The sequence below is a fragment of the Lacerta agilis genome, chromosome 8 (assembly GCF_009819535.1).
Source record: "Lacerta agilis isolate rLacAgi1 chromosome 8, rLacAgi1.pri, whole genome shotgun sequence".
NCBI lineage: Eukaryota > Metazoa > Chordata > Lepidosauria > Squamata > Lacertidae > Lacerta > Lacerta agilis.
Window position 1 is genome coordinate 36,111,022 of NC_046319.1, and position 143,856 is coordinate 36,254,877.

Below are 143,856 nucleotides of genomic sequence, written 5' to 3' on the forward strand. Positions count from 1 at the left end.
AATATAAATTTTTGTACACATTGCTTAGCTGGAGAATTGCATTGCCAAATTCAGAAAAGTGTGGATTTTGAAGGATGGCTATGTTTTGGTTCACATATTTTTTTCAGAAAACATGAATTGGGCAAGTTTGCCTTTAAATGCAAGCTGAATTGAATTTTTCCCCTGTTGGTGTATATCACATTGGAATATAACTAGATAAATGAACCAAATTATTAGGTCCTGTGTTAGTGTTGCAAATCTAGAAGCTGCTGTATCAGCAAAAAACGGTTGTAGAATTATATGATAGTCTGTACAAGATGATGGCAACCGTGTTTTGTTTTTTGTTAACCACCAACTCTGGTTTTGAGTTCATGGTCATACAGTTCTGTGAACTTATTTTGCTGATGCAGCGGCTTCTAGGCTGAACGACTGCACACATTTCCAAGAAGCATTGTGCAATATTAACTTGTTTATTTTTCTTTCATAAAATTTATATACAACTTGATTGTGTAAAAAAAAACAACCCAAAAATAACCCTGAAAGTGATTTACAAAAAGAATAAAACAATGAAATTATAGAAAGAAGGAACTCCTTTTACACTTCTTAATGGCAACGGCAACTAGAGCAGCTGTAGCAAGATTTTGGAAAACCTTTAGTTTGTGTGTGTGTGTGTGTGTGTGTGTGTGTGTGTGTATATATATATATATATATATATATATATATATATATATATATAATTTTATTAAACCAAAGAAAACACAGTTACAACAAACACAAACCTACCAACACTAAACAAAACACCTAAACAAAAACATAAAATAAAAAACTCATTTCTTAACATCATTGTTTCTCACATTGCAATTAGACTTCCTCCTGTCCCCTCTTCCTGTGCTCCTTGTCTAACATCTTTAGTAATTTCTAAACATCTTGCAAAATCATATTTACTATAAAAATTATCTACCTATTAAAACTTAACTAATTTTCTTAACTCAAATCATCTATCTTAAACACTTAATCTTACTCAAAATCTACAGCTTAGCTATCATTCCTAGTTATATCTAATTAGCAATCATACAATAATTTTTAAAGTACAATTTAAATTTCTTCCAATCTTCTTCCACCGCATCTTCCTTCAGGTCACGGAGTTTCCTGGTCATCTCCGCGAGCTCCATATAGTCCATCATTTTCATCTGCCATTCATCAATCTGGAAAACCTTTAGTTTGGCTAATTTAGATTATTGGTCTGGCAGATAGCCATCGTTGAGAAAATTTCTCATAAATTTAACTTTTTTAGGTTGTTAAAAAAAAAAAGACCAGTTCTCTGCAACATGGTTTGATTTCATCTCATTGAGACACACAGACACAAGTTCCCTGCAGCTTATACTAAGATATGGACTGCATAAACCATAGTAAGCAAGGCTTCTTTTTTTTTTTTTTTTTTTTACTTCATCTTTATTTTAAGGTGAACAGAATGCCAAAGCACAGGAGACAATGTAATTATTTGAAACACCATTTATTTAACAAAATAGTGCACTGTTTATGTCCTTACTTCCAAATACATCTAAATACCTGCTCATATATTGAAGATTCTGTTATAACTCGACAATGTGGTTATAAATGGATTTGCTTTGCTTTCCTTTTTTCTCCTCTGTGAGTTTTTTCTTCTCTCTGCAATTCTAAATTTCAATAAAAATATTATTTTGAGGGGAGATACAGTATAAACTAGATTAAAAACAATTTAAACTCTTCAAAAATAATTAAAATCGATGATAAACTAAAAACCAGATTAAAACACAAGTCTACACATCTGGATAGGTTTGCCTAGACAAAAATGTTTTTAGCAGCCACTGAAAAGAGTACAGTGAAGTTATATAGCACCTGTATAGCTTTTCTTTAAAAAATTTCTTATATTTTTTCTATTTTTCTTTGGTCTTTCAAATACAATTAAACAACACTTTAATCATCATTTTCTTAATAAACAAGATTTTTGTATTTAGGCATCAGACTACCACAAGCAACAGTTTAGCAAAGGGAACAACATACAGTATCTGCATAAAGTAAGATGAGGTAACCTCTGTAGAAATTACTTCAGACCCAGATAAAACTATATACAAGATAAACCTAAAATTCTGAATTTTACTGGCTGATTACAACATTCCCCTTTTAGAAATCTTTTCCTTATTTTGATGGAAGTCACAATAAAACAAAGCAAAATGAATTTATTCAAAACCTGAATGAACTATGAAAAACCTGAATAAATAATAGCACAAACTTCAAATAAACAAGAACATAAACATGAGCAACACCATAAAAATGACAATAATTTCCCCCATTATGTGGGTCTTCATTGCAACATTTCAGACAAATATATTTCTCAAAGAATCTGCTCTGAATGATAAAGACTTTAGAGTGATCTTTTTCAGAGCTTGTTTTTAATCCTGTACATTGAGTGTTGGATCCTGCCTAAATTGGGGTATATTTGTATTAGTAGTTTGAAACACAATATGGTCATTTCCCCATGTGCATTTCAAGCTGCATTTGCACAGATGTTCCTATCATAAAGGGGGTGGAGTGTGTATTCACCTGATGAGCATTAACCTTTTGGTTTCCCCATCCCTGGAACTCCTATTCATTTTTGTCGTCTGCGCCTCCATGACAAATGTTAGAGTATCTTAAAATTAACACTTACTCCACATTCAGTTTTCTGATCAGATTGAAGCTGGCTTGTTTGTTTGTTTGTTTATAGCATTTGTACACCACTTTTGAATCAAATCGACTCCCAGAGTAGCTTACACAATATCAGTTAAAACAAGACAGTTCCTGTCCACATACTTTTCATCTAAAAAAAACCTAACACAGCACACAAGAAAAGGGGGGCAGGGAGGGAAGACAGAAGAAATCAAACTCAAGCTACAATTCTTAAACAGCTGGAGAAAAAAACACCTCAAACATCGGTATTTGTCAAGAAACTCTCATTTTCAACCACAAGATCAATAGGGGTTGTGGCTGATGCTGTGTAAATGCAGCTTCAAAAATTAGCAGTGAGAGCACAAATTATTACAGTAAGTGCTAGTGTACATACACCTAGTTGAACTTAGCTCCCATTGAAGGCAACATAAAGTGAAGTCATGACTTATTTCACTGAAAGAGATGTTAGACTATATTAGTTTGGACTGAGGGCCAGCCCTATCATTAGGCAAACTTATATGGGGGAAGGCAGTTCTTTAACAAATTCCCTTTTACTTGTGGTTCATAGTAATACAGAATTAGCGATGGGCAAATTTTAGGTTCTGCCTGTTTCTCATTTTTCCCCAATGTTAACTCTGGTGCTCCACATTTTTGCCTGTATGTGTGTTTATGAAGTCCTCGTGGAAATGCATGTGAGTGAACAAATTATTAACAGGAAGACATACAGACATCCCACAAGCAAATCAGGATGAATGCTCAATGTTGTATAACCCCACAAACAAATCAGAATGAATGCTCAGTAAAGTGCGGCTACAATCTAACCTCTGCGTAAGTTTTCTGCAAGCCAATCAGGATGAATGCTTAATAAACACGTCATCTGGAAGAGCCGCGAAACCCTGGAAAGGTGCTGCCAGTCAGCATGGACAATGCAGAGCTAGGTGGGACCAATGGTCTGACTCAGTATAAGGAAGCCTCTTATACATTCCTAGATATAGGGCAATGAACCAACACACAAGCCCTGCATTTTCGATTTTCTATGTTGTATTTTAATGTCTTAAGTGGCTGAAATATTAGATTTCCCCACCAGGAAAATGTGGGGTGGGGGGATTAGCATGTGTTAATTAAAGAATTAAGCTGAATATTTAAGGAAGTCAGCAAACCCTGAAGCCTGAAAATCGCACTGTCAGTATAATGCCCTGATTTACAGGAAAAGGCTGTGTTTCTGTTTTCGACTTACCATTTGCTAATGCCCCAATCCTAAATATACACATGAAAGTAAATGCCAGTTGTGATCCCTAGAACCTACTTTCAAATAAATTAGCAGAAGCAAGACGTTAATAGTATGTCTCATATATCTCTACTCAAAAGTATTTCCCCTGAAGTTCCATGAAGCTTGTTCCCAGGTAGGGATGGGGGAGAAATTCTATTCAGTTTGCATTTAAAGGTGAACTGGCTTAATTCACACTTTCGGAAACAATGCGCAAACAGAAACACAGCCATCTTCTGGAAGTGGCACTCTTCTGAATTTTGCAGCGCAGTTCTCCTGCTAAGGAATGTGAACCAAATTGCAAATGCTAAGGCAACATCTGTGTGAAAATGCATATGTTGGTGAAAAAACATAACAAAATGCCTAGAATTAAGATTATCCTTGGGGGGGGGTGTATTAGTTAAAATTGCATGCAAAACATTAAATAAGCAGAAATCTGCACCAAAATGCTGGTGAATTTTCACAAGGCCTTTTTTTTTTTAAGCAGCAAACCAATATGGAAATGTGGAGAATGGAATTTAAGGTTGGAAAAGATGAGACAATGAGAGAAAATGAAATGGACAGACTTCCAAGTGAATGATTATAGGATTGCAGCCTAATGGTTTGCATGGGCTCAATCCTGGATTACTCTGCAATGGCTTGGTTGCTTGTCGGGAGCCCACACTCAGACAAGGGGCCAACTGCGAAGAGCCCCTCCCAGACCTTTCTCCCCTTTCACCATTGCAACCTGCTTGTTCAGCTGCCTCTCACTCTGTAGTGAAGGCTACATGGAAAAGTAACCTCTGGCCATAGAGCCTAAGGACCTGACAGTGTTCAACTGAAATCAAAGTCAATATATCATTTGGGGAAGGGTTGTAACTCAGTGGCAGAGCACCTGCTTTGCATGCAGAAGGTCTTAGGTTCAATCCTCAGCATCTCCAGATAACACTGGAAGAAATGTCGGCTGCCTAAAATCTTCGAAGGAGCCGCTGCCAGTCAGTGCAGACAATACAGAATTAGATGTACCAATGGTCTGACTCAGTATAAGACAGCTTCGTATGTTCTTATGTTTCAACACAGATCTTTTAATGCAACTCAAATTAGTGTATTTAGTTAGAGTCAGTGGGATAACACCATGTTAACCGTAACAGGGATTACATGCCTCACATTTCCATATAAATTGAGAAAGATGATTGTTACATAACAAAAAGCAGGAGAGAGTCTCCTCCTCAGTGTGGTTAGAGGTTCTCGCAGTCTTCTGGTTTTGAAGCACAGCATCTCTCAGAAAGAGGAAATGGTTTGGAGACAATTTATAAAGTATCTCAAAATAAATTAAAGCAGACAAGAGGTTTAGTTCTCAGCAAGGTGGTCAGCCAGAAACTGAGTTGCATCATTTTACCCTATAGGTGGGCAGCACCTAGAGCTGATAACACACCCATGCCAGAAATAAACAAATAAATAAATATCCCTCCACACAGAGAGCTGTGTTCACTTCCAGATGGCCCATTTAATTACCACTAACCCTGGTTTGTTTGCACAGCTATTTGCAAGGAGCTGAGACAATGTTGGCTCTTAATTGTGTGTCCATTCTAATTGGATTGAGGGAGGTTAGACAATGTTACGTTGTCAAGCAAGTGTCAGTCCCATGCTTTCCAGTGCATTTTCACATCACTTTCCTTATGACAAAAAAGAAAAATAAGAAGCCCAGGTGCTTTTCGGAAGTGTGTTTCTTGTGCAAGACTTGAATGATGCCACCTGAATCTAGCCAGTATGTAACTGAGTCCCACCTGAAGACAGAGACAGTTTGGAAGCATCATGTATGTCAGAAATGTTCTACTATACCATTTCCTCTGGCATCTAAGGATTTGAATTTTATTTTTTGTATGAAAGAGCTTTCTGCCAGCTGAGTCAACCACGGAGGATGTTCTTCACAGATGACAGTCCTTTTCTTGAAGCTGTCCTCTATTGAAAGTTTGAAGGGGCTGCCCATCCACTGGACAGTAGACTGAGCAGGTCTTCTGGGTGCTGCTCTAGAAAATCTGCTCATTGAGCATTCATCCTGATTTACTTGCACAAACTTTATGCAGAGGTTACGTTATATCTGGTCTTTTTTTTTAGCATTTGCTCTGATTTCTTTGCCTTCATCCTGATTTGCTTGCATCTATTTATACAGTCATTCATTCATCTCATACTTTTCATAACTACAGAAAGTCAATTTCTTGAAACAGAAAAAGTGGATTTGTTGCACTAGAACGACAGAGCGCATTTACCTCTTTTAATTTCCTATAGCTCAATTTGCAGTATACTCTTGATTCCCTCCCGCAAAATACTGAGAGTCTGGAGGCAGCCTAGAACAGAAAGGCTTTTTTCTAGAACAACAGCTACTTTCACAGACAGCCAAAACTGGCCAATAGGGGGAGCGACCATCAGCCTGTTGAGCAAAAACCATTAGCACCAAAAAGCATTTTCACAGCCCAGCTCTTTCTAGCCTGTTCATGCAAATGAAGTGAGAGCAAGTGCATCCGGCAAAAAGACCCCTCGTAAACACAAACACCATTTTTCCTAAACAAGAGAAATGAGGCTGCTGCCGCCACAATGAGCTGCAGAAAAAAAACTCCACTCCTTTTAGCTCAGCATTTGCATGGATGCAGGGTGCGCCCTGCCCTCCTCTTCTTGCTCCTTTGATGTGCTTCTTATTATGTTTGTTGTAGTAGGTAGTAGTTTAATTTAAATGCTGCTTACGTGCCCAAATCGCTTCCAAGTGGTTTACAACTATAAAAACAACACATAATTAAAACACACAATAGCAATTCCGTTGGGCACTAAAAATGTGTAATTATAATATGCATGACAGTTAAAAAGAAAAACAGTGAAAGCAATAACATAGAAGTTACGTTCCATATTATCAAACTGTTCAGTATTATTGGCTTGTTGATTAGGCAGGTAAGGGATGGGAAACCCTTTTTACCAATTAAAAAGAAATGTAATCTTGTTACTAGAAATGGGACCTGCAGCACAAGGTTGCAGCCTGTCATGCCCCTGTCCCAGGTTCCACTCAGTGCTCTATTCCAGAATACTCCAGTCCATTTCCCCTCCCCACTGCTGTTTTCTGTTCCCTCCCCATACATCAGTCAGCATTCATACTTGGTCCTCATTCTTGGATGACCCTTTGGCAACCTTCTGGTTTCACCTATGCAAGCTGATACCTCTCTCTTGTGCATGGGGGATGCAGCTTTGGCTCCATAACAATGTGGAAGGAAGGTCTGTCACTGGTAGAGCATGTGCTGCACATGTAGAAAGTCCCTGATTCAATCCCCAGCATCTCCGGGTAGGAGAATCCCAACAAAGATGAAAGCAGGAGTGGAAATCACTGATGCTCTCTTATTCGTCCCATATCCAGAAAGGAAATACTTCCAGCAAATACATTTGGCATTCATTGTTGTTGTTGTTGTTGTTGCTGCTGCTGCTGCTGCTGCTGCTGCTTTCAGTCTGCAAACAATAACATAATGACAATGTTGCTACATAATTAATGCAGTTGATTACATAACCGATTATGTAAATTACATAATCTTGCCACAGCCAACAGTGAGATGAATAGTGTTGATTTTGACAGAAGGCAAACTGCAACTGAACAAAAACAGTGCAGCATGCAGCAAATACAGGGCAGAACGGAAAATGATGCCTTCTTGCATTCCTGTCTCCATGTAGACACCCCTGATTCTGAAACTGTGGAGAGGTGCTGCCAGTCACTGTAAACAATATTGATGTCATGAACTGACTGGATGCAGAGGGGTGGTGAGAGGCACCAGCTGGGGAACCCCCAAGGGAACCCCTAGGTGGGACAACAATGTGTGGTCAGATGGAGAAGAGGGAGCAGACTTGGAGGAGGAGTGTTGGAAGCTGAAGAGGTAACAGAGTTTAGTGAACAGGAAGAGGCTGTGGCAGAGAGCAGTCCAGAGTCAGAAGCAGAGGCTGGAGAGGAGTGGGGCCAAGAGGCTGTTGAAGAAGCCAGGGGGTCTCCCCTTCCTGAGGCAACCAGCTCCTATCCTCCTCCTCCTCCCCCCACCTGGTCTCCCAGAACCAGAAAAGGTATGAAGAGGGTGGAGGCAAAGACAGGCATAGCAACAAAGTCTCAGATTGTTTGGGAAGGACCCAGGGGAGGAAGAGACTTAGGCAACTGTGGGGAGGTGGGAACCTTCAGTTCCCACAACTGCCTCATGGGGCAAGATCTACCAGGATGAGTTGCTGTGCTCACTAAGCCTGGCCTCCTGAGTTGACCTTGTTTCCTTGAATAAAGAGTTAACTTCACTGACACCGTGTGGGACTTCCGATTTCACCGCAGCTGTGACGGGTGAGCTCCGACTGCAGTTAGCAAGTCGGGGTGTACGCCGGTCTGGGGGGGGGGTACGTTAGGCTAAAACGACCCCCAGAAGGCTTGGAAGGAAGCCCAAGCTAAAGGAACTTCGGCAGTGCTATTTGGGATCCCGGCACCCCTCGCCAGAAAAAAACGGCTGAGGTGGGGGGGAACCAAGGCACAGAGAAGAACAACACGCGAACCGGCAGAAAGCCTCAGGTTACCGAAGCAGCGATAAGACGGTGAAATTTCTATTTTTATATCAAAATTAACATAAAGTGGTGGCGGTGGGAAAGGATTGAAATAGAAGGGAAGAAAGGAGGAACGAGAACATAAAAGGGAAAGAAAAACCCTCCGCAGAGTGAACTGTAGTAAAAGGAAAAAGGGAGAGAAAATAAGCAGCGGAGGGGAAAATAGCGCTACCACAAATAAATAGGAAAACAGAAAACAGAAGAAAAATAGAAGGAATAAAAAGAGAACGTAAAGAAGTCACTCAGACTGTAATTAACTCCATTAAAAGCACACTAACCGAAACGGACTTGAAACCAAACGAAGCAGAGTGGTGCAGGCACTTGGCGATTGGGAGGGAGGAGCGTGAAGCAGCCGCTCTGAAATAAAACGCAGATCTCTGAAGGGAAGGCAAGGACAAGGGAAAAAGGATCGCTGTGGGGGAAAGAAGGAGGACAAAGCAAAAAAGATGGCGACGATGGTCTGAAAAAGCTGAGCCTCCACCAAGAAGAAGGAAGTAACAGAGACAAAGAGCGGAAGGAAGCTAGAGAAAGGAGGACACTGGCGGACTGGAAACAAAGAGCACAGCGACACCCACTGGACAGAGTAAGAAGGACAACTAGGAAAGAATTTAAAAGTGACAGAGGGACACCTGGTGGTCGGAAAAAGAACGTAAAATGTCTCAAGGAGTCAGGAAACAGACTGGAACTGTAAGTCAACAACAACAAAGAAGGAATTCAGGCTTGGAGCAGGAAATGGACTTGAGAGAACTTATTATGAGCCTGAAGGGGGACATTGGAGAAATGAAAAAAGGATTGGACGAAAAAATTAATATAATTGATGGGAAATTAGGAAAATTAGAAAGTACAATGGAGAAAAATGAGAAGGAAAATGAAGAAATAAAGGAGAAATTATCAGAAGTGTTGGAAGGAATGAAGGAGACAGATAAAAAAGTGCAAGAATTAAAGAACAAAAATCAGCAAATGGAAGAGGTGGTGAAAAAACTCAGTAAAGAACAAAGGGAATATAGAAAAGAAATAGATAGACTGAAAAAAGAGCTGGAGGACCAAAAAATAATCCAGGAAGCTACCGGGGATGCTTTGTCAATGATACAGATGCAGATCAAACAGAAGACCTTGAGATTTAGAAATATTCCAGAGGAGGAAAAGGAAGATATTTGGAAGAAAATGATTGATATCTTAGCAAAGTGGCTACATCTGGAAGAAAAAGACATAATAGAACAGACAGAGAAAATCTTCAGGGTGAACTCCAGGAAAGCTAAAATGAACAAATGGCCAGCAGATTGTATAATTGAATTCACATCAAACTGGATGAGAGATAAGATTCTTCAAACAAAGAGTAAGAATAAATTAATGATAGATCAAAAAGAAATAACAATTATGAAAGAAATCCCACCAAGGCTGAGGAACAAGAGACAGCAATTCCAATTTTTAACAAAAGCACTAAGGACAAAATCAATATCCTTCAGATGGGAATATCCAGTGGGGATCTCTTTCAACTTTAAAGGAAGAAGAAGACGATTTGAGACATTTGAGGAAGCGGATATATTCTGGAGGAAATACCGTGAAGAACTGGGAGGAGGGAAAAGTGAAGGAAGAACGGATGAAAGGAAAAAGGGAGAACTATCGGAGGATGAAGAAGGAGCCAACCAAAAGGTGGAAGGATAAAGAACTGTGCCAGGGGTAATAACCAGACCAAAAATTAACACAAAACTCACTTCTTTTACCACCATAGAAAGCTTAAAGTCTTTCTATTGATCTTACAAGTTTTTAAATAATAAAGAATGAAATTTAAATTATTATCTTGGAATACAAATGGTTTAAACAATAGGAGGAAAAGACAAAAAATAGAGCGCATTCTAGATAAGCAAAAGTGGGATTTAATCTGTCTGCAAGAGACACATGTTAATATTAAACATAAGAGAGTATTGGTAAAGCCAAGGCTAGGGGAAGCATTCATCTCATCTGATGTTAAAAAAAGGAGGGGGGTTGTAATATATGTTAAAAGTAAGTATGAACCCAAACTATTATATGAGGATGAAGAAGGGAGGATAGTGATTGTTAAAATAATATTAGAAGGAGAATCAATTGTAATTGCTGGTATCTATGGGCCAAATAATGGGAAATCTGAATTCTATGCCAAAGTAAGATCTCTGTTAATGGAATATATAGATATGAAAATTATCCTGCTAGGAGACCTGAATGGAGTAATGGAACCGGAACTGGACAGATTGCAGAAAGTGAGGGGGGGAAATGAAGGGAAGCTACCAAAAAGTTTTGTGGAAATGGTGAAGATTTTTGATTTAGTTGATATATGGAGACATAAACACCCTGTGGAAAAGGAATTTACTTACTTCTCAGATCCCAACGAATCTCACAGCAGAATCGATGGGATATGGGTAACAAAAGATATGACATTAAACACAGAGAAAGCGGAAATATTACCAAGAACACTTACTGACCACAACCCAGTATCATTAACACTTAAGGGAAGAGAGAGGAAGGGAAACAAAAGGTGGAGAATGAATGTTTTTTTGCTAAAAAATCAAGGTGTGATCCAAGGAGCTAAAAAGCTATTAAAAGAATATTTTGAAAATAACTGGAAGAAAGGAATAGATATCAAAACAGTGTGGGATGCTGGGAAAGCAGTCATCAGAGGGTATTTCATACAACAAAACTCAATAATATATAAGAATAAAGAAAAGAAAAAAGAGGAACTTTTAGAAGAAATTAGGAGGAAAGAAAAATTAGCCTATGTGAGTAAAAATAAGGAGAGATTAAATGAGGAAATTAAAATATTGAGAACAGAATACAATAGAATTATAGAACAAGAGGTAGAACAACAAATAAAATTTTGGAAATATAGGAATTTCGAATGGGCAAATAAACCAGGCAAGGTACTTGCCTGGCAATTAAAAAAGCGAAGAAGTGAAAAATTAATAAATAAAATAAAAATAGGAGAAAGAACATTAAATGATATAGCAGAAATCAAAAAAGAATTCGGAGAATATTATAAAAAATTATATCAGAAAGATGAAGTCTTAAAAGAGGATATAGAGAAATATATAAAGGAAAACAAATTAACAGGAATAGAAGAAGAAGACTATAAATTACTTAATGAACCAATATCAACTGCAGAAATCAAGGAAATAATTCAAAAGACCAAAATAGGAAAGTCACCAGGCCCAGATGGCATACCATCAGAATATTATAAAGAACTGGCAGAGGAAATAATCGAACCATTAAAAGAAGTAATGGAGGAAGCATTGGAGAAGGGGAACATTCCGGACTCTTGGACCCAGGCGTATATAACACTGCTACCGAAACAAGGCACGGATTTGGAATCCATCTCAAATTATAGACCAATTTCGTTATTAAATTCAGATTATAAAATATATGCAGGATTACTGGCTAATAGGTTAAAGAAAATAATAGGAAAAATAGTACATAAAAATCAAGCTGGATTCATGGAGGGAAGGCACATTAAAGATAATATAAGGAATATAATAGATATAATAGAATACTTACAAATTAGAACTGACAAACAAGCAGCTTTGATTTCAATTGATGCAGAAAAAGCATTTGATAAAATTTCATGGGAATTTATGGGGAAATTAATAGAAGAATTGAATTTAGGCGAAAAATTCCAAAAAGGTATAAATGCAATATATAATAAACAAAAGGCAAAAATAATAATTAATGGAGAGATGGGTGAAGAGATTAACATATCAAAAGGTACAAGACAAGGATGCCCCCTATCTCCAATGCTATTTATAATGGTATTAGAGACTCTGCTAAAGAAAATAAGATTGGATAATCAAATAAGAGGCATAGCAGTGGGTATCAAAAGATATAAGTTGAGGGCCTATGCAGATGACATCATGATAACAACGGAAAATCCTCTGCAATGTGTACCCAGAATACTAGAATGTATGAATGAATATGGTAGACTAGCAGGTTTCAAATTAAACTATGGGAAAACAAAAATATTAGTGAAAAATATGGAAGAAAAAGATAAAGTGGAACTACAAGAAATCACAGGATTGGGAATTCAAAAAAAAATAAGATATTTGGGAATTAATATAACAACAAATACTATGGATTTAATTGAAGAAAATTATGGGAAAATATGGAAAGAAATTAAAAAAGATCTATCAGTATGGGATAAACTAAATTTATCTCTATTAGGGAGAATATCAGTAATAAAAATGAATATCTTACCCAAGATGATGTTCTTATTCCAATGTATCCCAATATTAGGAGGAGAAAAATGTTTCAAAAATTGGAAAAAGGATTTGGCAACATTTATTTGGTCCGGGAAAAAACCGAGGATAAAATATAAAATTATGATTGATAAGAAGGAAAGAGGTGGATTCAGCCTCCCAGATTTGGAATTATATCATGATGCGGTGGGTCTGACCTGGCTAAAGGAATGGATTAAATTAGAGGATTCAGATGTATTGGATCTAGAAGGAGTGGAGACGAGGTTTGGATGGCATGCCTATTTAGTTGATGAAAAAGTTAAAGTACATAAAGGCTTCCTAGGGCATATAATTAGAAAATCTATATATAAAATATGGGAAAAACACAAAAGAATCCTAGAGCCCAAAACACCATGGTGGGCGTCGCCAGCAGAGATCGTAGCAGTGAAAAAATGGAACATGAAAGAGAATTGGATTACCTATAAAGATGTATTAGAGGAAGAAAATGGTGTACTCAAACTAAAAGATTATGCAGAAATTAAAGCGTATATCACAGATTGGTTTCAATATACTCAAATTAAATACAGATTACAAAAAGACAAGAAAGTAGGATTCGAAAAAGAATGTTCTAAATTTAGTAAATATTTAATACAGGAAACATCAAAAAATATATCTAAATTATACGATCTATTATTAGAGTGGGAAACAAAAGACGAATTAGTCAAAGCATCTATGATTAAATGGGCACAAGATATTGGGAAAAATATTATGTTCGAACAATGGGAAAAATTATGGAAAGAAGATATGAATTTTACCAGATGTAATATATTGAAAGAAAATTACTTAAAAATGCAACACAGATGGTATTTAACACCGGAAAAAATAGCCAAAATGAATAAAAACTGCGGAGATATCTGCTGGCGATGCAACACTGGGAAAGGCACCATGATGCACATATGGTGGAATTGCTCGGATATAGCACAATTTTGGGATATGATATACAATGAGATGAAAAAAATGGTTAGGCACTCATTCAAAAAAACAGCAGAAGGTTTTCTACTGGGAATAATCCCAAGAAGCCTAAAGGAAGAAAGTAAAACATTATACCTATACGCAACAGTAGCCGCAAGGCTACTGATAGCGAAAAATTGGAAAAGCGGGGTAATTCCAACAAAAATGGAATGGCTTGCCAAACTTTTAGAATATTACAATATATCCAAAACAATGGAAGAAATTGGAAGGACCACAACAGAAAAGACAGAAAAAAACTGGAAAGCGTTCAAAGGGTACTTACAAAATTATGTTGAAAAGTCGGATCTCCTATTGTAATAAACAGGTTCCGTTATAAATATTAGATATTAAACAAGCTGAATAATAAAGGAGAATTGTAAAGAATTGTAAAGAAATAAGAGATGGGAATAACAGTGTGTTGAAAGAAAAAGGATAAGTGGAAATGAACTGCAGCTGAGTTGACTGGAAGTCAAGCACAGGGTGAGGGGGGTGTTGAAAGGTGGTGGGGAAAACAGATGTAAGGATGCAAGGGAAGACTGGTCGAATTTTTTGTTTTTTTCCGTTTCTGTTCTTTATCTGTTGTTTTTGTTGTTGTTGTTTTTCTGTAAATGATTGAATGTTAGTTTACTTTGTTTGTAAAAATGAGTGAATGTAATAATGAGTGAATGTTAGTTTATTTTGTTTGTAATATGCGAATGTATTAATAGTTGTATTGGCGAATAATAAAATAAAGCTTTTTTTTATATAAAAAAAAAAATTTAAAAAAAAAAAATCACTGACACCGTGTGATCTATTGCTGACCTGCTCCTGACAACTGAGCTAGGTAGACCAATGATCTGGCTTGGCATAAGGCAGAGAATTTTGTTCTGCATTTGTTGTTGTTGTTGTTGTTGTTATTCTTATAATCATCGCACCATTAGCATACATGCCACATTAGCAATACTTAATGCTTAACATTTTAAAGGTTCAGAATGCATTAGCTAGTTGTAATCCTAACAACAACCCTGTGAGTCAGTATTAGTGTCCCCCATATTAGTGTCAACTGGGGTAGTCTGAGAGAGTGAGAGAGAGTAGCTTTCTTAAGGCTAACTAGTGAGTTCATGGCAAGATATGAGATTCGTACTGGGAGCTTCAGTTTATTTAGTATTTAGAAGAGAGATCCTCCCCTTTGCAATCCAAATGTACTTTACCCAAAGTGGAGGGAAATACAACATCACTTTGGGTTCATCCACACTTACCTTTTGCCCCGCAGTTTCTAGGCACACATCTGTGTTTTTCTTTCTTTCTTTCTTTCTTTCTTTCTTTCTTTCTTTCTTTCTTTCTTTCTTTCTTTCTTTTTGCCCTGCCTCTTTCCTCAGGAAAACCCACTCTTTAAAGCTGAAGCAGAACACAATTAAGTTTTCCCACATATTTCTGTTTGCTCCAATTCAACAGTAAAAAGTGGGTTTTTGTAGGAAAAGCTCCAGGGCAGCTTTGAAGTGAGCTTTAAAGTGTGGACCTGTGCCTAGCATCGTGGCACAAAAGCAGGTCTGGATTAGCCCTTTATATACTATCCAGCAGCACCCTTTCCTATGATCAAGAGCCTTCTGTAATGTTCATTCAGAAATCAGTCCCATTCAGTAAATGTCCTTTCCATTGTGTTAATTAAAAGCTTCCTGTTTGCACTATTTCACTATAAAAGTGAAAGAGGAGAACGAATGAGAGGAAACCAATGATTAAAACCTCCCCATGCAATAAAATGAGCAGAACCTGTTGCAAGCAAGAAACTTCTAATTAATTAGACATTTTAATAAGGAAGAAAAGCTTCAGTCGTACTTTGAATGTTCAGACTAAGCAGGTTGGTGCTACTGCTCCATTTCATTGTTCATATACTTTTTTAATGCCATGAATCAGGTCTGGGCATGACAGGAGGCATAGACTGCAAGGATTTGACACTTTTTCTGGATTTTCCATAAAAAGTGAGCGAAGCAAGGTGAGGATAGCAATTCTAGGGGAAAGGGTTGGTGTAGAAACCACTATCAACACAGTATGGACAAAATATGCTATTAAAATCGTAACAAGAATTGAATTAAAAGGGTTTGAAATAGTAAAATAACCCATTGCACTATTTTAAATTAACCAGATAGAAGGCTAATAATACTTATTCTTTGAGCATCATTTATCTCTAAGGCAACCAGTTTATGACAAGCCTTCATATTATAGTTACAGTTAGGTAGCCGTGTTGGTCTGCCATAGTCAAAACAAAATAAAAAATTAAAAAAATATAAAATATATGTGCTACTGGAAGGAATTTTTTTATTTTTTATTTTCTTCATATTATAGTTCAAGGTATAAATTACAGAGGTATAAATCTGGGCTTCCAACAAATCATCTTATTTGAGTTGTGGGTGTAGAACAGAGTTCCCGAATCAAGCTGCAGTTTTGATGCAGCTGGAAACAAGAATGTGAGGTCAAAAAGTCTTTGAGTGGCAATGGGCAAAACCACATTTATTTTAATGCACACACTGAAGATGTCAGTTGGCAGAACACTTTCCACTGCCTTTAACTAATCGCAGAGAAACTGGGATCTTCTGATTCTAAATAAGTAGTCATGGGAGGGAAGGGGTGGCATGTAAAGAAATGTATTAATTTTCATATTGAAACGGGGAAGTTTATTACTTTTCATATTTTAAAAAAAATCAACAAATATTTACTTTTTTTAAAAAAAATCATGTTTCAGAGAATGAATAGAGTAAATTGAAAGATGCGGTTCACCTTTCCTGTAAAGCAGTTCTATACCTAGTTCTTAGAAGTTTTTTTAAAAAATAAATAATTGAAAACAATGCAATATTTTGGGGAAAATATAACTATAAATATACAATACATTATATATATACACACACACACACACACACATGTATCATTTTTTTAAAATGTAATTTTTAAAAAATCTATGGGGGGAGAGAGAGAAGTGTTATGTAACCTGACTCATTTTAAGAAACTTATTAAGAGTTCAACAAGATGTCAACTTCACTGATTTCACTAAGGTAAATATTCCAATGAATGTACCCCATTTTGACTAAAAGTGTCTTTTCTACAAGAGGAATGTGTCAAATTCAAAAATATTTATTTGGTATCATTAGGCTGTCACTTAATTAACTATTCAGACAGTGTGGTTTTTAACTAAGAACTAAAAGGTTCTGGTGGAAATTTCCATGTGCCAATTGATTACAATAATCAGTCCTTCGAGAAACTTAGAAAAGTTTGTGTGCTGAGAAGGTGAACCATTTCTGAACAACTCTGCCTTTGGCGCAGTTCTGGGCCAGCAAGTAGTTTGTACCCACCATCACCACACACAGGTGTCAGGGTTTAATTTGCATGTGTATTATTGTGACTTCAGTCCTAGTTTTTCATCCTCAATCTTGAGTAAGTTTACATTTTAAAAAAGCAAATGAGGGATTTTTTTAATGGAATGAACCTGTTGGAAAAGATGATCCAACATGAGGGTTTTCTCCATTCCAAAGGATGCGCCTATCCTTAATAATGTTAGTCTTGAGGCAGGTCACATCCGCACCATATATTTAAATCACTTTTAACTTACATTTAAATCACACAGATTTCCTTAAGAATCCTGGGAATTGCAGTTTGTCAAGGGTGCTGGGGATTGCATCTCTGTGAGGGGGAAACTACAGTTCTCGGGATTCTTTTGGAGGAAATCCTGTACTTTAAATGTGTTCTGTGTTATGGATACAATCCTGTATTCAATTACCGGTAGTTGTACCCAATTAAGCTTTATTCAGAGTAGATCCCTTGAAATTAAATAATTAATTTATTAATTATAGCCCACCTTTGTCCCTGAAACCTATCTGTAGGATCTGGTGTGTGTGTTTCTCTGCATCCGTAACTGTGTATGTGCTTGTGGACTGCGGTATGGACCCAAAGGTGCCGGATCCAGAAAAAAACTAAGAAGGGGCACACTGTGAAAAAGAGAGAGAGAAATGGCAGGTGTGGGGCCAGTTTGTCTTAAGACACCAGAATACCAACTTGCTACCATTCATTTTCTTGTAAAGGTTACTCTGATTCTCGTACATTGATGTGTGGTTACATTACATTTCCTTTTCTGGGAGGGAAGGCCTGAGAGAGGGGGGCTAATTGCACAATGTCAGAATAACACACGCACACACACACCCTTCATTTGTTTCTCTTGCACTTTTTCTTCCTCCTTCCTTCCTTCCTTCCTTCTCTCCCATCCCCACCCCTACCCATACTTTCTCTCAACGGTCAAAGATCCAGGCTGGGGCCCAGGGGGAGAAGCACCATGCTAAAACAGGGAGGAGGCATGTGTGTATTGTGGGCTGGGGCCCTTTTATAATTTTTAGAGAAGTTGGGCTCATCCCAAGTTCCTCTCCCACAGATTGTTCCTGTTGTTCTCATGGCCATGGCCTGCGTCTCATGATTCTTCCACAAGTGTGTGACCTGAATTCAGCTCACCCCATGCTCTGTCCATCTTGTGAGGAAAAAGAGGAAGGGATCTGAACTTCAGCCTTTAACCAAAAAACACCTGGACCAGGTTCAAGGCACAGCATGGGAGCTCTTGGATCCAAGCATATGAGCATGGGTAGGCAAACTAAGACCAAGGGGCCAGATCCGGCCCAATCATCTTCTAAATCTGGCCTGTGGACGGTCTGGGAATCAGTATGTTTTTACATGAGTAGAATGTGTCCTTTTATTTAAAATGCATCTCTGGGTTATTTGTGGGACACTGGAATTCGTTCATTTCCCATATATATATATATAGTCCAGCCCCCTGCTGAAAAAGTTTGCTGACCCTCTGCATAAGAGAATACTCCCCTCCTGTGGCTTCCAGGTATTCAGAAGCATTGCTGCCTCTGGCTGTGGAGGCAGAGCATAGTCACCATGGCCTGTAGCCGTTGATAGCTCCCTCCTCCATGAAACTGTCTAAAGTTCTAAACCTCTTTTAAAGCCATCTAAGTTGGTCCTCACCACTGCTTCATGTGGGAGTGAGTTCCGTAGTTTAACTATGAACTGGCATGAAGAAGTACTTTCTTTCATCTGTGCTTTCAGCTGTCTATATCTACATCTAAATAAAACTGATGTGTTTGCAACCCCTGGTTCCTCTAGGAGGAAGGGCAGGATAAAAATTGAACAAAGAATAACAATAAATAGGCAATCTGACCTGGTATAAGGCAGATTCCTATGATGTTAGTACTGGAACACACTCCTTATTTCAAGACACAACCATACCTTGGAAAAAGGGCTACAGCTCAGTGGTAGAAAATCTGCTTTGCATACAGAAGGTTGCAGGTCCAATCCTAGCATATCCAGGTACAGCTGGGAATGTCTCTTGCCTGAAAACCTAAACAGTTGCTGCTGGCCAGTGTGGGCAATACTGAGCTAGAAGAGAAGAAGAGTTTGGATTTGATATCCCGCTTTATCACTACCCAAAGGAGTCGCAAAGCGGCTAACATTCTCCCTTCCCTTCCTTCCCCACAACAAACACTCTGTGAGGTGAGTGGGGCTGAGAGACTTCAAAGAAGTTGACTAGCCCAAGGTCACCCAGCAGCTGCATGTGGAGGAGCGGGGAAGCGAACCTAGTTCACCAGATTACAAGTCTACTGCTCTTAACCACTACACCACACTGGCTCTAGATGAACCAGTGCCTGGCACAGTCTAAGACACATTTCAATGTTTCTATGCATACAGGGATAAATATTATTATTTGCCCTTAATTGTCTGTGGGTTGGATTAAATCAGTTATTTTAATTCCTTTTCTGGCGCACATCCTTTTCTACCAAGATGTCTTCTTTCATAATATCCCCACAAACGGTCATAAAGTATTTTAAGCTCTTTATTTCAAGGACTGCATAACTTAAAAAAAACAACCCAAAAAACCCACCCATCCTTCCTTTTTTTTTGCAAAGTGTGACTCTCTATGACACTCACGCTAATAACATCCATCAATCACTTTAAGAGTTCAAACATGCCGCAGGATTACAGTGTTCACTACAAGGATCATTACAGAGCAGTGCAGAGATATTTGGTTTCTATCCAGCTAAATTATACGCCAAGTAAAGCCACTGACATCAATATACTTAAGGAACTTCCCATGGGCATCTGGTCAGCCACTGTGAGAACACAGTGCTGGACTAGATAAGCTGCCTTTGGCCTGAACCAGCCAGACCCAACTTTTGTTCTCCCTTCAACACCTGCTGAAAACATTTTTGTGTAGCCAACCCTACTTAAATATGCTCTTTCTACGTATTGCTGATTTTACTTATCATTCAAATGTTTTCAAATACTTTATTTAATTTATGGTTTTAACATTGTTGTTGTTTTGTTTTATTACAATCAAGCAGTGTATAAATCTTGTACAATAAAATAAATAAAGGGGTGGAGTTCAACATAGTGCTAAGTAGGAGATGAGCATGGAAAAAAATAAGGTCCGCTCGCACCAGTGAAGTTTCCCCCTCTCTTTCCACCCCTGCACCCCCTATGCCTTTTCTGGGTTTCCCCCCAAACCACCAGAGCATATTTAGGGGCTCCAGTGGGAGGAAAGGGGAGGAAAGTCCCATTGTCTGAGCAGACCTCATTCTGCACATGCAACAGCTTAGCTGAATTCTGCCCAATGCTTTTAAATGCGCTGGGTGGTATTCAAAGCTAATCCTATACGAAGTAGACACACTGAAGTTAATAGGCATGACTGGCTTAAGTCCATTCATTTCAATGAGTCTGCACCAGGGTAGGACTTAGTTGACTACAAGCCATTGCTTCAATGAGTCTGCTGTGAGAACAACTTCATTGGATGTAGATCTTTGCCATCAGCCTTTGTTGGGAACAATGCTCAGAAACAATAATCAAAACAACCACAAAGGAAATTTAGGTACTCTGCCCTTTCAAGCAGAACCTCGCCTGGGTTGCCCCCACCTTGTCACACTTCTGTCTGCTGCTTCCTGCTGTCACCTTACTTTAATGATAACCAGCTATTTCCCAAGGGGTTGATATGGGTGGGGTTCCCCCCCCCTTTTCAGTTTTATAAACAGGAGATATTTCTACACTGCACAAATTTTGAGCGACAGCATGTTCATCACATTCATTTTAAAACCTTGGGCATTCAAGTACTTGTGCTAAAGTTTTGAATCAGCATTTGGGACTTTTTAGCTAAAAACAAAAAGTATGAAATGATGTCTGATGTAAAGATAGTGGATTAAGAGCAGGGATAGGCAAATATGTCAAGTTTGGTTTCTCATTTTTCCAGTCTTGTGCCCAGTTGTCCATAGTCCCACACTGGGTTGCATTTTCTTTCTTTTTTTAAAAAAAAATCCACAATATCTTATCAACATTTTAGTATACATACATTTGTGAAAGCTATTTTTCCTCAATATAGTGCACTTCCGTGTGTTACTTTCATGACTGGGTGCATTTTTATGCACACAGTTCCCTGAGATGCACATTTTTGGGGTGGAAAACTGCATCAAGAGATCTGCAGATGTGTGAATTTTGAAGGGTAGCTGTGTTTCAGTTCACACATTGGTTCAGCAAGTGTGGATTGGCTAGATCACCTTAAAATACAAATTGAACCTAATTTCTTCCCTATTCCTAATCAACAAACTTTCCCCATCTCTTCTAACACTCAAGGTCATCCAGGCCAATAAAACTGATTGGAAGAAGATTGAAGTAAAAATAAAATCCTTATCAAAACATATAGAGCCAGTTTCAGCTACCTCATTCTACTAGTGGAAGGCAGCAAAAGCAGTCTACCTAATGCAGTGGGGCTCCCCAAAGTCCCCCCCATGCACCCCCAAAATCCACCCTGGAGGGGCAGGAGAACCTCCAGAATAGCCTACCAGGGAAGGAGAGGGAGAAGAAATACTTGCGTTGATGGACAAGCTTCTCAGCACTACATTAAATTCCTTTCATAATGTTCTTTGCAGTTCACCAACGTAAGACGTGGTGATGATAACTCACTAAGCTTAGATGAGTTGCAGGGTACTATACACTGATGGAGGATAGAGCTATTAGCCACCAGGTATAAATAAAACCTCCAGGTTCAGAGGTATTATACCACTGAGTGGTATTGTACACACTGAAGTATCTAAAGAAGTATGCATGCACACGAAAGCTCATACCAAGAACAAACTTAGTTGGTCTCTAAGGTGCTACTGCAAGGAATTTTTTTATTTTTAATTTTGTTTTGACTATGGCAGACCAACACAGCTACCTACCTGTAACTGGAACCATGGAAAGAAACTTAGTGACAGAGGAGAAGGCACAGGTTAAGGGAACAGCTACCAGGAAGTGAGTCAACACAGAAAATATAGAGCAGGCATAGGCAAACTCAGCCCTCCAGATGTTTTGGGACTACAACCCCCACCATTCCTAGCTAACAGGACCAGAGTCAGGGATGGTGGGAGTTGTAGTCCCAAAACATCTGGAGGGCCAAGTTTGCCTATGCCTGCTATAGAGACAGAGCAGGAGGGTCAGTGAGAGTTGGGAGTTAAATAATGCTTGTTTAAATAAAGTTATTTGATTGAAGGCTCCTTAATGATAATTAACTCCACTTGAAACAGTCCAGGAGCAGTGGCTCAAGAGAGGGCCTTCTCAGTGATGGCCCCCAAGAAATGCAGAACTCCCTCCCTACAGGGGTGCGCCTGAGAACATCTCTTTTGTAACGTCTGCCTGTGGCTAAAGATGCATCTCTATAACCTTGCCTTTGAAAATTGAAGAACTGGTTTTTGTATACTCCTTGTAAAGCGACATGTGTTTTGAGGGGTTATGGGTGGGGTTTGTGTGTTTTGTTTGTTTTAATTGTATTGAGCTTTTATATGCTGTAACTCACCCTGGGAACTTCTGGAAAAGGGAAGGTAAGAACAATTACAACAACTTTCTAGAGCTATCTGTTCATATCCCCGGGTCTCCTGCATCTCTAGAGTTCCACCCTGCAGTGTTCTCCATTTTGTAACTTGACTGGTATATTCATGCATGAGTGGAGAGAATGCTGTACTGAGTAATGTTGCTGCATTGCACCATAAACAAGCAATGCAGAAAGAGAAAAAGAGATGCTTTGAAATGCCAGTAATAGATACAGGCATGCACAGAGGCAGTGGTCCTCAAACTTTTTTCTCTGGGCCACACTTTCAGAATTTTTTTTTGCGTGTGCCACACTGAATTATTTTATCAATAAGAAATGCATAGGAAAACAAAAGAAACAACTCCTAGCAGTGCTTGATTTGTAACATAGAACACAAGTACTTTATAATATGATCACAGGACATCCAGAAAGTATAAAACAATGCAGCTACATAAGAACAAGAATCATTCCCAAAATTATAAATGAGCCTGTTACATATGCACCTTAAGTATGTATACAAATTCAATGAGAGTTGTGAACAGTGCTTTTTTCCAGGGGGTACTCAAGGGTACACAGTACCAGCATCTCTCTCTCTCTCTCTCTCTCTCTCTCTCTCTCTCTCTCTCTCTCTCTCTCTCTCTCTGCATTAGGGTGTGCAAGGGATTGTTTGTTTGTTTTTTCAATGAAAGACAGCTAAAGGAGGGAATGACAAGACAAACAAATAAATAAAGACAAGGAAGAGGTAAAGACAACTGTCGTCAAGAAGTCAGAACAAGACAACTGTTGTCAAGAAGTCGGAACAGGTGATTTCCCCCCCTGAAGAATTAAAGACCCTTCTCTAACTCCTCCTTGCTTGCACACCACAAAAGCATCCCTTCATCCCCAGAGGTCTCTCTCCACAAAAGGTGGCAAGCAGAGCTTGGACAATGACAAAGCCACAATTCAGAAACAGACACAGGCAGAAGAAAAAGACTAGAATGGATCTACAGTCTGCAGAGAAGGGAGTCCTTCCTCCTTCCATACTGCCACCACTGGAGCCAATCACCCCACCATTGTTTCCAGAGACAGACACAGGCAGAAGCTGCATCTCCATTCCACATCCATTCCAGCCCTTTTCTTCTGTTTGCATATCTCTCTGCCTGCCTCCCTTGATCCCCAGCATCCTGAAACATTATGGTGTGCCTATGTACACCTAGCACATCCCCTGTATAAAGGGTAGGGGGGGGGGAACAGCAATAAAAGAGAACCATATACCATTTGGTTGACCACTGAAGTACTGTAGATAGATCTTGCAGCAGTCCTGTGAAGAGCCCACAATCAGGACCCGCAGACATTAGCCCACTCCTGCTATTGTAGAAGCAATATCAGCTTCTGATATTAAAATGCATACTGGTAATATTTAGCAATCATGCTAGCAGCCGTGGATAATCTTATCCTCTATGAATTTGCCTAATCCCCTTTTAAAACACCCATCATTCCTGATCATTGTTGATGCTCATGGAAGCTGATGGGAGTTCAAATCCAAAACACAAAAGAACACCAATGTCTCATTTAGTTCAGCATCCTCTTCTCACAGTAGAAAACCAGATGCCTGTGGGAAACTGGCAAACAGGACCCAAGCAAAGAATGCTCTCCCCTCCTGTGGTTTCCAGCAACTGTCCTTCAGAAGCATCACTGCCTCTGACCATAGAGGCAGAGCATAGCCATCATGTTTAATAGCCATCAATAGCTTTCTCCTCCATGAATTTGTCCAACCTGCTTTTAAAGCCATCCAAATTGGTGGCCACCTGGAAAGCACCATGTGAGCTACTCCTCTTATTCATGGCCTCCACATGTTGTTGGATTGTGACTCCCATTGCCTCCAACCATTGATCATGCTTTCTGGGACGGATGAGAGCCAGAGTCCCAGGAACATTGGGAGGGTACCATGTTGGGGGAGCCTGATGTAGACTGCAGTTCTGAGGGGAAAACAGCAGCAGCTGGCTATTGACTTCATGCCCTCCTTGCACACTTTCTGGAAGCTTCAGGTGGTTGGTCCCAGTCAGAATCAGGATGCTGGGCTAGCTGGGCCTTTGCTCTGATCCAGCTGTGCTCCCTATCTACCTAAGCAACTGCCAACTATATAAATACCATGCCAACTAAGCTCTCAGTTTCAACTTGGGTTCCCCCCCAAAAAAATCTTTTAAATGAAATTTAACCCCTTTCCCTGTTCCTAGTTATTTCAGTACAACACACACCCCAAATGGAAAGTTGGGGGGGTGGATAGTTACAAGGGTGGGGGAAGAGAGAAAGGAGTTGTTTTTAAACACTCGTCCATCTGCCCAAAAAGGGGAAAGGTGGATGGCTTGTGTGTGGTTGAAACATATCTAGGGAAGTGTTGAAGGTGTTGATACCACCAACCAGTGAAAATGTGGAAGTGGCTATTAAATAATTAGATTTGTTGGAACGGCCTATATAAAGAATGGAGAGACCATTGCAAGCATCCTTCAGGCCCAGTTTTTGTAAGCGGGGTGCCCTCCAGTCAAAGGAAGCCCATGGTGTCAAACACCTGGCATGCTTGCGCAAGAGTTCCCTTCTGCTAGTGCATCTGTGCCATATGTTGGGGTGGTTGGTTTCTCCATTAGAACTTTGAGTTCTCTAACTCGGGTTTTTCCTCCCATGGCACCTGCACTGGGTTCTGACCACCCTCCTAACCACAGGAACCACAGTATTGGTGTTGCAATGATTTGGTTCCTAACACATGGTCCAGACAGCAGATGGCACCTGCCAGAAGCCATAGGAGGAGGCATTGGGTTTCCAAATGACCCTTCCATGTATTAACTGCAGGGGCTGCAACATGGAGGTGGACTAAGTGTCATCCCTCAACACACACTGTCCCATTGACCCCAAGCTCTTTGCTCCATGTCAAGTCTAGGAGGTAAGGTGGGGTGACCACTTGGAGCAAGCTATCTGAAACTTTCTCTCCTGCACACTTCCCCTTTCGCTGAAAAGTGTACAGAGAACATCCCACCACTTTTAATTTTTGATGCTTTTTTAGGTGTCTCTTATTAGATGAGGATGGGATTTGGGAAGTGGCCACCAGGTCTGGAGCTTTCAACTTCATGTTTTCACTTTATAAACAATCATCAAATGACTCATGTTTAGAAACCGCCGCCACCCACCAACCCCAATCACCTGGTTTCACCATTGGAAATACCCATTATTAATAATATCTTTTGAGACTGAAAATGATGGGAACTATCAGAAGACCCACCCTGAAGATCAAACTCTCATTAGGGAGCTGGCTGCATTAAATTGGTTGTTATCCAAAGAATGGAAATTTGCTTGCAAGGCAGCCTAATACCATACATGGGGGGAAGCTAAAGTTCAGGAACAGGAAGATGAATCTAGCAGGTAGTGGAATGAAACTGATAAATCATATAGTCCAGAAGTTGTTGGGCTCCATCTCCCAACAGCTCCAACCAGCATGGCCAATGGCCGGGGATTATGGGAATTGTAACCCCACAACATCTGTAGGGTTACAGGTTTCTCATATTGATTGAGTCCAGCTCAACCTGCCTCACAATTATCTTGAAATTATCCCATGGTGGAAATTCTCAAACCTTCCTCTCCTACACTGCCAAGTTTCAAATCAATACAGTGAACGGTTTGCTAACTGCAAGCTACAAAACCTAATCCAACCTCCCCAAATTTCTCAATATAAGGCCAGATTCGATTCACCCAACTCACCCTTAACACAGGCGTGGCCCTATGATTTCCACCTTTGCTATTATAAAAACTGGCTACTTTCTCTTGGCTCCTGTCAATATCCATTATTCAGCAGTTTATGTGAATAATTATGTGCAGCCACCTCTCTGGCTGGCCACCAAAGAGGTGCCTGGGCAGGGAGGAGGCAGTGGTCACAGGGGGCAGGCAGAAGAGGAGGCAGCAGCAAAGGGGGCAGCCAGGCAGGGAGGAGGCAGCTGCAGCAGCGACAGGTGCACATAGAGGACAAGAGATGGATGAAATTGCATTGTGCCATTCAGGTTAGCAGGTGAATAACAACCATCTCAGGTAAGTCCCCACCACCAAGTTTACCAAAATACAGCTTGAAGCTACAGAAGTCTGATTGGCTTTTTGCTTTTACTGAATATGACAAAGATTTAACCACAATGATTATAAGCCTTGTGTTCAAAGGCAGAAAGAGCAGCAAGGTCTTCAGGCCACTGGGGTTCCCTGCCTCACTCATAGAAGTCAACTTTTCCCTTTCCTTGTGAGGAATCCTATTCAGAATAAGGGAATTTCCCTTAAAAAGGGGGGAAAGTTGACAGCTATGGCCTCACTTAGTGCATAAACTGAGCAGCATGGCAGACATGCAAGCTCTTGATGCCAAATGTTTAAAGCCCAGAATGGAACATAGTACAATTTTAGCACACAACAGAGGACTCAGAGCAAAAAGAACCGTTTCCTGTTCATTTGTCTCTGAGTTTCAAAGTTTCCTCTGAACAATACATAAATTTACCTCAAGCGGAAAGGGTTAAGAACCAAAACTGAGTGTGCTGCTGCGCATGAATTGCATAACGCTCTCTGTGTACAAGATGCATTTAACTACCGTATGTGAACAGGAATAGTGTTCTTCCTGCAATGGACTGTTTCTTTGTTTGCAAGGCTAGCGGATCCAGGCCCTGTGGATTGTGATAAGATCATATATTCTACAAAGTAAATATTAAGTTTACAGCATGCTACACACTGAGATAAAATTTTATGAAGATGCTGCATAGGTGGTATCTGACACCAAATAGACCAGGAAAATGTCAAAAGCAATAAAGGGCAATTGCTGGGAATGTAAGACAGCAGAGGGATCCTTTTACCACATGTGGTGGTCATGTAGCTTAATATAAAACTACTGGGAAATGATCTATAATGAACTAAAAAAAATGTTTTAAAAATCCTTCAATAAAAACCCAGAAACATTGTTTCTGGGGTTAATAACAATGGAAGTAACTAAAAATCAGAGAAGCTTGTTCCTATATGAGACAACAGTTGCATGTGTATTACTAGCCCAAAAATGGAAAACAGATAAGGTACTAACGAAAGAAGAATGGCATATTAAATTGTTTGAATATGCAGAGTTAGCAGGGATGACCACTAGAATAAGAAATCAAAATGATGAAAGATATAAGGAGGACTGGATAATTTTTATTGAATACATGAAAAAGTATTATAAACAAACAACCTAGCAGAATGGTAAGATTTTCAGCAGCGTAAGAAAAAAAACTAAAATGGTACTGTATATAAGTAGTTGTGATAGAGAAGACAAAAGGAACCATGGAAGGTGAGGATGGGAAGTCAGTGGAGGAATGCTTTCTGGTTTTCTGTTTATTTTTCGATATTCTAATTTTTTTTTCCTATTTCAGAGTTTTTGTGTATGTGTCCTTTGCATTATTTTCATTCATTTCTTTGATATGGAATTGTATCAGAAACACAAATAAAAATATTTATTTTAAAAAAAGATCTTAAATTCTACAACTAGGTGAGGTGGTCTCAGATCACACAGCCCCCCGTTATGTCAAGTGGTGATTGCACATAACTTGGGTATGATCAGGTCAAGCTACAGTTAATTTAAACTAAGGGTAGAGGGCGTTTTTCAGCCTGAGGACTACAATAAATGATTGATTGATTGATTGATTGATTGGGTAACACATAACTGAACATTACTCACTCATCATTCATCAACCTCAGTCATCTATCATAAGTTCCAGACCTGCTATTTCCTCTACACTTGTGAGGACACCATGCAACGCAATGCAGAAATTAACCTATGTCAGCTACTGCTTTTTTTATCTAGAAGCAAAGCATCTCCCTTTGGGCATATTCTTTCCTGCAGCTTTCTTCAATGAGCTCCTTGCAATGAGAGTGGCCAATCACTTTCTCTCCTTTTCTCTGTATAAAGACAAAGATGTGGAGGCAAATACAAGCAACACATCAGGTGCTCTTTTTTCACCTTTAATTGGCAAGTGCATTTGGCTCTGGTGTTATCCAGTGTGGAGTCTGAGAATCAGCACTGGGGGGAAACAGGGCTGAGTTGAAAAGAGGCCAGAGCACAGGCTTCGAAGTCAGAAAGCCATAGGTTCAGTCCCAGGCATCTCCAGTTGACAGGATCTTAGCAGGACTAATAAACACCCCTCTCACCTGAGAGCCTAGAGGGTCACTGCTGGTCAGAGTAAATCCTGGACTAGATGGGCACACAAGCTGACTTGGTATAAAGCAGCTTCCCAGAATATCAACTGAAAGGCTGCTTCTGGGTCACTGCAATCAGGAAAGGGCTGGTAGCTCCATAGTAGAGCATCTGCTTTGCATATAGAAAGTCCTAGGCAGTGGTGTAGCGAGGACGGGGCGTTGGGGGCGGTGCGGCCCGGGTTCCAGCCTGGGGAGGGTGACACTCTGCGCCGCCACCACCCCGCAAGTGTGAATCCCAAACTGCCTCCTGGCAGCCCTTCCATGCGAGCAGCTGCCGCACAGAAGGGGTGCCAGGCGGCGGCTTGGGAGTCTAGGCGGACTGCACATGTCTGCAGCAGCCTGCACAGACTGTGCATGTGTGGACATGCACAGTCCGCCCAGACTCCCAAGCCGCCGCCCGGCACCCCTTTTCTGTCCCTTCCGTGCAGCGGCTTGGGAGTTGCACTCACGGGAGGGTGGCCGGGCGGTGGCTTGGGAGTCCAGGCAGACTGACTCCCAAGCTGCCGCCCAGCCACACACACACACACAGCCGTGAGTGTGACTCCCAAGCCACCACCAGGCAGCGCGAGCAGCCACCGCCACACAGAAGGGGTGTCGGGTGACGCTTGGGAGTCCGGCCGGACTGCGCATGTCTGCAGCAGCCTGCAGAACTGAGCATGTGCAGACATGCGCAGTCCGCCCAGGCTGCTGTGGACATGCGCAGTCCACCCGGGCTGCACTCCACAGCGCATGCGTCATGACATCATGACACATACACTACGGAGCGAGGCCCCGCCCCTGGGGGGTGCCGCTTGGCTTGACGCCCCTGGCAGCCAAGCGGCTCAGTACGCCTCTGGTCCTAGGCTGAATCCCTGGCAACTCCAGGTAGGGCTGGGATACCCTTGTCTGAAACCCCAGAGAGCTGCTGCCAGTCAATCTAGATAATACTGAGCTAGATAGACCCTCAGTCTAACTCAGTATAAGGCAGCTCCCTATGTTAATGCAGATTCCTCATTCCTTCCTTCCCACAGTTCTCCACAACCTCTGTCCTCTTCTCAAGTTTCCTTCACACACACCCCTTCCATCTCTGGCAGTTCAGCGCATAGGCTTTACTGCATTCACCACAATCACAATACTTTGTATAAACAGTAGTGGAACTGGCTGCAACTAAATTTTGCAGCATGAAGTGTTGCTGTTCTTGGTGTGTTAGAATCCTACCCTTCTTCAGGATACTCCATTCCATTTCCCTTTGGGTTTTGTTTGTTTGTTTGTTTTGCGGGAGCATGTTGTTCCAGCCTCCCATCTGTCAGCATCCCATACCCTCTAGATTTCCAAAGTCCTTTGATGGTCCCCATAAGACTATTTTTTAAAAAATAAAATAAAATCCTCCTGCACATTCTGGGACTTCCCCCTTTTGTGTGAGAAGGATGGTGTCTTCTGGATTACAGAAGGGCAGCCCCAAGGGAATCACTATTAATATATATGGTGCAATAAGCAATAGAAAATCCCATGTTGCTTGATCAGTGACACCCACGCCAAGCTACAAGGTTATTCACAAAGGCCTATATTAGACTTCCCCAGCTGGAAACACACAGCTGCTTCCTTCTAATCATGTGACTTAGCAATTGCTTTTAACCACCTGTAAAGGCAGCATTGCTGGTCATAAAAGTTCCTGCAGTGGGAGGTGGTAGTAGTAGATGATGATGAAGATTCTGTTTTTCTACAAAAATTAAAAGACTAGTAGATTTACCATGGTTTCACACCAGCAGGTAATTTGCAAAGTAGTTCAGAATCCTGTTTTTAAAAATGCAATGCATTAAAACAAATAAACAAAAATGAAACAGTTCAGCAAATTGATTAGCAACAGAAGGAGCAATGCAGTTCTCCAACTAACCAAACAGTGTTTACAAAAATGCATATATTACTTTACTTTACTTTACTTTACTTTACTTTACTTTACTTTACTTTACTTTACTTTACTTTACTTTAATTTATTAAATTTGTAAACCACCCTTCATCCGAAGATCTCAGGGCAGTCCACAGTATAAAAATACAGGATAAAAGCACAAAATACATAACAAGAAGAAGAATAAAACAATGACCCTCCCTCCCACAGCACATTTAAAAGGATAGAGGATATATTCGGGGCATTTTTCAGGTGGAACTTGCCAGAACTCAATTCCGGCACCTTTCAGGTGGGTGCCAATGCCATTATAAGACAACAAGAGAGCTTCTTCATGGTGAGTTCCACACCTCTTTTTCTAGAAAAATAGCACTGGATATATTACAGAAAAGTGTGCATTAAAATGAAGTTACAGGTGGGTAGCCGTGTTGGTCTGCCATAGTCGAAACAAAATAGAAAATTCTTTCCAGTAGCACCTTAGAGACCAACTGAGTTTGTGAGTGAAGATATGAGAAAATGTGCACATTAGTCAAAACTGCATATAAAAAGTGTTTATCAGGAGAAATTAGCACTAAAATGCTGGTGGATTTTCAAGAGAATTTAAAAAAAAAAAAAACATCACTGCAAAATGTGGCAAACTGAGCTTAAGATTGGAAAAAATGAGAAACTGAGAGAACCAAATTTGACAGATCCTTCTAACCCTAGCTACTGGTTATGATGGCTGTGTTCTGCCTCTGCATGAATGCCCCTGAGTGCCAGTTGCTGAGAATTGCAGTGCGGGGAGTGCTGTTGCACTCTGTTTCTGCTTGCAGGCATATGGTTGGCCACTGTGAGAACAGGAGTCAGGACTAGATGTGCCCTTGTTTTAATGGGGACCTACTGAGTGCATCTTGCCTACTGACCCCCTTCCCAAATCTGCATTCATGTTAGCTGTCATTGATCTCTGTGTACATTTGCCAACTGGTGGCGGGGCAGGGACAGAGTTTTCATATGGAGAGATGAGGAGATGCAGGTTTTTATGGCACAGAAATAAAAAATCATTGCCTGCTGATCATGCAGGTCAAATCTGTCAAGGTGGCAATTCCAAGGGTTGGCTCAAAAGCTCAGGGACTGATGGGCAGGGCACACAGGAGAGCTCCAGGACGTTTTTCAAAGCAATAATCATCTGCTGGAATACAGTCATACCTTGGGTTACGTACGTTCCAGGTTGCGTACTTTTCGGGTCATGAACTCTGCTAACCCGGAAGTGCAACCTGGCGCACACACGATTTGTGCATACGCAGAGCGTTTTTCGCAGTTTTTTTGGTCTGCGCATGTGCAGAACGAATTGTTCGGGTTACGTCCTTTTCGGGTTACATACTGTAACCCGGAACGGATTAAGTACGTAACCCGGGGTACCACTGTACCAGGACATTAGACAGACTTTACTTGTTCTGGCAAGTGAATGAGGTGATATAATGCAGTGTTTTTCAACCACTGTTCCGCGGCACACTAGTGTGCCGCGAGATGTTGCCTGGTGTGCCGTGGGAAAAACGTCCCGGCCGTTGTTGTTGCCTTCCTTCAGCCAATCAGGGTCAGCCCGCGTTTGTACACAGAGCCGAAAACAGACACCCGCCTTGCCCCAGCAGCGCCGAGGCTACACTGCACTGCACGGCCCTGGACGCGGCAGCCGCGCCGGCCGCCTCAAAAGCACCTCCCTCCCTCCTTCGCCCTCCCGCCGGCCAATCATCAGCGCCCTCCGGCCTGCCGGAGTTCCCCGCCTCCTCAGCCGTCGGCGTGGCCCTGAAGGGGTCCTGCGCGCCATGCGCGCCTTGTCGCAAGTGGGGTTCCGAGGCCAATGTAGGCGCGCGCATCTTAGAAGCGGGAGGGGGGGTGGAAAGAGCGGGCCGCAAGCCGCCGCCACGGTTCGTCAGCCCGTCTCCGACTACAGCTCCCGGGGTGCACCGTGGCCAGACCTGCTCTGCCCCCTCCGCGGACAAAACACCGTCGCTTGGAAGAGCGGGGGGGGGGGACTTCAAGTCCCAACAAGCAGCACGGCCAAGCGCGCGACCCGTGAATCGGCGTATTCTGGAAAAGCGGGCTGAAAACATTCCACCTTCCTTCCGCCACCTGTTCCCGCATAGCCTGCTGGGATTTGTAGTTCTGTGGGGGGGGAAAGAGATATTGTGCTGCTTCAGGAACAGGTGCGAGAAAAGACTTGCTGCGTTTCCAAGGCTTGCTTAATGCGGTGGTGTTTAATCAAGGGAAGCAGATCCGGCTTTAAAGTTCGCGCGGCTGGCGGCTGTGCCTTAAGTTCCCTTGTCCGCTGGGGAATGCCAGGAAAAGTGTCGCGTCTCCATGTTTTCCTGCCTACCAATCAACTGCCGCCCCCGCAAAAAAAAAACCAACCAAACAAGCCAATCCTCGTGATATTTACTTAAAAGTTTACTTAAAAGTTTCCCGACTGCAATTCTAAATGCACTTACCTTGGCGCGAGTTCCATTGTAGGCAAGTACAGGATGGCACTGTGATGCTTGGTTTTTTGTTTTTGTTTTAAACTACCTAGGTTCGTTTTAAGCCCACCCCTTTAAAAAATAAATAAACCAAGAAGCTAGAAAACAAATGGATTTGTTTAATAGTGGTGCCCGCTCATCGGTTTCACGAAAACTGAAAAGTCCCTTTGCAGCCTGAGTTTCATTTGGATGAGAGAGCAGAGTACTGTACTGAAGATGTCTGGTGCTTTTGTAGTATTTTCTGTATTGGAGCCTAATAATAATAATAATAATAATAAATTCTATATTATTATTATTATTATGATGATGATGATGTATACGCCGCCCATCTGCCTGGGTTTTCCCAGCCACTCTGGGCGGTTCCCAACAAAATATTAAAAACATGCTAAAATGTCAAACATTAAAAACTTCCTTAAATAGGGCTGCCTTCAGATGTCTTCTAAAAGTCAGATACCGGTAGTTGTTTATTTCCTTGACATCTGATGGGAGAGCGTTCCACAGGGTGGAAGCCACTGCCGAGAAGGCCCTCTGCCTATATCATGTCAGGATGTCTCAGGAGCTTCTCCACTCATGTCTTTGTCACAAAAAGTCACTCAGGTACAAGACTAGAGTCCCTTAGACCTTACTTGGGGCTGGACTATATTTTGAAAAAAATATGAACAAATTCCTATGCCCCACAAATAACCCAGAGATGCATTTTAAATAAAAGGACAGGTTCCAATTCTGTAAAAACACGCTGATTCCTGGACCATCCGCGGGCAGCATTTAGAAGGTGATTGGGCCACATCCGGCCCCCGGGTCTTAGTTTGGGGACCCCTGCTCTTAAGTCCAAGATTATAAAATACTTTCTTTGTGTTTCTATTCAAGAGAATTACTTTATATATAGTCAATATAGGCACAAAGTTAATTTTTTTAACATTTTCTAATGGTGGTGTGCCTCGTGATTTTTTTCATGAAACAAGTGTGCCTTTGCCCAAAAAAGGTTGAAAAACACTGGTTTAAATGGCTATAGTTCTTTGCAAGATGGTTTGAATTTCTGATTGAAAGCTAAAGGCTGCGTTTCTGCTGGATGAGTATCTTTGGCTAAAGCTTTATCAAGCTGAACCCGTGCAGTCAGAATTGAGCACCTCTGAGTTCAATGGCACATACTCCCAAGTAGCTTTGCATAGGGTGTTGTGTGTATCATAATAAATCAACATAGCTGCCTGCATAATTAGAAACAACACATAGGCCTGCATGTTTGTTTTCATAGCTAAGAACATGAAAAAAGCTTGCCGGATCAGATCAAAGGCCCATCTAATCTGGCATCCTTCTCTTACAGTTGATAACTCGATGCCCTAATGGGAAGCCTGCAAGCTGGCCAGGAGCACAACTGCGCTCTCATTGCAGGTGCAGCTACGGGGGCTTTCATCATGAGCACCTGCGCTTCAAAATGTACCACCAGCAAATTTTACCCTCATATAGGACATATCACATGTTCTATTATACAAAAAAAGAGGGGACAGAAAATACACTCGAGCCTGAATCATGATGTGCCAAGTTTCACCGAGAAAGTATTTGTAATGAAAGTCATTTGACAGAGAGAAACGATTTGCATCAGTCTTGTGAGAAACTGGGCCACTCCAGGCTCTGACTTAGAGATTTCCCCCACCCACAGATGAGAAGGTGAGGTTGCAGAAGTTGGTGTGCACTTGGTCTGAAAGCTAAGTGGCAAGGCATGAGTGAGCAATTTTAAAAAGCAAAACTCACATACCAAGTGTCCTGATTTTCCAGGGGCAGTCCCAGAATTACAGAAGCCACCCCAGTTTCTGATTTGATCCCGGAATGTCCTGCTTTTCCTTTTTCCTTCCCCTCACATCTTGGAGAATAATTAAAAGTGTTGTATATGTGTAAGTGCAAAAGTCCTGTTTGTACCGAAAGGAAATGGTGAAGCTGCCATACAAAACCCTTCCTATAATTTTGAAGGAAAAGGTCACCAATCCATTTCAAAATATTTCATTGCAATGCTTCAGCAGCCAGTTGTTTCTTGGGAAATGCATAGATAAATATTCCTTTATTGAAAATGGAACCTTACACAGTCTACTCAGAAGTAAGTCCCACTATATTCGATGGAGCTTACTCCCAGGTAACAGGGCAAAGGCTGGACAGCCTTACACTGCAGTCTGAAACATTTCTACTCAGAAGTAAGTCCCACTGCATTCAATGGGTTTACCCTCTGGTATGTTCCTGATCATTCTCACAGTTTCCACCATCATAATCATTTCCCACCTTTTCCCTTTACTCAAAGCAGCTTACAGCTGAAATTTTATTTCATTCCCTTTATCTGTGGAAGGTGTTGTACACGATGCCTTCCCTCGCACATATTTTCTTTACAACAATCCTGCGAGGCAGGTTTGGCGCATAGGTTGCAATTGGCTCAATGTGATCAATGTAGATGTGCATATGACGTCTATGTGTGTGGTGAGATCCAATGCAGGAGAAGTTTCCTGGTGTAGAATAGGATGCCCTTGTTTTCATTGGAGAAATGTTGGAGGGTGTGAACTCAGGCTAAGAAAAGGAGCAATTTGCTGCTTGAAACCTGCATTTCCATCTCCACATGAAAGCAAATGGTCTTTTAAACTGATGGGTTTCTTGTAGCTTTAAAGCACCAGTGCAGAATCATTAGCAAATTACAACCATGAGCCTTGGCAGGGAATCCCTTATTTAATCAATGGTTATTCTGCAATGCAGCATCAGACCTCATCAAGGGAGTTCTGCCTTCCAGCTGGAAAACTGAAGTGTTGCTGTCTTACTCTCTCGCTTTCCGAACAAAAGGACATCAGCAGCATCTGTCTGACAGATGGTAGAATAATTCTCTTCCTGGAACACCAAGCTCCAGAATTTAACTCTACCTGTGTGTCTTTCTGTAAATGAGGAGTGGGGGGAGACCTGGTTATTGGTTTGGACAGTAAGCACATGAATCAATCTATTTCCTTAGGCTGCCTACACACAATATATTTAAACAAGATTGCTCCCGCACAAATAATCCTGAGAACTGTAGTTTGTTGAGGGTACTGAGAGTTGTTAGCAGACCCCTATTCCCTCACAGAACTACATCAGTACAACAATCAGTGCCTCTTCCCAAGGCACCCTGGGAATTGTAGTTCTGTATGGGGAATAAGGCTCTTAACACACTACAGTCCCTAGGACGCTTTGGGGGAAGCCATGACAGTTTAAAATGGCATAATACTCCTTTAAGTGTAAGGCATAGATGTGGTCTAGGGCACCCAAGCACGAAGTGGCTTTTTCATACAAAAGTGCAACACAGGTGGAACCACATCCTCCATTTTACTTTTAGTACTCTCTGGCCATTTGTGTGGTAAACGGGATTACTGAACACCTTTTCCATGATAGTTTTGGCTCCACTCCTGACCCCCCTTGCCCTTCTGTAACTAATAAGCCAAAACAAAGGCGACTGAAATAGCTCAGGTTCTTTCATTGCCTGTTCCTGCCTCCCCTTCCTTAGATCTTTTTCCTGTGTCAGATCTTAGACTGTAAGCTCTCCAGGGCAGAGACCTCTCCCCTTATGCTTAGTAAGTATTGTAAGCTCTTCAATGATTGTAAGCTGTTGTCTCTGAACACCAAGTGCTGGGTATCACAAATGGGAAGAGAGCTCTTCCATTCAGGTCCTGCTTGTTGGCTTCCCATCGGCATCCATTGGGCCACTGTGAAAACAGGACTAGATGAGCCTTTGGCCTGATCCAGCAGCCCGCCTCTTCTTAAATTCTTCTGCAAATGTTTATTTTAGAGCAGTTGAATTGAAGCATCTTGCAGAGAATGTCCCAGATTACAAAAGTCAATGCCAAGAAGAAATCAGAGGCATACTTTTTGGAAATGGCCTGAAATTTCACATTGAGCAATAGCCAGCCCTTTCACTGCAAAAAGATTTATTTTTTTTAAAAAAAAAAAAGCAGCTGCTGATTTTCCAACACATTTTTGCATAGACACAAGAGATTTGGAGGAAGCAGATGCAGCCCGGTGTTCACGGTCCTGAGAGCTTGTTTTAACTGAAAGCAACCTCTGGTGGGTTTTAGCCTCTCTTCATTCCCATCAGGTCAATACCAAGGGAAGCTGGAGCATCCCGCTGGATCTTTCCAGGTTTCAGATTCATTGGACCTGAAGCCAAGCACAAAACTGCTGCTAGCCTGAACCTTGGCAAGTCTTCTGCTCTCATGCACAGAATGGCTTCCATCTACAGCAAGGTTGAGGAAGCATTTTCATTCTGAGGGCTGCATTCCTTTCTGGGCAATATTCTGAGGGCCGCATTCCAGAGGCAAATGTGGGAGGAGCATCAAATAGAAAGGTTGTTGCCTATATACAAAATGCAACTTTTTACACACGTTCACACACTCCTCTCCATCCAGGCAAGCAAAGGTCATAATCAAAATTCAAGGACACCTTCCGGCTGGGCAAAAACTTTCGAGGAGGATGCAAAGTAGGGTTTGGTGAGGGCTGTCACCTGGGGAGAGTTCAATGACCAAAGAGGCACAGAGGGCTGCATTTGGGCCTGAGGTCCCCCACCTCCGAGCTACAATGTAATCCTTGCCTTGCTTTCCACCTTCCTTGAAAGCTGATGCCACAGTAATGGCTGTGTTGCTTTCTGCCCCCTATGCAACATCCCTTTAAATACAACTTAGCATACGATGCTCATCAACTAGGGGAAACTCTGTTGCAGGCCCCTATTAAGAGCCCTACCAGAGAGCTGTACATATAGCCCTCTTTCATAAGCCCTGTTACATGACCAGCACCATGTTGAGCCAGGACAAATCTTCATGGTTCAACAGAAGTCACACCCACTCTTTTTCTCCAACAAAAAGAATGAATTCCCATGCATTTACTTGAGTGTTGCACAAAATGATTTTCTTGATGGGGGGGGTGTCACAGAACCTACCCAGCCCTCAGCTAGAATGCAAATCATTCATTATTGTGATGCTTTTCATAGAATCATAGAGTTGGAGAGAACATGAGTCCAACCCCCTGCAATACAGGAATCTTTTGCCCAGTCTTTTGCCCTTGAACCCAAGACCCTGAGATTAATGTAGACTAGTCTGTTTAAAGTTTCACACCCCTGCAGGAACATAGTTGGTCATTTCCAGAGTTGGTGAGGCTCATCTGACAAGAAGGAACTGAGCCTTTAGTGTCATTGGCCCAGTATTTAGAATACTCTGACCATAGAGATTCAAGTGGTGCCTTCTGTTTCAACTTTTAAACACCTGGTAAAAACTATTGTATTCCATCATGCTTATGCAGGCTGTTAAGAAGATGTCGTTCCACAATAGTTACCTGATTTCAACTTATTAATATGGTTTTTTTAAATCATATTGTTTTTTTATGAACAATTGTTGCAAACAGTTCTGTGTTGTTTTTAACGAACTAGCAGTACAGAAATATTTTTATAAATAATAATACCCAAATTTTAAAAAACCCGTTCCCAAAATTCTACAGCAGTGGAAGAAAAGAAAGGGAGTTACTCGTTTAGCACCTCTCCACATATTTTGTGCACTGAAATGCAGATTTCAACCACCACCTCCCTACAATCCCACCAACACACACCCACACCCCAGAATACACACAGAGAAAAGCACCACTACCACCCAACAAGACGAATGCAAGCATAATCAGGTGAGACTAAATTTATTTACCCATTTGAAAGCAGACACAAGAGGTTACGAAAGATAGATATTTATTGGCGGGTACCTTTGGTACACAATCACAAAACATTTCAAAACAAGCAATTACAATAAATACTTTGCCTACTATAGATGGAGACATTCAGACTGATTCAAAGTCCTGTGTCTGTTCTCAGTGGTGCATAGTCACACACTTTTGAGTGCAAGCTTCCCTGCTCACTTCTGCCCTCAGTGGACAAGACTTTGCACAAGGTAGGAGCTCCATGTGGGTGCTCCATCATGCAACCTTGGTAGCACAGGATCAAAGCAATCACTTTGGTTTTAAGCTGACAGCAAAATGCACATAATGCCCCTTTTCAAACAATGAATGCATCTGCATGACTGCTCTCTCTCTCTCTCTCTCTCTCTCTCTCTCACACACACACACACACACACACACACACAGGCTGGGTCTGTATTAATGATAGCTTGTACACACTCCTAACCTGTACAAACACTGAACACATGCTTTAGCACACATGAATGTTGTCCCTCAATGATCTTTGGATTTCAACCATTGTTTTCACAATACTCTAAAGTGTGTCCCTCCCCTGGGATTACTGCACATTCCTCTTCCCAATTTACAATGCGGGGGGGGGAGGTCACAACTACCACCTCCGAGGAAAGATTCTTGTGCATCTCTCAAAGGTCAGCTCTCTCAGGGGTTTGCTCAGAGCGAGGCATGCGACTCTCTAGAAAAGCAGCAATTAATTCCTTCTCCTCTCCCCCTCCCAGTGATTGTGTCACACCCCTGATGTACCAAGAAGTAACACAGTGATTTACCCCCTTCCTCCTGCTGCAACCATGGCATAAACACAGAGATTGCCCAATCCACACAGCCATGTGCACAAATGAGTTGCAGTGCTCACCCATTCACCTCTTGGCACACACGAAACTGCTCCCTCCACTGAAATGGATGGGAGAGCTGTGTGCTCGCAATCACAAGGGATCTCTGAAGCGCATGTGTGCTTATAGCTCCTTAAGAGCCCAGGCTGATGTAGCTCTATAAACAGATATTTACATAGCTTCTGATTCTGGGACCCTTTGGTTGGTCCTCAAACTCTGCTCTGAAGTATCTATCACTTGCCCTTTTGAGCTAGGGTACTTGGTCTCACCAAGTAGAGATGTTCACATTTCGCTCTTGGGATATTTTGTTTACTGAGAAACCCTTCATAGTTAACATAGCTTAATAGGGGTGAGGGGTACACGTTACTATTTAAGAATAAAACAAAATCAGGAAGAACCACAACTCAGTTTTAGAGTATCTGCTTTGTATGCAAAAGGTTCCAGATTCAATCCCCCATCATCTCCAGGCAGGGCTGGAAGAAGACCTCCTGTCAGGAGATCTGCTGCCAGTCAGTGTAGACAATACTGAGCTAGCTAGACCAATGGTCTGACTCCATATAAGACAAGTTTCATATGTTCAGCATTCTGTTTAGTTCTCAAATGACTTAGCATTTTAATCTACCCTTCCCCTCCACCGCAAAAAAACAACTACGCAATATGAGCTAAAATAAAACTTTGCAGGAATATATTACATAGATGCAAAAATGTATAGCTAGGTGTGGTTTCTTAATAGCATAAGTAAGAAGCCACTTGGTCAACAAAGTCATCACAGAATTTTCACCAGGATATATTGAAAATATAAAGATTGCAAAGCAGCCACAAGACAGCTAAAGATGGACGTCTTGGGAGCAGGGGAACCAACCTAGGTTCACACATGCATATTTATCACTTGATGACCGCAACATCAAGGAATTACCTGTGCACCCGGGGGCAGGGCTAGCCGCCCGCGGGGGTGGGATGAGTGTCCTGTGGGGGCGGCATAGCAATGTGATGTCAACACCCTTCAGGGATGACACCCAGGGCGGACCGCACCCCCTTCCTCCGCCAGTGCATGGGAACAAGCTATTGGAGATCACCACCAATAACATTTTCACATCACCCTTAGACTTTTCAGTGGACTCTGCTCACATGCTTAGCTGCCAGTGATTGAGTGCACAGAAATCAGATGACTTGACACGCACATGTGAATCAGCCCCTTTGAGTCCCTTTCTACAAAGCTCATATAAGCCCTTCTCTGCAGTTGAAGTGTCTCTCATTCACTGGGGCTTGCAGTGTGTGTGTGTGCGTGCACGTGCGTGCATGCATGCGTCAATAATCTATCTATCATTTATCTATCTGTCTTCATCTATCATCTATCTATCTATATTGTTTACATTCCAGGTACACTGAACACACACACAGAAGCTCCATCTATATGCCCAGTACTGAACAACACAAGGAGATATGTTTCTTGGGGACACTTCCATATTCCCCTAAATGCAGACATTTATACTAAAAAAGGGGGGGGGGGAATACAGTGGTTGGAGCTTGCGTCACCCCTCTTCAAGAAACGCATTACCCAGACAGCAAAACAGCCCTACATATGTCCCTCTCTGTTCTGAGGCCAATGAATCAACATGGTGTGTTTCTTTTTGGGATCAAAGCTGCTGAAACACAACCCCACTTTTTTCCTTTCAAAAACCAAGCCATCCAGCAATACCCCAGTATTGTACTGGTTTTAAAGCTACTTTGTATGTATGTTATAGTGCTGAGAAGCCCAAAGGAATGTTTAATTGTTTCCTTTTTTATGTCAAATTCCATATGGGGAAACAAGATGTCACAAACTGTCTCTCTCTCTCTCTCTCTCTCTCTCTCTCTCTCTCTCACACACACACACACACACACACACACACACACACACCTACATGAAAAAACCCAGAACAATGTTCCCCAAAGGAAAAATTAAATGGATGATGGTGATACAAAAATAGATCTAAACTGAACCCTTAAAAAACAAATGTTTTGCCCAGGATTCTCTCAAACAGTGATTTGCTGGTTTTCTCGGAAAATGGGTCTTTGGTGTGGTCCACAAGAATCTTGGAAATTCCTATATATCTGGTCATAATGCAGCTCCTCACTTATCGGGTGGATCAAAGAGTTGCTGTCGCTCTTCCCAGCTTCCTCCACCAACTGACGAATAGTCAGCTGCTCAATCTAAAGTTGGGAGAAGATCAGAAATCCTTATTTTGAGCAGTGGTACCTTTGAAGGATTGAATGTGCAGCAGAATGGTCCTACTCAATTGTGGATACTATTATTATTATTATCATCATCATCATCATCATCATCATCATCATCATCACTATTACTATCCTGCCCTTCACCATAAGGACCCAAGGCGGCTTACAACATTAAAACACAACACGACAACAAAATATTAAAAGCAGTTTAAAACAACTTGCAATTACATAAATAAGGCACGTCTTAAAAATATACATCTCAAGTGTCAAAAGCCCGTGCAAAGAGGTGTGCCTTCAGCAATCGCCAGAAAGTGTATAAGGAAGGTGTGAGATGTACGTCTGTGGGGAGTTCTACAGCTTACAGGCTGCCACAGAGAATGTGTCCTCCTGGACTGCTGCCACCACCCCAAGCCTCTGAGGGCAGAGAACTACCAAGAGGAACCTGTCTGCTGATCTTGGTGCTCAAGGTGGTCTGAAGGGAAGGAGGCAGTTTTTCCGGTATTTGGGGCTTGAGTCAGTCTTTCAGGTATTTGGGGCTGGAGTCATTTAGGGCTGTGAACACTAACGAGAGCATCCTGAATTTGGCCAGGAAACAAAACTGGCAACCTGGGTTAATATTCAGTGCTAGTCCTACTCTTCTCTCTTTCTCACAAATATTCTTCTTCTTACGGGATAAGCAATTCTGTACACTAAGCCCTCAATTTACGCTGGGGTTATGTTCCAGGGATTGCACCTAAAGCCAAAATCATGTACAGTCAAAACACACTGGATGCAATGGCAGGCGGGATTGCCAACGTCTTTTTTTTCTGGGCGCCCACCCCCTTTATAGTTGTTGCTGTTTTTTAATTTTAAAAATGCCAAGTACAAAAAAACTGACCATGCACAAGTTAAATGTGCGTAAGTTGCAGGCTTACTGTAGTCTCTCTCTTTTTTGTTGCAATACTTGATAGAGGAAATACTTGAAAGAGGCTGTCAAGTGTGAGGTTGTATCTATCTGCCTTGTCTATAAGATGATGATTATGATGAGAGAAACCTCCTTGTGAATACACGGCTTATCCATCCTTATCCACACCCTTTCCAGGCTGCACTTAAAAGTTCTGTGTCTGAGTGTGGTTTTTCCACCCAGCAGGTTTTGGTGGGTCTGGAGTGCAAAGAAAAAAGGATGCTTGGACACAGAGCTATGAAGCGCAGACCATGCCTGGAAAGACTTCTTCCATAAAAATCCTCTCTCCCCTTTTCCTGGCCTTGCTCGTATGTAGACTTTCAAGCCTTAATGGCAGGGAACATGACTCTTCTGTGTTCTCTGTAGACAGCAGCTTAGCATGTCAATGCTATCAAATAAATGTTTTGGCACACCAAGCCATCTAAAGAGCAGACAGCTCTCTCTGTGAAGGGGCCTACCTGCATAAAGGGAAGGGGAGGGCCACCTCAGGTTCACTTGCCAAACTTGGGGGAACAGAATGCCTTACTGACACCAAAATCAGGCAACCCTGAGCATAAAGCACATTTTAAAACATTTTCCCCAAAACATGAGGACTAGTACCTTGGTTGCCTGCTTTAAAAACAGAAAAGAAATGTGCTGCACTTGATTGTTGATGCTAAACTGTGGGTGGGAAAGGAGGAACTTCCCTGAATTTAACACTGGGAAGTCACAAGATCATCTTGCACTATAAATGAGAGAACTCAAGTCAGAGAAGAACTCAGGGGCACAGAGATAATATAAACGACTGACACCAAGGCAGGCTATAATACTTGCCTCAACAAGGATCAGCTTGTAGCGTAAAGGGGTAGCATCTGGAAACTCCTCCCCGAAACATAGAAGAACTTTGCTGTTTGGGAAGCGGCCTTGATTGTTGTAATACTGCTGAAGTTCTAGAAGAAGAAAATGGCAAATGTTTTAATTAGAGGCAGAAGTCATTTGTCTCTGTGTCTGGGAGCCCAACTGCAGGTAGGTCTGTAACGAAATGGAGACAGAGGTACTTGGAATGCTGAACAAGGGAATGTTATGTGTGTACAGAGGTTTGTTGTCTCTGTAGAAGCATGAATGATTCTATGATACTCAAAAATACAATTCAGTGAAGGCTGTCCTTACTTTTTTAAAAAAAATAATAATAATCTTGGACAGCATCCTACTAAACAGTTCCGCAGTGGAACTTCCCCTCCCTCTTCTCTCACCATGTGCCCCCTAAATTTGCTCCACATGGTTGGGGAATTCCCAAAACATATTCAGAGATGCATTGGGGAGGAGAATTCTAAGAATCCCAGCTTTTCATTATTGTTGTTTAAAAATGAAACAAGTTTCTAGCCCGTAAGAGTGCAAAAAATATTTTAAGTTTGTGTGTGGCAATGCCTGCTGAAACCTCAAAAGATGGGGGTGAAGAACAGAATACTCAGGACTTAGACAAAATCTTTTTCCCCTCTTCCCCATGGAGAGAAGGGACAAAACAAATTGCAATTCTGTGCAAATTTTGAACCTACACATAATTTATGCAGGATGCAGAATCACACCTGCATTATTGGGTATTAGGTAGATTCGTCTTTACACATGAAATGAATCGGATTCATCCCCCATCCGTACCTCTGAGAAAGTGGTTGGTGTCAAATATCTTGACCACCTCGTCTCGGTCAAGCTTGTTGGGGCGGTCCTTGTAGATCATGGTGTTCCCGCTCCAGAAGACCCGGCCCTGGCTCAGCCTTTTGATGAAAATGCCCTGCTTGTTGGACTGCAGAAGGACACCCCTCTCCAGGTGCCCAAAGAGCTTTTTGGTGATCTGTCTCTGCCGTTCGTTTGGGATCACGTCCGCCGATGGGAACCGCACATGATCAAAGCTTTCCAAGGCATAAGGCAGCTCTCCAAGGGAGATCCGGCAACCTTCGGGGCGAGAGGTTGTCGTGTTTCCCACCAGCTTCCCGCCATAGTAGAAGCTGATCACCATCTGGGAATAGCCTGTGAAGAGATATGTGGCAACTATCCATCAAGGGGTTGTATGTGGCCAATTTATTTACTTATTTATATAAAGCATTGTTAATATTGCTCTTTGGCAAAAGAAAATAGTTCCTAAAGTGGCTCACAAATATCTGTGGTAACACAGTGCCTGTCCCCTGGTTTAAAAGACACAACATGAAAGAAAAAGGGGTTTCAGCTACAAAGTTATAGTGGCTCTGACAGGGGCCTGTCACCATGGGCTGCTTTTACTGGGGGTGGGGAAGCAGGAGTTCTTGGTATCTTTAACATCCCCCCCCCAAAAAAATAGACTTTGGTTGAAAACAAAATGAAATGAAGGCTAACTGTACCAGATGTTAACTGAGGGAGGAAGCTGAAGAGTCGCCATACCTGAATGAACTGCTTCATAGCCGGTGAACCCACTCATCAGTGGCAAAGCTGTGGGTTTAAAAAAAGAAAAGTTACATGTATTTATTTTATTTTATTTTTAAAAAATTATTACATTATAAGCAAAACAGAAACAGCAGCTAAAACAGAAGCATTGGATAAATACTTATTTGCCCACTAAAACCAGTGCCTGCCTAAACAAGATGGCTTATATATTTATATTTATAAAAGTATTTCTGTAGTACAAATGGTAGGACAAAAGTAGACTTTGTGAGCCCTTATGGTTGCTAAGAGATTTATACTTTCAGTCTGGAAGGGTAAATACCCACTACCTATTACTGAATGATCTGAGGACCTCACTTTCCTGGCTACACTGGAACGTATTCATATAGACATGAATTTCACGTGGACACCTGAAGAGCTTATATGTTTAGCTTTTGCCTGTAACTTAAGATACATGTGCTGGTGTTTACTGTATCAATAATGTGAGCATCTTGACTTTCTGAAAACATAACAGTGCCTTACCAGGACTTGACTGCTGAGTCCACCAGTCGGGTATTGGTGGATTTCTTCCACTCTCCTGAAGCGGTGAAGGGCTTCGTTTAATTGTGCCAAGGTATTCATCCACGGCAGAGGGGGGCTGGAAAGTTTATAGGCGGGGGGGGGGGAGAGATGACAATTGAAATGGCAATGTTAACATTATAAGTACTGTATATGGAACCTGAAAGCAGTGATGCTCCTGAAAGTTATTCTGCTGCTTTGTATGACAAAATGTCTCCCAAGAGCCGCTCCAGAAATAAAGAGTAATACTTATAAAGACCTAGTAGATACAAACACACACACACACACACACACACACACACACACACACATTCTATGTTTCAGTAATTTTTAAACCACCCCTAAGGTAAGACAACACACACAAATCAAATTGCAGCTTGACAGTTGTGAAACTGTGGTTTGCACACAATCCAAATGCCAGATGGGGGAAGGATTTCGTATCCCACAAAGGCTGCGTGTTCCCCTGTGCAATAAGTGGATTATCTCCAGGGCCCAACTTCCCCATTACATCTGAAGAACTGCTTTTCTGCAGTTCTTTACTGTGAGAACATAGGAAGCTGCCTTATACTGAATCAGAGCATCGGTCCACCTAGCTCAACATTGCCTACACTGACTGGCAGCCACTCACCAGAGTTTCCAGCCCTATCTGGGGGTCCTGGGGACTGAACATGAAAGCTTCTCTACGTGCAATGCAGATGGCTCTGCCGCTGACTTAAAGCCCTTCCTTACTTCTGCATCATTTCATAAGCAAAGAAGAAGAAGAAGAAGAAGAAGAAGAAGAAGAAGAAGAAGAAGAAGAAGAAGAAGAAGAAGAAGAAGAAGAAGAAGAAGGGCCAAACTGTGTTTTAAAGGTGGCTTCCAAATTCTGGCCTTGTTTGGAGTCCATTAACCATAGTTCCCATTTCATGCTTAATAGAATGCTATAGCTACCCAATAAGCGCACATTTCAATCTGCAGAACTTGCACATTTACAATGTTTGATCTGCACTGGCAAGAAATCAATATTGTAATGTGGCAGCAGCTATTCCTAGGAACTCCCAGCCTATTGATGTTAGGAAGGCCCCTTTATTGTCTTACTTTCTTTGCCTGCTAAGGCTTTTTTGTATAGGCAAGCCTACAAACACTTTTGATTTTATTAAGTGTATTTGTTTTGAAAACTTTTCCTTTCATTTATATTCTGATTACTTCATCCACCATATATTTAATGTATTTATTTGCTATTTTAAAAAAATGAATATTTTATTAACTTATTTATGTAAACAGCTTACAGGTTTGTTTGTTTTTAATTAAACAATATATGAAGCTTTCTAAATAAATAAAACAAATGAAAATTTGAAATGGTACAGTAAATTTTGTTCTGGGTGGAGTGAATGGGGATGGAATGAAGGGAATTTAACACCATCATCCCAGTCCCGGTATGGCAATACACATAAGCCCTCCTCAGCCATACAGCCTGGACACTCGAGGGCAAAGGTGTGCAAGGAATGAGCATGTGTGGAGAGGGACAGAGGAGAAATTTGATTCATTTCACATTTAAATGTGAACTTACAAAATCTGCACTTTCCAAAGCAATACATTAACTGAAGCACAGCCATCCTTTGAAATTCACACTTTTTGTAATGCCAACTAATGCATACAAAAATACATATACTGTACATTTGACCCTTCAAAAAAAAAAGAAAGTATGAAGAAATAAAGTGATATATTAGCATGTGTAAAGGGGGTGTTAATTACCTCTTTCATCAAGTCATCTATTGCAGAAGCACTGCACTCCATTTCCGTTACTTCACTCAAGCCGCACCCATTCCCCATCCCCATTTTGCCTGGGAAGAAACACAATTTAATTACCATTACAAACTATTCTAAAAGAGTGGCGACTTTGGGATGCTGTTTGACCCTCTGCAAGAGGGTTTTAGGTATTTCAGTAACGGCCATCCTACTTTCCACTCCAAATAATCTGAAAACTGTTTGACAATACCCTGCGATCCAGGTTGTTTGCGTGCCAAGACCCCCGTGACCCATAGTTCCCTAGTGGCTAATAAACACACAGACATGAGTATTTAGGTTTATGGGTTCAAAAAAGTCACAACTTTATTGGTTACAGATGTGAGCAGTTTGGCTTAGGCCAGTGTTTTTCAACCTTTTTTGGGCAAAGGCACACTTGTTTCATGAAAAAAATCACGAGGCACACCACCATTAGAAAATGTTAAAAAAATTAACTCTGTGCCTATATTGACTATATATAAAGTAATTCTCTTGAATAGGAATCAAATAAACAAATTTTTCCCACGGCACACCAGGAACAGTGGTTGAAAAACACTGGCTTAGGCATTGGGTGAAGCCAGGCTGTATCTCGACTCCCGCCCACCTGCAGGGAGTCCAACTAAGGGTAAACCACCAGTAGGAGGAGCCCTATGACTTACGTCAGGCATAGGCAAACTCGGCCCTCCAGATGTTTTGGGACTACAACTCCCACCATCCCTGACCACTGGCCCTGTTAGCTAGGGATGATGGGAGTTGTAGTCCCAAAACATCTGGAAGGCCGAGTTTGCCTATGCCTGAGTTACGTCAAATAGGGGCAACCCGAGGGGTCCCCGTTGGGGTCGTGGCATGGCCCTAGCCCACATCCAGGCATCAGCCAGGATCCACACCTGCGGATCCCTTTAACAGGATACCCTTAATGAGGAGATGCAGGCAGAGGCTACAACCTCTCCTCCATCCAAACAAAGGCTTACCCAATGCCTAACTTCACAAGGTTGTGACAATTGCTACAAGGTAGGCAAAAACCAATTTGCCAAGTGGAAAAAATCCTATCCGGTCCCAACAATATGGCAGCCGACATTTGTCCATAGCAAGGTCATGTCAGAGCAAAACAAGAAAAGAGGGTGGGTAGGTTGGGAGATCTGGTGAATAGGTGAGGGGGGGCGGGCCGCACCACGGTTTAATTTCCCACGGCCACGCCCCCTACTGGCACTGATTGGCCAGTGGGGCCACAATGGACCAGTGACGCGGCCTCACACCGGATCACTGCAGGGGCCCGGATGCCTTGCCACAACATTGCCCACCAAAAAAGGTGAGCTGACTTAGTAGACAATGGACAGTTTTCCAGAAAAACTACAAGCCGTTTGCATGAGCATTAAGCCTTGCAGCCTTATGGGGCGGGTGATTTCTTGACAGCTCAATTTTGTATGCTTGAAAAGTCACCACACACCAAAAACCACAGATAAAAATAAAACAGAGCGAGGCTCGTGTAATACCGGACATTTCAAAGACAGACGTTCTGTGTTCTGTTACTGTAACCACAAATGCACAGCTCTGCTTTACTCCGGCAAAAGGCAAATGTGCGAAGTTGTTGCTCTGTATCCTTGACATCTGGGGCTTTGCAAAACCGAGCAGTGGGGTGTGGGTGCCGAGGCTGACAAGAAAAGGTGCCGTAAAAGCTTTCTCACAGCACTTTGACACTGGGATTTGATACGAATGGAGACTTCGCGGAATGCAAGACACATAGTAATGTGGTGTGGTTTTCAAAGAAAGCTGCATCAGTCAAGGGAGTGGTGGACGCCATCAGAGGAAAAAAAGCACCTTGATGAATTTCTTTTACTTGTGTGTAAATCAAATCCTGATGTGTAGCAAGCTCCATCTCCCACTTTGGGGGTACAGAACCTGCTTTGCATACAGAAGGTCACAGGTTCAATCTCTGACATCTCCAGGTAGGACTGGGAATGTAATTTCTGAAACCCTGAAGAGTCTCTGCCAATCAGTGTAGACAACACTGAGCTAGATGGACTCAGCATAAGGCAGCTTTTCCCATGTTCTTATGCATTGTTCTTGGATATTACCTAGACAGAATAACTGATGAATGACCAGCTGTCATGGCAACTGCAGCACATTACACATAAGGACTGGTGGTTGATGTGTGTTCAAGGGGGAGCAAGATCATGCACACTAGCTGCACCACATGCATGCATTCATAACTTCCAAGAGAGCCTACATGTGAACAGACTCTGCATGCAACTGGGAACCAGTAAATAGACACAGTCTGCATCCCTACATGCAAACAGTTCGTGCACAAGCAGATTCTACTGCAGGTTATAGCATGCATGTAAGGGGGGGCAGCAGACACAATCCTGTGGCGCATTCAACTCACAATCAGTCTTTTACTTCAGTTTCAAAGTGGTTTGCAACTTTTGAATTCAGGTAGATAATATTTCCGTTTGCAAAGCTCTACGATGAAGATGATTAAGTAACTATAGAATCAGGAGAAGAAATTTATTTATTAGGAAATTTACATCTCCATTTTCTTTATAAAATAAATATAAAGCAGTTTTAAAACACACACACACACATGTTCCCACACTGTATTTCCTCCCAAAATTCATTTTCTCCTGGAGAACAACCCCTCAGTTTGTTCACAACACATAGATATTTGGGGCTTGCTTTACAATAGATATGAAGAAACTTCGTTTATGTCTTTAAAGAAATCATCTCTTGCCTGTGGTCTGAAGCAGAACCTACTGTGAGCTACACCATGAGATCCTGCTTGGTTCCAATACACTTACATTTCTGTTCTTCCTCTGGAACAATGCGGTAGACCTTATATGGCTCTGAGATGTCCAGTTGTGACCTGTCAGTCACTTCCTCAAAGTCGGGGCTCTTATTCAAGGCACAGCGTAACCTTGTCTTCCATGTGGCTGGTTCAGCTTTATCACCTTCCTTGAATTTCCCTTTGAAGACTGCCCAAGCCTAGAGGATAAGCAGGAAAGTTTCTCACAAAGAGGTACCACTGCTTTCTGAGGTTCCAAATGGAGAGGAAAAAATAAGTGAACTTTCACTGAGAACAATCTCTAAGCAAGATCATCCCTGCCATTCAAGTGCCTCAGTGGGCATTCCAGTCTTATTAAATGTCATTCCCATTCCATTTCATGTCTTCTCTATGCTTCCCCTCATCATTTAAAGTCTACATCACAGTCTCTCTATTTTAAAAGTTCAAATGGGTATCCTATATAAATTGTATGAGCACTTTTCCTTCTATTGTATGCAAAGCTGTATTGTATTGCTTTTCTCTCTCACTAGGTGTCACTATAGGATGATTTGCACAGCTAACAGATTGAGTACCATGCAGCACATAAATACACAAAAAATATGTTCCTTTGAAAAAATGTATTCTTTCACACATTCTCTATGAAAAAGCTACTCCAGCTGCATGAGATGAGCTTTGGAAGCCTTACTCATGTTTCTGCATTTTAAGATCAGTTAGGCTAGCAGGCACTACAGATAGGACCTTTCAATGGAGTTCCCTTCTGAGATCTATATGACTGGCTCCTTTGGTTCGGGTTTTTAAGAAAGTTTGTTCTTACCGATTTTTATTATTTTGAGCATTTTTAAACTGGCTGTTTCATTATGAAACATTTGTACATTTTAATATTTGTTTTAAATAAAACAGAATATTTTCATAGTAATGTAAACTGCCTTGGGGAAGCTATAGTTTGAAGGGAAGCGTAAAAATAATTACTGGTATCTGAAATAAACGAAGCTTCAGTAAAGTGTAGTAAGAAGCCGTTTTTAATCAGGTGGTTTTTAAAAGAAACTTAAGACTACAAAAACCACTGGGAATAAGCCAAGGAAGGGTAACCAAAGTGACCAAGAGGCTTGGGCAACTTCAAAATGTTAGTTTTTAGTTCGTAGTAGGGGCGGGACATGATATAAGTGCATAGAATTATGCATGTTTTGGAGAAAGTTTTTCCTTCTCTCGTAATATTAGAACCCAGAGTCATCCAATGAAGCTGAATACAGGAAGACAGACAACAGGAAGGACTTCTTCACATATGGCACAATTTGCTCCCACTAAAGGTAGTGATGAGCACCACCTTGGATGGCTTTAAAGGGGGATTTGACCAATTCACGAAGGATAAAAGTATCCATGGCTACTGGCCATGATGGCTATCTAGTCCAACCCTCTGCAATGCAGGAATCTCAACTAATGCCTCTATGACAGGTGGCCATCTAACCTCTGCTTAAAAGCCTCCAATGAAGGAGAGCCCACCACCACCTTCTGAGGAAGCCCTTTCCACTGTCAAATAGCTCTTACCATCAGAAAGTTCCTCCTGCAGTTTAGTTGGAATCTCCTGTCTTACAACTCGAAGCCATTGGTTTGGGTCCTACCCTCTGGAGCAGGAGAAAACAAGATTGCTCCATCTTCCATGTGAAAGCCCTTTAGATATTTGAAAATGGCTATCATACCCTCAGGATTCCTTCCAACTCTACGATCCTATGATTCCCTGTCAGATCAGAAGCGCCATGTTTCTGTGTAACAGTTGCTGGGAATCACAAGTGGGGAGAGCGCTGTTGTACTTGTGGGCTTCCCAGGGGCATATGGTTTGCCCTGTGAGAACAGAATGGTAGACTGGATGGGCCTATGGTCTGAGCCAACTGAGGTCTTCCTATGTTCTTAATTCAGAGGACAAGCCCCTACAGACTTCAATATTTTGTGAAAATGCACCCTCCAAAAGTCTTACGGAAACCTCGAGAGTTGTGACTTGAAAAGTTGTTGTTCTCTTTTATAAAGGTATAGAAAATTTCAACTACTAAGACACTCAGGAAAATAAACAGATTTGACATTTGCAGCATTGATGTAAGGCATATTCATACCTTGAATATGGATGCATCCACCTCCTGGTTGTAATCCTGCTTCCCTGCGTGTTTCCATGGGATACGGAACATGGTTTTCTCATCATTCTCCCAGATCAGGCCAGAATACATCCCGCTATCAATTTGTTCAATCAGCCACTGCCTGAGCCGTCTTCCACCGTTTCGATCGCACATCCTGAATGGAAGCATTTGAAGAGCTTTTATTAGGAACCTCTCTAGTCAATTGGTCAATCTAACCATCGGCTGCATTTGCCATCTATGGAAATCCAACATGGCCAGATTTTCAGCACACACACACACACCCCATCCCATACTATGCACGTTTACTCAGAAGTAAGTCTGAATCATTTCAGTAGAGCTTTCCTACTGATCAAGTCCTAAAATAGTGATGTAGTTGCAAGTCTGAGAACTAAGAAGGCAAGAGACTGAGGAAGTAATCAAGTTGCAAACCAGAGAATGAAAGGGAGAGTCTGGGGGGTGTAACATAATGCTAGTTTAATGTAAAGCACAAGTAATTAAAATAATGCTGGATTGCTCATTTAAATGTTGATTCTGCCCTTCCTACAGACTCTGAGCAGAGTGACAATATTTTAAACAGGAAAACAGTGTGAAACGAACAATTGTAAAATTTATGACTAAAAAATCCCCCCCCCCAAATCTTGTTCAGCCCAATTTGAGTTTGGCCATACTTAGTAAACATGAGATCTAAATCCCCACTAGTTTATCAGAAGGCACCAAATTCAAGCTCTGAATAGGTCTTCAATAGAACAATGTTCATCTACAGATATCAAACAACTGATATCTATACCCATCCTTACATGTGGTACGTGGATAGGAGCATGGGAAGCTGCCTTATACTGTATAGCTCAGTATTGCTTGTTCAAGGCTGATGGCAGCCAATCTCCAATCCTACCTGGAGATGCTGGGGACTGAACCTGAGAGCTTCTGCATGCAAAGAAGATACTTTGCCACCGAGCTATTTCCCCACCCACCACCCAACCCTTGGCACACAGATTCCCAAGGAGGAAACAGTGTTAATTTGCAGCAAAAAGAACTAAGGCAAGGCTAGTCAACATAGCACTCTCCTGATGTTGTTAGACTCCAACTCCTATCAGCCCCAGCCATTACAGCCAATGGTCAGAAATGATGGAAGTTGGAGTCCAACAACATCTGGTGGCACCACATTGGCTATTCTTCAACTAACATTTTATGGGCCAACCTGGATCAGAAGAATGTCCTTTTTAATCCGGCACTATGTTTCCAACACTGGTCAGTCCATAAACTGAACATGCAGGACATTAAAGGAGACAGAATAATATATGTAATAAACTGCTTTGGGCCAAAAGTCAGAGACATGATGTTGCCCTTTAAGGACCAAAGGAGCTAAGACTTTAGAAAATCTCCTATGCTTTTAATAATAGCTTAAAAGTGGGAGGGGAGCAAAATTGAGGCCATTGTGCTGCATGAATACATTCAATTCTTCCCTCATGTCAAGTTCCTGACCTAAATTGCTCATCCGCCCAAAAAAGCCACCTGATGCCCCATGGTGGGAAACATACAGTATACACAAATAGAGAGAACCAGGAACAACAAAAAAAGACAGCTGCAATTTGATAAAACTCTTCATCCAAGGAAATCATAAAATCAGGGGATTTTAGAGCTAGAAGGCCCCTGAAGGTCATCAAGTCCAATCCACAGCCTAGTGTAATAATCTACAGCATTCCTGAAGGATGCCCATCCAGCCTCTGCTTAAATACCTGCAGCAAAAGAGGCAGCATTTTCCACTATTGAAAAGATCTTACCATTAGAAAATTGTTCCTAGCTGAAACCTTCTTACCTACAATTTCCACCCACGGGATCTAGAATAGGTCTGTTCCATCTTCTGTAGTCAACTGTCAGCTCTCCCCTTAGCTTACCTCCTCCAGGTAACATGGCCAACTCTTTCAACCATCCCTCACAGGGTTTGCGGTCCAAACCCCATCACCATCCTAGTTGCCTCCCTCTGGACGTGCTCTACCCCAGGGAGCAGACTATACTGTGGACTGCAACTCCCATAATCCCTAACCACTGCCCGTGCTGTTTGGGGCTGATGGGTATTGTAGTCCTCAGTATCTGGAGGGCAGCTCATTGGCTGTCCCTGCTCTAGCATTTGGGACGGCTAGACCTTAGGAACTGTTCCAAGTAGTGTGCAGTTGTTTTGTAATCAAGAAGCATTAAACATTTCCCTTGATAAATAATGTACACAAAAATATTTTGTGACCAAATCTCCAGCTAATTTATTATTATTGGAAACAGGCAGCATATAGATGGCTAGATACATAGAAAGGCAGACCAGTAGAATCTGAGCACTAAAAAGAGAGGTGAAAAAGTCAAGCAATGCAAGTTTCAATTAGCAAAGTTGTGTCACGGAGACGCCCCCAGATGACTGTCTTGTCAGAAGGGAACTCACTTAATTGTGCAATGCAATCCTATGCTTACCTACTCAGTTCAATACGATTTACTCCCAAATAAGTATGCGTAGCATTGTAGAGTTGGAAGGTACCACAAGGATCATCTAGTCCAGGAATAGGCAAACTCAGCCGTCCAGATGTTTTGGGACTAGAACTCCCATCATCCCTAGCTAACAGGACCAGTGGTCAGGGGTGATGGGAATTGTAGTCTCGAAACATCTGGAGGGCTGAGTTTCCCTATGCCTGACCTAGTTCAACCCTCGGCAATGCAGGATTCTTTTGCCAATGGCCCTGATATTAAGTCTTACACTCCACCAATTGAGCTACTCTTCCTGTAAATTCACAGGATTGCAGCTGTAATCTTGAGTTATTTGCAACAGATGAGAAACACGAAGGCCGAAGGCTAGTGTCTGTAAACAAGGATTCCACTTCAAGTCATTATTTGCATTTTTTTAAATGCAAGCCACTCGGAAACCTTTTAGGTAACAAGTGACTAAAATGTCTAATAAATAATGAATGTATTATTCTAATTATTATTAATTTTCTAGCCTTCTAGCTCACTACTGTCTACACTAACCAGTGTAGTGTAGTAGTTAAGAGTGGTAGACTCGTAATCTGGTGAACCAGGTTTGCGTCTCTGCTCCTCCACATGCAGCTGTTGGGTGACCTTGGGCTAGTCACACTTCTTTGAAGTCTCTCAGCCCCACTCACCTCACAGAGTGTTTGTTGTGGGGGAGGAAGGGAAAGGAGAATGTTAGCCGCTTTGAGACTCCTTCAGGTAGTGATAAAGGGGGATATCAAATCCAAACTCTTCTTCTTCTTCTAACCGGCCACAGCTCTACAAGCTCTAGGCTTTCAAGCAGGGAATCTTTCCTAGCCCTACCTGGAGATGGAAGGGGTTGAAGATGGAACCTTCTGCATGTATACTAGTACCTACTGTACCTACACCCATTGGTCTGATCTTGAAGGGCTCATCTTCTGTAATTACTGCCTGCTTCACATAGCCACACTTAATTGTAAACCAAGATACCACACTGAAAATTCATTTTAGAATCTGAAATCCTGAATATTCTCTCAGAAAAGTAGTAGTAGATCTACTAAGTCAAACAAAGAGGAATTACTCTCTATGATCATTTTGCTTTTAAACCAACTAAGAAGAACTGCTATAATGATTGTATTACTCATTGTACATGTTACTGGGCAATCTTTTATATAGGCACGTTTTAGTAGATGAAGCATGTCACACTTTTAATAATTCTTATTTGTCTATTTTTCCCATTTTATACAGTCCAAGGCTACTTGTGCACTCCTTCGCACACTTGCATGGGAATAAGAAGCATTTCACTTTCTTGGGTTCTATGATCACTTTCTTGGGTTCTATGATCACTGCAGATGGTGACAGCAGTCACGAAATTAAAAGACGCCTGCTTCTTGGGAGAAAAGCAATGACAAACCTAGACAGCATCTTAAAAAGCAAAGACATCACCTTGCCAACAAAGGTCCGTATAGTTAAAGCTATGGTTTTCCCAGTAGTAATGTACGGAAGTGAGAGCTGGACCATAAAGAAGGCTGATCGCCGAAGAATTGATGCTTTTGAATTATGGTGCTGGAGGAGACTCTTGAGAGTCCCATGGACTGCAAGAAGATCAAACCTATCCATTCTCAAGGAAATCGGCCCTGAGTGCTCACTAGAAGGACAGATCCTGAAGTTGAGGCTCCAGTACTTTGGCCACCTCATGAGAAGAGAAGACTCCCTGGAAAAGACCCTGATGTTGGGAAAGATGGAGGGCACAAGGAGAAGGGGACGACAAAGGAGGAGATGGTTGGACAGTATTCTCGAAGCTACTAACATGAGTTTGGCCAAACTGCGGGAGGCAGTGAAGGATAGGCGTGCCTGGCGTGCTCTGGTCCATGGGGTCACGAAGAGTCGGACACGACTGAACGACTGAACAACAACAACAACAACAAGAAGCCCATACAGTGGGTTCAACAACAGGCTTAATACAGAAAAGGGGTGTCCTAAGTTTATTTACTCATTTTATTTAACAAGATTTAAATACTGCTTCATCTGGGAAACCTCTAAGCACTTTACATAAAAAAATATAAAATATTCATAAGAATATACTGATAAAACCATCAGACCTTAAAAAAAACAAATAGACATAATAATCAAAATATAGATAAAACCAACAGTTTTAAAAAACATACGTGATAAAATTACATGTCTGGGTAGGCTTACTTAAACAAGGTTTTTTTTAGCAGGCATTAGAAAAAGTACAACAAAGTCGACTTCCTAATATTGATAGGAATCAAGTTATTTGTGATGTGTTTTGCATAGGGTTAGCAAGGTGTGAATCTGTTCTGAATTTCCAGTACAGAACATGATTTTTTTTAAACCCATGACACAATTTATTTTAAATTCCACTCAAAACACAGTGGTACAATATAAACACACAACACGGAGAGGTGAGAGACTTGGAATCCTATGCACCCTTTCTCAGAAGCAACAGCACAATGCTAAGTAAGTTTACTCAGGCGTAAGTCCAATGACATTTACTGCCGGGAGAGTGGCTTCAGCCACACTGACTTTGTTCTGTCCTGAGACTTCTCTCTCAATCTGGATAGCAGTTAACAAAACTCCACAAAGCTCTCATACATAGATTTATTGAAGATCACAAGGCACACGTAGAAATATTTACTTACATTCCAATAGTTCTTTGACTTGCTACCAAAGAAACGTGCATTGGCTTAAAGCATATATATTATTCAGAGCTAGATTATTAACATTAATGATATTAATAGCAAAAATAATAATTAATAAGGATAATTCTAATCTAAGTTGGTAAGAATAAGAAATATGAAAAAATAGGGAAGGATGCAAAAATAAACGCATTTCACAAGGAGGCAAATATTTATTATGATTATTTCATTTATATCCCGCCCTTCCACCCGAAAGAGCTCAGGGCGGCAAACGGACCCACAGTTTAAGAACAAAAATCTTCAGGTCTAGCAAGGTCTAATAGCTAAGCAAAATTTTGTGCCCCTTATTAGTAGTCTGGAAGCCCCTAGGCTAAATTGCTATTTTCGCTTTGCGAGAATATAAAGTAGCCGGCAACTCCAGCAAAAGGAAAGTGCGCCTGGGCGCACAGAGCACTAACCTCCACATCTGTGCCGGTTGCTGATCTTTATCTACGCTAGATAGCAGGTCATGGAAGATGAAACAAGCTCGCCCTGCCAATATATATGTATATCTATTTCTATTAGAGCCTGGAGGATATGCAGTTTCCTCCCTCCGGAGGTGGGGGGGGCTGTCTCTGAACCAATGGGAAGAGAGGAGGAGGCGAACTGGCCAACCAGGAGGGGCCAGTGCAGCGTTCCTTCTTCTCACTACATTCTTTTCCGAGAAATCGGCTCGCTCTCTCTCTCTCTCTCTCTCTCGTCCGTTTGAGAGTACCAGTCCAATGTTCCATCCCCCCGTCTCAACATTCGACTCCCAAGTCAACGTTCCATTGTCCCCTGTCCTTTCACTTTCTTTCCTCCGCCCGCGCGCCTCTTAATTCTGACTCCTCTAAAAATCCCCCTGCGCCCACGTGTCGAAAGTTTGGGTGCAGGCTGGATTTCCAGACAGCCTGTGCGCACTCTTTAGTTAGTTAGTTAGTTAGTTAGTTAGTTAGTTAGTTAGTTAGTTAGTTAGTTAGCTCGTTCGTTCGTTCGTTCGTTCGTTCGTTTGTTTTTAAAGATTTTGATAGTGGCATCCCTAGGGTTCCTCCCCCCCCCCTCCGCTCACCTTTGTTTTTGCAACCTTCTCGTTGATTTAAAATGATGGTATTTTTTAGACAGCGGTTGGGCCGATTCGATGCATAATCTAGCAGCTGCTGAGCCTGGATGAACGACTGATTGATTGGCCAAGAGAGGCTAGGGGAGGTTTTGGCTGAGCCTTCAGGAGGTGGAGAGGGGGAATTTCCGTAGGAAGGCCAAGTTTTCTTTGGAAGCTGGAGTCTGGGAAATCCCGAGCATTTGATAGGGATGGGTAGGCAAACCTGCCTGATAAGAGGGAGTTTTTATCAAACTGTTTGAGGCACACAGGCACCCCCCAAAAGACCCAGAGCCTGAGGTGCTACTTAAAACACATGTGCCTGCAGCCCTTCAAGGTCTGAGGCAGAGAACTTTTCCATCACCAGCTTACTTGATCCCTGGAGATGCCATAACCCAGGCATAGGCAAACTCCGGCCCTCCAGATGTTTGGGACTACAATTCACATCATCCCTAACCGCTGGTCCTGTTAGCTAGAGATGATGGGAATTGTAGTCCCAAACATCTGGAGGGCTGGAGTTTGCCTATGCCTGCCATAACCTGTATCAGGAGTCTGCTGTGTGGCCTCCCCAACCACCCACACAACACACTGTGTTACCCAGATGTGAGATTCATTACTTTTTGGGTTCCTTGGCCAAAGCTTGAGTCTGTTAGAATAAGAGCTGGCCCAACCACCAGGCACTATATACCCTATGGGCCCCTTCCAGCATGTCAGGATTCCAGGTATTGCTCTGCAACCAGTAGTTGGAATGAGAAAGTCCCTGCCATTTAAGAACAAAGGAAAAGTCTGGCTTCTAGGAAAAAACAAAGGAAAAGTCTGGCCAAAGAACCATCTAGGCCAGCATCCTGTTCTCACAGTGGCCAACCAAATGCCTATAGAAAGCAGCCCAATAGCAGAACTTTACAAGGTGGGCTCAGCCTGCTGCAGACTGCAGTACTGGTGAGACATCAGCCATCTTAAATTTTCCAATAAGATCTCTTTACATTTGTGCAAATTTATGGCCTGGGTCCTCTACATTCCTATTAATGCCCTTACCTGGCTGGATCTGATCAAAGTCCACCCAGCACCCCACTTCCAACAGTTGCCAACCAGTCCATAACCAGGTGGCATGAATGTTGTTGCTCTCCAGCAACTGGTGCTCTGAAGCCTCTGGCTCTGGAGTTTTTGTATGACCATCTTGACTAATAGTCACTGATGGACCTCTTACTATGTGAATTTATATAATATGCCCTCTAAAGGCATATAGGAGAAAATAAACCTGACAATGCCAAGGGAATGACAGTAGTTCAGTGGTAGAACAGATGCTTTGCATGCAGAAGGTTCCAGGTTCAATCCCCAGCATCTCTAGGCTGGGCTGGGAATGTCTCCTGCCTGAAGCTCTTAGACATCCACTGCCAGTCAGTGTGGACAAAACTGAGCTCAACAAACCAATGGTCTGCCTCAGTATAAGGCTGCTTTCTATGTGCTTAGTGCAGGAGTTGACATTTGTAACACTAATGAAGTGATTCAGCATCTGTTGAGTAACAGGATATCTAATAATAGGGCCACCTTTATATTCAGAGGCACAGGAGTATCTTCATAAGGATCTGAGAAAGCTCGTTCCATGCAGTCTTGACTCTTTAATCATCATTACTGTACTTAATCCATTGTCAGGCTCGGTTCTTTTCGTGTGTATGGTGACACCTACTGTCTGCAACCAGATAAGAGGGTTATTCCAAATTATGTTGCTGGGGAAAACAAATCTTCACAAGGAAGTGAAGTCAGTCCAATTCATTGTGGCTTCAGCAAAACTCTCTCCTTATTTCCTGGAAGTTGATTCATCACAACACGTTTTTCCAGTTCCTGGAAACCAAAAGGCTGGGTTACTGTGATCACTGACACGCCAATGATGATAAAGACCCAATGGCAGGGGTAAGTAATGTGGTCACCTGTAGCTGTTATTGTACTGTATCTCCCATCAGACCAAGCCAACATGGTCAGTGGCCAGAGATCATGGGAGCTGGAGTCCAGCAACATCTAGAGATCCACCAGTTCCACATTCCTGTCTTGCTGATTTCAGTAGAGACTGTCCAAATAAATGTTTTAAGGATCATGTCCTTAGAAAGATTGTTATTACAAGCTTGGAGCAGACAGCATTTTGCATTGTTTTGTAACAGGAAAGCTGTTGTTACACCATGATCATGTTCTTTGGTTTTCCATGGAAAAGAGGAACACACTCAGATTTGATTTTATATTTATTCAAATGTTATAGGAATTCTAAGGTCTTATATATATATATATAAACCACATCTCTGAAATAGTACAGGAGAACAATCCCGAAGCCATTTTGACTCTCCCAAATTGACCTCAAATATTTCTCTGCAAGGAGGAAGGAAATGGGAAAAGCTTTCCAATTGTCTTTGGACTGTAGGGGCTTTGTTGTTGTTGTTCAGTCGTTCAGTCGTGTCCGACTCTTCGTGACCCCATGGACCAGAGCACGCCAGGCCCACCTATCCTTCACTGCCTCTCGCAGTTTGGCCAAACTCATGTTAGTAGCTTCGAGAACACTGTCCAACCATCTCATCCTCTGTCGTCCCCTTCTCCTTGTGCCCTCCATCTTTCCCAACATCAGGGTCTTTTCTAGGGAGTCTTCTCTTCTCATGAGGTGGCCAAAGTACTGGAGCCTCAACTTCAGGATCTGTCCTTCTAGTGAGTACTCAGGGCTGATTTCTTTGAGAATGGATAGGTTTGATCTTCTTGCAGTCCATGGGACTCTCAAGAGTCTCCTCCAGCACCATGTAGGGGCTTACACCTCCCTGAATATACAGTCTGGCAAGTATCTGTTAAGCTCAGCACACTATCTATATGCATAAGAGAATCAGGAACTAAGTATTTACCATCTCAAAGGAATGGCCAGGCTACCCAGAAAAGGTAGTCAGATAAGGCATTATCAGGTATCCTGGCAGACAGGAGAGAAGCAACACACTCAAATTTCTGCTGGGGACCACCTCTTTCTGCTATGTATGTATGATGTTTTGGGCAGTGGTCTTGAGCTACAGGGTAGGCAATTTCAAAAATCTATATAAGAGCTTGCACACCAATGTTCTGGGTTCCTCTCTTTCCTCCCTGCGTGGAAGGAGTGGGAGACCCTGTTGCAACAGTTTAATAAAGATCATGCTTGCTAGCTGCTTTGCTTCTCAATATTCTCTGGTTGGCCTCTGTTATTTTCTCCTACCAATAGAGAACCTATACGGGCTCTTAGATACCCCATAAGGGAAAGGGAGCAGTATTTTTTTCTTATAACAAAAGAAATTTATATTGCATCTGTTTAGTTTTCACCTCTGGCTTTCCAGTTTGGGGATTCACCATCAAAAGACTGAATATGTACTGTGTGAAAATTACACCTAATGCAGTTTGAGCAACCTTGCAGATGTTTTGAACTACAACACCCATCAGCCCTAGCCAGCATAGCATCAGGTTGTAGGTTGATGGGAGTTGTAATCCAGAATATCTGGTGGGCATCAGGAGGATGGCAGCAGGAGTTCAGACCATCTAGTGGGCATCATGTTGGCAAAAGCTGAGGTGGATTTTAAATCTTAATTTAAAATGCTCCTGTTTGACCAGTGTATCCTTATACAGCCTCTATCACTCGGTAACACCTATTGTAAATGTAATCTCTGCTTATCACATATCTATTATAACTTCCTATTCCTACCAAAATCAGCCTCTCTTCTCTTTCTAATGCACATGTTTCACTGGTGGCTTCCTGCACCATTTACAGAGCAACCAGACACACTGTCTGGGCTTTTGCCTAACTTCCTCCCCAAGCCACTTTGATTAACAGCAGAATTTGCAATCGCTTCGCAAATTGGCTCTGGCGGGTCACTCTCTTGGGGAGTGAAGGTTACTGGCAGTGTCTTCTAGCAGCTGTTGTTTGTTTATTTATTTATTTAGCTTTATTTTGCTGCCATTTTTAAAGGCCAAGGAGATGCAGGCCAAGGAATAATGCAAAGAGCACGTAGTTCTACTCCTCCTCCACCAAAATAGGTGAATGTAAAGCTGGATTTAACAGCATTCCTGCCAGCATGCATGCATTATGCTATAACCTTGGAAAGAGGGAGCTTTCACAGGAGCTGAGACTGAATAACCTTAATGCTAATTTTTTTTGGGGGGGAACCCTGGATTAATCTCAACCTCTTCAGACTTTGCCATCTTAATGATTGGTGCTCCCAAGTGAAACTGGTAAGGATCTCCCCCTGTCTTAACATTAAAAGTTAGCCAGTACTAAACCAAAGGTCAGTTGTAACAATTACACCAGGGAAGAATAAAAGTAAAAAGTTATGAAACATTTGTTCAACTGATAATTTGTAGCTTTCCGCACACAAAGTATAAGATAGAAGATGGAATTTCCTATGTGACTTGACTTCTACTGGTAGAAACGTTTACCAGGAATATATGTGCAAAGTTTGGAAGACCTTTAATTATCAGCCGAAACGGAATCAAGCTTTATGCCTGGCGCAAATGCACAGGAAGTAAGGTTGGCCCGGGTAATTTTTTTAATGATTTGATCACTGTTATATTTCATTGCATACCATTTAAAAACTACAGTGTTAAGCAGTATGGAAATTGTTGGAATGTGTTATAAGAAAAAAACACTGCTCTTTTTCCCTTATGGGGTACCCAAGAGCCCATATAGAATCCTTTTGTAGGTTCTCTATCAGTAGGAGAAAATAACAGAGACCAATCAGAGAATACTGAGAAGCAAAGCAGCTAGTAAGCCTGATCTTTATTAACTGTTGCAACAGGGTGCTCCCCCACACGCAGGAGAGAGGAGGAGGACCCAGAACAAAGGTGTGCCTGCCCTTATATGGACATTTTAAATTGTCCAAGACCACCCCCAGAAACATCATACATACATCACACAAGGGGTGTAGCCCAAGACCACCCCCCAGATACATCATACCTACGTCACAGAAAAGGTGGTCTACAACAGAAATCTGAGTGTGTTGTTTATCTTCTGTCTGGCAAGTTACCTGATTGGATTATATGGGTTTTGGCCACTCTTTTGTTATTGTTGTTCAGTCATTTAGTCGTGTCCGACTCTTCATGACCCCATGGATCAGAGCATGCCAGGCACGCCTATCTTTCACTGCCTCCCGCAGTTTGGCCAAACTCATGTTAGTAGCTTCGAGAACACTGTCCAACCATCTCATCCTCTGTCGTCCCCCTTCTCCTTGTGCCCTCAATCTTTCCCAACATCAGGAACTATTTAATTCCTGAATCTAGGTCACAGGCTCACACCCTGTTCATATCTTGAATGTGCCCTTAAGGCAGGGGGGAAACGCCAATATTCTTTCTCCAACCTTTGAATCTGAAATAAACTTGAATCATAAATAATATGATTTCCCCATTCTTGGGACCACCTGGGAAACTCAACAAACCTACTGTACATGGAATTGCATGTGAAGAGTGTAGCTGGCTTTTAATGGGACACAGCAGTGGCCAGCCTGAGGAATCTCCATCCACATTGGGCCTGCCCATAAAAAACAAGCCTAGGGTGATGTCATCAGCAACCCTTCTCTGCATGAGACTTTTCCAGGAGAGCTGAGATTTTTTCTGGGCGCTTAATGAGAGCCAAGGTGAATGGGTGGCATTCCAGGTGACAGCCAGGAGGCTGAGAGGGAGGGTATGTCCAAATGTGGAAGAAGTGATATCTGTTTATATTTATTAGTAATTTTGTATTAATATAACTTTTCATATGATAACTATATTTTTGTAATATGGAACTCTTAATCTCAGGGTCGTGGGTTTGAGCTCCACATTTGATGAAAGATTCCTACATTGCAAGGGGTTGGACTAAATGATCCTTGTGACCCCTTCCAACTCTACAATTCCGATTCTATAACTTGCTGTTTAAATTGTCTGTTGTTGCTTTAGTTTTCTGTACACCACTTAGAGATATTTTTAAATATATTAAGCAGTATGGAAATCGGAAAGAAAGAAAGAAAGAAAGAAAGAAAGAAAGAAAGAAAGAAAGAAAGAAAGAAAGAAAGAATTGCTTCCAGTGCATTTTAGATATTTATTTGTATTTTGGGATATGGCTTTCAGCAACAAAATATCAGTACACAATTGCTAACACCAAGCTGCTGTTTCAGATTCAAGCATGTCCTGGAAACTTAGTTCTGTGCAATTAAAGCCCTGTGGATTAAAGCCATCTTGCCACCCTAGTGCAACAAATCCACTTAAAAAAAGAAAAGAAAACTGGTTGTTGTTGTTTTTGCTGTTAGGAAAGTGATGGGAAATGCTTTGAAAAGTGTGTGGTTAATGAACGATTAACAGGGAGATTTGTAAACGCCCCCCTGCAAGCAAATAAGAAAGAATGTTTATTGTGGTATAACCTCCCTGCAAAGAACTCAGAATGAATACTCAATAAAGATTGGATATAACCTAAGCTCCGTGTAATCAGATTGAATGCTCAATAAACAGATTGTTTGGAGGACCTCAAAAATGAAAATGCCTGGACTCAAGCCAAAAGCCCTCCGCGTCACTTGGGAAAGCACCCCCAATACAAATGAGCCGGTCAACTTCCATCTGCTCATCATGCTAGATGCCAATGTTGTTTTGTCTCAAATTTCTCTTCCTGGAAACATCATCTTGGCTCTAAACCATCATCTCACTTTCTCTTATTGACTTCAGAAAGCCCCCAATGGCTGTGTTAATCCCAACTACCAGGGGCGCAACCCAAAGAGAGACAACAGATGCTACCTAATAAGGCCATACAACAAGCCTGTGGCAGAGGCAGGGATGGGAAATAGAGTGAGTTTGACTCTGAACCACTGAGCAATGCCAATTGCACCTGCAGCATGTCCAAGATGCAGCTGATCTATTCACTCCTCACCGTGGGTCAGAATAACTAAGCTGTGTTCTCCTTAAAGAGATAACAGGCAGAGTTCTTCCAAGTCTTTAATGAGCTCTTGCTATCTATTCATCCACCGGCTGTGGCTGCAGCTGCTGTCATAGGTAGTATGTGGCTGAGAGCTGGTTTGGCTCGGGGCATTGATCCAGTTAGTTTCTCTGAGTCCACCTTGCTGCTGGTTTACTTTCTCTTCTTGCTGGGAAAGTAAGCACTGCAAGTCCTCTTGGTCACTGAATGGGTTCTTGCCATACTCCTGCTGGATCCAGACCCTGTACTGTCAAGACAAAATCCCTGCATAAGATATGAAGGATGTGCAAAGACACAGAGTATACCTGGTAGGGCAATGCAGGTAAAACCAATGGGCAAAGTGAAGCCTTTCCCAAGTTGGTGCTCTCCAGATGATTCGGACTAAAACTCGCATCAGCTTCTACTGGCTGGGGGGGCCAGTGGGAGTTGCAGTCTTAAGCGTCCAGCGGGCACCAGGATGAGGAAGACTGGCCTAACAGGTGTATGTCAGAAGCACCAGGCTTTATGCAATTATGATGAAATGACAAGTGAATTCAGTAGTCTATATTTTGCAAATAGTTTCTCACTACATTGTGCAAATAGCCACCTAAGTGGGGAGGATGTGATTGGCCACAGCAGTTTCTATGGTTTGTATCCCCTGCCTTATGTTATTATTAGTATCCTACTCAATATCTCCTCTTTCTCCCCTCGTCTCTTGTCTGCTTGCTGTGCAAAAATGACAATTTAAAAACTTTTTTTAAAAAAAGAAGAAGAAGCAGCTGTGTTTTAAATGCAGAGTCATTGCTATTTGGTTTTGAGCAAGACATTTGAGCTAGTTAAACACGCAGGGAAATCACACCCTGTGTGTTCAATTCAACTCAGAATAAAAGTTGCAGGAACTTACCTAAAGCCATGTGAGTAAAGAATTAGGAAATAATGAATACATAACCCTTACAGCTGATTCCCCACGCAGGGAGGATCCCTTATGAGCTCCACCTCCCACACACAGCCGTGCTAATGGTCCCCTGATCATCCATGTCCTTAAGTGGGCTACCCCCAGCCTATTGGGGGACTTCCAGTGGGATTTTTTTTTAAAAAAATGAAGATTGCATGTAATAACATATCTGCCCTCTGGGCCATGGGAATCTAATGCATGACTTTTATTCTTTTAATCAGGAAAGCATGCAATGTTTTGTTTCAAGACAGAGATGCAGTGCTGCTAGCTAGTCACACAGTAAAAAGGAAACTTGGTTTATTTCCTATCAAGGACTTGCAAGTAAACAATGTGATCCCTAACCCTAAACTGCCACAAAGTAACCGATCCTGCATTCATGGCAAAAGTCAAGCGTCATTCTGCTTGGGTGGGTGGGGGACTCTGGCTTGCACCCTGCGTGAGACTTGGTTTTTCATTTTACTAAGTCTTTGGCTTTCAGGGAAGTTGCCTGTTTTCTAGAGATATTTTTAATGTGTATTATTGGTTGGTTTGTTTCTTGAATGGGTGATGTTTTGCCTGCTTTTGGGTAGGTTCTGAGCTTTGCTAGTTTTTCTTCCATGAAATGGGTATTTTGTGGTGCAACCACAACAATTCCTTAGATTTCCAAATGTGCCCCTGAGCCCAAAAATGTTCAAGGACCTCTGCATTTTAAACTCTCTGCTTTCTCTACAAAATAGGTTGTGGGCAGCATACCCATACTCAGTTACCCACTGAAAGCCACGGCTATTAATTTCAATAGAGACAACCCTAAGAAAGCCATATAGACAAGAGGGCTCTGCAAGTAGCTTAGGCTTCTGGCTCTCTTCCTGGATATCTGATAAGGGAGTGGTGGAAACAGTGGCTCGCTGCTGGAATGGTTAAGCTGTGTCTCCATCTACATGCAATCATTGTACCTGCAGGGGGGGAAAGTCACCAGTAGCCTCCTTCCCAAGAAAACCAAACAAAGGGAAGCACCTGTCCCTGGAAATCCTCACAGTGAGGGTAAGCACAATGATATTGCTATTTTTATTTCTCTTATCAGCTGCTTTGGACGTGCTTGTCAGTTGGAAGCCAGCCTCAGAAAATATTTTAAATACATAAACTGCCAAATTGGTCATTGGAGAAAGAAGTCATGGCTGTACGTGCAGGTGCAGTGCTTTGGCAGGGTGTCAGAGTTAAGCTAGGCAAGAAATGGGCTTAGAAAAGCGAAGACTTGGGTGTGGCACACCATACTGCCATCAAGAACTTGATTGGCAAAGGTCACGATGCCAGTATGTCCTGCAGAGATAAGGTGGTTGGCTTTGCCCTGTGGAGAAAAACATCAGTCCTCCACACCCAAGTCTCACAGTCTCCACCCACAGATATAGCTGCAGCACAGAGTGACTTTCATTTAGAACTGAAAGTGAAAGTGTTTCTTGCTGCTTTCTAGCAACAAGAGGAGCCCTGTTCAATCATATCAAAGGTCAGGGTTGCCACCTTTGTTCAAGCAAAATAAGGGACAGGTCAGGGGAGGATTGTGGGGCTAAAAATTACTTTACCTGGTGCAGACGTGACTTCAAAGCAATCCATTACAATGGCATATGGGCTTTCCTCTCTCTCCTCCACTGGACCAGGCCCCTGCAAACTGCTTCTCTTGCTCACCAACCCACCACTGCTCCCCTGCCCACACAAAACCCGAGGCTGCACTGTAGCAGACCTGTGCACTGCAGACCCCCTCCCTCTCTTGCTCTCTGCAACCCACCCTCTGCCTCCTGGAAGCCCACAAGCTGACTACAAAGGCAATCAGGGACGGACCTGTTACTATTTCTGTAGCAGGCAGGGTCAATGCACCCCTTATTAGTAGTATTGTATAATTATAAGATTGTTGTATAAACTTAGAAGGTTGTATAATGTTTATGACTATCATGAAGGGACCCTGCACATTTGCCACTACACCCCTTGGTGTGACGTGGGAAGGGATATGGTCTGGGGAGCGTTCTGAGGTCCAGATAGAGAGGCCACATTAGGCCCCCTGGCCTGAGGTTTCCCAGCCCTGCCCTTTCACATAGAACAGATCTGCATTATGCCCCAAAACAGAGTGAGTGAAAAGGGGCCGGTTCACATCTTCAGCAACCAAATGTCCTTCCCTGGGGAAATGTTCTGTTCTGCAAGGCGGCATGCCTGATACCCAAATCAGCTGAAATCATGGGGGATGCCCAAATCAGCTGAATTTGTGCCCTTTGGGGGAATCCCTGGCTCAAATGGTTTATGCAAACTGTGGTACATTTTTCTCCGAAAGCCTCCTTGTGTGGCACCACCTCATCCTCTTTCGACGCTCCTTCAGCCCACTCCTCAGCATCGGATATTCTCAGAACATCCTGGAGGTTCTTTAGTTTAAAATGTAATAAGAAAGCAACAACTTCCTGAGAAGGGAAGTTAATGCACAGGGCACTAAACCCATAAATGTCGAGAGTCAGGAGGAACCTGCTGACATTCTAAGCTGTGTGACATGCTCACACTGGGTTTCCTTGGGGCACTGGGCGGGGGGGGGGGGGGACATTTGTTGCAAAGAAAAAGCACTTTCACTTTCTGTCTCACTGTTCTTCAACAATCAGCTTAGGTCCAGGACACCTTCGAAGGATGGCTGTATTGTGGTACAAGTATTGTTCAGAAAGTGTGAATTAGGGAGATTTGCCTATCAGTGCAAACTGAATCTGATTCCTCTCCCATCACTGTGTGAGAGAGGAGCAAGGAAAGAGCTAACTTTCAGCTATCTTTGAAGACATGAGCCTGTAAATGTTGCTCTGAAGTGCCAACCGGGTTAGTAGACCAGAAGCATGAAGCCTTTTTACCTCCTTGAGCAGAGTGACTTCATACTCCTGAAGCTGTTCCTGGAAGCCAAAGTTGGGGCTCACATAAGAACGGACAGCTTTGGTGGCTGTCAGGCACTCTTCCCAGCCAAAGTTAGTGACCGTCATGAGATAGGCCACCAGGATGGTGGTGCTGCGAGACACTCCAGCTAAGCTGTTGAGGGGAAATAAAGGAGCAATGTTTTCAATTAGGAAAAGGAGTGAAGAAAACCCATGTTAGGATTGTGCAAGACCCCCAAGTCTTGCTCCCTCCACTCTCGGACATATTCCCAAGTTTGTACATGCACTACAGCATTCACGCATCATAGAATTCAAGATGGACGCCCTCTTGTCAAGCACCATTTTGCATTTTGTCACCTAAACGTTATGGAGGATAAGGCTACCAACAACTGCTAAATACCATGGCTCTATTCTACCTCCTTTTTCAGAGACAGTATGCTGCTGAATACCAGTTGCTGAGGATCACAAATGGAGAGATTCTGCATGTATTCAGGTCCTACATGTGGCCTTCCAATAGGCATCTGATAGGCCACTATGACAACAAGATGCTGGACTCAATGGACTTCTGGCCTAATCCAGCAGGGCTTTTCTTATTTTCTTGACATTATTATCAGCTTTCAAAATCCTTGAGTCTTCATTTATTTATTTAGAGATTTCTAGCCCATCCTTCCAATGCCTGCCTGTGTAATATGCAGAGTCGCTTACAACAGTTTAAAGTTACTGTGTTTTGTTGTTGCTGTTTATTGCATTTACCAATAACTTTATACCGTTAAAAGTTTCAAAGTGACTTGACTAGCTAAAATATAACAGATAACAGCAATGTAAAACTAGGAGACATTAAAACCACCAACAATACAAAATATGTAAAATGCTCATCCAGCAATGTATTACTAAGGACAAGTCCTATCCACCGCACTAAAAGATGAGCACCCCCGTAACAGGCAAAATTAATTAATCTAAGGCCTGGGTAAACAGGGCTTAGCCTGGTGCCTAAAGACTGACAAAATGGTGCCAGGTACATCTCCCTCAAGAGATCATTGCCCAGACAAGGGGCCACCACTTAAAAGGCCTGTTCTCACAGGGTACTTCTAATGGCGGTTTATTGTGCACTCTGCTGCTCAGGCCTGCAAGCTTTTCGCAGTGTCCATATGACAACATCCTGATCAAAATGCCAAGCAATATTATTTCTTCATTTAACTTTTCTGCCGGAAATTTGGTACGTTAGAAAAAGAATACTCTGGAAAGGGTAAATCCAGATTAAAGGAGGGGAAGGATATGGGATGGCCTTATGATGGGGGCGCTGTTGTGTGGATGCTGCAAAAAACGGAGTCCACCATGAACTGCCATGTGGAAGTACCCACAGCATCAACAACATAGGTTTACAATGCCATAAAGGCAGAGGGCACAGATTAAACATGATTTTTTTTGTTTTTGTTTTATTAATTTTATGACTCACTTCCCATGGAGCATATCAAAGCGATTTCAGAATTATTAGTAGTAGTGGTATTAAATTCACTACTCGCCCTTCACTTTCAGGTGCCAGGGCAGGTTGCAACAATTTAAAAATCAGCATTAAAAACAGTTAAAGCAAATGGCAGTCACAGGGTGGGTCCTGAAAACACATGTCTCGGGTGTCAAAGGCCAGGGTAAAGAGATGCAATAAAAGCAGGCAAGCTACAATAAAAGCATATAAAGCAATTACGCGTATTGTTAAAACAAGCATTTTTAAAAAAATGAAAAAACCATTACATATATAAAAACTTGACATGATCTTGGTGTGACTCTTGACTATCGAAATGAGAGACAAGCAGGGAGAAAAGGCTTTGAAATGATGGACATGATTGATGACAGATGCTGGGAGTGGATTTGACAGTGAGAGTGGAGTGGCTCATCGCCCTTTTGAAGCCTCTACTTGGCTAATGAAGCCATTGGCTAGGATCCAAAGAACAGGGCAAAACGAAGGAGGCAGAATAGAGGAGTGTGTCTAGTTGGCAGCGGGTATCTTCATGCTCCAGCCCCACCCTCTGCAAATGGTTTCTGCACAATCCACATGATACATTGACTAGTTTGTAAAATCTAAATAAATTTGCTTCAGCTTGCATAAGGAATCCTTTTGTTGGGGTGGGGGACTAGCTAAAAGCTGTGACAGCATGCCAAACTAATCCTTCAGTGCTAGCTAAACGGAAGAAAAGCAAGAACTGCTTCTTTAGCTCAAGCCGTTTGTGCTTTCAGAATTCCAACGATAACATCCAGCTTTAGGGGAAAGCAAAAGGTTGTTGACAGTGCAATCCAGGGGCGGAGCAAGGGGGCAGGGGGCGTTACACCCCGGGTACCGTCCTGGGGGGGTGACACTTGGGGCAGAGCCCCGCCCCTGCGATCGGCAGCGGCGCAGCAAGTTTAAAACTTGCCGCACCGCCGCTGCAGCCTTAAAACTTTCTGCGCAGCCACCGCATGGTCGGAAGGGGGGCTGGCCGCTCGCGCCCGCCATATCCCTAGTGCATGCTCCCTAGTGCATGCGCAGTCCACCCAGGATACGGCGCGCGTGCACTAGGGAGCGGTGCCCCACCCCCCAGGAGAATGCCCCCGCTTTGCCGCCCCGTTCCCTACGCGCCTGGTGCAATCCTATCCATGTCCACTTAAAGTAAAAATATGCTGACATTACCATCTTGGAGCTCAACAAAGTTGTTCCCTGTCCCCCATGCATTTCACACCTTTTTCTCCCCACCGTTTCAACTGTTCACATCAGCACCATCTTCAATTCATCTCTGTTTGTGTGCACACCAGGGAGCATTGACAGAGCAAAGATGTCTTTACCCCATGGCAAGAATTGAACTACGAACAGCTTAAGGACTGCAGTAAGTGTGTTGCTCATTTGAGAAACTACAGTGCCAAATGGTAGTACCATAGAACAAAAGATCCATATGCATTTTGGATAATGCGTGAGCATGGATTAAAAACTCAGCACTGGAATCACTTAAGTGACTGTAAATGGGAAAACAGCCCAGGGATGCTTCCAGGCTGTTGCTATTTTCAGGTGGGATTCAATCACATATCAGCTAATTCAGGTTGTGCAAGGGAAGTTTATTTGGAGCTTCTGCACAACAAATCAGCCCCCCTTAAAAAAAAAATTCACTCTTTGCAATAAAGGAAGTAATGGGAAGATGTGAACAAATAATGCTTCCTTGATGCAACAACATGTGACCTCCCCACAAACTAATCAAAATGGACACTCGGTGACTAGCGGGTGTCATCTAACCTCCCTGCAAACTTCATACAAACAAATCAAGCTGAATGCTCAATAAATTTGTCACCTGGAAGTGGTCGAAGTCCTGCTACATTCAATACGACTTCCTCCTGAGTATACATAGATAGGATTGCAGCCTTTATTTTTCTCCTATCTCAGCCTATATTAAACCCTAGCAAATTTGCATGACTGAAATGTATGTATATCAATCAATCTCTTTATAATGATCAATGAGCAGTATTCAAAAAAGAAACTTTGTACAAATTTTTTAAAAAATCATACAAAATAGAGAACCATAACAATAAAATTACTAGTAAATGTACTGTACTGTAGAACACCAGACACAAAGAACCGAGTTGTGAGTTTGCTAAAATTAGTCCCTGGTAGGTATTTAGCCAACCTGGAAGAGGTGGATGCCTTGTGATCTGAAAGCATAAAATGCATCCAAATGCCCTGGGAATTTCCAATAAAAATGTTAGGTATATCATGAGGAAAAGAGCAATACGTAAGAGCATGAGCTGTTGAATCTTCCTCTCCAGATTCACAGGGGCATTTACGTTGACATTGGGGATTTCTTTGAAACCTCCCCCCCCCAAAACAGCTGGTGTAACCACATTTAAATGCAGCAGAGAGAAGGCTCTGTGGTGTTTTGGAACAGAGAGCAGATAAAGATGGCTGACTGGTTTGTAGGATTGAAGTGCTCTGGCAATCATTTTGGCATTCAGCATCTGCAATGTGTTGTCTGAGTATTGTTCAGGCCATTTCATTTCCCATAAAGATAAGATAACCCATGGAAAAACCCATAACGCTGCCACTTTTCAGTCAACGATTGTTTCCAGCCTGAGTGAAAATCATCCTGCAAGGTTAAGGGAGCCAGATCAGTTGAGTATGTATGTAGGAATGACTGCCAGCAGGTTTCCAGAGATATATAAATGTCCTATACATATATTATAGTGTGCTCCCCATCCTGAAATGGGAAGACAGACAAAAGCAGCTCACCAATGAATGAGACATCCTCCTCCATGTAGCCGACATTCATGAATAAACCTGATGCACTCCTTGAAGTGTTGTATCCTGAGAGCAAAGAAGAAAAATTAAGAATTGTTTGCCCTGAACTAGAGATGAAGGTAAAATTTGACTCAGTATGTGAATCAAAACACAGCTATCCTTCAAAAAATGTTACTCATCCAAAATTTTGCAATGCAGTTCTCCAATGGAACAATGTTTACAAAAATGCATATATCAGGGGAAGGGGTGCAAATAAATGAAGGTATTAATGAAAATACCATACAGTGATGCATTAAATTAGTGGAAATTGCTTGCAAAAATGTGGGCATGAGTAAAAACTGCATGTAAAAATGTGTTTATTAGCAGAAATTTGCTTTGACGTGCCGAATAATTTTCATGAGGGTTTTTTTTTAATGCAAATTGCTGTAAAATTAAATTTAAGACTGGAAAAACTGGAAACCGAGAGAGCCATTCCTACCCTGAACAGAGTGAATAATATATTGTCGTCTACTCTTGGCATTTTGTTGTTGTTCAGTCATTCAGTCATGTCCGAGTCTTCGTGACCCCATGGACCAGAGCACGCCAGGCACCCCTATCCTCCACTGCATCCCGCAGTTTGGCCAAACTCATGCCAGTCGCTTCAAGAACACTCCTAATTAATAATTTTCTTAACATGTCTTTTCCCCCCCCTCCTACCAAAGGTGGTTGGGGAATGCAACATCACCATCATATGCTGTAGCTCTTTGAGAGAAATAGGAGTGGGTGGCACTGCTTTGTGGCGGTTCCGGTCCAATGTGGATGGTCATTTCCAGAGGGTGATGCCTGTGGAGTGCTGTTTGGCCCTGTGGAGCATTCAATGTGGGGCTCCTCAGGACTCAGTTTTTACCCCCATGCTATTTAACATCTACATTCTACATGAAACCGCTGAGCGTGGTTATCTGGAATTTAGGGGTATGTAGTTCGAAAGCACATTAAAGTGCAAGTAGATAACTAGGGACCGCTCCGGCAGGAAGGTAAACAGCGTTTCCATGCACTGCTCTGGTTCACCAGAAGTTGCTTAGTCATGCTGGCCACATGACCCGGAAGCTGTACGCCGGCTCCCTCGGCCAATAAAGCGAGATGAGCGCCGCAACCCCAGAGTCGGACATGACTGGACCTAATGGTCAGGGGTCCCTTTACCTTTACCTAGGCAGCAATATGCCGATGACACTCAGCTCTATTTCTCCTTTACAGGTGTGGAAGTGGATGTGCTGGATCATTGTCTTGCCTCAGTCATGGACTGGATGAGAGTCAACAAACTGAAACTCAATCCAGATAAGACAGAGGCCCTGTAAGTGGGTGGTTCCCTATAATGGATGGGTGGGAGGTGGCCTGCTTCTGATGGGGTTACACTCCCTCGGAAAGAGGGGTACTTCTGGATCCATTGCTGCTGCTTGAGGCCCAAGTGTCCTCAGTGGCGTGGAGTGCCTTCCATCAGCTTTGGCTGGTGGCCCAACTGTTCCCTTGTCTGAACAGGTATAGCCTAACTTTTGTTGTCTATGCTCTGATAACCTCTAGGTTAGATGACTGCAACACAGTATATGTGGGCTAACTAGGAAGATGGTTCAGAAACTTCAGTTGGTGGCAGAATTCAGCAGCCAAGTTGCTCACCGGGGCAAGATGGTTTGAGCATATAACGCAAATCCTGGCCCAACTGCACTGGCTGCCAATTAGTTTCTGGGCCCAATTCAAAGTGCCGGTTTTGACCTACGAAGCCTTAAACAACTTTGGTTCACAGTACCTCAAGGACCACCTCTTCTCATATGAGCTAACCTGCACCCTACAATCATCACTTGAGGCCCTTCTTGGTGCACTTCCTCCACAAGAGGTCTAGAGCGTGGCAACATAAGAACAGGTCTTTTCTGTGGTGGTTCCCTCTTTGTATAATGCTCTCCTCAAGGAGAATCACCTGGCACCTTCATTACATATTTTCAGGTGCCCAGCAAAAACATTCCTCTTCTCTCCAGCCTTTGGCTAATTAAACAATCTATGGCCTTTTAAATTGGGGGTATATACTGTTTTTGGTTGTTACTCTGTTCTGTATTTTTGTGTTTTATATTGTAAAATGCCCTGTGATCTCCAAATGAAAGGCAGCATTGAAATTTAATAAATATAATATAAATAAATAAACTGTCGGCACCCTAACACACAACAGTTCCTGGGATACTTTGGAGGAAACTGTGAGTGTTTAAAGTGATATGATACCGGTACTTCTTTAAATGTATGGTGTAGATTTGGTCTAGGACTCAGGGTCATCCAACTGAGTAGATCTTAAAAAGACTAAATGAAGTCCTTCATCACACAATGCATTATTATTAATTCACGAACTCACTACCACTTGATGTAATGGTGGCAACTGACTTCATATTGTCAGTATGTTGCAGGACAGATTGAAAGTTAGAAAAGTGGCAAGGAAATGCATTGGAAAGTGTGGAATGAATGAATGAATGAATGAATGACTAATGGGAAGGTGTAACAACACCCCTCAAACAACTCAGGATGAACGTTCATTGCCGTATAACTGTCCTGCAAACATATCAGAATGAATGCTCAATAAAGACCAGACCAAGTCTAACCTCTGCATTAGCTTTGTGCAAGCCAGTCAGGAAGAATGCTGAATAAATTGGTCATCTGGAGAACTTAGATGGCTTTCAAATGGGAATAGACAATTTCATGGAGGAGATGAGTTTATCGGTGACTCATAGGTGTGCTGGTAGCTAAACAGAACCTGTGTCCAAAGGCAGTATAGCTCTGAATGCCAAACGCAATAGCAGGAGAGGCTTGTAGGCTTCCCAGAGGCATCTGGTTGGTGAAAAGGTGGCTGCTGGAATAGATGGGTTGTTGGTCTGGTGGAGAAAGGAAGTGCTGTAGCTCAGTAGTAGAGCACATGAGTAGCCTGCAGAAGATTCCAGGTTTAATCTCAGCATCTCCAGGTTTTAGACCCCTGTCTAAAACCTTGGAGAGCCACTGCCAGTCTGACTCAGTATAAGACAGAATGAGGCAGTGTAAGACTCAGTCCCCAAGAACGTGCTCTATGGGGAACTGACTTTAGGCTGCAGGCACATTGACAGACCAACTCTGTGTTACAAAGATGTCTGCAAATGTGACATGAAGGCTGGCAACATCAACCCCGCCCTGGCAACATCAACCCCAGTGATCAAGGGGCACAAGATCACTGCATCACATCACTGAGAGTTATCCACACCTGCAGTCAGATCTGTGCACATTCCTGCCCCTTCCCTTTCACCCTTTGGTGCCACTCCTTTGATGCTGGCAAAGGAAATGACAGCACCTCCTTTGACCTTCACTTACGAAAAGGAAATGAAAGAAAAATGAAACCAAACAAAGGTGTGGGCAGTGCCAGAAGCAATGCCAGTAAAGAGGCACTTAACACTGTACGTGGCAGTCAGATTTCCTGCTTGATGATAAGCCAGGTAAACTTGAGGCATGCTGAGAAAAAGAAGACTCATCCCAGGTCCTTGGCACCTCAGCAAAAGGTGTTTCCATTCACAGAAATAACACTGAGGTACTGTAAAATCCCTTTCTCGGTTTCTTCACTCTGGCCTGATGAGAAGTGGCTGACGAGGTAATGAATCCTCTCAATTTGGTAATCTATTTTTAGATCCTGAGTGCAGAATTGTTGTTTATTTAAAAGTCAAAATGGAATTGTTGTTGCCGCTGCCGGTGGCGTAGTGTGGGGGAGCCATGGGGCAGTTGTCCCACACACTATATTGTTAGGGGTTTAAAATTTCAGTACCCATTGCTGTCCACTTCCGTCCCTGGGCTCCATTGAAAACGGCTTCTCCATGAGAACCAGAAAGTGACCTATCCAGACAACAGAGTGACTCTTCTTTTCTTATCTCTGAGGCTGCAATATCCTGGGTGACGTTGACACCATTAGGCAGTTGAATGCGCATGCATACTCCGTCCATTTCCCTCCCTCCTACCTACCCACCCACTCCACACACCCTCGGGAGCTGGCTACCCACGCTACACCACTCGTTGCTGCTGTTCTTCTTCTTCTTGTAATAATAATTAATTTTCTTCTCTGCAGGATACACACACTTTTTATTTCAGGCATTTTAAGTGAGTTTTTCTGATGAGATGGCTAGTTTTAACTGATCTTAAGATATACTAGCAACCTCATACCCATTGTTGCTCAGGAATCCTATGAAACCAAAAAACCAGTGCAGTTTTGAAATCCTTGGTTAAAATCAGTGCCGTTTTGAAATCAGTGGTTACAATCAGTACAGTTTTGAAAGGTTCAAGTCCACCATCTTGATTCCAAATGGCACCCAACTGTATCTCAACATAGACAAAAACCCACTCTTTGATCTCAGGAACTATCATGTAAAATTAGGTTATGATAACTTAGGAGATGTCCAGATGCATAACAAGCAAGCAACTTTCCACAATATGCAGTTCAGGCTACATTCCTATTTTACCCAAATACATATTAAGTGGTACATGCATTATTTAAATGAATAAATAACCCTACAGCAGTGTGTAGTTTTCTCCATTTTTCTTCTTCTTACAGGAGCAGCACCTGTTGTGCCATGAATTATAAAATGTTTCATAACCCCTGGTTTGAAGTTGGCTAGTCTCAAACAAGCTATAGTTAAGATTAACCACAGTTTGGAAAACACAACAAACATGGCAGGGGAGAAGCTTCCAGTCTCCTGTTGGTGGGGCTGAAGAAGAAGAGGAGGAAGTGTGAGAGCCAGAGGCTACTTATGGGTCTTTTCCATCATGATCAGACATAGCACCCTTTATCTGCCCTACTCCACTCATGATCAGAATGGTTAAAGCATCTCCACATGGTTTTTCCTCCACTCTTTCACTGCAAGTTTGTGAATGTACAAAATGGTATGGTCATCATTCTGGACCAATCTGCAAGGAGGAGGAGGAGGAGGAGGAGGAGGAGGAGGAGGAGGAGGAGGAGGAGTTTGGACTTCATATCCTGCCTTTCACTCCCCTTAAGGAGTCTCAAAACGGCTAACAATCTCCTTTCCCTTCCTCCCCGACAACAAACACTCTGTGAGGCTGAGAGACTTCAGAGAAGTGTGACTAGCCCAAGGTCACCCAGCAGCTGCATGTGGAGGAGCGGAGACACGAACCCGGTTCACCAGATTACAAGTCCACTGCTCTTAACCACAACACCACGCTGGCTGTGGTTAAGATCACCAAGGCTGTGATCTTGCAGGTGTGGCATTAAAACCCTCTTGGAAAGCAAGAGTGGGTGGTGATGGGTCACAACCCCCACCATCAGCCCACTAAATAAGGGTCATTCCAAGTCACCCAGTCTCATCTGGACTCTTGGGGGGGACCTTTCTAAGTTCACCAGGATTGTGAAATTCAGAGTCTCATGCAATGTGCAGAAAATAACCCCTTAAGAGCAAAACTTCCTTCCTGTGGCCCATTGCTTAGAGGCATGTTGTGATTGAAAGAAAAAGAAATAAGAAGAGAAGGGAATAAACAACACACACACACACACACACACACACACACACACACACACCAAAAAAAAACTTGCTGGAGCAGGACTTCCTTGTCAGAGGGAACCTTTAGCTCAGGGAAGCAGCCCTTTCATCTGAGGGGGTAGCTTTTCAGTTGACACTGAAACACTGAATCCTGTGCCCATAAAAGAAAAGACATCAGGTCATGATTTGTGTTGGGGATAAAGAACCATTTTCAGCCTGAGGGCCACATTCCCTTCTAAGCAGCCTTCTGGGGGCCACATGCCAGTGATGGGCAGGGCCGGAGGCAAAAGTGGGTGGAGCAACAAATGTGAATTTTCCTTTTGTACAGACAGCTAGTTTCTACACACTTTCACACTGTCTTCCATTCAGGGGAGGGTCAATGAGTGAATGATGTGGTCTAAGGAAATAAGGGCATGGTCAGGGAGAGGCTTGGAGGGCCACATTCAGGGCCCAGCCTGAGGTTTCCCATCTCTGCTCCATGTACTAACATAATAAGGATCAGTGTGTTGTATACAAAACTGGTTTCTCAGATGAACAACAGGTGAGGAAAACTGGATTGCGCTCTTAAGAAAGCTAGCATGTTTGCATTGTATACAGGCTGAAAACCCTGAGAGAACTTACAGGTTTTGATTCGAAGAGTCTGAGGCAGATATGCAGAGATAGGTCATGTCCTGTGAAAAAAGAGACAAACTTTACAAGGGACTTGTGCATTCCACTTCATGCTGGAGGCACAGCACAGTAAACAAAAGGGGGGAAATCTGCTATTGTTCTGTGATAGTCCTCAGCGTAACCTCAGATTTGTTATTTGCACTTAGCACAACCTCATCTGATTAAGAGCCAAATGACTCATTATCTTGGAGCTCCATATTACTGACCATGAGATTCAGTTCAGACCACAGCATTGTAAAATAAGCTTGATTTGGCTTAGACTAAATTGGAGACTACCTGGTCCAGCTCTGGGGTCAGATTCTGCTTCATTCCCTCCACCACCAGGCACAATTGGGGAATCAAAACATGGCCGCTTTTCCCCCCTTTTGAAAGCCACCCAGAGTGGCTGGGGTAACCCATTCAGATGAGCAGCATATTATTATTATTATTATTATTATTATTATTATTATTATTATTATTACCCACAGAAGTGGGTAAAATTTGCCGACATAGTAACCCATCCAGGTTCAGGGGCACTTCTGTTGAACAACTCTAAAATGTTGTCATTTGAAAAATAATAATTGTGGCACTATGGAAAATGGCATTATTTTCATGTCTGGATCATTGAGGTGCTCCAGGGCTCCCTGCTTCAAACTGTGCCCCTATGATGCTTTCCCTTTACAGAGCCCCAGCATAACAGGTAATTATGCCCCAAATCTGCATTACACCCTCTGCACCAGATGGATGGAAGAGTTCCGATCTGATGCAGCCAGCCTGATGGAAGAGTTCTAGGAAACATAAAACCTTGCTCACTATTTTGTGATGCTTTAATCAGCCCTAATGAAGATGGTTGCTGTCAGATGACCTGTTAGCTGAGCATTGACCCTGATCTGTTTGCACTAGGTCTACGAGGACGCTAAGCAACATCAACTGTTTGCTGAGCATTCATTCCGATTTGTTTTCAGGGAGGTTAGACTCATAGAATTGTACATTTGGAAGGGATCCCAGGGGTCACCTAGTCCAAACCTCCTGCAATGCAGGAATCACAGTTAAATGTCGTTGTCAAGCAAATATCCCAGGCATTACACTGCATCTTCCCATCACTTTTCTTATCCCCATAAGTCTAATGCTATGGTGGAACGGGATTGCTGTGCAAGAGCACCAAATCAGCTTAAATGTGAAACCTGAATACAGTCGTACCTTGGATCCTGAATGTCTTGCGGGTCAAACATTTTGGCCCCCGAATGCCTCAAACCTCGAAGTAAGTCAACCCAAACGCCCAATGGGGCTACCGTGGCTTCTGATTGACTGCAGGAGTTTCCTGCAGCCAATTGGAACCCATGTCTTGGTTTCCAAATGTTTTGGAAGTCGAACGGACTTTCGGAACGGATTCTGTTTGATTTCCGAGGTACCACTGTATCTCCAGCTGAAAGAACCTCAGGTGGCAGGTGATTGTGGAGAAAGCTCTCTCTTTTCCCAAGACCCTGGATAGTTGCCACCAGCCTAAGTAGACAATACAGGGCTGGTAAGGCCCATGGTTTGAGATGGCATATCACAGCTTCCTATGTTCAGATGCAGAAAAAGAGAGAGGGCACTGATATAGTCCAAATTAAGCATCAAGCCAAGTACACCACAGAGCAGAGACCTCATCCAACTTCAGTCTACCTGCTGCTGCTGCTGCACAATTTTCAGATTGTTTTCTATTGGACCAAGTCATTTCCTCTGGGCCCAACTAAGTTCATCTATATGTAGGTTGTTGCTTTTTTTAAGGGGGGGGGAGACACACAACACCACTAGTATCGAAAATACTTTTTGCGGACAGTGTTGCAACTCGTTTGCAACAGTAAAATCTTCCGGGCAGTTGCTAACCTCTCCCTCTCCTCTCCTCTCCTCACCCCACCCTGTCCTTCCCAGGCAATCACAAAACAATACACACCAGGATTAATTACTACTCTCCTCTGAAGCTTCCTCCCACCCCTGCTCACTACCAGAGATGGGACCCCCCCCCCATCCCACCCCCGTGCACACTCTTCTCAGCATTTGCTGAAGGGCTAGGCATGGGAAAGGAGCTTGACTCTGCAATTCTTTTTGCCAGAGTGACAAATTGCTCAATGCACCCGTGTGTTTCCAGTTCCCCTTTTCTCCCTGGCCTCATTCACTCCATCATGTTGTAAGACCTCTGCGCCCATTTGCCATCTGTCTGGCAAGTCTGCAGAGATGCGGTCCAAGCAGCTGCGGCTTTGGTGAGTGGTTTTTGCTCCCTGCATTTGATCCACACACACACACCCCATGACATTAGTCAGTATCTCTTACCAAGAAAATGGCTTTCATGGAGTTCGTTTTCGAAATAAATACATACTGTATTTTCTTGGGAAGCAAAGCAGCATGTATCACCTGGGCAAATTCACCCACCCAAAACAACACCATCAGTACACACACACACACACACACACACACACAAAACTCTACAGCTGCATTTATTGCATTAGTTTTACTGGTTACAATGCTAGCTCCTCTGTCCTGATTTCTAACATGTCTTTTAGGCTACATCCACTCTATAAATTTAAAGTGCTATCATGCCACTTTAAACAGTCATGGCTTGCCCTAAGAAATTCTGGGAGGTGTACTTCGTTCAAGTGCTGAGAGCTGTTAGGGGAACCCTGATTCCCCTCACATAGCTACAATTCTCAGAGTTCCCTGTGAAGAGGAATTGATTAGTAAACCACCCCAGATATCTTTGGTGGAAATATGACAGTTAAAGTGGTATCACAGTGCTTTAAATGCAGGGTGTTAGTGTGGCCCTGGAAACAGCTAACACAGCAATGAGCACTAAACAGCTGCTAGATTTCCAGAAGTGGTTCTTCGGCTGTGTGAAGAATCACACAAAGTGTGAAAATTATCAGGTAAGGAAACATAAGGGAAGCAGAATAAACTGCTATTACCAGCAGCTGCATCAGAACATCAGGAGGTGCCTTGTATCAAGTCAGATAATTGGCACATCTAGCTCAGTATTGCCTACACCAGATACAAGAAACCTCTGGCCCTCCAGATGTTGCTGCACTACAACTCCCATCATCCCCTGGTCCCCAACATAACTTTGTATGATGCTGGCCTACAGCAAAACTATAACCCAAAATGAGGGCTAAGGAGCTGAGGAAGGGGAGTATAAGAAGCAGTTTGTACTGTGCCATATTTTATAATGTTGTAAGCTGTTTTTAGCCCTGGAGGCAACAACAACAAAAATACTATTATTATCATTTAAATTGGAGAAATGCTAGCCAATCATAGAATCACAGGGTTGCAAGGGACCCTGAGGATCACCTTTTTGAGTCCACGGCTCCCTTGACCAACTGCATTCTTTCTACAGCACCCCAGTATGACCAGTGGTCGAGGATGATGGAAGCTGTAGTCCGGCAACATCTGGGGGAATGCAGATTCCCCATCCCTACACTAGGCAAATCTGGCATTACAAGACAACTGAAAGCAAGTTCTGTTAATGCACAGTATGTGGAGGGAGGGAGGGAGGGTTGGGAAACCTAGCATAATCATTTCTGTAACTGCACTGCCCTCTACTGGCTTGTGACATTTCATAACTTCACCACAGAAATAATTACTTTGACGCATTCACTTTTTAGCTGGGGAAGCCAAAGGAATATGAATGAATGGGGTGGGAAATGGCCTGCAGCTGGGGTCCCTAAAGCATTTTACATATCTTCCAGCTGCCATGTTTTAAGTAATCGGATTCCTCCTTATTGCTATGATCCAAGATGCTCCAGATTTCCTCTCCGTACTCACTTCCAGCACAGGCTTAGCATTGTTATGCACCGACAAGATGTGTGTGATCCCATTCTTCACTAAGTTCTCTTTGTCCTCAGAATCTGCAAAGAAATAGAGACTTCTAAGATCCAAGATGAATAAATAACCCTTGCTTTAATCCAGCGAAGACCAAAACAAAATATTACATAGAAAGATGTGTGTAAATTTTCTTCCATTTTTTTAAGGGAAAAGCAGTCCTGGAAGCTGTAGATTTATCACCAGAAAAGTGCTATGGAGGACTTGACCCTTTCCCTTCTAGCCAATCCAAAATCTCCCTCAAGTAAAGATACTGGTACTTATGTGTAGCATCTACTTTGATCCTTGTGTTCTTAAGCAAGGATTTGCCCACATTTGGACATTATTTAGCTGTTCATCCACTTCTCCACCTCCTGTTGAATTAAACCACAGCAGTCCACCCAGACATATATTAGGAGCAACTTCAGTCTTTCCCATTCACAACAGGAGACATTCTGTTTTGTGACTGTCCCCACCTTCTAATCTGTTCATTCTAATATGTGGGCTGATTTTATTTTATTTTTTCTAATGTGTATGTGTTTGCAAGGGGATTGGTTGGCTTTTAATGCTGTTGAGTTAATTTGTTGTGCAATTTTTATTTTGCATTTTTGTTCTTGTTTTCTCTCTTTTCAAATATAAGACACTTTGGGGAAAGCACTTGATAAGCGGGGTATAAATAATGCAAATAAACAACTACAGATTAAACTAACTACAAAGAAATTACGAACATGCACTCTTGCTTTATAACATTAAATCATGTGGATGGATCCATCCCCAGATTAAGACTTTTAGAAGCACTGAAAAAATTGTTGTGCCCCACCATATGTAACTCAAAATAAAAGCAATGCTAAACCATAAAATGAAATTTTGTGTTTCAAAATGGCACAGAACTTACCTGTATGTTAAAATGGCACATATGCCTTGTGAACGCGGGTGGCACTGTGGGTTAAACCACAGAGCCTAGGGCTTGCCTATCAGAAGGTCGGCGGTTTGAATCCCTGTGACGGGGTGAGCTGCTGTTGCTCAGTTCAGTCCCTGCTCCTGCCAACCTAGCAGTTTGAAAGCATGTCAAAGTGCAAGTAGATAAATACCTTAGGTACCGCTCTGGCGGGAAGGTAAACGGCGTTTCCGTGTGCTGCTCTGGTTCACCAGAAGCGGCTTAGTCATGCCAGCCACATGACCCGGAAGCTGTACGCCGGCTCCCTCGGCCAATAAAGCGAGATGAGCTCCACAACCCCAGAGTTGTCCACGACTGGACCTAATGGTCAGGGGTCCCTTTACCTTTATGCCTTGTGAAACACATGGTTCCCTCTCATTATATCAATTTATGTTAGTAGGACACTTCCTGGTCTTGGTGGGGATAAGTAATAATACTCCTAAATCTATAACAATACATACACCATGCAAAGCTGAAACCAGCTCATCATTACACAGTTGTACTAGATTCTAGGAGGAGGAGGGAGCCACATACACTGCTCATAATCAACATCTGCTAGGAGACAGGCACAGTTTGAAAAACACTTACCCCTGATGTTTCCAAGGTACAGCCCCCCCACAACCTGAAAATAAGCCAGGAAAAATAATTAGTGCTGCAGGCACTGCCCCTTGTGAACAAGATCATCCTTGGCTTATTTTATTTATTTCATAAAACTGATTGTAAAAACAAAACAAAAAAACCAAGCAAACCTCAAAGTGGTTTACAAAAAGATAAAACCAAAAACAAAAAAATACAATATTTTAAAACATACAGAAAGTTAAATTACTAAAAATAATAATTAAAATTCACACTTTCTATGCATCTGGGTAGGCTTAACAGTAATGTTTTTTAGAGGAAAAGAAATGGAAGTATCTGCCTATTTTTGTTCTCTCCGTTTCTCATTTTTCCAATCTTAATTTCAATTCTCCACATTTCTGCAAGAATGTTCTCATTTTAAAAAAATAAAAAAAAATCTCATGGAAATTCTGGCACATTTTTGCACCCAGTTTCAAGTCACATACAAGTTTTTGCATGCAATTGCTCATAATGCATTTTGGTATATGTCCATTAATGTATTCATTTTTATATTGTTCTCATATTGTTTTAAGAAGTGCAAATTTGATCAGTTCAGCTTTAAATGTGAATGGAAATAAATTCATCCCCAATACCTTCTCCCAGAGTACAGGTCAATCCACTTGAGCTGACTAAGGGTGGACAGAATGACAACCAGTATCTACTGAATGATTTGCAGTAGATCAACATGGATTTCTCCTCCCCTCCCCACCCAATTCTTTAGCCATTTCAGTAACTTCCCAATCCCCAAACTCAGCTTCTGAAATGAAGAAAGCACGAGGGGAGGGAATTCTGAACAGATTTTTGGGGCAGGGCTGTAGCTCAGTGGCAGAGCATCTGCTTTGCATGCAGAAGGTCCCAGATACAATCCTCAGCATCTCCAGGCATGGGTGTAACCAGGATTTTTGTTGAGGGGGGCAGGACATTCGTTAGTGGGGACAGAACTGACGTGATTGGTCAGGAAAGTATTTCTATTGTTTTACTTAATCTAGGGGGGCAGATGCCCCCTCTTGGATATGCCCATGTCTGCAGGTAGGTCAGGGAAAAGCTCCTTGCTTGAAACCATGGGAACCTGCTGCCAGTCAGTGTAGATCAGCCAGAGCTAGATGCATACACGATCCAACTCTGCATATCTATATCATCTATCTATCTATCTATCTATCTATCTATCTATCTATCTATGCCAGCTTCCTATGAGAGGACTGTGAGCTCAGTTCTAGGGCAGGGGCATAGATTTGGTGCCTTTTAAAAAGCAGCATTCTGAATCCTTCACCCACTGCCAGCCTCACAGGGAACACACCAAGTGCCAGGCAACCTAAACACCAGGCCTTCCAGGCGTGACCTTTCAAACAGACACGGCTTGGCTTCACACCAGCAGCAAGGGTCTGCTGTGGCCCAGAGACGCCAAGGCTCTGTTTTGCGTTTCTATAGCAGCTAGCGCAGATCATCCAAACAACTCCACTACGAGAGACGGCATCCAGGACAGGCGCACACGAAGGTGCTATTTTTAAATGCTTAGTTCGAGACATCTGAACAAATGCTTCGAAACAAAACAGGCCCCCTCTCTCTCATTCCTTCCTCCTGCTCTGAAGAGCAAAGAACAGTTACAACATGCTGTGTTTTCCCCCCCCCCCTGCCTCCTAACAAAATGAACTTGGGCAGTGTGGTATATAGTGGTTAGAGTGTCAGACTAGGACCTGAACTTTTCAGGAGTCAGATTTTGTAGAAAGCATTATGACAATGGGTGGTGCCTATTGGAGCTGGTAGGGTGTAAGACATTGGAGCCCAACAGTAGGTGGAGCCAGAGCCAGTGGCAGACGCAGACAATTACTGTACAATACTAGCTGAGCCAACTCATTCTAGTTTTGCCCCCATCTTCCTCCCTGCTGTGTTCTACAAGGGCAACATTGAGACTAAGGAGGAGGAAGCTGATAGGCAGGGCCACCCTCCTTGGACTGGTTGGAAGTAGGAATGCAGGCAAGTAGGGGCAGGCTGAGTTTGGTGGGACAGTGTCCCATTTGCCCTAATAGACCTGCCTCCACTGAATATCCTGCCTACCTTTGCAGGAAAGTGAGAGAGCCAGCTAAGAAAATCTCCTCACGGCAATTATTTCAATCCAGAAACAGGGAGATCGGCCCGTCTCTGATTTGAGCAGGCATTTTTATCTGGGTCAGAGGATCTAATTTTAAATCAGTAAAGCGGTGACTTTCCCTGTTATTTAAGTACACAGGCAGTAAACTGATCCCACCGCCAGGCACCCAGCTGCACGTTAAACAAACAGTTCTTCTGTGAGTTATTGTTGTCGTTGTTTTAAAAAGAATACCAGCCAATATTGCTGAATGCCTTCTGATATAAACAGGAGGCTGCAGCAAGTGTAAATGGGCTGGAAGGCTCACTTAGTGGGAAGTAAACTAACTGTAGGGAGTTGGGAGCTCTCTCGAGACACAGACCAATAGTTTAGTAATCCTTCTAACATCCCTGCAAGGTAGACCATTGTTGTTATCACTCATATTGCAGACAGGGAAGGCTGAGGAAATACAGCTTGCTTGGGGCCACTGTAAATTCTTCGCAATAGACAAGTGTTCCTCTGAATTATGAGGAACGGCTTAGGGAGCTGGGTATGTTTAGCCTGGAGAAGAGAAGGTTAAGGGGTGATATGATAGCCATGTTCAAATATATAAAAGGATGTCATATAGAGGAGGGTGAAAGGTTGTTTTCTGCTGCTCCAGAGAAGCGGACACGGGGCAATGGATTCAAACTACAAGAAAGAAGATTCCACCTAAACATTAGGAAGAACTTCCTGACAGTAAGAGCTGCTTGACAGTGGAATTTGCTGCCAAGGAGTGTGGTGGAGTCTCCTTCTTTGGAGGTCTTTAAGCGGAGGCTTGACAGCCATCTGTTAGGAATGCTTTGATGGTGTTTCCTGCTTGGCAGGGGGTTGGACTGGATGGCCCTTGTGGTCTCTTCCAACTCTATGACTCTATGATTCTATGAATTACCAGTTGCTGGGAATCTCAAACGGGGAGAGTGCTGTTGTGCTCAGGCCTTGCTTGCTGGCTTCCCAACTGGGGTATCTGGTTGGCCACTGTGAAGACAGAGTGTTGGACTTGGTGGGCCCTTGGCCTGATCTAACGGGGGTCCTCTTCTGTCATGAAAATTTGAACTAGCAGCTTCTCAGCTCATTCTTCCATCCAGTGCTCTTCATTGGAGGAGCTGGATAAATTTACCCGATGAACTTAATGGTTTTACAGCAATGATCAGGTGTGCTGCTTCCATCGTGGAGCTGACATATCAATGCTTCTTTTCCCTCTACCCGGCCATCCCATGGCTTACAACTACCTCTGCATCCCTGATATGTTAGAGCCATGCTCGCCAAGGACCACGTGAAAATAGCTGATGGTTTTACTGCTGAATGTTTTTTCTGCCTGTTGTAGCAGTTGCAATGCACTGTGCTAGATACTGTATGGTTTTTGTATTGTATTTTTATTGCTTCCTTTATTAATTTATTATTGCATTTATATCCCACTTTCTTTTTCTCCAGAGTACTCAAGGTGGCTAACATGGTCCTCCCCTCTCCATTTTTTTTATTCTTACAACAACCCTGTGAGGTAGGTTAGGCAGAGAGACAGTGACTCGCCCATAGTCAGCTTCATGACTGAACAGGGATTTGAACCCTGGTCTTTCAGGTCCTGGTCAGACATTCTGACCACACTTGCTCAGTGTTTACTTTTTTACATTGTATACTATTGTATTACAATTTGCAATCAATCGAACTTAATTTTTAATGAAAGAAGCAATAAACATACAATTGAAAATCAATATGACTACTGAATGCAGACATGCTTTGAAAGACCACCTGAGTGAAGTTTCTGGACCACTGGTGGTCCACAGTTTGAGAACCCCTGTGTTTAAGCAAAAAGCCACCAAAAAAGTCAGTTTTGCCTACCTGGCTGCCTAAGATTATAAAGTGTTTTTAAAAAGGAAAGGAAGGGAGGACAGTGGAATGGCCAGCATCAAGCCTGTTCAGCCCCAGCATACAGTGCCTGTTTGCTGCTGCTTCCATCCTCGTCATGGGTGGTGGTGGGGCCAGGAGACTGGACTTTGGCCCTGGGGTGTGGCCCTGCTGCGCCACCAGCTGCTCCACAACTGCTCAAACCAAGCCTTATTTCTTTGACATAAATTGCTTCACTGCAGCCTTCGCCAACCTGGTCCCTTCTCGGTTTTGGGGGACTACCAAGTCCCATCAGCCCCAGTCATGTTAGTGCGGTCTAGTTGGTCAGGTGTCCAGCCAGGACCCAGGAGACCAGGGTTCAAATCCCACTCAGCCATGAAACTCATTGGGTGACCTTGAAGACCAGTCCCTGTGCCTCTCAGCCTAACCTACACCACAGGGTTGTGGTGGGGATTTAATGAACAGAGGGAGAACCATGTAAGCCAGTTTGAGCTCTTTGGAGGAAACAGTGGGATATAAATGCAACAAATTAATTAAATTAAATTAAATTAAATTAAATTAAATTAAATTAAATTAAATTAAATTCAATTTACTACCTTACCACCCCCAATCCCACTTCTTGCTAAGTTGCAGTGAACCCCAAGGATTGTACCTTACTCATACCGGTCCCCATGCCACTTTTGAGTTCCTCAGCAGGCAGGCTCACACACAAAACCCACAGTTGCTCATTCCAGTTTCCCTGTTTGTCACCAGGGCACTGCAAAACACAAGGAGAGAAAAGGGAGGGAAACACCCTTATAACTGAGACTCGCTTTCCTCCTCTGACTCATTCTGAAAGGTGCGTTTATCTGCTGGGGAGTGTTATGGGCCAGGAAGAGCATGCGCTGGTTATTATGGGGTGGGGACTTGCAGGAAATTTCCGTACACTTACCAGCTCTGCCGCATCTGAAGTGGGAGGACAGAGTACCAGGCAGGAACTGACACACAGAGAGAGAGAGAAGCAGCAGCAGCGGCGTTAATATTAAGGGTCACAACAGGACACGGAGGAATGGGGACTCGGGACTCTCATCCAGATCTGCAGATCTTACGTCACCAGCTGTGACATGGGATCCTTGGTCAGTTGCTGGCGGACTCCTGTGTGGGGCATCGATGCTTGCCACACAAACACACACACTCCCCTCCCATCTCTGCTTCATGAGTCACTGTGCTACAGCTGTTGCTGCCAAGTGAAATGCCTAACATACTGTTGCAATGCAGAGGTTCTGCCTTATACTGGAAAAGACAAAAAAGAGGGGAAATCAACATTACCCTAAACAAACTTGGGGAAGAGGGGGGTTAATGGAAACAGCTATCCCCCCCAGACTTTGCTTATCACAGAAACCCTTCGAAATCTGCACTTCTCTTGATTTTGCAACACAGCTACCCAGCCAAGTAATGTGTGCAGACATTGCATTGTGTGCAGACTAGAGTCAATGTATATATTGATATTAGGGGCTATCCCCCCCCCTTGCTCTGCCTACCAATTCTGCCTACCCTTCCCCCACCCCTGACCAAACACTGCTCCCTTTACCCCTCACCCATCCCCTTGCCTCTCCCACCACCACGTTTTCTCCCAGGCTTGTTCTCTTTTAAAGAAGGGAAGAGGTGTTTCACAGAGTGACTTGCTAAACCACTGTGTGAAGCACCTCCTGCTTCCATTTAACCTCCCTTACATTTTTATGTATAAAGGAAGAAAAGTCATGTACCCAAAAATGCATTGTATGGGGTTTGTTTGGTTTTTTTTTAAGCAAAAATGTGTATACTTTGCATACAAAAATGTGTTAGTGAGGAATAGGTTGGAATTTCATGGTTTTTTAAAAAAAAATTAAAAAAAGATGATTGCAAACTGATGCAGAAATGTGGAAAACTGAACTTAGGTTAGGAAAAATGAGAAAGTAAAATTGTCATTTGCCCATTCTTACCTATCAGGTAAAGGCTCCAGTTTGAGCTGCTCTGGGTCGTGCTAGGAGCTTCCTCGGAGACAGCAGCAAAGCGTCATCCGCTGGCAGAGGCATCAGCTCCTTTCTGCTGCAGTCATGCTTTCTTTGGCCAGGATACCTTCATTCATTCCTTGGTTGCATCTTTCCAATTCCAGCCTCCAAAGAAAGGAAGCCTGTTTTGGTACATTAGCAGGATTCACCTAAAGAGGGTGCTGTTGCAGAGGCCAGCTGGCCTCGCCTCCCTCACAGGGATTCAGAAAGCAGGTCAGCGGCTGTAGAGTCTGTGAAGGCAGCTAGTGCTATTTTCAGGCACAAGCCACCGGGCAAAGCACCTCCCCCACCCAGGCGATCCTTATATTGCTAGGCTGCAAGGGATGCAGGACGCTTATTAGCTGAACTGCAAATCCCTAGCACCAGGGAATGAACTGCAAAATGCTATTCACGAGAGGCTGTGTGGTGTAGTGGTTAAAAGCATCAGACTTAAGAGCTAAGTGCCTAGGGCTGAAATCCCTTCTCATTCATGCTCACTGGCTATCCTTGGGCCACCCACAGGACTGTTGTGAGGAGAAAGTAGGAGGGGAACCATGTACACAACCTGGAGCTCCTTGGACGGAAGGTGGGGTATAGATGTAATAAAATAATACAAAGGGGGTTGACAAGAGCCAATAGGGCTGATTCACACATATGCCAATGCATCCCCTGAATGCTACAAAATTTAAATCCTTCTCATGTAGTAATAGTGACAGGATCATTCATGGTCCCGCAGCTGTATTCTGTAGATGTGAAAGTTTATAGCTATGCAAAGAGCCCATGCGATCTATAGTATCTTATGGCTTTTGTTGCTGTGCATGAACAAGCATCAGTCGTGTTCACTTTCAGCTCAATATGCAGGTCAAGGGAAGAACAGCAGGAGTGACTCCTCCCACTCCTTCCTCTTCTCTGTGCATTGATTCTCCATGCAATTTCTGGGTTGGGGGGGGGGGGTGACTCCCAACTGACTGCATGAACTACCTCCACACACAAAAATCAGGTATGAGAGTTCCATCAGCAGCACTAAAGATTATCTGTCACCAGGCCTGCTCCTATCTTGGATTGTTTCAGAGTTACACTAAAGAGCACCAAGGTATTAGGAATTAGCATTCACAGATGGATTTCTCAAAGTAGTGTCATGACATCTAAAGCTGCCTGTAGAGGCAGATTGCAACATAGATCAGATCTAGTGCAATGTAGATTTCAAGTTAATGATATTCTGCAGTCATATTTGTTTCTGCCACCATTGTGACTTATCACTGCCATCAAGCAGCTCCCTTTGCCAGCTCAGCTACACACATACCCTGTGGGAAGCCAAAGGCAAAGCCTTTGGGAAGGCTTCCAGAAGGTCAGCCCTCAGGCAACACCTTTGCTGCATTGCAGTAGCAGAAGCTGCTGAGCACTTGGTGCAGAACTTGAGCTAATTCAGGGCAGCAGCACCCGAACCTATAGGCTATGTTGAAGGCAGATTTATTGCCTACATTGTGTTCTGCACAGTTTTATGCAGAATGAGAGGTGTGGTTTCCCTTCTGGTTACAATCTGTGACACAGTGCATGTTGACGTGTCGTGCAGCGGTCCTGCCTTTCAGCATGCACTCAAAAGAACACAGAATCGTTTTTTTGCCGGGCCATTTCTGCTGCCGTGGTTTGACAACTCCAAGCACTAAGTGCTTATTAAAAATGCATCAGCACACTAGATGCTTCCAGGGTTGCTGGATCAAATAAGATGCATTTGGTATTTCAGCAGCCAGAATCCCCCAGAGTTATTTTTTTTAAAGATAATCTCCAAGAGATGGTCACAAAGTCATTTTTTTTCCTTAACTTCAACTTTTAATCCTGCTGTGTAGATTTTACATCTAAAAATATAGCAAGAGGGACAATTTATACTTCCTTGGACCCTAGGACAAAGCAGAATAAACTTGTCAAGCAAACCAAACATTTATTAAAGGTTTCTCTTTCAATAGAGGGGTATTTTCTTCCCCATACACAGAAGCAGCGAGGTCACGTGGAGATGAAGGAATGGTTTCAACATTTCAAGCCAGAACAGGAGTGGCGATCCCTGGAGTGCATTTATTTTTTCCATTCATTCTTGTCGTAGTCCCACTTGTCCGAGAAGCCTTGAATTGGGTTCACTCTCATATCTAACATTCTTTTGGTCTGCATGGCCTTCCAATCATCAGTGAAAGTGCGAGGGATTGGCCCAAAAACTGTAAATTGAAAAGCAAATTACAATAAGCTCATGACATCTCCAATTTGTCAACAGTAAGAAGTACATTCCATCCAAGCTTTCCCCAAGCCTAGAAACAATAGAACTTATTTGCTTCCCAAAAGGATGCAGAGATGAAAGCCCACTCCACAGTTAACTCAGAGCAGGGGTTTCAAGTGTGTCTGTCACTGTTTTGTGGAACAGCATCCTAGCAGAGATACAACAGGCACCCTCTATTTGTATTTTCTGCAAACAACTGAACAATTTTTCCAGCTTTTTCCAGCAGGATGTTTTTAAGTCTCTCTTCAGCTTTTTTTGGGGGGGGGGGTAGTGTTTATGTGAAAGGAGATTCACAATCATAAATAATAAGTATCTGCACATCTGATGACTGCAAGTCATTTAGAGACTTTATCTTTTAGCATCCAACTACCCCTTAAGACCTCTGAACAGAGACACAACGCTCTGTGTGAGTCAAAAGCTCGATGCTCTCTCAGCATTATCTGGCCCAAGTACATTTGAAAGCCACCTCTGCTCTGCCTTCAGAACTAAAACATGAAAACATCTCACGACCATCTTTCGGCCAGATATCAAATCTAGTTTTATGTTAACAGATATTTGTTCCCAGTTCACAATGAATTTACTGCATGGCAGCTGGGGTCCACCCAAGGCTTTTTGCTGCCCAAAGCAAAGGGAAAGATGTAGTGGAGGCTGCTGCCTATTGAACCAACACTAGGTGGAGCCAGAGATAATGACAGGTAGGCCACCCTTCAACTGGTTCTAAGAAAGCAGGCAAACTAAGGTTGGTTGCGCTGTGCCCCATTGACCCTAAGGGTCCTGATTCCACTGACAATATGGCTCGCTCACCCCCATTCCAAGTACCAAAGCTAACTAGACTAGCCACTGAATCTTACTTCCAACACTGGCAATGGAGCCGTGTCCTCCACACCTCAGGGAAGCAGGCTAGCTTAAATGGCACAGGACAGGTTGTGTGGCACTCATGGCTCTCTCCTCCAACAGAGGCAGTGGCTGGTGGATCCAGAAGCAACAGGCAGAGAAATACCATTACTGCCCCCCTCAGTATGTGCTGCCTGAGGAAGTTACCTCTTTGGCCATTGATAGGGCTGGCCCCAGTAGCAGCTAGTGAAGACTGCACACAAAAAACAGAAGGGAATTACTTCCCGTAAATTCAATCACTCACCCAGGCCATCCATGGTGTGTAGGAATGACACACCTGTCAAATGACTGTGGTCAAATATCCCATGAAACCAATAATATGATTATGTGGGTGGCAGTTTTAAGTTCTTAAAAATGGCAGGAGCAAATGTGGCCTGCTCCTTTGCCCTGCCTTAGCCAGGAGCGTACTGATTAAAAAATTTGACAACACAGATTGAGACAAAAAACAGTTGAAGGAAATCCTACTTGGAGAATTAGTCTGATGCAGTACCATGCCTGCCTTCTAAAAACCAACTTTTACTTAATCACTAATTTAATGTTATTTTATTTACTGAACTTATCTTCCACCCTTCCTCCCAAAGGAAAGAAACTGTAGGCTAGCCCTGGGTGTAAAAACAATGAAAACCTACAGAAATGTTAATGAATTGTGCACAGTACCAAGTAGTTACTCTAATACATTTACAGTGGTACCTTGGTTTACGAACTTAATCCATTACAGAAGTCCGTTCTTAAACCAAAGCGTTCTTAAACCAAGGCATGCTTTCCCATAGCAGCGGGGGGACTCAATTTACAAATGGAACACACTCAACAGGAAGCGGAACATGTTCTGCTTCCAAGGCAAAGTTCACAAACCAAAACACCTACTTCTGGGTTTGCAGCATTCTTAATCCAAGTTGTTCATAAACTAAGCTGTTCTTAAAACAAGGTACCACTGTATTTGTTTTAGAGTCAATTTCACTGTTTAAGATACTACAAAAAACCTTTGTAATTATATCATCATCAGGCTTGATATTTAAATATTTTGCTGTTCTAAAAATTTGTGCTATGTAATACCTGACTATTATTTGATGATATCTTTTTTTCTGTGCAGCCAGGTGCCCAACTCTTAATGGCAAATCAGACAGTCTCCAGGTAATTAAGGCAAGAAAGCTTAACAAATGTTTGGATCTATTGTTGCTTGAGATGGCAATAATTTATGTAGCTGAAATGCGAGCAGCTAAGCTAACGACTTTTGTGAAGTTACACACTCCATCTTTTAACAGGAAATCTGAAAAATAAGCCATCTGAGGCACTCTTGCCCCTATAAGCTTATTGGAGATGGGGATCAGCTACAGATCTACCTGAAGATAGACAGACACCTAAGATTTGCCTGTCCTTATTATGACAAAGATGAACACAATGTGTTTCTCTGTCCAGGGCCTCCCATATCCTGCCATAGATCCAAAGCCAAGAACCTGTGGCATGAAAAAGAGTGAATAGCCCCATACACTGTTGTGCTGTCCATTAAGCTGCCTCAAGTACAGCCATCATATTATTAAAAAGACAACTCTGAATTGCCAAAGCATCTTCCCAAAAGAAAACATGGATTTAGTTACTTTAAATTTACTTTAAATGATGCTCTTCAATGACTTAAAAGAGCCATGTGTTGGTGCAAATACACCTGGAAGTGTAACTGCTTAGTTCTTCTATATTACTCTGTACACATGCACATACACCTCTCTCCTTATTCTTGGGACCATAAGACAGGCACTTCTCACTTCAGACACCTTGCTACCTTAATGGTTAAGATGCTCCTTAAATGCCAACTACTTACCATACATCCTTTGCCAAATGACAACAAAAGCAGTGAGGCCTATAAAGAAGAATACCCCACCGAAAACAGTCTTCCATTCAGATGACCCCTTGTTCATTTCAGCAAAGGTCTCATGGAACTTGATGCGGTACACTGAAAGGTGGGGAGAAGAGAGGGTACAATTGAGATGCTGAAGCTTAAAGTTAGCCAAGCCACCTTTGCCTGCCAACCTGCTTTCTCCTGTTCCAACACAGACCACCATAACCATAAATACTTACATGCAACCTTCTCAGCAGAAGAAAGGGCAGTCCATGATGCCTTCTCTTTCTCCTTCAAGGACTTCTGCTCCGAAGACAGACTTTTTATAAACTCAACTTCAGGCAATGGAACATCCCGACGATCGTTGTAAGCTGGCAGGCTGAAATCTTCCGTTTTTGCAATACCTGTTTGGCAGGGAAAATAAGAGAAGTCTCACACGGTTACAATCCCAGGAAGCTTGAAATGGCATAAACCAAACAAAGGTATCAGAGCAGAAGGGCACACACTAAAATTTGCACTGGGCAGTTCCATCTTTTAATTTCTCTTAAGAAAGGCTTTAAACACATGCTGGTCCTTCACACAAGAGGACCCACGAGGAAAATAAGTTCGTTCTGGAAGCATTATGTCATTGTGATGGAATGGATGGGGGCAGGGAACCTGTGGCCCTCCATGTGTTATTGGACTACAACTCTCATAATCCCTGACCATTGGCCATGCTGGGGTTGTTGGGTTCCATCTCCTATCAAGGTCACAGGTTCCTCATTCATGGAACAGACTATAGGCTGTAATAGGGCATGTGGCAGATTTAAAGCCATTCAGCTCTCCTCACTTGTATGGGAAAGTCACTATTTGTCACTCTAATCTATTTTAAAGGAGCTGTTGTGATGAAATATCACCGTATATGCTGAAATGTACTAAACCTATGTGAACAGTTTTAGGATAGTTAAGCTAAGATGAGAGCCAGGGTGGGGTAGTAGTTAAGAGTGTTGGATTAGGATCAGGGATACATTACCCAGGCTTACATTCCCACACAGACATGACAGCCCACTGGATATTCTTGGGCCAGTCATGCTCTCTCAGCCTATGTCACAGGATTCTTGTGAAAATAAAACAGGGAAGGGGAAGACCGCTATATGCCACCTTAAGCTCCTTCAAAGAGAGCTAGGGTAAAAATGTAATAATAAGCCATCATTTTACCATGCCCATGGGCTCTCACACAGACTGAAGTGGAAATGGCCCGCTTGCCAAGAAGACTAAATGCCCGAGAAGCCAACATCCTGAAAGAGAAAAAGGTACAATGTTATAAAGCAGACTGAATCCAGAAAACACAATTTTCCTTCTACGTTGCAAGTACCATTGGCAGTTTCTTGCAAAACACTGTCCTCATGTCATTACTTGCAGCATTGTCTTTCTTGCAAAATACAGTGCTGGAATCTCACAACTCTAATGACCATCCAGCAAACCAAAATGTAGCCTACTGAGTAACATTTGGAGAAGATGCAGACTTAGGTTTTAAGGGCATAAGAATAGAAGACACCAACAAGCAACAGACTCCCAACTCCTCTCACAAGAAAGGACTATCAACAGTTTCTGCATTCTACTAATCAACCTCTCACAAAGAAAGAGCTGGAAGCGAAAATCTTCCACCCACAGGTGACAACAAAAAAATCAGGGGACGGATGGTTACAGCTAGAGAGCTAAAACTGAATGCAAGCTTCCACACTGCATCCTCCTTTTTAAAACAATCTGGGACAACAGATACCTGGGATTTTCCAGTCTCTCCTTTCAATATATTTGCAGCAATTGCATATATGCATTACAAGAAGGGCAATAAGTGTCCCACACATTTAATGGATAAACAAGCATAGGACTGCAGCCCAGTGTGTCTTCCCAATAGGTTGTCAAGTAGCCTGGAGGGGAAATGCAACTCTGTTCCAATTCATCTAACAAATAAATCATAATGATCTTGATACCATCGATGTCAGAAGCATGGAGGCGGTGATACAAGAGAGAGCATTTTCTGTGGTTGCTCCCAATTGTGGAATTCTCCCCCAACAGAAGATAGATTGGCTCCTTCCTTGGTATCATTCTTCCAGCAGGCTAAGACCTTCCTATTCAGACAGGTCATTGAAAACTAGGTGCAGACAATGTTGACCACTTGGCTGCTATAAGGGCAATTGTTATTTCAATGCTGTTTTAAATTTGTTGTATTTAAGTTTGTTAACTATTGTTTTTAACTAGTTTGGTTTTGTTCCTTTGTATTTTGTAAGGATGTTTTTAATATGTTGTGAGCTGCCTTGAGTCCCAATTTGGGAGAAAGGCGGGATATAAATACATTAAATAATTGTAATAAAACTTTTTATGCCATAGAGAAGCATTACCACTTGTTAATTGCTGTAAGTAACAGGTTATGGGATATCTCCAGAGTTGACAGCCCAACTTCCCAAAAGGAAGGAACCCAAAATATTAAATATACTCCAAAATTCATTACCAAATCTATTCAGAAATTCGTAACAACTTTTGTTACTTTACAGAGTAGGGGTAGGGAACATGCAGCCCTCCAGTTGTTATGGGAGGCCAACTCCATCTGCTCCAGCCTGCATGGCCAGTAGTCAGGGATAACAGGAGTTGCAGTTTAGCAGCATCCAACTCAGGCATAGGCAAACTCCGGCCCTCCAGATGTTTTGGAACTACAATTCCCATCATCCCTAGCTAACAGGACCAGTGGTCAGGGATGATGGGAATTGTAGTCTCAAAACATCTGGAGGGCCGGAGTTTGCCTATGCCTGATCTAGCTGGCCTCAAGCTCCCCACTCCTGTTCAACCCTGAACATATATACTCAGATGTAAGCCCCACTGTACTCAACAGGCTAGTGGACAGAGAAGCTTCCAGCATTGATTACTTCCACAAATAAGGCTCCACAATGCAGGATTTAGACACATGCATAAGGCTGGGCTATTAAGCCTTACTAAGTTCAGCAGGGCTTACATTCAGGGTACAGGTGTAAACAACGACGCTTTTACTTTCCTGCATCCTGTGCATGAGGCGGGGCTAAAATGCTTCTGAATGTTTACCTGGGAGCAAGCCCCATTCAGATCAGCGGGGCTTATCTCTGAATAAGAGTTGGTCCATTAAACCCCAATGAGTGAAATGGGGCTTACTCCCAGGTAAGCGTGGAAGACTTGTACCTGTCTGCCTGCCCCCTCGTCTCTCCCAGGGCAACTACCAGCATCTTTTCCATTCTCCATCACCAACCCGTCAGCTTACCCCAATCAACCAGGAAACCCCAATTAAGCAGGATTCCCTCCTTCTCCCCCTCCTCCCCGCAACTCCCCACTCCCGCCACAGGCCTCCCCCCTCACTCTTCTCCGTGGAAGCGGAGCCACACCCTCACCTGCCACCACCAACCACAAACCCAAGGCAGCTCGTGTCCTCTAAACCGCGGAGAATGAGGACGGAAAGAGGGAAGGAGAGGGAAACGGAAACGCAAGGCAGCATGGGATAGCGACGGACCAACAGCCAGGAGGGCGGAAGTCCCGCCTCCTAGGCGGTACCTAAAGCCTTCTGGCGCGAAGGACATCGATAGATATAAGAATATGTAAAGTATCCAGGTATCGTTTACTCCATGGGGTGATTTCCGCGTTAACATCAAGAAAATCCAGCTTCATTGAATTGACCTTCCAGGATGAAAAGAGAGAATCTTCTCTCTATCCACTTACTTCGCACCGTGAATAACCTTAGACACCTCTAAAAGTCGCTCCTTGTCTTTTCTACACTAAACTACTAGTAGTCCAAAACATGTAGGGCACAGAGCTGGTGAAGTCTGCTATAGAAAAAGTACAGAGAAATATAGAACTGTTGTTTACCTGTGATTGGGTAGCAATGCTCCCTACGAGAAACTCCAAAAGTTTTTTTATTGGAAGAAGGAAAGGCAAAAAAGAGATTCAAAAGGAACTTAGAAGATGGTTTTTCAGACAATTGTGTGTGTCACTCTTCATTTTTCCTATTTCGGAGGGGCAGGAAGAGTAAGTTTCCAAAGTGCCGTTCACAATAAATAAGACCTCAATTAGATGCAATGTTAACTGCTCTCTTTGCTTCTACGGGGAGGGAGGGATATCCCGCCTAGTAGTAATGTAGCTACGCTAAATTCCTTTATTCCTTTTCTCCACTTTCCAGAGGAGTAACAGAGCAATCCTTAACAATGTCTACTCAGAAGCAAGTGTCCTTGAATTCTGTGGGTCTTACTCCCAGGTAAGTGGCGTTAGGATTGCAATGCAAGTCTATTGTAGCAAAAAGAAAAGAGCGAGTGCAAAAAGTGTTGTATCATCTTAAGATTAGTAGAAATTGTGCCATAAACTTTCGTGGGCTAGAGTCAACCGTATCAGATGCACGCTTATGCCATAATAAAATGTGTTAGCTTTTTAGCTGCAACCCCCCAAAAAGACAAAGACATTTCCTCCTCTGTTTCTTCCTCGGAATTTCTTGCCTGTTTTATCCCACATAAAACGTCAAAAATAACCGAGCAACCTTGTTTGTAGACAATGGATCCGTAACTCTATGCGTTCAAAAAAAAAAAAACTTTAGGTTGGCTAATTCGCCGCGGGGTACGACGGGAGGTAGAGAAGGCGGAACTAGAAAAGACCATAGAGATGAGTCTAGGGCCCTCTCCACGCTTCCTCTGCACTTCAGCTATGGGACTTGGAGAGGCTCCTTTCGCGACACTTTTGCGCCGTTCATCCTCCTCCCAGCTTTACGGCCGGTGCTTGGCGGCGGGCCCGTGGAGCCGGAAGCGGGCAGCGGCGGTGGTCGTGAAGGAGGCCGGAGCTGCCCCTGCCGAGCGGGACCCCATGAGGAGGAGGAAACAGCAGCGGCGAGGGCTGTGCTGACTGAGGCGGGGGCCCGGCCAAGATGAAGCTGAGCACGCAGGCCTACTGCAAGATGGTGCTGCACGGCGCCAAGTACCCGCACTGCGCCGTCAACGGGCTCTTGGTGGCCGAGAAGCAGCCGCAGCCGCAGCAGCAGCAGCAGCAGCGAGGCCGGGAGAGGGAGAGGGAGCCGACGGGGCCTCACCTGCCGGCGCACGCGCTCTTCGTGGACTGCATCCCGCTCTTCCACGGCAGCCTCGCCCTGGCGCCCATGCTGGAGGTGGCGCTCACGCTGGTGGGTGGGCCGGGGGGGCTGCCAAGCGGGGGGGAGGGGGGGGCAGAAAGCCGGCGTCGACAGTAAATTGAGCTTGACAGATGAGCCAATGGGTCTAACGCGGTATAAAGGCCTCATATTGTCATCATTCAGAAACACGAGGACTAGTATCTTGCTTTGATTTTAGGGGAAGGACCCTAACCCCGTGGTCGAGCATCTGCTCTCCATGCAGAAAGTTCTTGGTTCAGTTTCCCAGGTAGGGGCTGGGAAAGACTCCTCCCCGTCTACAGTAAAACCTTAGAGAACCACTGCCAGTCAGTAAGCGCTGAGCTAAATGGGGCAATGGTCTGGCTCGATGTAAGGCCGCTTCCCATATTCTCATTTAAATCCTTTATTCACAACCATGAGGACTAGCGTCTTATATTACTTTTAGGGGAAGCGTCAACTCCATGGTAGCGTATCTGCTTTACATGCAGGAGGTTTCTGGTCCAGTCCACAGCAGCATCTCCAGGTAGGGGCTGGAAAAGCATACACCCCTGCCTGTCTGAAACCCTGGGGAAAGCAGCTTCTTGTGTTTCTTTCCTCCGCAATGGGAAATTGGTCCTCCTTAACTTGTTTGCTGCTTTTGGGGAAGGCTTCCCTGTGGGTGTATAGCGCTTCCATGCCTTATACTGAATGTCAAATCCTTGCTTCATCTAGCTCAGTATTATCTGTCTGGCAGGGTTTCAAGCAGGGGACATTCCTAGCCTTACCTGGAGACTCCAGGGATTGAGCCTGGGACATTCTGTATGTAAATCATGGGGTCTTCCACAGCCCTTCCCCTAAAAGTAAGGTTCTAGTTCTCATGGTTCTGAATGAAGGGTTAACAGTTGTCAGTTGTACTGTGTCACTCCATTGGTTTCTCCACCTCAGTATTGTCGACATTGTCTGGCTGGGAACACCAGGAATTAAGCCTGGGGCCTTGCTTCTACATGTGATGCAGTTGATATACAGCAGGGGTAGGCAACCTAAGGCCCGTGGGCCAGATGTGGCCCAATCGCCTTCTCAATCTGGCCCACAGATGGTCCAGGAATCGGCATGTTTTTACATGAATAGAATGTGTCCTTTTATTTAAAATGCATCTCTGGGTTATTTGTGGGGCATAGGAATTCGTTCATTTTTTTTTCCAAAATATAGTCCGGCCCACCACATGGTCTGAGGGATGGTGGACCGGCCCACAGCTGAAAAAGGTTGCTGACCCCTGATTTATGGCCTTTCTTAAGTACTGAGGTAATATACTTCTAAATATAAGATTGGGGGGAGGGAGCGAACAGCAAAGCAGGGGGTCTGTTGCCTTAATTCGTGACAGATACGTCCGTTGAATGCTGTTGGCTATAAGAACTAAATGGGGCCTCCCTGTCTGTAGGCAATATAGCTCAATATGCCACATAATGGGACATATGAGGAAGGAAACTGCTACCTCTGTGCTTCTCAAAAAACTTTTGGCTGGCCAATGTTGGAAACAGGATGCTGGGCTATATATAACCTCCCTGTGAAGAGGCAGGATGCCTTAGAAAGACAGCTGCTGGGGGGCTTCTTTTGGACTTTCCTTAAACGTCCACCCACCCACTATGAGAAATTGAGGGTGCAGGACAGATGAACTGTTATAATAACATCCTCTAACTGTGTCCTCCAGATTTTTGTATAACTTCCTCGGTCAGAATTTGGGGATTGTGGGAGCTGTGTTTCTTAACATCTGGAGGACACCAGGCTGGGGAAGGCTGCCTTCTACACAAATTCACAGGTGATCAGGCAGCATACCTTTGGATATTACATGCATGCAGAGGACAAACAACAGAGGGGGGCTGATATGTGGCCTTCCCAGGGGCACCTGACCACATCTCTTCAGCATGTTATCTGTTAATAACCCTTCCCATCATCTAGCACAGAGGAGATTATGCTTCCAAAGATAGCACCTCTATACTTTTTTCATTGGTTTGTAGAAGTTGAACTTTCAGCAGTTACAGGACAGCTGCACCTGCCCAACGGTCCTTGGCAACACAACTGCTAAAGGTACAAAGGTCCTTGTGTTAAATATTTTACAGCATCACACCACAATACCTTGAAAGACCTATTGTCTCAACATGTGTCTGCCTATGCAGTATACTAAGATCTTCAAAGGAGGCTTTTCTTTTTGAGCTCCCACCATCTAAGGGCAGTGGGTGGCTATAGGAGAAAGAACCTAACTTTGGAATGCTAACATACATGGCATCCACCTTGATAACATTTTGGCACCAAATACCTTTCATTTCCCCCAGCTTTTTAATCCTCAGTAACAGTCTTTATCAACTTGGTGGCCTCCATATATTTTTTATTGTAGCTTTTAACAGCCCCTGCCAGCATGGCTGTGCTGACTGGGGCTCATGAAAGTTGTAGTCAAAACATCTGAAGGGTGCTTTGTCTGGGAAGGGCGCTCTTCATATTGTTTTTGCAGTGCTTGCTGTTCATTTTAGTTTTACTGGCTGATTTTTTTTTACTGCTTTTTAACATCATGATGTTATAATGTTCACGTTCTAATTTTTTGTTGTGGTTTTTAAAAACTTTCTTGTAATTCACCCTGGGAATCTGTTGTTGGGTGCACTGGAAACCAAGCATTGAAAACAATAAACATTTTGGCTTCCTGGACAGTGCATAGCCTGTGATATCTCTTCAGATAATAACCAGTGTGTTCACAGCCCCTCTGATATCAGAGTACTTAAACCAAAAGCATCTAGAGAAGGCTGGGCAGCAATGGAATAAGTTGTGTTGCTGAGTACAAAGTTGAATGAAGAGCACCATGGACATTGAATTTTAAGGGCAGTGAGTCACTTTGGTATACAGAGCATTGTGGCAGCTCTGACTTTGCAAAGATTTCCATTTGGTAAAAATCAGCTTGTAGCTTTAATGGGAAATTGAAATAATTGCAGAAATCATGAAATGCTGCAAGTCCTCAAACAATCTAATTATGAAGAAATTGTATTTGTGCATTTTAAGCTGAGTTGGGATTTGTCAAACTTTAATCAATTAGCAAATCAATGTGGCATGCAAATATTGTTTGTGGCAGCTTTGACAAACGTAATCAAGGATAGTGCGAGATGTCTTAGAAAGCCAAGGTGCTTATCCATATTTGCGTGACTTTTTATTATGCTGCCTTGTGGTTTTGTAAGTGGCATTCAGATTTAACAGCCTATTTGCTGATTGATAGTAGAAATGCCAGAAGATGAAATGTGTATATCAACTTGGGTCCAGCAGTCCTGGTTATTTGTCCTGCCAAAAGCCACAAAGTGCTGTGCTGAGACCATCACTAGAAAGATTGAGGCCTGAAGGATAAGAGCAACCAAGCAGGTGCATGAAGGAGATATTGAGAGAAAGTGTAGCAAGCAGAAGTTCCCAGTGAAAGATTTATTCTGTCCAAGGAAGAGTCTTTGCTCACATCCTGTCCTTTTAAGGTTATTGTCAAGGTACAAGAATACTTAAGGAGTTGCAGAGTAGTAATAGAGAACTCAAAAAACCACACAAGGCCTTATTTTAAGGGAATGTGATCCACATACCAGTCCTCCCACCGCCCCATGCATAATGATAGGCTTACACAGTTAAGGTCACAATGAACAAATCAACAGAGGATGAATTAACCATATGAGCCAAGCAGATATGCCACGGGAATAGGCTAAAATTGATTCCTCTGCCCAACCAAGGGTCATTAGACCAAGCTTGTTGATAGTTGGCCATTTGTTGGGAGTAAAAATTGTCTCTGGCTGCCATGCACAGAACCCAGCGAAAGCTGTCTGTGCATTTGTGTTAAGGCCACAAATGACTAAATGCACTTGTGGCAAATGAGCCGGTTAACTCTTGGGAATTGCAAGGAGCAATTTGAAAACTACTTCCCAACCGTGCCTGGCCATCTGCAAAGCACATCTACTGAGCTGTCATATGGAAACTTTATCGCCTGGTAGGGCAGAGCTTGTTTTAAGGCAGGTACACGTGCTTGGTGATGTGTACACATTGCCAATATAAAATGGCTTTCCTTAAGAAAATATCATTACATTCAAAAATGGAAAAATATAGCTGTAGGACAAAGAACTGAACTTTGAGGTTCAGTTTGGGAAACAGCCGTCCTTGCGAGATTATGAAATAAATTACAGTTGACATGTGGACAGATCAAGAAAGATGACTTTACCCTGGTATGGTTTAATTTATGCCAGTATTCCTGAAAATGATCCCCCCCCCATCAGCATTTGGCTCAATCTGGTTGACCGAAATTAAAATGTAAACATAAATTTTTATTTTCACTTTGAACTGTGCTCACACGCTCATTTATATACAACACTTTATATTGTTTCATTGGTAACATAAGAGGAAAAATGACTATTACTCATACTTAATCTAGGCACAACCACAAGGGCTCCTGATTAGGCGTTTCGCTATGCGATGTTGAATGTTATCTGTTAACTCTGTTCTATCCTGTTTCCCCTTTGTTTTTGTTTAAACCAATTCACAAACCAAGAACTTAAAATGAACCATATGTTGTACATATTCCTGCAAATTTATTATGCTGTTTTTGTGATATACAAATGACATGAGAAGACTTGGTCTATTTATTTCTATAATTTGTTATTCATATGATCCTTGTTTATAAAACCCAATAAAGTGTTACTTTAAAAAAACAAAAACCTGTTGCTAACAAGCCAGAGTAGAGCTGTCTCTCTCTGTTGCTCCCCTAAAATTGAATAGAAACTGAGCTTGCTATAGAATAGCAAAAGGAAAATTTCAGATCAGCTTCTTAATGTTTGCTGTGAGCAAGAATGTTTTATCCGGGTGTTTGGTTTTTAGTTAAAAGATCTCAACTTGCTGGCAATTAAAATGGCATCTATAAACCCTTGAAATGGGGGTTATGATTACTTCAGCAGTTGGCTCTTTAAGTATAACAATGTCAGCAAATGACAATTTAATGAAACACATAAATCCATGTCATTCTTTTAGAAGAGATTATTTGTGTAGCTTCGTTCTGCTTTTAGACAGTTTAATTCAGGGCTGTAATTATTCTGCTAACCATGAGATTGATGTGTTTTGCAGGAAGCTGGAATTCAGCATCCAAAACGTTCTGCAATCCACTTAATTCCCCCTCCCCCCATTTTTAAAAGATAGTAGTTGACAGCAAAAAGCTCAATTGCTAGCTCGTTTTTCCACCTCCCAAAATCACTGGATTATCTTAATCAGTTACATTTATTGTGAGTAGCAAATATGGGGATATATTCAAAAGCCACTGAAACTGGGCCAAAATCTGATATGGATAAATGCAGCACTTTAAATCCTGCCTCATAACACCCAAGATGAATTTGCCCCTTTAATTCTCACTGGGTATTTTAACAAAGCTTTGTGGCAGATTAGATGATACATTAGGATAAAATGATAAGAGTTTTATGCAAATATCTTCACTAATTAAAGTGACTGCTGCAGCAGGGGTGGAGGTGCTGAGTAGACACAATAGAATCTGCACCTTATCACCAATTGAGGATCATGTTGCTCTTCCTGCTAAAGGCCACAGCCCTGGTTGCTGGGCAGTTTAAATGTGGGTCTTTTAGAGTGGGGCTGGTGACCAGTTTTCTCACCCCTTCTCCTCCCATGAGAGTACTAGCAAGTCCAGAGTCCACCAGCCCTTCATTCTGCACAGCTGCAATGACAGCGGGTGGGGCAAAAGAACAAGGAGTTCCCTCCACTCTGACTTGTGCCTTCTGTCCTCTCCCCTGCGCGAAGTTTCTGCACACATCCTAAGACCCCTCTCCACTCATTCTGCCCCTTCACTTCCATGCTTAATGAAGTTACCAGAGGAAGGGCAAGAGGGTCTCTCGCCTTCCTTGTGCATACCTCTGCTGTCATATTTTACTTCTCCATAAAATCCCTTCTCTGGCTTGTCTTTTCCATGTGTCTTGTCAACCAGGTCGGGCTTCAGGAATCCCAACTTATCTGTAATGAAAGAAATTGCTATGCCACTTACCATGAAATACTTTTACTAACTGTGTTTGCTTTGACCACTTTCAGCAGCCACTAATAGATCACTGTCTCCATGGCAGGCTGAGACTGTGCGAATGTCTTACAGAAAAACACACAATTAAATCCAGGACCGAAGTGATAACTTGAACCCAGATCTCCTGCATCCACTGCACTGATAGTTTGATAAAAACCCTTTATATCTTTCTAAGTTCTACTCAATAGATCCTTTGAAATTAGTGGGCATGATTAAACTAGAATATTTAATTTCAGTGTTTTTCTCCTCTGAGTAGAACTTGGAGACAGCTCATTGAGGTGGCTTTCCACAGCTTTATGAGAGGGTTGGGCTGATATCCAGGAGTCCCGAATTTGTCCCACCTCCCTTGCAGATTGTCCGTGGCCACCCAGTTCAACTTCAGTTCGCATTTTGTACAGTGGAAATAAAATGTTCCCTGTATTACAGAGGCCTGACTCGTGTCAACTAGAAGTTGGGCATTTAGTGTTGCTGATTCTGTGCTGTGGAATACTCCAGCAAAGATTTCTCAGGCATCGTCACTTTTGAGTTTCAAACGTCTCTTGAAGACTTATGCCAGTAGGCCTTGCCAGCTGTTTATTTTATTTTATCAGCCAGTCACCTTAACCCCTTCGTTAAAAAAAAAAATATGTTCCATGTTCCATGTTTTAATGCCACCGTTGTATTCTATGATTTGGCATTATAGAAATTCTATCAATATAAATAACATAAATATACATAATAGTGGCCAGGTTCACCTGGGGTAGGAGAGTATAATTAGCAAGTTATATGTTGTATAGAACATAAATTTAAAGTCCTTTATGAAATGATAAACAGCAATATTTCATTTGAGAAATGGATTTTTTACCTGGTACCCTGGCAGTGCAAAAGTTTTCATTTTGTCCTTGAAACAGCTCTCAAAAGGAAGGCACGTTTTCTCATGTTAATAGGTATAAAGTGGCTATTTCAATCCACTAATTCACTAGCTATCACCCCCTGCCCTCCGAACTGTGTGACATTAGCCGATGCTTTGAGTTTTGAATGCTTACAGATTTTTTATTTATGTCCTCTTTCAGATTGATTCATGGTGCAAAGAGAATAGCTATGTAATAGCTGGGTACTATCAAGCTAATGAACGTGTGAAAGATGCCAGGTATGTTGCTACAACCACCTTACCACTGGGACCCATTCAAAAATGGACGTGAGCCACATGAAGGGAGGGGCTTGGAGAGAGAAAGAAAGAAAGAACCAAATCGGAGGCTAACCCTAACAAAACACATAGTAGCAAATTCTTCCTGTAGCACTGTGCTTGTGGCCTTGCAAAACAATAATTCCCAGGGCTCCTTCAGGGGAAGCTATTACCATTGGTTTAGTTAAATGTGTAGGCCAGCTATCCCTGACCTGATGCTATGGGAATTGTAGTCCAGATTATCCAGAAGGCAACAGATTGGTTGCAGAAGCCTTATTTTAATTTCTTAAGCTTTGCTTAATGCCTGATGCAATGAGGCCCATATCCCATTTACTCAAACCCACAGGTGCCTCTATGTTACAAGAGCAGGAGGTTGGCCAGCGTGAGTGAACAGAATAGAGGGCTGGCAATGCCTAGCCACCATCAGTTTATTTCAAATCTGGTTTAGCTTTAGACCAGGGTTTAAGGAAACTGTTGCCCTCCAGATGTCATTGAACTCCTAGGCCAGTAAGTCCCAGCCAGTGTGGTGAGTGTTTTTCGGGATGAAGGGAGATGTTGTGCCACAACATCTGTAGGGCCAGAGGTTCCCGATTCTTGCTTTAGGCCATATAAAATGTTTCCTCTTGAGCACATCATCGGACATCTTCTCCGTCATCTCTTCATTCAAGTGTAGCTAATACACCTTTGGTTCCAATTTCATTATGATTGATTTGAAGAATAGCAGAATTGTAAGTAATTTGTGTGCTTTTTGTAGTCCAAACCAGGTTGCTGAAAAGGTTGCCTCCAGGATTGCAGAAGGCTTCAACGACACAGCCCTCATAATGGTACGTAAGATCTTTCCCCTGCCCCCCCACCCCCGCTGCCTTTTTTCTTTATTTAGTGTACACTTCATGGCCGTAGCTAATGACATCAATTGCTTAGATTACATTTTCTGAAATGTAAGTGCTTCAGTTATTTGCAAGTCTTGTAATACAAACCCTCCCTCGCTACCATGAAGTCGCATCATCACCCTAAAGCAGTGTGTTTCAAAACTGTTTTCCAGAACATCCTTCAGTTTCTCATGTTTCTTCCATATATTTAAAGTAAAACAAGAAAACAAGTAATGGTGGACAAAGCCCTATACAGTTTCTGACCTGGGTACCCTGACCACTGCCTTCTCTATAAGAGATTGGGAACCACTATGTGGGGGATATGGTCTCTCTCTCTGGCCTTTGGGACTCTTCCAAGACATGCCCCTTACCAGCCCTGCTCTGCACCCTCCTCAAGTGTTTTTGCCTAGCTGGAAAATGTCCTTGAACTTTGCTTGCCTGGATGGAGACTAGAGAGAGGTGTCTTGAGAGTGAAGTAAATAGCCTATTCTACAAAGGCCCCACCTACTAGTGGCAGGTGGCCCTTAGAAGATTGCTTGGAAGAGAATGTGGCCCCTGGACTGAAAAAGGTTCCCCACCCCTGCTCTGCAGCTGCCTGCCTTTGTATTGAGATAACTGTCAGAGACTTTTTGAGGCCCCGGCCATTTGAGAGCTAGCAACCAGCTATTGTTTTAGTGTGGATTGTTTTAATACTGTTTTTTTGGCTGCCATCCTGATCATATTAATTGAATAATAAAATGAATTAATAATGATGATGCTTATTTCCTTGAAAGTTTGTTTCCCCATCACTACGGGATTTATACCTGCAGTGTACAGCTGCAGGGAAACTGTTGGGTGTGTTCTAGATTGCACTCTGTCACCATGGAGCAATGGTTAACAAGCCTAAATTATGCCTTGCATTAAACAAGTGTGTGCCCTTAAAACAGGCCCAAGTATCCTTTGCAACCTGCTAGGTGTCTGTGGTTGACCATCATGGATTCCTCAGCAGACAAAAGAAAGAGTTCCCTGAAGGTGGAAAGTTTGAAAACCACTACTTTAACAGGAGTTCATTTCTAGTTCATTCTCCACATTTCCAACTTAATTTCAAGGGTCCATTTCCAGTGCATAAATTGTAAGGTTGTTCCAGTGTGTTTATCTAGGTGAGAATTCTTTTCTGAATAGGAAGCTCCCTTCTACAGATTCAGAGCATTGGTTAATCTAGCTCACTGTTATCTACACCGGGGTGGGGAATCTTTTTCGGCTCAAAGGCTGCATTCCCTCCTAAGTAACCTTCCAAGAGCCAGAGGCAAAAGTTGGTGGAGCAACAGCTGTGAATTTTACCTTTGTACAGTAGGCCTCTTTATCTTCCATCCAGACAAGCAAGAAATATGATCAGCATTCAAGGAAGCATTCCAGTCAGGCAAAAACACTCAAGGAGGGTGCAGAGCAGGATTGGTGGAGGGTGTGGTTCAAAAGGGTGTGTTGACTTGGGAGAGCCCTGACAGCCAGGTAGAGAGGACAGGTGTTCCCCATACCTGACCTACACTGGCTCGCTGTAGTTCTTCAGGGATTCAGGCAGGGGAAAATTTCCCAGGTCTACTTGGAGCTGCCAGGGATTGAACATAGGACCTTTTGCATGCTAAGCAGACATTCTGCCACAGAGCTTTCTGTTCCCTCTCTCTGTTCTGCATTAGGTGGATAATAGTAAATTTACAATGGAGTGCATAGAACCAACTATTCACGTGTACGAACATCACGAAAACAAATGGAGATGCAAAGACCCGCACTTGTGAGTATTCATAGAACAGACCTTTGCTCCTAAGCAGCATTTACATTTTTATATTTAGTATATTTTACTTTGAAACGAAGCCTAAGTTTGGAATGCTTCCAAAATAAGCAGCTGGCTATGAGTATGAAGCAGTCATTGCAAATATATATAATGTATAATCAATACAAACACAAGCAAATCCAAACAATGAATTAAATCAGCCTCCCTCAACCTGTGCTGGTTGTCTGGGACTGATGGGACTTCTATTCTGAAACATCTGGAGGAGTCAGTTTGGGCAGCTGAATTAAGTAGTTTTTTTGCTATTATCCCCAAACCAACTTGATAAATAAAGAACATCATTTCAATGACCTAGATCCAGTGTTAACCTAATAAAATTTCAGATCTGCCTAATTGAATAATATTTCAAACTGTAAATCCAACAAACCCAGAACAGCAACATAGTGTATGAAACCTATTACCACAGGAAATTGTTAGGCATGGAGGTGGGGCAGGGGGAAGAGAGGAAGGAGGGTTCAGGTGTGAAACAACCAGAGTAGCATCCATCGGGAACTAATCACAGTCAGCTTTGAACAAATAATGTGCAGGGCCTGTCTGTGGTGTGTGAAACAGTTTAAGGGTCATGCCTCTCTACGCCCCTGGCACTGGCCTTGTTAGAATGCAACACTAAGCTGTTGTTCAACCTAGCCTTCCCCAGCCTGGTGCTCTCCAGATAGTAGAACTACCAACTCCCATCAGCCAACACAGCCATGCTGGCAGTAGCCTGTTGGGAGTCATAGTCCAAAATGTCAGGGGGGCATCAGGCTGGAGAAGGTGCCACCAAGAGGAACGGGAGAAGACGATGAGACGCTTTCACTGAAACAAGCCAGATTCATAAACCACGGTTTGAAGGTGCCCTCTTTTAATAAACCATTACTAAAACTGGCCACCGTTTGTCCAGGTTTGAACATACGGGTAAGACTGTACTGTGCCTAGTTAAAAAACAGAAGCATAAGCTTTGAATCTCCTTGTGACTGAGACGGAAGAAGAGAAGGGAGAGGGAAGGGAAAGGAAGTGAGCGAGCTCATCAGTGCAACACTAAGTCATAGATGTAGCACTGCATTTGAATAAAGTCTCTTTGTGAATTGTAGCTCTGTGAGGGCTGTCTAGCAGATACTTCAAACAGGTGCGCCTCTCTTGTAACTCCCAGGTTTCCTCAGGGTAAGTCATTTTGACTGGTGTTCTTTGTTGTTTTGTAGTTCATAGTGTAGCTGACCCTCTGCTTGCCATTATGCATTGCTGATAGATTTTTCCTTTGCTTTCACTCCAGTGGACTTGGAGGCTGGTTGGTTCCTCCTGAGGACCATTAATTCTTTACTTTTTTCTCCCTGCTTCCTAGTGATTACTGTGAAGACTGGTCAGAAGCCCAGAGGATCTCTGCCTCACTTCTGGACAGCCGGTCCTATGAAACACTAGTAGATTTTGATAATCATTTGGATGACATCCGGAATGATTGGACAAATCCAGAGATTAATAAAGCTGTCCTGCACCTCTGCTAGGGAGTCTCCCGTTGACTTGATTTGTTGGCATTTCCACTGTGCTGAAGAAGAAACAAAAGGGGGAGATGAATACTTTTTGAATGTAAATAAAGTACTAAAACGGTTCCTTCAAGTGATGTGGAAAGCCAATGAGTGAGACACATTGCTTGGGAGAGAGAGAAAAAGGATGTGTCACTATGCAGTCAAATCTTTTTAATGAGAATCCTTGAGGTTCCAACCGTAGTTTGCAGATTCCTCTGTGGACTCTTCTCCTCCTTGGCATAATGCGTTGCTGTAACTTCTCCAGCCGGGAACTAGATCCACTTATCCAAGCTATTCATATTAAAAAGTTTTGACTAACCTTTTATAACCTTTAGAGAGTAATTTTTAAAAGATTTAAGATTTATGAAATATCTTCCAGAGAGTTAATTGCTAGTTTTATTTTTTAAAGAATCAAATCTATAACTATAAGTGAAAATACGTGGCCAGTTTGAGAGCTGTTGTTCTAAGTGCTAACTGCTGGGTGTTGTGTGCCACCGTACTTGTTGCTATGACATGCTGCACAGGAAGAAAACAATAGCTTGACAAGCAATATACCCACCAGATGCTGCCAAGTTTCTCTGTCGTTCTGAGAATGCTGCAATTTTTCTGCCTATCAGACTCAAATGTAATGAGCCTGGTCGTTTTTCACCATGAGTGGTTTGCCCATTCCAAGGACTCGTTGTGTCTTGAAGTGGTAAAAAAAAAAAAAAGCAAAGTGAGTTGCAAGATTGTTCTTTGTTCTTGTTGTTTGTTTCAGGAGTGCTTCTCTTAACCTTGTGGTTAGATGAACCTTGTAACTTCTTCTGTACAAATGCACACCCATGTGGTATAGACAAGATTACAACTATGAATTTCAGTTACTCTCATTTTACTGACTACATTCAGACATAGTTATGAGCACAACAGCCTTTGGTCTCAGGCTCATGAACTCTCTCCTCACCTTCTCCCTTCCTCCTACATGTTTTGCAGAAAACCATAGTTTCTATTTTGTCTGGACCTGTCTGGGGTTTCTGGTTTGCAGAAATCATAGTTTGCCAGGGATCAGATGAAACAGTGAACTGTGGTTCACTGTAAGCTTGCAAGAGAAGTTTTAATCTCCCCTCCCATGGAGGAAGGGAATGTGTTAGTCCGAAATTTGTTGTTGCATCTGAGTGCAGCCATTTTGTGATGGTATAGTTGTATTTAAGAATTGCAGAAGTTTAAAAAAAAATAAACACACAAATATGAAGGGGCGCAGCTCAAATTAAAGCTGCGTTGAAATGATTAGGAATTGCTCATGAACACGCCTGAAAGTCTTTTATGGGAGGCACTCCTGTTTGTTAACGTCCTTTATGTCTTGCAAACAGTCTTTATAAAGTCAGTTTCAAACAGTTACACTTAGTACTGAGCCACTTTTGCCCATTCGGAAAAGGCTTGTAATATAATATTGTAGCATAAAAGAGTCTTAAAATGCTTACATGTGTCAGTTTAGGGTTTTTTCTTTTCTTTTTCTCTCTACATTTACCTCTTGATGGAGAAGGGGTGTGGCATCTTCCTTGTCATTATTTTACATGTATTTTGTTTGTCTTTTCTATTCCTACGGACCCTGTATTAGCTTAACTTAACCTTTATTTATAACACATTCTACATTTTAAGCAGAAATGGTTTGAGGTTTTATGTTGGGAGAGAAAAAAATGTTTAGCCGACCACCTGCATTTCCTTGCTCCTCCCCCCTCCCCATCACCTTGAAAATAAAACCGATGAAATAAGTATGGCTTTTGTAATGACTTGTGATTCCAAGTATGTAGTCCAGATGTGGCTATTCTGACTGGGGCTGATGGGAGTCTTAACAGCAGCCAAAGGGCTACAGGTTCCCCACACCCAATGTGACAACTGTTACTAGAGCTAACTTTAACACCTAGTTGTTGTAGCATGGAGGAATTCTTCTGGTTCTGAAAACTAGACTGTATACTGCTTTGGAAGGTAGAAGGCAGAACAGAGCCCGGAATATGAATGCATTGTTATCTGAGGTTGCCACTTTTAAAATTTCTGCTCTCAGGAAACAGCCTTCATTTTGCCCTAAACCTTGACCTGGCATGCAGTTGGCTGGGACCACCCTCTCTCTTTGTGTAATGAGCTGAAATCCTCTGATGATGCCAAATGATGAGTGTGTGTATGAGTGCAGTGCATAGAGGAGATTTTAATGTAGAGGCAACTTGCATTTTATTGTCAATTGAAAAACATTCTACAGATTGAGATATTGCTTGGCTTGCATTTAACTAACAGCTTTGCTGATATTCATGTTTAGGTTGATTGCTTAGAAAAGAGCAGAAGGCACCTCCATGCACAAATTGCGTGATGGGCCAATAGAGTCAAAGGGATAATGCAGACTGCCTCATCTCTCTGCTTTTCATACCCTGTTAGCATTACCTTTATTTTCTGCTCGCAGGGGTTCCCACTAAGTGCACTGAAATACTGGCTTCCAAAGTTCGCTACACTCTACTTCCTTCCCAGATACGTGGGCTTTATAATAACCTGCGCACATGAAAGCAGCGTTGCGTGCTCTGCTAATGGCTTCTGAAAGGAAGGCATCATCTGACTTCTGGATTCTTATTATTTATTTGAAAGATTTATAACCTGCCCTTTCATTTGCATTGCTCAGAGCAGCTTACAACAATGATTAAAATGCAAGCCTGTAATTGAACAATATAAAAGGTGTTATGCTGTCTTCAGTGTAAGGTTTCCCCAGCTGGGGGATGGAGGTGGAAAGAGATCTTAAATATTTATTAAGGTAAAATTTACATTCATTGCTCTTCCCATTTTTGCCCGTTGCACTGCCAACCACTACTATATGCCCCCTCAAAAGTTGCTCATCAGGAAATGTGGCCCTCGAGCTGAAAAAAAGGTTCACCATCTTTGGTCTAATCAGACTGGCATTGGCTCTCGATTTAAGTTTTCAGACAGGAGTCTTTCCCTGTCTTATCTGGAGCTATAGCCACTAATTTATGGCCCTTCCAGATGAACAATCACAGTGGCAGTGAGTGAATAGATTGAGGCACTTTCCCAAAATCCGTAGGAGCAGCCTTCAAATCGGAACGTCCAACTGAAGTCCCAGCACTTGCGAAGTCACAGGAACTCATTAGGAGAGTCGTAATGCATCATTGATCCACTCTCCCCCATAATGCTAGTTTGTAAAAAGCTGTGGTCGTCCACTGATTAATTGAACAGAATATGCCCAGGCACGCAGCCTTTGCAAACTCAATGAATCATTCAGACTCCAGCCTCTGCATTACCCCAGAGACGAGGAATGTGTTGATTTCCTGGGAAATGCTTTGGCTTGATAAGGATGATGGAGGAGGAGGAGGCCATATCCCCAGACACTCAAGTATTTGTGTTTTGCTTTATTTAGTCATATCTTGGAGATCTGAAGCTCACTAGGATGTCTTTTTGTTTAGGAGCTGCTGCCGTTTCTTTCTGGCAGGGATCCCAGCTACATGTGAGGCAGGGTGCGTGTAACAGCTGAGGCTCCCCTGCCACCAAGATGCAGTAACAGTGGAAAGTTTCGCCTGCTGACATTTCTCTTCTGTCACGCACCTGTTCAGAGCCACAAGGGACCAGAGTAGGTCTTACATAGCAACCATATTTTTGAGAGCTTTCGGGGCATCTAATGTTCCTAATTATCTGAGCAGGACCATTCCAGCTTGCTGTCGTTGCAGAGTGACAGTGGAGTGGCTTCTGCTTATTCGTTCAAAGGCCTAAAGCTGCCCCATATCACAAACTTGGGGAAAGAACCAGCCTTGCCTCTGAACCTTTGTAAAAAACAGCTCTTTCCTAGCATGCCTGTGTTTATTCAACGTATTAAAAGTTACCAGATTCTTTTTACTAATCATTGGGGGGATTATTAAATAAATGTTACCACTATCCCGCAGAACCCTGTGCTTCCTTTGCACCTGCTTTTGGATCTCCAAAGCAATTGCCGCCTACAGTAAACTCCATGCGAAACCCACATTAAAATAATAAAATGCCATTTTAAAATAAGGTGCAGATTAGAACATAATAAGAGCCTAGCTGGACCAAGTCAAAGGCCCACCTAGTTCAACATCCTGTTCTCACAGGGGCAAACTAGATGCCTCTGGGAAGCCAGCAAGCAGAGTATGAGTGCAATAGCTCTGTCCTGCTCACGTTCCCCACCTGCTGATATTCAGAGGCATACTCCCTCCGACACTGGAAGTAGGACACAGCCATCATGTCTTGTAGCTGTTGATAGCCTTATCCCCAATGCATTTCTCTAATCCTCTTTTTAAAAGCATGCATCCTGTGGTAGTGAATTCTGTAGTTTATTCACAGTGTGAATAAGGTAAGTACTTTTATCTGTCCTGATAAAAGTTTAGCTTCTTTGGACAGCATGGCTAAAATAAACTTAGTCCTCACAAGCCCAGTGAAGAATTTGCTTCCTAAAGGTTAGAAGGGAGCCACTGGTGTGAGTCTCAAGGGGAAGAGCATGTCACGTAGGGGAGCCACCACCCAAAAAGGCCCTGCTTCTTGTGCCTGCCATGGACCGTCAAATCCATGGAGTGTGATCCTCAGTTATTTGCCATAAGGTCCCAGGGCAAAGAGTTGTTTTTTTAAAAAAAATATCATTAAACAATCACAATTGCAAAAAAGAGTAAAACTTATAATAACCAGAACAGTGCAGATTAAACAGTGCAGAGGTGTGTCCCACAAAACAACTGTCAAAAGCCAGGGGAAAGAGGCAAGTCTTCAAAAATGCAGTGAAAACTATCAAATGAATGTGTCAGATGCATCTCTGCAGGGAGAGAATCCTACAGTGTAGGGGCCACCACAGAGAAGACCCTTTCCTGAGCCGCAAGTCAAATGCATAGGTGTAAAGGGCAGGGGTGTAAAAGTTGGAGTTAAATTCCAGTGGAATGGAACAGGAAACCATTCAGCTACGTTTTACTCAGAACAGACCCCTTGAAATTAATGTGCATGACTAAGTTAGGTCCATTAATTTCAAGGGGTTCTACTCAGTAAAGCTTAGCTGGGTCTCTCTTCAGACTCAAACAAACAGAATGTAACTTTTGGATAAGCTGCAATTCAGCAGTTTCACACTGGAGTTTCCCTTTGCCGTTTTCTTGTTCCGTGGTGGCTACCTGAAGACCAGTAACAGAATGGCCTGGTACATTGTGAGACCCTCTCTAAAACAGCTGCCATGCAGAACTTCTGTACCCAGAAAAGAAAAGAAAAAAGAAATATTGATCTGAGCTGCCATTTAGTGCACGGATCCTCAGCCACAGAGCCTATGAAGTAATAGTAAACACTATTGTGGTGCATGGGGCAGTTCAGTGGCAGAGCATATGCAGAAAGTCGAATGCCCAAAATTCCATCTCGTAAAGGACCCAGATATCCACATACACATTTTTATTTAGGACACAGCTCAGTGATGGAGCAGCTGCTATACATGCAGATGGTCTCATGTTTAGTGCCTGGCAACTTCAGTGAAAAGGATCTGGTAACAGAGAATGGGAAAGAATTTTTTCCCCCTGTCTGTCCGGAGAGTCACTGCCAGTCATAGCAGATTGAGGATGGGGAACTTCTGACTCTCCAGATGTTGTTGGAACTACAACGCCCATCAGACCCGGATAGCATGACCAATGGCCAGGGATGATGGGAGTAAACAGTACTAAGTTGGGTTGACCAATGGCCTCTTTTCAATTAGCAGGCTCAGTAGGAACAGGCTAGCAGGCTCAGTAGGAACAAAGGAAGCTGCCTTATATTGAGCTGCACCACTGGTCCATCCAGTCCAGTACGGTCTACACTGACTGGCAGCAGCTCTCTAGGGTTTTAGGCAGGGAGGTCTTTCCCAACCCTGCCTGGAGATTCCAGGAATTGAACCGGAGACCTTTTGCATGCAAAGCAGATGCTCTACCACTAAGCTGTGACCTTTCAGCTATACATTTCCCACATCACTGTGGGGGGAATGCAAATGGGTTTAAGGTAACTAATCTGGTGCCCACCAAAGCTTTGGACCACAACTCTGGCTTGTGGGCCAAATTTGACCCACATTTGGCTGGCAAGCTCTGTCCCACAAACCACAAGTGCCTTCCTGCCCCACCCCCAACACCATATTTGATGTCAGGTGTGCATCAGGTAGGCACTTGGCCGGATCATGTAGCTGGTAAACAGGATTGAACTCCCAAGCACATCAGCTGATGGATGAGGCATCAAGAAAGTTCTCTGCAGGAGCTCTCTGGTGCACTGGGACCCTGCAGAAAGCAATACTAAGCTCTCTCTTCTCATCAGCTGAAATGGGGGGAAAGATAAAGATCTGACCCACTGGGCCAAAAAAAATCCCCCCCCCCATGGCTTAGATGGGCACTCCAGCAAATGCACTCACCTTCCAGGACAGCCCAAGTTGCTTCAGTGGTCAAGGGCCAAGTAAGGATAAAGGTAAAGGGACGCCTGACCATTAGGTCCAGTCGCGGACGACTCTGGGGTTGTGGCGCTCATCTTGCTTTACTGGCCGAGGGAACCAGCGTACAGCTTCCGGGTCATGTGGCGAGCATGACTGTTGCAGGGATTCAAACCGCCGACCTTCTGATCAGCAAGCCCTAGGCGCTGTGGTTTAACCCACAGCGCCACCCGTGTCCCAAGGGCCATGTACACACCACATATTAAAAGACATTTTCCCTTCCCCACAAGAACATAAGAAGAAAATGGCCTAGCTGGTCCAGCATCCTCACAAGGGCCAATCAGATGTCCCACAAACAGGACCTGAGCGCAACATCACTCTCCTCTCCTGTGGTTTCCAGCAACTGGTGTTCAGAAGCATTGCTGCCACAGACTGGAAGCAGCACACAGTCATCATGGCTAGCAGAGATCTAAAGCCTTATCCTCTGTGAATTTGTCCAATCCTTTTTTTAAAGTCATCCACGTCAGTGGCCATGTTGAGTTCCCCAAATAAGCATGGGAACTGTAGCCTGTTATGGGTTCTGGGAATTGTAGCTCCACTAAAGGTTATCTGTAACTCCCAGGATTCTTGGGGAGGAAAGTGCTTTCAGTATATGGTGTGTGCGCAGCGCAGCCCAGGTTTCTTGAGCGCATTCACCTGCCTGGTGGTGCCAGCTGGGTCTCTCTCCACACCCACCTCCGCATCCCTCCCATCCTCAGCTTGCTTTGCCGTCTCTCTCCAGCTCTGTGTGTTATTATATATCTCGGGATGCACCAGCAAGTTAGCCATCCTCCCGCAGCTCTTGGCAGAGACCAGCAAGGGGAGAAGCCCTTTGGCCAGGCATTGCGGCAGCTGCTGAGATGAGGCTGGAGAGAGAGGGAGGGGTGGAAAGGCGAGGAGGGGGCACACAGTGCCTGGTAGCCTCCGCCCCTCCCTCCCTCTCTGCTGGCCCGGCCAAGAGCTGGAGGTGGTCCCCGAGACAGCAATATGTAAATCGCCCTGGTCCTGCCTCCGACTCCTGCCAGCTGCAGTCATCTCCCTCTCGCTGGGCTGGCAGCGATGTCAGGCGCTGCAACTGGGAGAAGCAGCCGCAGCAGCAGCAGAGCCGGGACTGGGATGCCGCCGGCGACCACCGAGGCTGGGCTGGGGCCACTGGAGGGGAAGGCGGCGGCTGCCTTCAAAGCTGGTGAGTTGCTGCCCCCCAAGAATCTCGAGAAGGAAGCTCCTGCCCCTCCCTGGCGCGCTCTCCCTCCTTCTGTTATTTTCCGGCTTGCTGGTTTGGTTTCAGGGCTGGGTGGAAAAGGATAAAAGCCCTTTTCTAAAACTTGGATGGGAGAGTTAATCCTGCTGCTGCTGCCGCCGCCACCACTGTTTCTCCCTGGCTCAGCAGCACCACCACCGCCTGCCCTCTTTAGGAGCCGCTTGAGTTTTGGATTCAGCCTGGAAGCTTGCTAAGGCTGTGGGCTCTGATCAGGAAACCAGGGAGGCTGCAAGACTGAGGGGCTGCCCTCTCAGCTTCAAGAACTTTGCCTTGGTTTTTGTTCTGAATTCGTGTGGGGTCCTGCCGTCGCGTTTTCGTGGCTCCTTTGCGACCACGATCACCATCATCACATATTGTTATTATCGTTGCAATTGGAAAGGCTGTAGCTCAGGGGCAGAGCATCTGCTTTGCATGCAAAAGATTCTAAGTTCAACCCCTCTGTCACTCATACTGAGTGAAGGACCAATGGTGTGACTGGATAGGACGCAGCTTCCTATGTTCCTGTTCAGATTAATGAGGACTAGAATCTTACTTTCTTTTAATGGCATAGCTCAATGGCAGAGCATCTGCTAGGAATGCAGAAGGTCTGAGGTTCAATCCCTGGCATCTCTAGGTAGAGTTGGGAATGTCTCCTGCCTGAAACCCTTGAAATCCTCTGCCAGTCAGCAAAGACAATACAGGGCACTATATACCAGTGCTCACCCTTTGTGGAACCTGCTTCCACATGTGGAACCTGTAGTGGAATGTTTGCTCTTGTTCTGGGTGCCAGCCAGCCAGCCATGCCCTTTTACACAATACTCCATTCCATCTCCAGTCCCGATCTTTTACCCTAACAGACATTCAGGAAGGCCAACAAGCATACTCAATTCTCACTGAGTTGTATGGGGGTGGTTTCCTCCTAAAGTTTTTCTTGGGAGGGGGGGGGGGATATTCTTCTGCAAATCTTTGTGTTCTCTTCTGATGCTTTCCTCTTGTGTGTGAAAGGGTACCATTTTGGCTCAATGTGGATTGGTGGTGGCACTCAGAAACAAATGAGTTTGTTTTTAGTATGCATGGGCTGCTAATTAGTGTTAGGATTGTGGTTATATGCAGCTCTTTATGGGGTTCAAAGTACTTTTCACACATTATCCCAAGGCTCTAACCTAGTGGCAATGAGGGGACCATTCTCAGTGATAGTACCCCACTTCTGAAACTCCATCCCAGGTGAAATCGGAACATTCTAGGTATGTGCAGGCACAGTTTGATAACTCACCTTTGTCCAGATTGGGATCATTATTGGTGTAAATGTGGTATTTTCTGCAGCTATTGATGTAGATCTTTTTTAATGTTTGGGGGTTGTCAGCAGATAAATTCTACTCAGAGTAAACTCATCAAAATCACATGTAATTTAGTTCCATTGATTTCATTGGGTCTACACTTCTTGGATACAACCCTTTTTAAACAAACAAAGAACCTGTTTTCATAATTATAACAACCCTGCAGGGTGGGCAATTATTATTGTTCCCGTAATGCAGCTTGAAGGGGAGGAGATGTGAAGGAGAGGGAGAGAAAGAAAAAAAGTGGCTTGTCTAAGCCCACCTCTGCCAGTATAACCTGCCTTTAAAGCACATCTCACCACAAAGAATCATGGGAATTGTGGTTCTGTGAGGGATAAACTACAAATCCCAGCACCCATAACAAACTATAGTTCCCAGGGGGTTGTCCCTCTGTAAGGGTGCTTTGAATGTTTGGTGTGTATGCTGTGAGCTAATAGCAGGGGTGCAATTTGGACCAGGGATTCACTGCTGTTACCACACCCGCTGATAGGTACAAATTATTGTATTCAACTAGGTTCTTCTCAGAACAGATCCAGTAAACCAATGGACATTACTCACTTAGGCCCATACATCCCAGTGGGTTGACTGAGTAAAATTTAGTTGGATACTACCCAAAGTTTTGCTCATTGTATGTTACTCACTTAGGGTTGTAAATCAATTCAGGGTTGCGGGGGGGGGGGCATATATGTGGAAAAGGAACTATATACCAGAATCTTATCCTTCTAAGCACCATTTATAAGCCAGAGATGTATAACAGACATGATGTATTGCTCTTACCTATGTCCTGCTTGTTTCAATGGGCTTGCAGAGAGGAGAGGTTCCCTGTGTGAACAGCGGTTGCTTCTAGGATATTATCAATGGACAAATATTTCCGGTAGCTTTTCAAAGTCTCATCCATCCCCTCATTTTCTGGTCTCTTTTATGAGATAAGAATGTTTGTGGATCTGCCCTTTCAGAAAATTAAGTGGTTAAAAACGAGACTATTGATATTCACAGTTGTTTTATGTAGCCTCATTGATTTCGGGTAGCCTTGCCAAGCCAAAAAGCTGTTTGCTTTCCTACACAGGCAGTGAGTGGACCAGGGCTGAATGGGTTTTTAGAAAGCAAGGATACAATTGAGAAGATGGTATTTTTTCACCTTCATGATGTCTTTGGAAATACCGGTAATCTTTCTTTCTCTCTCTCTTTCTTTCTTTCTTTCTCATGGGCCGACCACTTTGTAATTTGTCTGATTTTCAGTTCCTCTCCAAAAGGGTGGGTGTTGGCCCATCACTACCCATTGATATTGTGGCAAGACTGAGTTGGTCATTGGACAAGAGGGACACTTGTCCTAAGAAAGGATATAAAGAGCTGGAGGGTGGTGGCAAAGATTTCTGGAAATTATTGTGCAGGGAAAGTTTTTAAGAAGGAAACTGGTGCAAAGACCATGATTTCCTTAGATGTATTCACACCCAGTTCTGTATGTCCTCTTCAGAACTGGCAAAACAGGTCCAACTTTCTCTTTATGTCGGGACATGAGTGGGGACTGGATGCACTATTCCAGGCTTCCTTAACCTCGGCCCTCCAGATGTTTTGAGACTACAATTCCCATCATCCCTGACCACTGGTCCTGCTAGCTAGGGATCATGGGAGTTGTAGGCCAAAAACATCTGGAGGGCCGAGGTTGAGGAAGCCTGCACTATTCCAATACTGATTGTCACACGGTCCCTACATAAATATGCTCTCTCCTCCTGGAACTGAGGGTTGATTTTTCAGGGATGGGGGATAGGGAAGTGCAGAGCTTTTACCTTGACAAATTTAATGTTGTTTGCTGAAAGCGGGATGGAACACCCTCAAGTGGGACCACAATATAATCACATTCACCATCCGATAAAACAAATTAGAAGACAAAATAAGTGGGACCTGAAACAAAATGTGTCACTGTGGAGAGAGAGATCCTGCCCAGGTTTCTGACTAGCCAGCCACGTCCTTTTCCAGAATTACTCTGTCCATCCTCCTCAGTCAGCATTTCATACCTAGAGAACATTAAGCTGTTTTCTGGAGGGTTCCCCCCCACAGGTGTTGTTATTTTCCCTGCCTCTAGAGATTTTACTTCTGCTAATTTTTAGGATCCCTCAGACTTGGCAATACCTCCTTTTTGTGTGTGGGTGGTGCCACTTGGCTACATAAGAATCCATACCCAGAGAATGATTTAACTTTTGTGACCTCAAGGGATTACATCCTGCTAGGAACAGGATCACACAGACAATGCAGGATTAAATCCTGTCTTCCTGCCAATCAGTTGCTGTCACCAGTGATGTCAGCTGATGGGCAGGTGGTCATGGTTTGGGGGAAATGACCTGTCAGGCCCACAGAAGTCAGAAGATCCCCACCCCTGATCTCAGTGGTTGAGCTGGGATATAAGGGTTTATTTACTTATTACTCAATTTATATTCTGCCTTTCCTCCCAAAAAATAGGTTAGGGCAGCCAGCCAGAGATAACAGATATTGTGATTCCGAACAACTGAAGATTGGTCTCTTCACTGACAATGTGACGTTAATTCTTGGGAATATATCTGGGTGTAAGATTAGCTTGAATAAATAAAACAAAACATAAAAATTCACATGTTCAGCATGTCATTTGACTTGAGACCACCATGACAATGTAAGTCTGTCAAACTACCAGAACAGGTTGCCCTGAAAAACTCTGGAATCTTTCCTTTGTGTGGAGATGGGTTCATATTACATCCGGTGCCCCTTCCCAGCTCTACCTGGGGGCTCTAAACTTTGAGGTGCACGATGTCAGTTTCCACCCCTTTTCATGAGGAAAGAAAATCAAATTGCATATCAAATAAAAGCCACTTTTTATAATTGGTTGAGGTGATGCTCAATGCCAGCATGATAGCAGCTAATCAGAAGTTAATGATTAAATGCAAACCTGCATCTGTTAGTCACAGAGTTAAACCTTCTCCTTACTATACCATCCAATAAAGATAACAGACGTGGAAAATGTTCTGCTAGATTGAACCTTGCAGAGATTTCGCTGGGCCAAAGCCCTGCTCAACATTCAGCTGGGCTTGAACTGGCAATAGAGTCACAGCGGGGAGGGTTAGATCAGACAATGGCTATGAAAACAAATGGGGCTGAATTTCATCAGAGACTAGTCTACCTTCTGTTGAATTGCACTGTCTCAACTCAAACATCAGTGAGTGCCGTGGATCTGTTAGCTATTGTTAGGGATGTTAAGTTGGCAGAAGTGAGTCAGGAGCCCCTAGTTATGGCTGCTTTCCCCACCCCTTTTTGCACTCCGCAATCAAATCCTTAATAATGTAAAGAAGGGTTTCTCAAATGCAGTCAAGCTCTCCTCCTTTTCATGAAAAGTCCAGCATTATTATTTTATTATTTAGCAGGCAACCTTCCATTTCAGAGGCACAGGCTTTTAGATTCTATGTTGTGAGTGGTTTCAGTACAATACAGCTACACAATGCGTCCCCTGCAGATGATGTCCAAGCTACCCACGCTCATTCACCTTGAAAGAGGAAATGATTGGAGCCTCTTCTCCTATAAGTACCTAAGGAGAGCTCTGCTGGATCTGTCCAGTGGCCCACTGGGTCTGTAAGTGGGTCCTCACAGGTGTCTGGGGGAAGCTCACAAGCAGGACCTGAGCGCAACAGGCTGCACACTCCCCTCCTGCAGTTTCCAGCAACTGGTATTCAGAAGCATATTTCCTCTGACGGTAGAGGCATGCAACAGATTGTCAAAGCATGAAGTGAACTGCAATTTCTGTGCCTGCCAGAACACTTGGGAACATAGGCAAACGTCTTACACCAAGTTAGGCTAATTGGTCCATCCAGCACAGTATACCACAAGTGTGGAACCTTTTTGGTTTCACAGGTCAGTCAGATTATTATCAGGATCTGCCTCACAGGCCAAATTTGACAGATGAGTAGGACTGCCCACATGCCAGTAACATGATGCCATTAAGACATCACATCCTGCCCCCCCTCCTTTTAAACCTAGTTGTCCCACCTTTGCTTTTAAGCTCAGTCTTGCTGTGATCTTAAAGATGGAGAGAAAGAGATTTCTAAGGGCTTTTGCAAGACTTGCAAAGGACTGTGGGGTTCTCCTCTCTCTCCCTCCCCTTAAAAGGGAAAGCGGGGGGTGGGGGGAGTTCTACACTGACCGGCGGTGGCTCTCCATGCTGTAACCCCATTTGAGACCCGTTGCCGAACTAGTAGGGGCTAGGAGTCTCCGAGGAATGCTTGCCTGAGAGCAGAATCCACATACAAAGTCAAGACAGTCCACAGATCAGGGAATCCACACGATCACAGAGCCAAGGGTCCAGTCCGCAGGTCAGGGAATCCAGAGGGAGAGCAGGCAGCAGCAAGGTAAAGGGCAGGAACTACAGGCATTGTTTCCAGCATTTGACTGTTGCCGAGAGCTCGGCTTAAGAAGTTGGGAGGCAGCTGGTTCTCATTGGTGCCTTCTGCTCTGTGATCTAAGGCTGGTCAGCTGCAGGTGGAATCACTCGGCCTTCTCCCAGTTCAAGCTGCTGTTCAGCAGGTGAAGCTGCCCCCTGGCCCACGACACTCCAGGGTTTCAAACAGGGAGTCTTACCTGGTCCTACCTGGAGATGTCAGGGATTGAAACCAGGACCTTCTGCATGTAAAGAAGATGCTCTGCCACTCTGTTACAGCCCTTCCCCACTAAGATGCCTGAGCAAGCTTGACCACTGAGCATGCAGAACAACTGCCACAAACCCCACCATGTGCTAGTAGGAGGAGAATTAAGTTGGCTAAAGGTTAGAAGCTTTAATTACACATTTTTAGTTGCCTTAAAAATTAAATTGTCCAAAGGCTTCAGGATAGGGCAGGCTATGTGCTGAAATATATCCTTTGACCACATTGCCTCTACAGGAGTGTGTGTGTTCACCCCAAGGTGGCCTGAATTTTATACTACCTACCTGCAACTCTAAAAACCAAGGTGCATATGTAAATAACAGTATTATTATTCTGCTTATGGTATTTATGTTTGCTGCTCAGGGAACAGCTGTAGTGCCAGAAACTAGGATCAAGTAACAAGAGGAGGCCAAACCCTATCAAAGAAATAAAGAGGGAAGCTTGCAAAGATTTCTCTGTGGGAGGCTCCAGATTTCCTGATCTTGTTTCTAGAATTGCACCAATGCATTAGCAGTCTGCCTTTTGTCATTTCCAGGCATTGCAACAGTTTTTCAGTTAGCGTCTCCTTTTTTGCACATTATGGTTGGGCACAAGAATGTAGGCATGTCTGATTAAATCGCAGCATAAAATGCTATCCGGATGCAATCACACCAAGGTTCTTTTTATACTTATTTGCACTCAGAAGTGCCAGAGTACATCAGTAACCGTAGACAGTTAGGCATAGGGGCTACAGAAGGTCTCCTACCTCCTGCTATAAATGAAAGGGATGGAATGACGCAAACTGCACACGTACCACTTAAATTTAGAAATTTTCCTAACTGGAGCAGAATGCAGCTGAGAGCAAACTCACGGGGCAGTAATAGAGCACACCAAAATCTGCTCATCCCTAGAAATAAACTAGCTGCTTATACAAAGTATAAAAACCTGCAGCGATTGGTCACAAGTGTGTGTTTTTAAAAAAATATGTATCATGTGCTAAATTTCCATCCAGGATAAAATTTCCTATATAAATTAGAATGAATCTAGCTAGGTTAATACAATGCCATGGCATCCATCGATGGTTTTCTGGAGCTAAGTGTGGACAAACTATGTTCTGAATGCAGCTATATTTCTTTCCCATCTTTTTTTAAAAAAATATTTTTTTTTCCTTTCTCAACTCTCTAGCACTAATAAGGCAAAGGACCAGATGTGGAAATTTGTGTCTTTAATCCATCCCACATGCTAAAAGGATGAAATCATGGGACTTAGTCTCTCCTGCCTGAAAGGTAAGAAGCCATGTGATGTCTCCTTTATCCTCACTCAGGGATGGGAAACCTGTGGCTCCCCAGATGTTGGCTAGTGGTCAGGGAAGGTGGAAGTTGTAAACCATCAACATCTGGCGGGAACCAAGCTTCTTGACGCTCTGCCTAAACCCACAACTCCATGGATCTATGAGGTGGAGTGGAGGGGGGGGTGTTGTTGTGCTCATGGGACCATGATGATTTTCAAAAGGGGTTTTTTGTTGTTGTTTTTGTTGTTGTTGTTTTGCCAGAAAGATGGAATAATATCCACACCACATTTAAAGTTACACTTTAAGGACAGATCCACAGCATACATTTGAAGCACATCCAACACATATTTAAGGCACATGCATCCCACAAAGACCCTTCAGAACTGTAGTTTCCTCCCAACAGACCTACAATACCCATTAACCTTAACAAATGTATGTTGCCAGGAGTCTTTAGAAGTCAGATGCTTAAAACCTGCATCGGGTGTGCTTTGAGAGTACAGTATGGATCTGCCCTTGAAATGTAACTGGTTTGAAAGAAATCCGAGGAGAAGTGTGAATTCTTATCACAGGGAACAACATACATTGTCATCCAAATGCTACAGGTTTCCCACATATGTATATGAAGCAGCCACCTTGCACCGATCATTAGTTCATCTCTAGCTCAGGATTGAGTCAGTATTAAGATCTCTTCCAAGGTTTCAGGCAAGAGTCTTTCACAGCCCTATCTGGAGATGCCAGGGATTGAACCTGGAAGCTTTTGAACACAGATGGACTACAACTCCTATCATCCTTGACCATTGGCCCTGCTGGTGTCCAACATCTTTTGGAGGACCATTCCTTGATCTAATGGATCAGGTCTTTAAAAGAGAAGGCTCTGAGCTGGACCAGACTTCCTCCCTGCCTCCCTTCTTCCCAGAAAGCAGGCATGTGCCATCTCAGCAGCCTTGACTCAGGACAGGCAATCTGAGAGGAGACTTTTACGACTGCAATAACCCAAGACATTTGGAAGGAACTCCAGAAGCCGCCTACAGTGTATTCCGCCACCGCCGCCACCCCATCTAGTTAAAACCAAACTTGGCAGGAGCCACTGGGCCCACTCACTCATCCAAGAAGCAAGGTGGAAGCGAACAATTGGCAGCAGTCAATTGCAGATTGGAGGGAAATAGGGCAGAGGAGAGTCTGTGCACCACACGGGTTGTCGCAGTTTCATTCCACTGGCCTGGATTTATGCTGAGGTGCAAAGGCAGGGGAGAAGCAAAATTCTGCTTTCCGTTTGGCTAATGCACACACCACAGTTAGTAACCCCTAGTTGCTACTTGCTAGTAGGGATGCAAGAAGGCAGTGATTTCCATTCCGACCTGTCTTCATCACAAGCGGTGCTGCTTCCGTTCTGCTGCAGTTCCACATCAGCCAAATTTGGACGCTGTCTACCACATTACCTAATTTATTTCCACAAGTTAACGTTACTTACATGTAAACAAATGGCACAATTATTTCCGCACCCTTCATTTCAATGCAAAGGAAACGTAATTTAAATGGGAATGGGGCCACAATCAATTTCATATCATTCGAAGGCAATGACAACAGCAAATACTGCTGGATTGGTTCCCATCACAGACATGGAACTAATAAGCAAACGCCAGCAATTTCTGCTTCTGTTTCCGATTTCCTTGGCATTCCCTGGCATCCCTACTCACCAAAAATACACAGAGCACTACGCATGCCCCATTTCAACACCCCTTGTGGGGGGTCATAAAACCTGCTAAGGGTTGTCAGGATGAAGCCAGCTGTTATAGATGTTCTCCTATCCATGGAGGTGCTCTCTGTCCCAAGCTGGGGAAAGCACCATTCTCACAAAGCAGCCTTCAGTTTTATTTTATTTTCAGTGTGCTCTGTTCTCTCACTGGGTAATCGGGGCAAGTGCTAAATATTGCATCACCCATTAGCTTTTACTGCTGCTTGGCCCCGATGCCAGCATGGGCTGTCAGCTTTAATGCCAAGCCAAAGGCCTGAGCACCTGCTGCCTTTCCTTCCCCAGGGGGGCTCCTCACACAGTGTGGGGCTGGGCCAGCTCCCTCAGGTAGCAGTGCTGGGGAGAGCATCTTGAAAGCAATCTCCCTGCGAGAAGGGGAGGGAAATGCACCCCCTCTGACACTTTGGAGCCATGGATTATTCATTCACTCTTTGGGCTGACATTCAGGTTAATAGGCTGTGGCTGCTCTGGCCCAGCTATTCAAAGCCACCCTTGTCCGCCCCATAGGAGTGCCACCTCTCTGGCAATTGCTCCTGTGCTTCCAAAAGCAGTGCAGCAGACAGGTGGCACTTCTGAAACTGTGAGCAGGCAGCAGCTAGGAAGAGCTATACCTGTTGAATTTCAGACTAGCAGACCCTTCACTCCATTTCCTATTTCCTGGTCCCTGAACCTGGTCAACTAACATTCCTGTTTTGCACCAGGTTTTTCTTTTGCCTCTGAGAGGCATCTTCTGAAAATTAAAGTGAGTATAAGTTGCTGGGGATTTTGCCATTCAGGGCTCAGCCGTCTCCTCCAGGTCTCTGGTCCTAAGTGCAGGGTGTGGCAGATGCATTCTGATGCATCAGTGCATGTACTTCTAAATTTGTACGTGGGAACACTAAGTGGTATGCAGCCTGCCATTTCACACAAGGCATCTGCTGAGGTATATTCTGGACCCCTGATAGCAAAGAGCAAATAATTGGTTGCTTTTTAAAAAACAGTTTAGGACAGGGCTATTGCAGATTTTAAAAATGCAGCATACAGTATATTGGGCAGAGAGAAGCTGTAGCTCAGCCCAGCAAGGATGCTTTTGGCAAAACCCCAACCTATCCTCAACCAGCCCCCAACCGCTTGCCTTCTCACTTACAACCTTCCTGGGTGGTGGTAGTGCTGCCCCTCCTCCTTAGTCTCAGCGTTGCCCCTTGTACAACTCAGCATGAAGGAGGAGGAGGAGGTTGAGGGTGGGGGTAAAACTAGAATGCGTGGCTCTGCCTATTGTGGGCTCTGTCTCTGCCTACTGGTTGGGCAACCCTTCCTTCAGCCCCTACTGGCACCACTGGTGGTGTTTCCCTTCCTCCTTTACTCCCCATTTTTCTAAACCTGATCACGTCGCTTGCCCTTTCCTGCACTTTCTGCACTTTTGCATCTCCTGGGAAGGAAATACGTGAAAGGCCCAGCGAGAGATACAGAGATGTCGTTTTGCAGCAGCAGCTGCTGCAGCTGACATTACAGTGGTCTCGTAAAAGCTGCTTCCGCAGAAGACCCCCCGGGAACCAGGCAGAAGCCTCCACAAGACTCTTTGCAAGGAAATGGTGGGGGCGAGGGCGTCAGAAGTGTACTGAATATAAATAATATATGTTCAAATGCTTCCCTTGTGTCAGACACAGTGCCTTGGATATATGGCTCACACAAGGCCTCCTCATCTCTTCCCAGCTCATGAGCCAAAGTTTCCAGCTGCTTCAGTGAATTCCCAAATGCCCTCCTTGAAATGCTCCCCCCCCCGTGGAATGTTCACAGTCACTTTCAAGTGACATCACATGGGTCACTTGAAAAAGGACCTTAGATATAACCCCCCCCCACACACACACAGACACTCACATACCTGTTCTCTTTATTTCTACCATTTCACCTCTGTCTTTCCTTCAAGTAGGTCTGGGGCAGCATGCATGGCTCCTCTTTTATCCTCACTGCAACCCTGTGAGGCGGGTTACACTGGAAAGAGTAGGACTGACCCAAGATTAGCTGGTGGGAAAATATGACCAGGTGGAGATTTGAACCTGAGTTCCCTCCCCGCACCATATAACCCCTTCAAAAATCTTTGGTCTACTTTAGTTCTTAGCCTGGTCTCCATACAGCAAGGCTGAATTAAGTCCATAAGAACTATGAGGGAGAAAGGCCCACAGTTTGAATTTCATTCAGCCATCTCTCTTTCTCTCTGTGTGTGCTATCGCAGAGATTGCTAATGTGGCACAATGAGTGCACAGAATCACACCCCACTTTAAACAGTCATGGATTCCCCTAAAGAATCCTGCGAACGGCAGTTTATTACAAACAGTACTTCTGTCTTATCAGGATTCAGTTTGCTACATGAGGTGGTCATCTGGGGATTTGGGGTGGGAACGGTTAAATTCAGCAGTATGTGGAGGCAACATCCAACTCCATTAGTGTGGGGGCAAGTTCCGAAGTGCAGCCTCCCTGCATCCCTAGTACAGCCATTCCCCTGAACAGTCATGGCTCTCCAAAGATTATACAAGCATCTTATACAATAGTGATAATTAGGAGTGCATTGCAATGATCAATGCAGATCTCTGTGTGTTGCCTTTCTGCTATATCCATGTTTCTCAAGCTATTTGAATTGTTGGACCAGCAATTCCTACCCTCCCCGCTCCCAGTGTGCCAGGGACTGTTACCATAGTTGGCCCTGAAGGGTGCCATTCAACCTGGGCTGTGGGGAGCAGCATTTGATGGCTCATGGGCTTGTACTGGTCCATGGACCACAACTTTGAGTAGCACTGAGCTAAATCATCTATATTCTGAGCATGTTCATGGGCAAATGATTTGGAGTGTTTCACTATCATCTTGAGTTGTGTTTGCCCTGAAGTTCCACTGCTTGTGACAGAACTTGTGCACCATTCTCTTGAAACGGAAGCACCTCGTGTTTTCAGTGTCCCCAAATGCTTAGCTTTGGAGCCTGCAGAACAATTCCTCCTTGCTGTTCCTCCCATGCTCCTTCTTCAGAGTGGCTCTAGGAGCCAATTCTCCATGGCTGGTTCACCTCCTTTCACTCTGATTGGCTCCAGTCAGCACAAAGGTTGAGAAACCTTCCTCTCATTGGCTAAAAGCCCCCCTTCCATGCTGAAAGGGTGGCTCTAGGATGCTGTAGACAGGGACCCTACTAGTATCCTGCTGCAGAAATAGTAATGGACCGTCAACCTCCTGTAGCTCTGGACCACTGCACTACTGCTCGGCTTTCTTTCTTTCTCTTTCCTCAATCTCTTGTTTCTATCATCCAAACCTGGGGGAAAACAATGCCCAGTTAATATTCTCAGCTGGTCTCTGCTGTCAGTTTTGGACTGGACGAGGGCAAGCAAACTCAAGAGGATAAGTTGGCTAAGGGATCTGATGTTCCGGGGGTACCAGCCTGTTCTGGATGGGACTGTGCTTCCTCCCGAAACAGCAGCCTCACAGCCTTGTGAAGAAGATGCTAAGCTCCACATGGCTGGGGCCAAGCCCTTTATGAATAGCAACGCACTCCCATCTGGAAATGCATTTGTAAATCACAACTCTCTTGGTGATGAGCTGCAGCCCTTAATGCAGGTCCATCCACCAGCTGGGCCGAGAGGCCCTTATTGATTCCCAAAGAGCGAGGCCTGTTCCATCATCATTAATAACAGATGAGTCGAGCGTCTTTGGATGCAAAGCCCTACTGAGCCTGTTTCACCTAAATGCCGTTGAGTGGCGAGCAGGGAGGGAGGAGAGGTGAGAAGGAAGGCTTGGGCTAGACTAGAGGCAGCCTAGCATGAGCGCCATTGAGATGGAAGGGGCTGGAGCAAAAAGCACATCCATTGCTTTCATGCAGATCCCATTCATTACTTGGTTGGCATTCCCATGGGCAGCCAGCGTAGAGAGTGGTTAATGGACATAAGAACTTAACAGCCCTGCTGGATCAGGTGAAGGGTCCATCTAGTCCAGCATCCTGTTCTCAGCAGCCAACCAGATGCTTCTTCTGGGAAGCCTGTGAGCAGCACATGAGGACAACTGCACTTTCTCCACCTGCAGTTCACAGCAAGTGCTATGCAGGGACACACCCTGACTTAGACAGTGGAGGAAGAGCACAGCCATTGTGGTTAGTAGCCACTGATACCCTTTACCTCCTTGAATTTATCATCTTTTACAGCCATTCAGGTTGGTGGCCGTCACAGTTTCTTGTGCAAGTGAGTTCCATAGTTTAACTATGTGCTGCTCTGTGAATAAGTGCTTTCTTTCGGCCCTCTTGAATCTTCCAGCATTTGGCTTTATTGGCTGGCCCAGAGTTCTAGTATTATGAGAGGGTTCTTTCCCCAATCTGCTTTCTATACGCCATGCATAATTTTAGACACATTTGTTTGGGAATATAAGCAAGTCCTATACAGAGCCTTGTAGGGCTGACTTCTGAGTAGGCCTGCGCAGGAACAAACTCCTGCAGATCTTGAAGCATCTGGAGAAAGGGAAGACTGCCTTCATGAAACCCACAGGCCCGAACCCCTGGTGCCAACCCACTTTTACTTTTAATTGTTATTATTAAATTATTTTAATTCTTTTAAACTGTTTTTATTGATAGTATTAATGTTCCTTGTGAATCAGAGGTTTTACTACAATCGATCTGTACATAAATATTGTTAAATAAATAAAATAAAACTTAGCCAAATCATACACAGGCATTGAAAGTAAGATTGTGTATGTATAACCACCCCGATACCCTCATGAGCACAAATCGTCACGAATGTCTGCTTTGCTGGCAGATTACAGCGTGCATCCAATATGTGTGTGTCTCCAATGCCCACCAGAGGGCGCCCTTGCAATATTTTTGGCTGCAAACTTTGCTTGTTGTAGGCAATTTGGTAGGGAGGGGGGTCTGAGAAGGAAGGAAAGGACCAGTTTATCAGTCTTCTCTTTATCTTCTTCTTCTTCTTCTTCTTCTTCTTCTTCTTCTTCTTCGGTGGGCAGCTGTATATGATCTTCGGAAACGTCATTTGTGTTCAGCGCCGCACAACAAACTAAATATAACCCAGGATCTTCTTTACCATGGTGATGGCACTGTGTCAGCTGACGGCAAACCTGGTGTATCGAAGCATGCTTTCACCATATGGCCCAGCATTAGAAGGGCGAGGGAGGTGATCAATCTTGCAGCATTAGGGAACAGAAGACCTGCCAGCATCCTTGGGAGCAGAGCACATTCAGCTGCAGCTGCAGAGGGGCACATCTGACCTGACATATCAATGATGCACACGGTGGTGACAGTCAGTGCTGGATTACTCAATAGGCAAACTAAATATATGCTTATAGAGCACAAGCAAAACCGGGGGCACACAAAAAGAGGTTTTTTTTAAATCTTACATTTGATTTTAACAAGCCTTGAAATAGTCAGCAGGAGAACAATCAGATATTTGTTAGACTTCCTTACACCGCACTCCACACTATTTCTCCCATTTTTCTATTCTACTTTCATTACTTACCCCCACCTAAACCAGAGGCTGTCCTACCAAGGTAGATCAAAATAATGCAAGGGAACCAGATCCTGTCGCATGCTGCACACGACATATACGCATGTACATTTCAGCATGCACGTCAATTTTAGGTTTATACAAGCATAGCAAATGATACTAAAAGTTTGGTATTGTTTTTATTTTGAATTCCATTTGAAGGGCACCATCATATTTCCAGTGCTTAGGGCATGGGTAGGCAAGCTAAGGCCTAGGGGGCGAATCTGGCCCAATCGCCTTCTAAATCTGGCCCATGGACGGTCCAGGAATCAGCGGGTTTTTACATGAGTAGAATGTGTCCTTTTATTTAAAATGCATCTCTGGGTTATTTGTGGGGCCTGCTTGGTGTTTTTACATGAGTAGAATGTGTGCTTTTATTTAAAATGCATCTCTGGGTTATTTGTGGCGCATAGGGATTTGTTCATTTCACCCCCCCCAAAAAAATAGTCCACCCTCCCTCCACAAGGTCTGAGGGACAGTGGACCGGCCCCCTGCTGAAAAAGTTTGCTGACCCCTGGCTTAGGGCCTCCAAAGGTCTTAACCTGGCCCTGAAAAACAAAATTAAAAAACCATATAACCAGGGCTGGCCTTAATATGAAACACAGGAAGCTGCTTTATACTGAGTCAGACCATTGGTCCATCCTGCTCAGTACAGTGGTACCTCTAGTTATGAACTTAATTTGTTCTGGAGGTCCGTTCTTCACCTGAAACTGTTCTCAACTAGAGGCGTGTTTCCGCTAATGGGGCCTCTTGCTGCCGCTGCGCCCCCGGCACACAATTTCCGTTCTCATCCTGGGGCAAAGTTCTCAACTTGAGGTAACTCTTCCAGGCTGGCGGAGTTTGTAACCTGAATCATTTGTAACCTGAGGCGTTTGTAACTTGAGGTACCACTGTACTGTCTACACTGACTGGCAGTGGGCTTCCAGGGTTTCAGGCAGAATCTTTTCCCAGCCTGCCCTGGATTGAACCTGGGACCTTCTGCATGCAAAGTCATATCCATGTCATACATTGAAAGCTCATTTATACCACTTTAAAAGTCACAGTTTCCACCCAAATATCCCCTCTCAGAGCTACAGCTCCTAGCACCTTTACCAAACTACAGTTCCCAGGATTCTTTGCGGTGAGGAGGCCATATGTCTTTAAATGTGGTTTAAATGTATGGAGTGGGTATGTTCCTATATGGCTGGAAAGTGCAAGCTTTGGAAGTAAATGTTTCCTAAAATCTTTGTCAGGGCCTGCCACCAAGGGCTCAGTCGTACTGTTTAACGTGTAGGGTCAGTGCTTCCTGTCTCTTCATTAGTTGCCTAATATCTGTATGACGTTCTCTAAATCACTGCCTTCGCACATTTTCTCATACCCCTCTCCTTTCAAGAGTATCCCTCATTTGGGGAAATCCAGACTGAAGGAGTGGAAAGTGTGGGAAGGCAATGTCACCTAGTCAACAGAGAATTAACAGAGGTGCGGGAAGCTTATTATCCACTTATTTACATCTTTCAGTTTGTAAGATACCTATGGTCATTCCTGGAATGGGAAAGCTTGACCACAATTGCCCATGCACTGGTAACCTCATGGCTGGATTACTGCAATGCGCTCTGTGTGGGGCTACCCTTGGAGTTAGTCCAGAGGCTTCAGCTGGTAGCAAATGCAGTGGCTAATCTGCTTGTGGGGGCAAATTACTTCTAGCATATAACACCCTGTTTGTGGGATTTGCACTGCCAACCTGCTTATCCCATATACACCCAGTGGATCACACAGTTGCCTGTGGGAGAGTTTCTCTTGCAATTTCCCACAATATCAGAAGCCCGCTTTGCAGTAAATCGCAGCAGGGTTTTTCGTGTGGCTACCCCATTCTGCAGAATAGCGTTCCTGTCAAGATACAACAGACACGCACTATCTGAGAAGGACCGACTCCCCTCTGTGACATAAAACACACAGGCCCAATTTCCTCTGAGGAACAATGTATGTCAGAGGTTGCCACCTCCAGGAGAAAGGTAAATTCTCTCTCTCTCTCATTCTCTCAGGCTTTAAAACACACGTCAACAGAGGTGGCAGCAGCAGCAGCGGGGACATTCCTGTCATGGCTGACAAGCGCCTGAAAGTCCCAGACATTATTATCACGCCTCCTACCCCCACAGGGAAGGCGCTGTCGAGAGACACCAGGCAGGAAGGTGAAGACTCCCCACACAACTGCTGAGCCAGATGGTCTGGGATTCGGCCGCCCGCAGTGGGGCCAGAGGGACCTGGAATGTGGAGATGCCACTAAAGAGCCCGGTGCTGTGAACAGCTTGCTCAGGAACTCATCTGTGCCTCTGGGTTTCCCTAAGCCATCCTCCGTTTCCCCTTTCTCCTTCCTTTGCCTGGGTTTATGAAAAAAATATGAATGGATCTACATATACCTCACTGTTGGGACCGTTGCACTGTTAAAAACTGGCAGCCGGCGAGGAGGGCCTGTTGAGAAATGAACTGGGCCAATGGCATCTGGAGAAGAAGAGCTGCTCCAGTGGGTGGGGTTGGAGAGCTGGGAGGAGAGGAAAGGTCTTGCAGGTGGTGGCCCCCTGCCTCCAAAGTCCCTGCTTATATCAAGCCTTTCCTTGGTGGTTTCAGTCAGTCTGGCCAAATTACCGCAAGCCTGCCTTGGTCTAGAGCCCTGGTTGATTTGAGTGCAGCAAGATCACCAGTCCCTTTCTGTTGTGGAATGAATAGGCCATAGCTCAGTAGTAGAGCATTTGTCTTGCATGCAGAAGGTTCCTAGTTTGACACACACACCCCAGGCATCTTCAGGTGTGGCTGAGAGAGAACCCTGCCTGAAGTGCTGGAGAGCCGCTACCAAGTCAGTGCAGACAATATTGAGCCAGATGGGCCAGTGGTCTGAATCCATATAAGGCAGCTTCTTGTGTGGTTGAGCTCCTCTGTGCCACCAATAATACATTGGGAAATGTGCCTCAACAGGAGCTGGCACCTTGGTGTGTGAGGAGAAGGGGGAGTAGTGTTTCTCTACCAGGAGTAAAGAAGCCCTAAGCTTGGGACTGGCGGTGACATAATAACAAGAAGAACTGGCAGCATCTTACCATCCCATTTGTAAGGGACCAATACAATAATATTTGTGGCCACCATTTTGTTGTTTCTCTTCACACATGAAATTCCACAAGAGTGAGGAAAGTGGGAATACTACATTCCCTAAGGCAGGGGTAGTCAACATGGTGCCCTCCTAACGTTGTTGATCTCCAGCTCCCATCAACCCCAATCAGCATAGCCAATGGTCAGGGATGATGGGAGTCGTAGTCCAACATCATATGGGAGGGGACCGCATTGGCTGACCCTGCCTCAAGGGAAGATTGAATCCTTCTTGTTAGAGCTTTATTTAAGCTAGTTTTTTTAAAAAAAAGGTTTTTAAAAGGCCACAAAATTGTTCAGGCATAGCTGGGAGAACTGTTCTTCACTAGCAGGGAATTGCTCTCCACCAGCAATGTTACTGGCACTAGCCAATAGGACTCTGCAACCACAGCCTACAGCATGCAGACAGTGACAATGGATACACTCATGGGGGTGGCGAGGTAATCCCATTTTCCCAGCCACAAAATATTTCTGTTTTCAGTGCTGAGGAAATGTGATCTTCCCCACAACTGAATACCATTGTTTTACAGAAGCCTTATGGGATGTTGTGCACCACGGATGTCTGGAAACAATTGTGGATTTATTGCATGGGGATAATGGTTGTCTGTAATATGAGCTGAAAAAGAGAGTACATCAATGTTTGATTCAATTAAGACTGACTTTATTTGATCAGTTTTTAATATGACTCAGCCGTCCTTTCCCACAACCAAATCTTTAGGTTCAATATCAGGGAATCTCAAATAGCCATACAGATTTTGACTTGACTTCAGAAGCATCAAAATCTTCTCATCCATGCAGCAAATTAAACCCAATCAACCTCCGTATGCAATTGCAGAGCACCTAGGATTCTTGCAGGCACTTATTATTAAATATTATTGTATTATTAGAGATGGAATGATTGTTGAAATGAGCATCAGATTATTGCACACCTAGATTGCTATCAGCTATGTAAGAAAATTGGATGTAATTTCCTGCCTTCCCCTTTTTTATAATATTTGAGAACCATACATTTAATTTCTACCATTATTTTTTTAGAGGGATGCAAACATCTGAGTTTGGTGCAAGAATATTTTGTTTCAGCCTTGGCATGGATTCTAGACTTTGTGAGCTGGCATGGATGTTTGCTTCCAAAAAAGAAAGAAAGAAATGTTTTCCAAGTCTCTGGGAGGGGAGGGATATTTATAAAGCATCATGATTTTATTACACATAAAAATCTCCCACTTGGTTTTATGGACTGGTTGTCAATTCTTTTCAGATCAGGGTACGTTAAACAAGAACAGTGTCTGGGAACTATTATCCTTCCTAGAGATCTGGCTAATCAGACCTGGATCTAGTGACAAAAAAAGAGCCTTTCTAGGTGATTATGTGGCATTTTGCTATGTCAGGGATTATTTAGCTGTGATTCCTGCATTTCAGGGGCTGGGCTAGATGATCCTTGGGATACCTTCTAATGCTGCAATTCTATTATTCTAATTAAGAAGCAGCTCATCACTAATCCCACAAACATGAACGGGAAGCAATAAAACAAGCAGACCCCAAACTGAGAATCATCCTCTGGTTTGAATGGTCTTGGGAGGAGAGGATGGTGCTGCCTCTTCTTTGCCCCATTGCATTAATAATAGAAAGCTAAATGTTGCATCTCAGTAGTCATGTTCTTGGGTCACATTCTGTAATCCAGCTCAGAGACGGACGAAGAAGAAGAAGGCTTACCATTTAAACTGCTGGTGTGAACTATGAACCCCATCAAGGAAAAGGAAGTACAGTGGTACTGTACTTCCAGAACTTAATTCATTCCGGAGGTCCGTTCTTAACCTGAAACCGTTCTTAACCTGAGGTACCACTTTAGCTAATGGGGCCTCCCGCTGCCACTGCGCCACTGATGTGCAATTTCTGTTCTCATCCTGAGGTAAAGTTCTTAACCCGAGGTACTATTTCTGGGTTAGCGGAGTCTGTAACCCAAAGTGTTTGTAACCCGAGGTGTTTGTAACCTGAGGTACCACTGTCAGTGGCGAATGAAGCCACTTGGCTGCCAGGAGCAGCAAAACCGGGGGCACCCCCCGAGGGTGGGGCGCCGCTGCGGAGCGCGCATGCGCAGCGCCACTGCAGAGCGCGCATGCGTGATACAGAGCGGCACATGCGTGCTCCACAGCGGCAGCGCAGCAAACCCTGCGAGCAAGCCGTGGAGCGAAGCAGCCTCACTCTGCAGCTTGCTCGCAGGGTTTGCCGCAGCACTGAGCAGGTTTGTGGGCAAGGTGTGGAGCGAGGCTGCCTCGCTCCGCGGCTTGCTCGCAGGGTTTGCCGCTGCAGAGCGCGCATGCGCCACTCTGTATGACGCATGCACACTTCGGAGCGGTGCCGTGCATGCTTGCTCGCTGGGCCAGTCTTAAAAAGGAAAGCACGCACCGAGCAGGTTTGCAACGAGCAAACCGTCGGCACGCGCTTTCTACCAGGCAGCAGGGCTCGGCTTGGGCGTCACGGGGGGGGGGGCAAGTGTTACCCCTCCTCCAAGGTGGCACACGGGGCGCCCCGCCCCCAACGCCCCACCCTTCCTACGCCACTGACCACTGTAAGTATCTAGCCACTGCTTACCGGTAATTCCCCACTCTCCAAATTATCTGACTTCCTCTGGCATGAGCAAATCTAAACACCTCATTATTACCTCAAAAGTGGGTGGAGCAACACATGTGAATTGCCCCTTTGTCCAGTACGCTAGGCTACACCTAGACATGCTCCCACCTCTATTCTCCTCATCCAGTCAAACAAAAACATGTGCAGAGAGTGTGTGAAGCTGTTGAAGGGTGTGGCCTGGGGAGAGTCCTGAGGGCCAGATAGGTCTGGAGGGCCACATTCAGATCCTGGACCTGATATTCCTCATCCTTGGTTTACTCTGTTAAAGGTTCTTTGGAATCCATTGAGACGGGAGACACTGTCCAAAATCCAGCCCTGTTGGGATGCGGCTATAATTGTTCCAATAACAACATAGCTGCGATCAAAGCATGTGGTTTGTTCAGAAGTGAACAAGCTGCTGTTGCTAAGAGACCTCAAAGGCAGTTCAATTTCCTTCCACCACCCAGGTCCCTATCTCCCCCCACCCCCAATAATAAAAAGAAATGAAAAGCAGGAAATAGAACAATATTTTAATTTGTCTGAATCTGCTCCCCCTTGAGCAATTGTGCCACCTTGCACAAATCCACAGATAGCCTTCTTGCCAGAGCAGCATTTGTGCTTATCTTAAAACACAACACAAGCAAAAAAAATAAAAAAATGTGCTGCAAATTCTCTGGCGTCTTCAGCTTCGTTTTCAGATTTCAGCTGCTTTGGAATAAAATTGCCTTTCTTATTTCTCAGCAACACAGGCTGAGAAAAACACTAATTAGGCTTTGTGAAGGAGGCAGGAGGACTCTAGGACCCTGCCAGAGTCCTCCTCATGCCTGTTTCCCAAAGGCCTGCAGCTTGCTTACCTGGCTTTGGGAAGGCATCACAAGGGTTGTGGGGAAGGGGCATCAAAGGTTTCTGAGGGCCGCCAAAAAAGGCCTTGAGGACCGGATGAGGCCCCCGGAATGTGTGTTGCGACTGCCCTGGCCTAACTGCAACTTCCTACGACTATGGCTGCATAATTTGCACTTCCCAAAGCAATATATGAATCGAAGCACAGCTGTCCTCCAAAATCCACACTTCTCTGGATTTTGCAATGCACGTCCAAGTAAAAAGCAAAGTGTGCATTGAAAGCAATATACAAAAATGCATTACATTAAGGGACATGTAAATATTAGGGAATGTGTGCTCTGCAAAGAGGTGTATATTAAGCATGCAGAAATGCGAATATGAGGAGAAAGTCACCCAGAAACGGTGATGAATTTTCATGAGGACCTTAAAAAAATTATTCCCAAACTGTTGTGGAAATGTGGAGAACTGCTTAAGGCTGGGGAAATGAGAAAAGGAGAGAGATTGACAGATTAGACTCTAATGGTGACTATGGCAGACTGGGCACTACCGGTATATCAAGCATAGAAAATCCTATTTGGTGGTCTGCAAACATGGCTCGGCTGTTATGTGTGTGTGTGGGGGGGTGTTAATCCAGCTGTTCATATCATTTCAAACCATCCCATGCTTCTAGTAAGGTATAAATAGCATTTTGGTTGGGGTTTCTTCCCCCATCACCTTTTTCTCCACCCCTGCCCCCCCCTGTGGATTCTAAACTAAATGAAACTAAACAGGAAGAGAATAGGTGAACAGTGAGACTGATAGATTGAATCCCATGAAAATCAGTATCATTTGCAAACCAGACCATTCCACCTGACCCCCAGCTGCACATACACAGAGCGACAACATGGTCTGCTGAAAGAATATGTTAGTTGAGGCTTTGCAACAAGGAACAGGGTTCATCTGAAGCCTCTGGGAAGGGTGTGTGTGTGTGTGTGTGTGTGTGTGTGTAGGGGGAGGGGGAGGGTGTAAAAACAGATGGAAATTTAATTTTTTAATGGCAGCAGCAGATGGCAAAAGACACCAAAGTGTATTCACACCATGTCAGAGCTGTTTATAGGCTGCCTGGCTACACTGCAGTGCATTCCAATCGGGTTTAGATTATTGCTCCCCAGAGACAGGCAGGCGATTGGCTTTTGAAGAGCAGTGTATTATTTTCCCTGTGCACAAATCCTGGAAATAAAAATTTAACTATAGTTGCGGAAGCAGATGAGGGAAAGATTTAAAATAAGCTATGTGAGGATCAGAAATCCACTGAGCATCGTTCCCTAGGGAAGGGCAGGGGGAAGTAAAGAATTGCCAGCTTGTAGTTTTATTTGACTGGTCTGGTACCTGTGCCATCAACCATTGCCCAGACATGCCAAAATACATGCAGGTGCACCTCCTACCACCTCACCCCGCAACCTTCCCACATCATCGCTAAGAGCAGCGCTTGAAGAAATATCCTTCTATGGAACCCAGCCAGAGCCAATGATACAAACCAAAACAATTTGTGCAAATGGACTTACCATGCACAGAGCTGCTCAATTTGTAAGATTGATGCCGGGTGAGATATATGAGAGTTTTTGTTTTGTTTTGGAGAGAAGAGGGTTGTGTGTTGTTGTTTTTGTTGTTTTGCCTGGTATGTTTTCTCACCCCAGATTCTGCACAAAGCAAGCCTTCTTTTGCCATCCTCTGCCCAAGAAATTTGTTTAGTACATGATGGGACAGACAGAGCAGCAGATAGTACATGGGTAGATGAGTCTAAAAAGCCCAGGACACAAATTTTCATAGCCCTCTAGTAGCGATGGTGGCTCATTTGCCAGAAACAATGTATTCAGCCTTAACTCTGGAAGTATATACTCACTGGCGGAGGAAGAGGAGTGCGGTGGGAGCACACCGCCCCAGCATCACGATCCCAGTGGGGTGCCGTGTGGCTGCTCCCCCCCTGCGCGACAGCCCCGCCCCCGCCTGCTTCCCCCCCCCATGCCGGAGCATGAAGCTCCGCCACTGTATATACTCAATTTCACCAAACTAAGCCTCCTTTTTAGACCTGTCGACCCATATACTATCCGAAACCAAAGGGGCATTTCAGTGCTGCTAACGCAGCTCGTCATCCCCAGAGGCACACTCCACTTTCTCTCAAGACAGACAGAAGCCAACATCAACTTTTGTTATGCTTGTAATTATGCATTTTCTCATGTTGTAAGTCAACCGCCTTGAGCATGGTTTTAACTATGGAAAGGTGGCATACAAATAAAATGATGGATGGATGTATACATGCTTTAAAAAAAACAAAAACGGGTTGAATGGAGACCTTATTCACTTTAAC

The 143,856-nt window shown here is 43.5% G+C and overlaps 5 protein-coding genes across 7 annotated transcripts; 2 read left to right on the top strand and 3 right to left on the bottom strand.

Annotated features, from left to right (window-relative positions):
* Positions 1 to 41,266: 41,266 nt before the first annotated feature.
* IRF8 (interferon regulatory factor 8) lies at positions 41,267 to 58,163 on the bottom strand. The gene is made up of 9 exons (XM_033156918.1): positions 58,089 to 58,163; positions 52,481 to 52,655; positions 50,392 to 50,575; positions 47,567 to 47,655; positions 45,797 to 45,911; positions 45,275 to 45,322; positions 44,519 to 44,887; positions 43,697 to 43,812; positions 41,267 to 41,916 (listed from the first exon to the last, which is right to left on the bottom strand). Exons 1-9 carry the CDS (start codon positions 58,094 to 58,096, stop codon positions 41,740 to 41,742), a joined length of 1,281 nt encoding a protein of 426 aa, XP_033012809.1. The 5' UTR covers positions 58,097 to 58,163; the 3' UTR covers positions 41,267 to 41,739.
* Positions 58,164 to 65,083: 6,920 nt separating this feature from the next.
* Positions 65,084 to 90,472, bottom strand: LOC117050951 (dual specificity protein phosphatase 22-A-like). The gene is made up of 8 exons (XM_033156920.1): positions 90,150 to 90,472; positions 89,871 to 89,975; positions 85,243 to 85,276; positions 83,682 to 83,764; positions 79,860 to 79,909; positions 73,711 to 73,785; positions 69,450 to 69,621; positions 65,084 to 65,913 (listed from the first exon to the last, which is right to left on the bottom strand). Exons 2-8 carry the CDS (start codon positions 89,889 to 89,891, stop codon positions 65,701 to 65,703), a joined length of 648 nt encoding a protein of 215 aa, XP_033012811.1. The 5' UTR covers positions 89,892 to 89,975; positions 90,150 to 90,472; the 3' UTR covers positions 65,084 to 65,700.
* A 2,674-nt stretch (positions 90,473 to 93,146) lies between these two features.
* LOC117050952 lies at positions 93,147 to 99,718 on the bottom strand. Of its 3 annotated transcripts, none has more exons than XM_033156922.1 (5): positions 99,635 to 99,718; positions 97,416 to 97,495; positions 96,458 to 96,622; positions 96,201 to 96,332; positions 93,147 to 93,434 (listed from the first exon to the last, which is right to left on the bottom strand). In XM_033156922.1, the coding sequence occupies exons 1-5, from the start codon at positions 99,715 to 99,717 to the stop codon at positions 93,298 to 93,300; spliced, it is 597 nt and encodes a 198-aa protein (XP_033012813.1). In that variant the 5' UTR covers position 99,718; the 3' UTR covers positions 93,147 to 93,297. The 3 variants fall into 3 exon arrangements, with proteins under 3 accessions (XP_033012813.1, XP_033012812.1, XP_033012814.1); XM_033156921.1 differs by having other exon boundaries at positions 99,614 to 99,715; XM_033156923.1 differs by lacking the exon at positions 99,635 to 99,718 and adding an exon at positions 99,408 to 99,476.
* Positions 99,719 to 100,967: 1,249 nt separating this feature from the next.
* EMC8 (ER membrane protein complex subunit 8) lies at positions 100,968 to 114,508 on the top strand. Its single transcript, XM_033156924.1, has 5 exons — positions 100,968 to 101,379; positions 108,454 to 108,530; positions 109,321 to 109,390; positions 111,109 to 111,203; positions 112,579 to 114,508. The coding sequence occupies exons 1-5, from the start codon at positions 101,128 to 101,130 to the stop codon at positions 112,736 to 112,738; spliced, it is 654 nt and encodes a 217-aa protein (XP_033012815.1). The 5' UTR covers positions 100,968 to 101,127; the 3' UTR covers positions 112,739 to 114,508.
* A 5,449-nt stretch (positions 114,509 to 119,957) lies between these two features.
* C8H16orf74 (chromosome 8 C16orf74 homolog) lies at positions 119,958 to 137,711 on the top strand. Its single transcript, XM_033156925.1, has 3 exons — positions 119,958 to 120,375; positions 127,589 to 127,689; positions 136,970 to 137,711. Exons 2-3 carry the CDS (start codon positions 127,662 to 127,664, stop codon positions 137,140 to 137,142), a joined length of 201 nt encoding a protein of 66 aa, XP_033012816.1. The 5' UTR covers positions 119,958 to 120,375; positions 127,589 to 127,661; the 3' UTR covers positions 137,143 to 137,711.
* Positions 137,712 to 143,856: the final 6,145 nt, after the last annotated feature.

What these genes read in the sequence shown, in the direction of transcription:
- C8H16orf74 (XM_033156925.1), top strand. Translation starts at nt 127,662, where the DNA reads ATGGGACTTAGTCTCTCCTGCCTGAAAG. An exon ending in TAGTCTCTCCTGCCTGAAAG is followed by an intron (nt 127,690 to 136,969) that starts GTAAGAAGCCAT and finishes TCATTCTCTCAG; the next exon opens with GCTTTAAAACACACGTCAAC.
- EMC8 (XM_033156924.1), top strand. Translation starts at nt 101,128, where the DNA reads ATGAAGCTGAGCACGCAGGCCTACTGCAAGATGGTGCTGCACGGCGCC. An exon ending in ACGACACAGCCCTCATAATG is followed by an intron (nt 109,391 to 111,108) that starts GTACGTAAGATC and finishes GTTCTGCATTAG; the next exon opens with GTGGATAATAGTAAATTTAC. An exon ending in AGATGCAAAGACCCGCACTT is followed by an intron (nt 111,204 to 112,578) that starts GTGAGTATTCAT and finishes CCTGCTTCCTAG; the next exon opens with TGATTACTGTGAAGACTGGT.
- LOC117050951 (XM_033156920.1), bottom strand. Translation starts at nt 89,891, where the DNA reads ATGGGGACCGGTATGAGTAAG. An exon ending in GACTCTTCGAATCAAAACCT is followed by an intron (nt 73,786 to 79,859) that starts GTAAGTTCTCTC and finishes CTTTGCTCTCAG; the next exon opens with GATACAACACTTCAAGGAGT. An exon ending in AAGTCACTCTGCTCAAGGAG is followed by an intron (nt 65,914 to 69,449) that starts GTAAAAAGGCTT and finishes TTGTCTTGACAG; the next exon opens with TACAGGGTCTGGATCCAGCA.
- LOC117050952 (XM_033156922.1), bottom strand. Translation starts at nt 99,717, where the DNA reads ATGCTGCCTTGCGTTTCCGTTTCCCTCTCCTTCCCTCTTTCCGTCCTC. An exon ending in TGTGAGAGCCCATGGGCATG is followed by an intron (nt 96,623 to 97,415) that starts GTAAAATGATGG and finishes CCTGCCAAACAG; the next exon opens with GTATTGCAAAAACGGAAGAT. An exon ending in CATTTGGCAAAGGATGTATG is followed by an intron (nt 93,435 to 96,200) that starts GTAAGTAGTTGG and finishes TTCAATTTACAG; the next exon opens with TTTTTGGGCCAATCCCTCGC.
- IRF8 (XM_033156918.1), bottom strand. An exon ending in CTATGAAGCAGTTCATTCAG is followed by an intron (nt 44,888 to 45,274) that starts GTATGGCGACTC and finishes ATCTCTTCACAG; the next exon opens with GCTATTCCCAGATGGTGATC. An exon ending in CACCAACCACTTTCTCAGAG is followed by an intron (nt 43,813 to 44,518) that starts GTACGGATGGGG and finishes TTCTTCTTCTAG; the next exon opens with AACTTCAGCAGTATTACAAC.